At 44.8% G+C, this 144,179-nt stretch overlaps 1 long non-coding RNA gene across 1 annotated transcript; it reads left to right on the top strand.

Moving 5' to 3' along the window:
* Positions 1 to 48,312: 48,312 nt before the first annotated feature.
* On the top strand, positions 48,313 to 123,591 carry LOC129398240 (uncharacterized). The gene is made up of 4 exons (XR_008625983.1): positions 48,313 to 48,980; positions 49,650 to 49,767; positions 122,608 to 122,773; positions 122,984 to 123,591. It is a non-coding gene; the product is annotated as an uncharacterized LOC129398240 (long non-coding RNA).
* Positions 123,592 to 144,179: the final 20,588 nt, after the last annotated feature.

Below are 144,179 nucleotides of genomic sequence, written 5' to 3'. Positions count from 1 at the left end.
TGGTCTCTATTGCCACAAGAAGGAAAATCACTCCACAGAGGAGGTTCAGAATCTCCTCCCCAATTACCCTAGGCAGGCTGTGTGCACCTTGGACACTTAGCCCTGGCAATGAGTTCATGCAAGTGAGGAAACCAGGTGGCCTTCCCAGTGGCCACCTCCCTTCGTCTCTGCCCACATCACCTGCTATTAAAGAGACACAAAACTCAGCCAGGAACGGTGGCTCCTGCCTGTAATCCTAGCACTTTGGGAGGTCGAACTGGGTGGATCATGAGGTCAAGAGATTGAGACTATCCTGGCCAACATGGTGAAACCCGGTCTCTGCTAAAAATACAAAAAAAAAAAAAAATTTAGCTGAGCATGGTGGCACATGCCTGTAGTCCCAGCTACTCGGGAGGCTGAGGCAGGAGAATTGCTTGAACCCAGGAGGCAGAGATTGCAGTGAGCCAAGTTTGCGCCACTGCACTCCAGCCTGGTGACAGAGCAGGACTCCGTCTCAAAAAAAAAAAAGAGACACAAAGCTCTAGACTTGTTAAAGGACATCGGATGGGCTTTATTCAGACTGTGGCAGGCCAGGTCTCCGTAACCACTGTTTCAGCACTGACTGAGTGGTAAAGTTAAATATTAAAAGCTGAAAGAGCCGGTGCCCTTATACAAAGGCTGGAATTTAACAAAAGCCCACCAAGAGTTTTGCTTAGGCCTTTCCTGGGCCTCGAAACACGACAAGATAACAAAGGAATTGTTAACAGGATCCATTTAGGATTAAACAGGTTTTCACTGGGAGTCTGAAGAAACTCCCCAGACCTCCACAAACAAGTTTTATTGCGGGTCTAGAGGAACTCCCCAAACCTCCATGATTTAGCAGGAGACAAGATAAGGATAATCACCCCTGGCACCTGGACCCGTCTACATCAAGTAAATTTACTGAAACTCCAGAGGAAGGTCTTTGGGACTCAGACTTTAGTTATAGATGAGAATAAGTTAATTACTTATGTCTTTAGAGGCATACACACTTACATGTAAACATACAGCTTAGAAGGTATATAAGCTCTGGAAAACTTTGTAATTTTGAGCTGGTCTGGAGCTATTTTCCCAGCCTGTTCCTTGTACCCAGTTACAGAAATAAACTCTCTTCTTTCACAATTCATCTGCGTCTCGTTATCGGGCCACAAGAATAGCAGCCTGATCCTTTTGGTCTGGGAACAAGACTATTGCAGTAGGGAAGAGAGACTTTAATGTAAACAGAGTCTGCCAGGACAAAAGGTACTTTTCAATGCTGGGTAGACTCAAGGAAAAGTATCAAAAGATGCTAAGGGATGGGTCTATATGATTAGGCCATCTGAGTTCATTAATTTGTGTTTATCTGGAGAAGTAAACTCCTCATATCTTTAGGACAGGAGGTAGATTTGCTCGTTGGAAAAGGCACCCAGGAATTTAGGCTCTTAGCCTCCGACTAGGAACAGGGAGACAGAAGAGCCATCACCCTAGATGTTTGCATTTCAAAGAGATGTCTCCCAGATCCTCCAGGAAACATTTCTGCATTGTAGGAGACTTATGTCTCAAAGGGATGGAGAAAAGTTTCACAACCGCCAAGTTTTCTAAAGTAAATGCTCTGGGAAAAGGGAGGTCAAGGGCCTAGAGTCACGGTTTGGCTGGAAGAAATGGTAAATTATTTTGGCAGCAGTGAGCTTTCTCAGGCAGGCCTTTAGAGTGGGGTGGGTCATCCCAGGGACATGTTCTTGAGCTGCTTGAAAAAACACTAGAGTTTTAAAAAAAATCCCTTAGGATATGTGTGTGTGCCTGGGGTAGGAGTAGATGAAATTATTTATATGAAGAGTTTGTCATTGTTTTTTGTTAACTTTCATTTTAGTTTCAGGGGCTTAGGTTTGTTATAAAGGTAAATTGCATGTCATTGGGGTTTGGTATACAGACTATTTCATCATCCAGGTATTAATCATAAGCATAGTACCCAATATGTAGTTTTTGTGATCCTCACCCTCCTCCCACCCTCCACCTTCCACCCTCAAGTACGCCCTGGTGTCTGTTGTTCCCTTTTTGTGTCCATGTGTACTCAATGGTTAACTCCCACTTATAAATGAGAACATGCAGAATTTGGTGTTCTGTTCCTGCATTAGTTCACTTAGGATAATGGTCTCCAGCTTCATCCATGTTCCTGCAAAGGACATGATCTCATTCTTTTTTATGGCTGCATAGTATTCTGTGTTGTATATGTACCACATTTTATTTATACAGTCTAACATTGATGGGCATTTAGGTTGATTCCATATCTTTGCTATTGTGAATAACACTGCAATGAATAAATGTGTGCATGTGTCTTTCTGGAATAGCAATTCATATTCCTTTGGGCATATACCAATAAGGGGATCGCTGGGTTGATGGTATTTCTGTTTTAAGTTCTTTGAGAAATCACCTAAATGCTTTCCACAGTGGCTGGACATATTGTTACCGGAAAAGGATCCCCATCCAGACTCCAAGAGAGGGTTCTTGGATCTTGGGAAGGAAAGAATTTGGGGTGAGTCCATACAGTAAGGTGAAAGCAAGTTTATTAAGAAAGTAAAGGAATAAAAGAATGGCTACTCCATAGACAGAGCAGCCTTGAGGGCTGCTGGTTGCCCATTTTTATGGTTATTCTTGATTATATGTTAAAAGGGGTAGATTATTCATGAGTTTCCCAGGAAAGTTGGGGGGCAATTCCTGGAACTAAGGGTTCCTCCCAATTTTAGACCATATAGGGTAACTTTGGATGTTGCTATGGCATCTCTAAACTGTCATGGTGTGGATGGGAGTGTCTTTTAGTATGTTAATGTATTATAATTAGAGTATAATGAGCAGTGAGGATGACCAGAGGTCACTCTCGTCACCAACTTGGTGTTGGTGGGTTTTGTTCGGCTTCTTTACTGCAAGCTATTTATCAGTAAGGTCTTTGTGACCTGTGTCTTGTGCCGACCTCCTATCTCATCCTGTGACTAAGAATGCCTTAACCTCCTGGGAATGCAACCCAGTAGGTCTCAGCCTCATTTTACCCAACCCCTATTCAAGATGGAGTTTCTCTGGTTCACAGGCCTCTGACATTATAGGTCAAGGTTGAGGCCTGGTTGAGAAGAGGGCTCAGAGGAGCCTGGCCAAAGGGAATTTGGTCAAGGAGTCTTTGTCACTGGCCACTGCCCGCCACCCAAGACTGTGCTACTGGCTGGCTTGGAACTAGAATGCAAGGATAAGCTGTGCCACTTGTCATGGGCTAATAAGAAGAAGCAGACTGGGTGAGTTTCACCATCTGGAGCCAGAATGGAGACATCCACTGGGACTTGATACCTTCTTAGGGAGAGCTACTGACCAAAGGCCAGACAAGAAGGTTCTAGAAATATGTTCACATGTCCATGTTGATTTTTATTTCCCTCTGTGTGTATTCCTGAAGTAACTGCTAATGAAACCCTAAACATAGGCAAGATTTTTGGACTTTTCCTGGGGTCAAGAAAAAGAAGAGCCGGGAACCACAGGGGCCAGTCTTTGGGATATGGTGGCGTGGCAGCTTCCAGGGGAAGGAGAGAGAGAGGAGCCTGAAGCCGAGGAAAGCCTGTACTTTCAGTAGCAACGAGATGTTAGCAAAAAAGCCTGTCACCTGAGGCGGGTCTCAATCAATAGAGGTTTATTTAGCTAAGACTGAGGATGCAACTGGGGAAAACATGACATGTCACAAGAACACTGGTGACCTGTGCTTTTTCCAAAAGGATTCAGGGAACTTCAGTATTTATTTATTTATCTGTTTTAAAGTGTGATTTCCTTATCTTTTAATTTTTAATTTTATTTTAATTGTTTTTGAGACCGAGTCTCACTCTGTCACCCAAGCTGGTGCGCAGTGAGGTGATCTTGGCTCACTGCAACCTCTGCCTCCTGGGTTCAAATGATTCTCCTGCCTCAGCCTCCCAAGTAGCTGAGATTACAGGCACCCACCACCATGCCCGGCTAATTTTTGTGTTTTTAGTAGAGACGGGGTTCATCATGTTGCCCAGGCTGGTCTCGAACTCCTGGGCTGAAGCGATCCACCTGCCTTGGCCTCCCGAAGTGCTGGGATTACAGGCATGAGCTACCATGCCTGGCCTATCTTTTTATTTTGATAGTTTTGGGGAACATGGATAAGTGCTTTAGTGGTGATTTCTGAAATCACCAGAGCAGTGTGCACTGTACCCAATATGTAGTCTTTTATCCCTCACCACCTGCCACCCTTCCCCCAACTGAGTCCCCAAAGTTCATTATATCATTCTTATGCCTTTTCATCCTTGTAGCTTAGCTCTCACTTATAAGTGAGTACATTTGATTTTTCATTCCTGAGTTATTTCACTTAGAATAATGGCCTACAGCTCCATCTGAGTTGCTGCAAAAACCATTATTTTGTACTTTTTTATGGCTGAGTAGTATTCCATGGTGTATATATACCACATTTTCTTTATCCACTCCTTGGTTGATGGGCATTTGGGTTGGTTCCATTTCCTTGCAATTGCAAATTATGCTTCTATAGACATGTGTGGGTATGTGTCTTTTTCATATAATGCCTTCTTTTCCTTTGGGTAGACACTCAGTAGTGGGATTGCTGGATCAAATGGTAGAACTTCAGTATTTAAAGGGAAAAAGACAAACAGGAAGGGAAAAGGGGAGGGAGGGCAGGCCATGTGGTAAATGATTGCATTCTCATGAAGTTCTGATTAACCTCTGTAAATCTACATTTTACATGTGAAAAGAGGGAGTACAAGAACAAGTCAATTGTGCATTGCCTCACACTCAGTAAATCTATACTTACATACAATACAGTAAGCTGTGAAAAGATAGAGTAGAGAAAAAAGTCAATTATGCATTTGTGGGCCAGGCGCAGTGGCTCAAGCCTGTAATCCCAGTGCTTTGGGAGGCCGAGGTGGACGATCACCTAAGGTCAGGAGTTTGAGACCTGCTTGGCCAACATGGTGAAACCTCGTCTCTACTAAAAAATACAAATTTAGCTGGGCATGGTGGTGGGCTCCTGTAGTCCCAGCTACTCGGGAGGCTGAGGCAGGCGAATCTCTTGAACCCAGGAGGGCGGAGGTTGCAGTGAGCCAAGATTGTGCCCCTGCACTCCAGCCTGGGCGACAGAGCGTGACTCCGTCTCAAACAAACAAACAAAAAACCCCAAAAAACAAAAACCAGTGATGCATTTGTTTTAGGGTAGATGGAGAGAAAATTTCTGGTCTTCTCCTTGTTCTGTAAAGATAAGTTGGTAATTGTGTGACAATTCAACAGAGCTCAGGTTTAGAACTTAATGGGGAGATGTGTATTTTGCAAGATTTAGGGGCTCACGAGGAATATTCCTCACAATATGTGAGGGAGGCCATCTGGGGAGATACGTGGCCTTTGATTATTATCAGAACCTGGCTTTTGGATGAGGCTATGACACAGGATTGTCAAATGACAGTTGTCTGTTTGGGGACTAAAAGGAAGGCAGTGTTGTGTGGCTCAGTTCCCAAGCTGAACTTTCCCTTTGGCATAGTGAGCTTGGGGTCCCGAGATCCTATTTTCATTCACGGAGGCTTGAGTGGTTCCCCGACAGCCACAGGAGTCTGTGTTCCTGGAAGCTGGCTTTCCTCTGACACTTTTGGCTCCAGGAACCTGAGTTCAGAGAGTGGAATGTTTCTGCCATGAAAAGAGCCATTCTCAGGAAACTAAAGGAAAGGAAGCTCTGAGCAGATGAAGGTGGATGCAGGAGACATGTACGGCACGAATTTGTGTATCCAAAGTTCAAAAACCACGCTAATTAATCCAAGCATAGGGATGGCTCTTCAGAGGCAGATAGCGAACTGGAAGGGACCAGGAGCACCAAATGCTGATGGTTCTCTTGTTAGTAATCTGTGTGCCGCTTACGTGGGTGAGCTCCCCTTGAGAGCATTCATCAAGTGGCACCCTTGTGATCTGACTGCTTTTCTGTGTGTCTATTGTCCTTCAATCAACATTTATCTAGCAAAGGGAATGCCAAACACCAGGAAAGTCTGAGAAACTGTTGGCAGCCGGGAGGAGCCTAAGGAGTCACGAGGGCTGAACGTCATGGGGTGTCCTGGGTGAGATCCTGAAACAGGAAAAGGGCATTAATTAAAAGCTAAAGACCTGTGAATACAGTATGGATTTAAGCTAATAATGACATCTCGATATTGGTTCATGAATTATGGCAGATGTGCCAAGGGAACGTAAGATGTTAATGGTGGGGGAATTTGAGTGCAGCATGTGGGAATTCTATACTATGTTTGCAATCTTTCTGTAAATGTAAAACTGTCATTTAAATGTTAAAACAGGGCCAGGTGCAGTGGCTCATGCCTGTAATCCCAGCACTTGGGGAGGCCAAGGCAGGAGGATCACTGGAGGTCAGGAGTTTGACACCAGCCTGGGCAATATAGTTAGACTCTATCTCTACAAAAAAAAAAAAATTAAAAAGTAGCTGGGTGTGGTGGTGAACACCTGTAGTCCCAGCTACTTAGGAGGCTGAGGCAGGAGGATTGCCTGAGCCCAGGAGTTTGAGGTTGTGGTGAGTTATGATAATGCCACTGCACTCCAGCCTGGGTTACAGAGCAAGACCTTTCTCAATCTCTCTCTTTCTTTATATATATATATATATATATATATATATATATATATATATACACATACACATACACACACACATATGTAATCTGTATCTCTATATATAATCTATCTATCTATCTATTTATCTATCTATCTATCTATCTATCTATCTATCTATCTATGAGAGAGAGATAGAGAAGTTTTCCAGTCTCACAGTTGTAGAAGCTGGAAGAGCAAGATGAGAATGCTAGCATGGTTAATTTCTGGTGAGAGCTGTCTTCCTGAATTGCACATGGCTGTCTTCTCTCTGTATCCTCCCATGGTAGAGAGAGAGAGAGACAGAGAGAGAGAGAGAGAGAGAGAGAGAGGGATCAAGCTGTCAGGTGCCTCTTCGTATAAGGTCACTAACCCCATCATGAGGGTCCCACCCTCATGACCTCATCTAAACCTAATTACCCCCAAAGACCCCATCTCCAAGTACCATCACACTGGGAAGTTAGAGCTTCTGCATATGAATTTTTGGGGAGACACAATTTATTTTTTTAATTTTTAAATTAATTAATTATTTATTATTATTTTAAATTTATTTATTTATTTATTTTGAAGCAGAGTCTTGCTCTGTTGCCCAGGCTGGGGTCCACTGGCACCAATCTCAGCTCACTGCAGCCTCCACCTCCTGGGTTCAAGCAATTCTCCTGCCTCAGTCTCCCAAGTAGCTAGGACCACAGGCACGTGCCACCACGCTGGTTAATTTTTGCATTTTTAGTAGAGACGGAGTTTTGCCATATTGGCCAGGCTGGTCTCAAGCTCCTGACCTCAAGTGATCTTCCTGCCTTGGCCTCCCAAAGTGCTGGGATTACACGCATAAGCCACCACACCCAGCCATTTTCCTTTTTTTGTTTTTAAAGGACAGGATCTTACTCTGTTGTCCAGGTTAGGGTGCAGTGGTGTGATCATAGCTCACTGCAGCCTCTAACTCCTGGGCTCAAGTGATCCTCCCATCTCAATCTCCCAAGTAGCTGGGACTACAGGTGTGGGCCACCATGCCTGGCTAAGTTTTAAATTCTTTTATAGAGAGGGGGTCTTGCTATGTTGCCCAGGCTGGTCTTGAACTCCTGGCCCCAAGTGATCCTCTGGCCTTGATCTCCCAAAGAGCTGGGATTACAGGTGTGAGCCACCATACACCTGGCCTTTTTCTTCTTCTTTTGAAAGTAACCTATTTGAAAGACATCAATCTGGAAATTCTTGAGAGCCTTGTTGCTTGCTACATGGTCTACTTGGAGAGACTGATCATTGTCATGGCCAAAGGCGTGCTCCTAACCAGGGTGCACTGGAGCTGGCTTTTATTGATCACTAGAGCCAGTTGTACACATCTATTTCCAACTCCACCTTCAGTAACGTCATTTTGGGAATGAGAATATTGGCACCACAGAAATCTGCAAACACCAGGAATCAGCCACCTGCCCAGAGTCAGGTGTTAAACAGTTACCAGCACACCACTGCTTCTAACTAACCTCCACTTAACCACCTTTGTCTGCTAACCAGTGCTCTTATTTTCCTCTGTAAACACCCCTGACCAATGCCTTTGTCCCTCCGACGTTCACAGCTGTTCCAATCAGGGAGACTGCATGCTTATCAAGAGTCAATTACACTTGTCCCCAAACCTGTTCATGCAAATATATTTCTTATGGCAATTACAGAATTAGGTAAATATTGCAGTACTGATGGAGTGTATAAAAGTAATAGAGTCGTCATTTCTAGGGAAATTAAGTTGAATGCTTGGGAAAGACTTAATAAAGGCAAATTACTTAACAACTGCTGTCAAATTGAGTGCAGGCAAAGCAACTGTAAAATTTTGGAATGATTATATAAACCTGGAAGGATTCTGGGCTTCAGTTGCTATAAGTGACTTTAAGATCTTTCTCCATTTCAAGTTAATAAAACAGGAGATTTTAAAATAAGGCAGAACTTCAAGTAGTGAGCGTGTACTCAAAGAATGGATGCATATTTATATATGTTAAACTAATCTATGAAATTGCAGGTGTGCTTTTATCATCTTTTTATGACTCCACACTCTCACCCACTTTTGCTGATGATGGGCCATCAGTCCCAATCTTGCTGGCCAAGAGGCTTTTACTGTAATTTGTGTGGGCCAATCATTTCAGGGACACACAGTTTTGCGTTAGCTAAAGATCTAGCCACATAGTCTTAGCTCTGTCATCTCGAGGGTTTCTACTTGTCAACCACATGGTTCAGCCTGAGACCAGAGAAACAGAACCAATAGGATGTATGTGTGTGTGATTATCTATCATCTGTCTGCCTATCATCTCTCTATCTCTCTCCCTATCTACTTATCCTATCTATCTATCTATCTATCTATCTATCTATCTATCTATCTATCTGTCTATCTATCGATCTTTCATCTATCTATTATCTATCTAATCTACCTATCATCTCTATGTATCTGTTATCTATCATCTCTATCATCTATCTATCCTATCATCTCTATCACCTATTTATTAATCATCTTTATTATCTATCAACTATTTATCATCTCTATCACCTATCTAATCTATCATCTGTATCTGTCATCTATCTAATCTGTCACCTCTGTCATATATCTAGCTAATCTATCATCTCTATCATCTATATATCTAATCTATCATCTCTATCAATCATCACTGTTATCTCTCTATCATCTATCTATCATCTCTAGCAATCTATCATCCATTCATCTATGTATTTATATATCAATTATCCATTCATTTATGTATTTTTGTATGTATGTATCTATCATCTCTATCAATCTATCTATCATCCATTCATCTATGTATCTATCTACATATCAATTATCTATCCATTCATTTATGTATGTATGTATGTATCTATCTATCTATCGAGAGATTTATTTTAAGGAATTGGCCCATGGATTGCAGAGGCTGGCAAGTCTAAAATCTGTAGGGTAGGCCAGCAGACTTGAGACTCAGGAAAGGGTTGATATTGCTGCTCAAGTTCAAAGACAGTCTGGAGGCAGAATTCCCTGTTTGTTTGGGGTAGGACAATATATATATTTTTTTCTCTTAAGGCCTTCAATGGATTGGATGAGGCCCACCAAAGTCATAGAGGGCAATTTGCCTTACTTATGGCCTACTAGATTTCAATGTTAATCTCATCTAAAAACACCTTCACAGCAACATCTAGACTAGTGTTTGACCAAATATTTGGGTATCACAGCCTAACCAAGTTGACACATAGGATTAACCATCATACTGACATTTTAGCTTCCCCCATCCACTTCTTCCTTTAGTTGTTCCCCAGTTTGCTTTTCTCTTATGCCCCAGCCCCAGCTTCTACCATGCCTTTCATGCCTTTGCTCACTCTGCTTCTTTCTTTCTTTCCCTTTCTTTCTTTCTTTCCTTCCTTCCTTCCTTCTCTTTCTTTCTTCCTTTCTTCCTTTCTTTCTTTCTTTCTTCCTTCCTTCCTTCCTTCTTTCTTTCTTTCTTTCTTTCTTTCTTTCTTTCTTTCTTTCTTTCTTTCTTTCTTTCTTTCTTTCTTTTTTTCCTTCTTTCTTTCTCTCTTTTTCTCTCTCTCTTTCTCTCGTTCTCTCTTTCTTTCTTTCGTTTTTGAGACAGACTTTTGCTCTTGTTGCCCGGGCTGGAGTGCTATGGCGCGATTTCGGCTCACCACAAACTCCACCCCTGGGTTCAAGCGATTCTCCTGCCTCAGCCTCCTGAGTAGCTGGGATGACAGGCGCACACCAACATGCCAAGCTAATTTTTGCATTTTTAGTAGGGATGGGGTTTCTCCACGTTGGCCAGGCTGGTCTCGAACTCATGACCTCAGGTGATCCACCTGCCTTGGCCTCCCAAAGTGCTAGGATTACAGGCGTGAGCCACTGTGCCTGGCCCTCTTCTTTCTTTCTTTTTTGGAGACAGAGACTTGCTCTATTGCCTGGGCTGGAGTGCAGTGGCATGATCATAGCTGACTGCAGCCTCAAACTCCTGGGCTCAAGCAGTCCTCCTGCCTCAGCCTCTCGAGTAACTGGGACTATAGGCATGCACTACAATGCCTATTTTTTTTTCTTTTTTTGTAGAGATGTAGTCTCACTATGTTGCCCAGGCTGCTCTCGAACTCCTGGCCTCAAGCAATCCTCCAACCTCTACCTCTCGAAGTGCTGGGGTTACAGGCATGAGCCATTGCTCCCAGCCACTGCTTCCTTCTACACTGCCTACCCCCAGTCCTACGTGCAGGCTAACATCCTATTTTTCCAAACCCAACTCTATCATCTCTTTCTTCGTGAAACTGGTTTTTATCCCCTGACTAAAAGTCATCTCATGCTCACTGGCATTCCCAGATCAGTTTATGTGTTTTACTAATGATTTGGATTATTTCTTAGGAAAAATTAGTTATTTTGATTATATAATTGGGGATCTATAGGAGCCTTGGAGATCCTGGCACCTACCTACCCCTTTGATTTTGTAAATAAGAAAACTGGGCCAGAGCTCTTCTGTAACTAGCTTAGGGTGACACAAACAGCAATAAAGGAGAGTGATATTGAGCTTGTAAATACCACCTCCCATGCAGAGCGCAGTGTGCACTGGGCCCCATTCACTGGGCTTTGCACACAGTAGGTATGCATACATATTTTTAAAATTAGACTTATTTTATTAAAATCTAGAGGCTCCATTTATTAAATAGCTCAGATTGTAAAGAAATATATATTAATTGAAGATAATTTGGAAAATACAAAACAGCATAAAGAAGAAACTATAGGTAGGGCACGGTGGCTCATGCCTGTAATCCTAGCACTTTGGGAGGCTGAGATGGGTGGATCACTTGAGGTCAGGAGTTTGAGACCAGTCTGGCCAACATGGTGAAACCCTGTCTCTACTAAAAAAATGTGGTGGTGGGCACCTGTCATCCCAGCTACCCGGGAGGCTTAGGCAGGAGAATTGCTTGAACCCGGAAGGCAGAGGTTGCATGCAATGAGCTGAGATCACAACACTGCATTCCAGCCTGGGCGACAGAATGAGACTCTGTCTAAAAAAAAAGAAGAAGAAACTGTAAGTCACCTATTACGATTTTTGTTTTCTTTCTTCCTTCTTTTTTTTTTTTTTTAAGACATGATTTTACTCTGTCTCCCAGGCTAGAGTGGTGCAATCACAACTCACTGCAGCCTCCACCTCCCAGGCTCACATGATCCTCCCACCTCAGCCTCCTGAGTAGCTGGGACTACAGACATGCAACACCATGCCCAGCTAATTAAAAAAAAAAATTTTTTTGTAGTGATGGGATCTTGTTATGTTGCCCATGCTGGTTTCGAACTCCTGAGCTCAAGTAATCCTGCCTTAGCCTCCCAAAGTGCTGAGATTACAGGCATGAACCACTCAGCCTGGCGCAAGATTAAAATTTTTATTATTTAGGATTATTTCCTTCATATTGGGTTTAAAGAAAAAGACATCAAACAAATCAGTATTATGCATAGATTAGCTACTTAAAGGAGTAAGTGCTTTTTTTTTTTGTGATGGAGTCTCGCTCTGTCATCGAGGTTGGAGTGCAATGGTATGATCTTGGCTCACTGCAACCTCCACCTCCTGGATTCAAGCGATTGTTGTGCTTCAGCCTCCCAAGTAGCTGGGATTACAGGTGCCTGCCACCACACCCAGCTAATTTTTGTATTTTTTTGTAGAGATGGGGTTTCGCCATGTTGGCCAGGCTGGTCTTGAACTCCTGACCTCAAGTGATCCTCCTGCCTTGGTCTCCCAAAGTGCTGGGATTACAGGGGTAAGCCACCGTACCCAGCCAGAAGTGATTTTTGATTGAGCAAAAGAAGCGAAGCATTCCAAATAGTATCTCTGATTCCCACCCAACCACTTATCTACTCAGGAAATAAGAACCTGCCAGGGTAGGCTTTATGTTTGGCACTAGGGGTACAGAGAAGAATTACATATTGCAGGTGCCAGCACTTGAACCTTTCAGAATCTAGTGGAAGAAACAGACATGTAAACAGAGAATCACAATGCAGGCTGACAATAGGAAGATGAACAATTTCAGGCAACTTATAATTACACGCCACATTACATGACACGGATTTTATGGCCTGTAATAGCGGGCTGTAGTGGTTTATAATTTCTGGTATCAAACCAAAAGCTGCCTAACAATGACCAGGGAAACTTTCTTTAAGGGTGATTGTTTATAAAGGGGAAATAATTGGAAATTTCACAAACCTGTAATTACAAAAGCGGGAAAGGTTACTATGGTCTATTTTATAACTGTAATCAAAAAAGCTACAGGGGGACTTTTAAAATGTGACTTTAATTAACTCCATTAAAGGTTACTGTCTGGGATGAAAGATAGATCAACCTGAAATCACACCTAATGAGAAGTTTAAGGGGATCTGAAATTGGGTGTTTGGCAAATCAGCACCAAACTTGAATCCAAGAGTTTCCTGTGTCTGTCGGGTTCTTCTGTTATAGGATTCAGTGATCAGTGATGACAGTTGGTTTTGTCATGATTGTCCTACCGTATGCAATGGCTTCTTAGGATTAAGAATAATATACATTATTGAACTACTTTAAATATGCACAAGACTTTGGGCATCATTCATGAGTCTTGTTTTCATTTCAGCTTGTCAGGTTAGTTTTTACTGAACTTGATGCCTTCCACCATATGGGATACCTGGGGTGCTGTCAAGAGAGAGGGGCTGTCAACATGATTGAAGTGAAGACTGGGCATGAATCATGAGAGAAATCAGTGGATGTGGGATTGTGTTCTCCCAGGACAGCGCAAGGGTTTCAAATGCGGCCCGGCTCCTGAGGATGATAAGAGAGTAATTGGTCTCACTGCGTGTTGCACGGGAATGTGTTTAAGTGTCAGCAGAGGTGGCCTGGAGTAACTTCTAGTCCATCTGTGAGAACACAAGTGGCTTGTTTCTGGGGGAAATGCAATTCTTCCCAGTGAGATGGTGTCCAGCAAAGTGTGTTGCCTGTGCCTTGACGGTGGGCACGCCACTTCCCCATTTTGGGACTCATTTTCCTCTTCTGCAAAATGGCCGGATTCAACAAGATGATGTTTCTGCCTCTTTCCAGCTCTAAAACACCAAGAAGTCACCATGGATTTGGACGTGGCTTGGAAGGGGTGCTCTCTCTGAGCCGGAAGCTAGAGCATTGTGCAAACCCCTCTGCTCTCTCTCTGTTACTAAGAGTAACCGCCATTCACTTCTTCTTCTTCTTCTTTTTTTTTTTTTTGAGACAGAGTCTTGTTCTGTTGTCCAGGCTGGAGTGCAGTAGCATGATCTCAGCTCACTGCAACCTCCGCCTCTCGGGTTCAAGAGATTTTTGTGCCTCAGCCTCTCAATAGCTGGGATTGCAGGTGTGCGTCACCACATCTCGTTAATTTTTGTATTTTTTAGTAATGATGAGGTTTCACCATGTTGGCCAGGCTGGTCTTGAACTCCTGACCTCAAGTGATCCACTCGCCTCACCCTCCCAAAGTGCTGGGATTACAGGTGTGAGCCACTGTGCCTGGTCACCATTCACTTTTTCACTATGGTGGCCATCCACATCTATTCTCCTGCCTCCCACTTTCAGGCTCCAATGCCTCTTTTCCAAGATACTCCACGCCTCACAAAATTGATAGTCTCAGGCCTTTCTGCACAGACAAGGTGGTATTCACCAAATCCTGATTTCTTTTGCTCTTCCCCAACAGGCAGGAGAACACTTTCTTGACCTGCTGGTAGGTTAAGATCACGTGACTGAGTTCTAACCCAGGAGGATTTGTAGTAGGGAGGTTGAGATCTTTGCTGGTAGATTGAGATCACGTGATTGAGTTCTGGCCCAGGAGGATTTGGGAAGAAGTCAAGTAGCCCTTCTAGTCTTGGCTTGTAAAACCTGCACAACCCTCCAACTCTCTCTGCCCCTGCAATGGGGAACCTGAACCACATACAGATTGGCATAATCTGGCTCTTTCCCACCCAAAAGCAGAACTATTAGGGCAAAATCCAAGAGTTCCTCCCAAAAAATCAAGGCAAATCTTAGTTTTTTTTTTCGCCAATTTCCAGGTCCTGCCCTTGAGTCTTCAAACGGAAGGGGGATTCTATGGAGTGGATTGAGCAGGAAAGGCGTTACTGACAACTTACCCACAAAAACATTTTGGCAGCTCCTCAATTAATTAAACATAGAATTACCATCTGACCCGGCAATCTCATTCCTAGGTATATAACCAAAAGAAATGAAAACTGGGTGTTCATATGAAAACATGCCCAAAACTATCCATAGTGGCACTACTCATGTTAGCCAAAAAGTTGAAACAACCTGAATGTCAATGAATGAATGAATGAATGAGTACAACAGATACTGCACATCCATAACAAAGAATGAAGTGCCCTCACATGCTACATCTACCCTCACATGCTACCTTGAAAACATTATGCTAAGTGAAAGACGCCAAACACAGAAGGCCACACATTGTGTGATTCACTTAATATGAAATACTAATCCAGAGAGACAGAAAGCAGATTAGTGGTTGCCAGAACAGGGGGAGGGAGCATAGGAAGTGATTGTGTAAGAGGCATAAGGTTTCCATCTGGGGTAATGAAAATGTTCTCGGCGATGGTTACACAATGCTGCAGATGTACTTAGTACCGCTGACTTCTACACTTTTAAATGATTGCAATGGCACATTTTATGTTATGGGCATTTTTATCACAATAAAAAAAGAAAAAAAAATCTATAAACGTTTTGAACCAAAGAGGAGAGAAATAAACCCAACAAAACTGTGGCAGAAAGGCAAATCAAGGTCAAAAGCACACATGGGGCTTAAAGGTCAAGACGAGGTGAAAAATCACCCAACAATGAGAGAATATGAAAGGTGGAGGCAGGGGGCAGGTTGGACATGGGGGAGGCACATGGAGACTGGTATGGAATGACTCTTTTTAGTGGGGATGTGGAGGGGTTGGAGAGAGACTCTGAAAACTTTGAGGTGTTCTGGGCACTGGGGCATAAGTGCGTTTGAGATTGCATTGGAGGTGAAGGTTTCTGAATCCACCAGGAACAGAAAGCAAAGGGTGATCTCTTCGTAATCTTTTTGTTTTTTTGACATGGAGTCTCGCACTGTTGCCCAGGCTGGAGTGCAATGGCGCAATCTCGGCTCACTGCAACTTCTGCTTCCCGGGTTCAAGCGAGTCCCTTGTCTCAGCCTCCTGAGTAGCTGGGACTACAGGTACCCGCCACGACGCCAGGCTGATTTTTTGTATTTTTAGTAGAGACAGGGTTTCATCATGTCGGCTAGACTGGTCTTGAACTCCTGACCTCAAGTGATCCACCCGCCTCAGCTTCCCAAGGTGCTGGGATTACAGGCATGAGCCACTGCGCCTGGACTTTCTGTTTTTTTTTTTTAATAACCCTTAAAAACATTCTTGGAAAGATCCTATGATTGCACCTGCGCCCTGTTTCATTCTCTTTTGCCTAACCTGGTCCATCCCACCACCCTTCCATCCTGCCTCCTGTACCTCCCACTTCGCCGTCTATATTGGTGCCTTCCCTTCTGTAAATGAACCTGTGCTGGTCAACACCATCTTAACTAAACTCAACCTACCTGGGAGATGCCACAGAGGAGGCGACATCTAAGCTGGGTCTTGAGGATGAGCATAATTTCACTTAGTGGAGAGGGGAAAGGACTTTTCAAGCAGAGGGAAGTGCAGGCTTGGGAAGGGTGTGATTTGTCTGGAGAATAGTGAGTGAGTTAAGGGTAAGCCTAGAGCAAAGAGCGTAGGTAGCAGTAGTCCTGGCTGTGAAGTAGCAATGGCCATGTGGTAAAAAGGCTTGCTATGTTATGTTCATGTGACGGTGGTGTCCATTCCTATCTTTCAGCACAGTGTTTACCAGCACATTGTAGAATATTCCAACAGTACAGAACTTGAACTCCTGTGCCCAACCCAACAAGCAACCAGGTAAATCAATGCACAGTGTCTTCAAAGTGCACATCTGGGTGAAATGCTGACTCGCGTCATGGCCAAGGAGTTTATTGGACAATACCTCCTTCCAGAGGAACTCTGGTGGAGACACAGGTGCTCACCTGCACAAGTATGTCCTTGAGCATGGTATTGGCTTGGCCCTTTGTTTCAGACTTCTATTCTGGGCATAAGCATAAGGCTACTTAGCATATTCTTTTCCCTCTGAATCTGGGCTCCAGCTCCTTCTAGGCCACTTGCAGATGACACAACGTAAGATCTGCATGGGTTGGGTTTCTGCTACCTTAAAAAACTCTGGCCCCCATCCCCCTTCCCTGCCAACCACTTTCCTTCCTCAGAGGCTCTTGAACCTGAAGAGGCTCATTTCAGGTTCTTTACCAAACAAAAGAACTTGTTTGCCTCTGGTTGGTGACCTAGACCTTCAAAACATAATGGCTTCTTTACACATAATATGTTTGAAAGAAAGGACACATCCAGAGGGCAGCTCCCCATTTCAGTTTTTAAATTCAAAAGTCCCTTCCTTCCTTCCTTCCTGCCTGCCTGCCTTCCTTCCTTCCTTCCTTCCTTCCTTCCTTCCTGCCTTCCTTCCTTCCTTCTTTTCTTCCTTCCTTCCTTATTTTTTTTGGAGACAGGATCTTGCTCTGTGGTCCAGGCTGGAGTGCAGTGGCACAATCATAGCTCATTGTAACCTTGCACTTTAGGGCTCAAGCAATTCTTCCACCTCAGCCTTTCAATTAGCTGGGATTACAGGCACACGCCACCATGCCTGGCTAATTTTGTATTTTTTGGTAGAGATGTGGTCTTGCTATGTTGCCCAGGCTGGTCTCAAACTCCTAGTGTCAAGCAGTCCTCCTGCCTCGGCTTCCCAGAGCATTGGGATTACAGGCATGAGCCATCTCAGCCAGACTATTTCTACCTTTCTTATTGGACAATGGCACTTAACTGGTTGACCCCAAGGAAGTTAGATTTGATACCCAAGAGACTTATTTACTTGCTTGTCACTGGAATCACACAAATTCCCAAGAGCAGCTCATGGGATTTTCTGCTACTCCTGTGACTGAAGTAGAGATCAAAGCACAGTTTTCACTGTCAACAGGAATGCTGCTATCCCAGGGAATTTAGAGTTTATCTTGTAGCAAATGGAAAAGCGTTAAAGATTTTAAAGGACAGCAGTGACAGAATTATATAACAAAGAATTCTGATGGTCACTTAGAGCAAGGCTCAAGGGTCAGCAAGAGTTTTTTTTTTTTTTGTCAAGGGTCCCATTGTAAATGTTTTCACCTTTCCAGGCATATGGTCTGATATGGTTTGCTCTGTGTCCCTGCCCAAATCTCATGTCCAATTGTAGTTTCCAAAGTTGGGGGAGGGACCTGGTGGGAGATGACTGCATCATGGGAGCGGATTTCCTCTTTTCTCTTCTAGTGATAGTGAGTGAGTTCTCATGATATCTGGTTGTTTGAAAGTGTGTAGCACTTGTCCCTTTCCTCTCTCTCTCTCTCTCTCCTGTCACCATGTGAAGATGTGCCTTCGTCCCCTTCACCTTCCGCCATGATGGTAAGTTTCCTGAGGCCTCTCAGCCATGCTTACTGTACAGCCTGCAGAACTGTGAGTCAATGAAACCTCTTTTCTTCATAAGTTACCCAGTTTCAATTAGTTCTTTATAGCAGTGTGAGAACAGACTAATATACACAGTCTCTGTCACACCTCCTCTTCTATGCTGTTATAGCATGAAAGCAGCCATAGACAATATGTAAATGAATGGGTGTGGCTGTGTTTCAATAAAGCTTTCTTTATAAAAAATAGGCTACAGGCTGGATTTGGCCTGAGAGCTATAGTGTGTAAGCCCTGGTACAGGATGGATGGGAGAAGATGAAGGTTAGAAACATAGGAAGCAATAAAGCTATAGTAGACATCTGTTTTGTTTTGTCATGTTTTGTTTCCATTGTTGTCCAGACTCTACTCACTTTTTCTGGGTAATGGTACCTTACTTTTCCACTAAAAAAAATTCTGTCTACCACTGTTAGCCCATGTTCTTCAGGTGCAACTGACTGCACATTCATTTCAGCACAGGCATGTGACCAAGGCTTGCATAATTGGAGTATTGCATTTTCCTGGCCATAGTGATTGACATATTGAAAGTCCTGGAATCCAGTCAGAGTGAATGAGATGGGAGCAGAGACATACTCTCATTCATGGGCCTGACCCTAGGAGGACATGATCGTGGAGCTTTGGCTGACATCTTGCCACTAAGTGAAGCTTAAGACTGAAACCAACACATGGAAGCAAGAGGCACATCTGAGAGCTAGACAGGTGTATCTTAAAATTGGAGGAGTACTGACTTCATGATTGATTTTTCCAAAGGTGTCTTCCATTATCTTTTGGGTCTAGACGATCCTTTGCTCAAGCAAACCCATCAATGTGTGGCTTTAGGCCAGGTGCGGTGGCTCACACCTGTAATCCCAGCTCTTTGGGAGGCTGAGGAGGGTGGATCACTTGAGGTCAGGAGCTCCAGACCAGCCTGGTCAACATGGTGAAACCTGTCTCTACTAAAAATACAAAAATTAGCCGGGTGTGGTGGTGTGCACCTGTAATCCCAGTGACTTGGGATGCTGAGGCACGAGAATCTCTTGAACCTGGGAGGCAGAGGTTGCAGTGAGCCGAGATTGTGCCGCTGCACTCCAGCCTGGGCAACAGAGCAAGACTCCGCCTCAAAACAAACAAACAAAAACCCCAAAACAAAAAGAAGTGGCTTTAGGTTAGGTATAGATGCAGCATAAAACCTTTCTGGGGCATACAGAGGCTTGAGACCATGTGGCTTCTTTGGACCTCAGCTGCTCTAGGTGATTGGGAAAGGTGTGCAGGTGTCATAATGGGAGGGGCACTGCTCTAGGTTTTGTCCTGCAGAGAACTGTTGCATCTGTAAGCAGGGTTTGAGCTGTATTTATACTCAAATAATCATGTTTTCTCATGAAAAGACATAGGAGATTTTAGGTACGGGGATGGGGTGGAGAGGGATGGATGGGAGAGGCTTGACTCATGCCTATCCATGGGACCTAGAAGCTGAGGACAGCTTTCATGAGGGGTTGTGTGAGATTCTAGGTGAGTCATTCTGCTTCAGAGGCCAAATGACAGAGTGAGGTTTGCAGTTATCAGGGCAGCTGTTCTTGGATTCTAGTCTTGGGAAAACTGGAGCTGGTACCATGAGACCTTCTCAAGGAGGCGTTCTCAGTAGAGGCAGCAGAAAGGAGTGCCTGATGCAGACATCTGGGTAGAAGAACCTGAACAGCCTCCCTCCACTCATCATGGGTCTCTCAAGAACACTCAGGGGGTTCTCGGCCAGGCGCAGTAGCTAACACCTGTAATCCCAGCACTTTAGGAGGCCGAGGTGGGCGGATCACGAGGTCAGGCGATCGAGACCATCCTGGCTAATATAGTGAAACCCTGTCTCTACCAAAAAAAAAAAAAAAAAATTAGCTGGGTGTGGTGGCAGGCACCTGTAATCCCAGCTCCTCGGGAGGCTGAGACAAGAGAATGGCGTGAACCCGGAAGGCGGAGCTTGCAGTGAGCTGAGATCATGCCACTGCACTCCAGCCTGAGAGACAGAGCGAGACTCCGTCAAAAAAAAAAAAAAAAAAAAAACCACACTCAGGGGTTCTCAAAGGGCCCCTAAGTCCCTGCATGGGCAGATAGAGCTCTGCACCATTATTATTAATGGAAATGTGACCTCAGCTTATAGATGTTGGGGATCTAAATATATCCATAAATATGGAATAACTCACACCAGAACCAGACACATTCTATATTGTAAATGTTGAATGAACATAAGAAAGAAAACCTATAACTAGGGGTTTTCTCTCCCAAAGGTTCATCTGTGTAAGCCTGCAGCAAAACAAGTGGCAACGTGAATCCACCAAACGCCTGCAATATACGTGTCCAAGAGAGTTGCCTGCCTCTGATCATTCAAAGGGAACGTGGAAAAGGGAGAAGGACATCCCTTTCAGATGGGAGCCGGGAGATGTTGGCCCAGGGTCCCTTTCTTCCTCCCTCCTGCAGGCAGCAACAGGTTTTCAACTGCATCATAAAAGCTGGAATGTGTTGGCTCAGAGGGCTTCATAATTTGGTCACATAATTACCAGGAGAGAAGGGTTGTTGCTTTATGGTGATCCACTTCGTGGGTGTTCTTTCAATTAGCATGTAGTTCCGGGTCATCATGGAAAATGGGCGCAATGCCATGCGTTTGAGACATCTTCAAAGATGAGGCTTTATAGGCTGGCTTTCTGACTGATTTTTGTTTATTTGTTTGTTTCTGGTAATGTTGTTATATCATTCTGCGAGGCCCTAACCTTCCTCTTGATTTACCTCTTTGGAGAGTAAATGAACTTCAAAGGATGCCGAGTTCTCATTTCTGGTTCAATTCAAGCCTTTGGCTCTGACTGGTTTTCTCCATCCAAACGAAGGCTTTCACTGCGGGGGAGCTGCCAGGCTCAGAGACTCCAGGTAAGCATGCTTGGGCAGTGACTGGCAAGTTCCTTCTGTTGGCTTGACCTGTGAACTTCCTTCTTTCCTCCTGGTTTACTGCATGCAGCTCTTGAAGCTGCTGGCTCAGCTGAAGAAGAAAATCTTCAGTGAGCAGAGAGCTCTGTTCTGTTTTTTTATTTGCTTGTTTTTTGGGTTTTTTTTGAGATGGAGTCTCACTCTGTCACCCAGGCTGGAGTGCAATGTTGCAATCTTGGCTCACTGCAACCTCTGCCTCCCAGGTTCAAGCGATTCTCCTGCCTTAGCCTCCCAAGTAGCCGGGACTACAGGTGTCTGCCACCACGCCCTGCTAATTTTTTGTATTTTTAGTAGAGAATGGATTTCGCCATATTGGCCAGGCTGGTCTCAAACTCCTAACCTCAAGTGATCTGCCTGCTTCGGTCTCCCAAAGTGAGAGGTCTGTTCTTTAATCTGGTGCTCCAGGGCTGCAGGGCTGTGCACCTGATAACTTCCAGACATGCTCAGAAGGTCCTTCATCAGGGCACAGGGGACTCACAGTGACTGCTGTGATACTGGGCCATCATCTCCCTGCTACCATCTAAAAGGAATGTTCTACCTTTTCCATGTTCCCGTTGAATGATCAGAGGCAGACAATTCTCTTTGAAATGTATAATGCGGGCATTTGCTAGATTCACATTGCCCCTTGTTTTGCTTCAGGCTTACAGACATGAACTTTTAGGAGAGAAAATCCCTAAAGACGAACCTTCGAGGGGGAAAGGAGAGCAGGCTACATTTTTAACCAGCTGACCAATGTAGCCAGCCCCTCTTTATTTTTATAATATGAAAAGATATTTTATTATTATTACTTTACTATATAACATCAGTGAATACACCAGATTGCATTTTCTCAAATGACAAATGGAGAATGAGGTACATTTTCCTATTTTTTAAAATTTCCAACTTTTATTTTAAGTTCAGGGGCCCATGGGCAGAATGTGCAGGTTTGTTCCATAGGTAAACGTGTGCTACAGTGGTGCTGCAAAGATCATCTCATCACCTAGGTATTAAGCCCAGCATCCATTAGCTATTCTTCCTGATGCTATTCTTCCTCCCACATATTTCTCTGTCATTCCCTGAAAATCTCAACATCATCTGTATTTTTATTTGTTTGTTTGTTTGTTTTTGAGATGGAGTCTCACTCTGTCACCAGGCTGGAGTTTTTTTTTTTTTTTTTTGAAAAAAAACAAAAACAAGAAAACAAACTTCATCAAGCCGGAAGTAGCAGACATTTCTCTGTTTTCCTGTAAATAATTGAGGGGGAGGGGAATACAAGAAAACAGGGTTTTTTTTTTTTTTTTTTTTTTTTACTAAATATTGATGCTGTAGCTGCTACTTAGAGAAGATTGCATGTGATGACTTCAATTAGCTTCTCTTTATCTGCCTTTAGAAGCTGGTTTTTCTTTTTTTTTAAAGAGCAGGATTGTAGTGTGTTATTAAAACTGACAGCTCCAGTATTCACATTGAGCTTCTGAAGGCGTCAGGGGGAGTTCTCCTGATCTATCAACATAATCTCCACAACAAGCATGGTGCTGATTCTAGAGGAGACCAGCAGGCATTTCTGTTTGGGCTTTCCAGGAGAAACATTCTGCGCTTCCGAAGTGGATGTTCCATCCATTGGTGCGTCCTGCACGTCCGTGTCCCTTGTAACATGGCAGAATGGAATGTGGCGGGAGAAGGGCTGAGATCTGTTGTAGGAAGAGGGAGGATTTCAGCTGGAGGAGGCCCACAAAGGCTGTCTCTGAAAAGGAATTCTAGGGATCAGGACATCTTGGATTCACAGGGCTGCCAAGAAAAGCAACATTGAATATATCAAGTGCTTTCCATGTGACAGGTATTGTGCTTAGGGCTTGGCATGCAGGGTCTTATTTCCCACCACAATCCTGCAAGCTAAGCGTTACGATCCCCTGGTGCAAGCAAAATTCTAAGATCGCCCCAAGATCCCTGCTCCCTTCTGTACATCCCCCTGTATAATATTTGGGAGTGTGAGTATGATGGATTTTATTTCCATGATTAGATGTGTTTATGGCACAGTAGACTTTAAGGAAGTGAGCTTATCAGGGTGGATCTAACCTAATCACATGAGCACATTTCATTTGTTTGTTTGTTTTTGAGATGGGGGTCTTGCTCTGTTGCTCAGGCTGGTGGGCAGTTGTGTGATCTTGGCTCACTGCAGCCTCGAATGCCTGGGCTCAAGCGATCCTCCTACCTCAGCCTCCTGAGTAGCTGGGATCACAAGCACACACCACTACGCCTGGGGTTTCAACGTGTTGCCCAGGCTGGTCTTGAATTGCTAGGCTCAAGCGATCCTTCCACCTCAGCTTCCCAAAAGTGCTTAGACTACAGGCATGGACCACTGTGCCTACCTCAAGCATTTTTGTTTAAACAGAAACATTTGGGTCTAGATGTCAGACTGGGGAATTCATAAATGCAAAGTGTGAGACGAGGTGGACATGAGGAAAATTCTTCTGCTGGCTTTGAAGATGGGGCAGGGCACATGGCAAGAATCTGAGAGCATCCTCTTGCAGCTGAGAGAGACTCCTGGCTGGGAGCTGGGAGGAAGACAGGGACCTCAGTGCTACAGTGGCCAGGAACTAAATTTGTCAACAATCTAAATGAGCTTGGATGAGGATCTAGAGCTCCAGATGATGGTACAGCTGTCAACCCCTTGATGTTGGCTCTGTGAGATCCCAGGCAGAGAGGCCAGCCACACTATCTGGACTTCTGATCTACAGGGCTGCGAGGCAATAAATGGATGTTGTCTTAAGCTGCAAAGTGTGTGGTGATTTGTGACATATGACAATAGGAAAATATATTCTCGCTGGGCACGATGGCTCACACCTGTAATCCCAGCACTTTGGGACGCCAAGGCAGGTGGATCATGAGGTCAGGAGTTCGAGATCAGCCTAACCAATATGGAGAAACCCTGTCTCCACTAAAAATACAAAAATTAGCCAGATGTGGTGGCGCACACCTGTAATCCCAGCTACTTGGGAGGCTGAGGCACGAGAATCTCTTGAACCCAGGAGGCGGAGGTTGCAGTGAGCTGAGATCACACTACAGCACTCCAGCCTGGGCAACAGAGTAAGATTCTGTCTCAAAAAAAAAAAAAATAGTGAATGGCGGTCATTCTTAGTAACAGAGAGAGAGCAGAGGGGTTTGCACCATGCTCCAGCCTCTGGCTCAGACAGCCACGTCCAAACAGTGGTGGTGGGTGCCTGTAATCCCAGCCACTAGGGAGGCTTAGGCAGGAGAATCACTTGAACCTGGGAGGCGGAGGTTGCAGTGAGCCGAGATTGCACCACTGCACTCCAGCCTGGTGAGAGAGAGAGACTCTGTCTCAAACAAACAAACAAACAAGCTAACTAATATATTCTAATTTAATAAAGAATTGAGGCTTAGAAAGATTTGGTTGAGTTGCCCAAAGTTACAAAGCTGGGAGGTTGAAAGTGTTGGGATTTGAACCCAGGACATTTGACTTGTAAGTAAATGTTCTGAAACACTACCGGTGATTCTCAGGCTGGCACATGGGGAGCTGGTTCTTTTTTTTTTTTTTTTTTTTTTTGGGTGGTGGTGGTGGTGTTGTTTGAGATGGAGTCACCCAGGCTGGAGTGTAGCAGCGTGATTTTGGCTCACCGCAACCTCTGCCTCCCAGATTCAAGCGATTCTCCTGCCTCAGCCTCCTAAGTGGGTGGGATTACAGGTGCACACCATCAAGCTCATCTAATTTTTGTATTTTTAGTAGAGACAGCGTTTCACCATGTTGGCCAAGCTGGTCTCTAACTCCTGACCTCAAATGATCAGCCTCCCAAAGTGCTAGGATTACAGGCATGAGCCACTGCGCCTGGCTGGGAGCTTGTTCAAATGAGACTTGAACAGACCTTTTGAGGTAAGGGTATGACTGCCTCCTTTCTTCAAGGTTATGAAGCAGAGCCGGAGAGCTCCTGAACCTAATGATAGCGAGTGTATTATTGCCTTGCTCCTGCAGAGCAACACCATGTAGAAACGATGGGGCTGGCAGAAGCATTGCAATGAGGAAGGGCCTTTATGCAGAGAAGATGCATGCACAGCGATGGTGAAAGGGACAGGCAGGCCTAAGCAGCTGGCCGCAGAGACCTGGGTGGAAGAAAAGCCTGGGTACATCCCAAGGCCTGCAGTTCTCAAGCCTGAACAGATTAGAACAGTTGCTAGGCCATTCTTGCATTGCTATAAAGAAATACCCGAGACTGGATAGTTTGTAAAGAGGTTTACTTGGCTCATGGTTCTGCGCCTTTACAGGAAGTGAGAAGCTGGCATGTGCTCAGCTTCTGGGGAGGCCTCAGGAAGCTTATAGTCATGGCGGAGGTGAAGGGGGAGCAGGCATGCCACATGGTGAGAGGGGGAGCAAGAACAGAGCAAGGAGGGGCTATACACTTTTAAATGACCAGATCTCACAAGAACTCACTCATTATTGCTTGGACAGTACCATGGGAGATGATGCTGAACTCTTTATGAGAAATCTACCCCCATGATCCAATCACCTCCCACCAGGCCCCAACCTCCAACATTGGGGATTTGATTTCAACATGAGATTTGGGTAGGGACACACATCCAAACTGTATCAAACAGAATGTATTAGAATAGCCTGGAGAGCTTGAAAAATGTTCTAATGCTTAGATCACCCCTCCACGCCCCAGACCAATTTACCCCAAATCTCTGGCAGTGATGCCAAGGCATCAATCCTTTTAAAATCCTCCAGGTAATTCCAATATGCAGGCAAGGTTAAGAATAACAGACCCGTCAGGTCAGCTTGGGAGGATGGGGAGAAGAAATTCAGGGAGGGGCATATTAATTCTAGCAGCTGAGATGAGAGGAGTTCTTGGGGACTTCTGTTATGCCCATTCCCACCTGGTGGCTCTAGATGCCCAGTTAGTCTTTTTCTTTTTAACTTATTTTTTATTTTGTAGAGACATGGTCTTGCTCTGTTGCCCAGACTGGAGTGCAGTGGCACGACCATAGCTCACTGCCGCCTTGGATTCCTGGGCTCGAGCAATCCTCCTGCCTCAGCCTCCTGGGTAACTGGAACTACAGAATGGAGCCATCATGCCTGGCTATTTTTTTTTGTAGAGTCAGGGTCTTGCTATGTTGCCCTGGCTTGTCTCGAACTACTGGCCTCAAGCCATCCTCCCACTTTGGCATCCCAGAGTGCTGGGATTGCAGGCATGAGCCACTGCACCTGGCCTCAGCTGATCTTATGCTATTTTCTAAACCTTCAATCACTGTGGTCATTTTGTTGCTTCTGGTGAATCATGGTTAAAATTCTGAGTGCGGTCAGAGACCAGTGACTGCAAATACCCACACTCTCCCAATGTGGGACTGTTACACTCTCATTCTAGGTAGAGCAGAGTGCTTCAGGGTCTTAGAGAGCAAAGGTTATCACACTTGACCACTTCACAGTCACCTGAAGCCTTCTTAAAACAGACTCCTGGCCCCTACAGCTTCTGAGTGGTCAGGTCTGGATGGGGCCCAAGGGTTTGCATCTCTAATAAATTCCCAGTGGTGCCACTGCTGCTCTGGGGACACACTTTGAGCACTACTGTTTAGAGCTCTATGATCTGGGTTTGCAACCAGATGTATCTGCCTGCTTTCATGCTGCTGATAGAGACATATCCTAGGCTGGGAAATTTACAAAAGAAAGACGTTTAGTGGACTCATAGTTCCAGGTGGCTGGGGAGGCCTGACAATCATGGTGGAAGGTGAAAATCACGTCTCACATGGTGGCAGACAAGAGAAGAGAGCTTGTGCAGGGAAACTCCCCTTTTCAAAACCATCAGATCTCATGAGACTTATTCACTATCATGAGACTAGCAGGGGAAAGACCCGCCCCCATGATTCAATCACCTCCCACCCAGTCCCTCCCACAACATGTGGGAATTATGAGAACTGCAATTCAAGATGAGATTTGGGTGGGGACAGAGAGAAACCATGTCACCAGAAAACCACTTGCTAGCATGAGACCCTGGCAAGGTCCCTTAACTTCTTTGTGGTTCAGTTTTGTCTTCTGCTGAATGTGTGTAATCCCAGTATTCATAGCATCCTGTGGTTGCATGGCTTGGACAAGATAGATAGATAGATAAATAACACTTAGCACAGTGCCTGGCACAAATAGATTCTCAATAAATGTTAACGATTACTTTAGTTAGAGTTCTGGTGGCAAGTTCCAGAGACTCACTCTTAATGGTTTGAGAAAAAAAATTTTTTAAAATGGATTAGCTTACTTAATTGTCCAGAGACTGTCTTTGCGTGAGGCACAGCTAGACACAAACTCTGTGCTGGCACCAGGCATCTTTCTTTCTCTCTCTCTTATTTATGTATTTATTTTTAAGAGACAGGGTCTCAGTGTGTCATCCAGGCTGCAGTGCTGTGGTACAATCATAGCTCACCACAGTCCCGAGCTCCCTGGCTCAAGTGATCCTCCCTCCTCAGCCTCCTGAGTAGCTGAGACTACAGGCACATGCCACCATGCCTGGCTAATTTATTTTTATTTTTTGTAGACATGAGGTCTCCCTATGTTGCCCAGGCTGGTCTCAAACTCCTGGGCTCAAGTGATCCCCCGCCTCCGCCTCCCAAAGTGCTGGGATTACAGGTGTGAGCCATCATGACTGGTATCTTTTCCCTCATCTTGAGTGTCATTTCAGGTGTTAGCATGGTAGTATCACACACATTAAGTAAGACCAGTGGAAGCCTCGATGCACCAGAGCAGCATGTGAGGGGAAGCCATGGGGTGTCAGATGAGTGTGGACACAGCTATGATCTGGCGTGCCCCTTATCTGCAGATAGCTCCTTGCCCTGCTTGCTGGGCAGCTGGAGATTGAGTGTAAGCAACCACCAAGACATCCTGTTGGATTCTCTAGAAGACATTATCATCTTATTTTTTTCTTGCTTTGTTAAATCATCCAGCTCAAAATGTCATTTTTTTCCAAAAATAGCTGGGACAGAGTCTCGCTATGTTACCCAAGCTGGTCTCTAACTCCTGGCCTGAAGGGATCGTCCATCTCAGCCTCCCAAAGTGCTGCAATTCCAGGCATGAGCCACTGTGCCCAGTCCCAGCATCTCTCTCTTGTCTCGGCCTTTCTGCTTCCTCCAGGTGAGCCTTGTCTTCAGGTAGGCTCTCCCTGCTTATGAGGAGCATGCCCCTGGCTGGTCCTTACAGCTGTAACCGCAGGATTTTCCATCATTTCTATGCTGTGCAACATTCACTCTGCATTTGTGAAATCAGCTTTTGAAATCAAATGAGGGAGTTAACATTTATTCCTACTCAGTTGCATCATGGTATGATTTATTTATATTTCCAGCCTCTTCAGACCTTTCTAGTTCCAGCCTATTGATGTCATTCTGGATCTTTCTTCCTCAGGTCATCCATAAATACTGATGCAAATTTTACAGCTGCAAAGTTCACTTATGTGAACACTACATAGTGAAAAGCTTTGTGGAGGCTGGGCATGATGGCTCACACCTGTAATCCCAGTACTTTGGGAGGCCAAGGCAGGATGATTACCGGAGCCCAGGAGTTGGACACCAGCATTGGCAACATAGTGGGACCCTGTCTCTACTATGGGGACCACATGCCACTCTGGGGACCACACTTTGAGAACTACTGTTTGGAGCTCTGTGATCTGGGTTTGAAACAAGATGTATTAATTAAAAAAAAAATAGCCAGGTATGGTGGCACATGCCTTTGGTCCCAGCTACTTAGGAGGCTGGGGTGGGAGTGTTTGATCCCAGGAATTAGAGGTTGCAGTGAGCTGAGATTGTACCACTGCACTCTGGCATGGGTGACAGAGCAAGACCCTATCTCAGAAAGAAGGAAGGAAGGAAGGAAGGAAAGAAAGAAGGAAGGAAGGAAAGAAAGAAGGAAGGAAGGAAAGAAAGAAGGAAGGAACAAAGGAAGGAAGAAAGAAAAAAGAAGAAATAGAGAGAGAAAGAGAGAGAGAAAGAAAGAAGAAAGTAAAGAGAGAAAGAAAGAAAAACAGAAAGTAAGAAATAAAGAAAAAAGAAAGAAGGAAGAAAAAAGGAAGGAAGGAAAGAAGAAAGAAGGAAAAGAGAGAAAGAAAAAGAGAAAGTAAGAAATAAAGAAAGAAAGAAACTAATTTTGTGGCAAGTCATAGGAACGCTTCTTGTGCCCAAATCATTAACAACAAAATTATGAGGGCCATTTTCCAATGTCTTCCTCCTATGGAGACACCATGCATTTCCCCCATTAGCTAGTCTGGTAATGTAGTTAAAAGGGAAATGTGGAAAGTCTGACATGATTTGTCTGCAAGGGCCCTCTGCTTATTTTTTCCCAGGGATTTCTTTTTCTAAGTCCCTACAAACTACCATCTTGACTGAATTGTGTTCATTCGATCAGGATCTGGAGGTTAGCTCTGGATGAGCTGCTGCTGCCCACTGCTCTCCAGGTTGCAATAAATAATTCACCTGTGTTGAGTGTGAAATAAGAAGAAAAGAGGAACAGGGCTGGGAACAGGGGGTCCCCTCAGGGTCTGGAAGTTAGCCTGTGATGAGCTGCCAGTGCCCACTATGAGTCTGCAAGAGTAGACTCTCCTATTTAGAACCCAATCCCTGTCCCAGGTTTTGGCACCAAATGTTAGGATGGACAAAAGAGACAGAGGCAAGGAGAGTGGCTTGACAGCAACACAGGCTTATTGCACAAAGACCTGAGGAGGGAGAGCACCAGCCAGTGAGCACCAGAGCCCCCTTTCTTGCTTACAGGCTGGGGCAGTTATAGGTCCTGGCTGGAGGGTTCTGGGATTGTTGCGGAATGAGGTGGGGGCAGTGTGCTGGGCTGCTGTTAAGGAAGGAATTTACTGGGTCAGGGGTTAGGCCTGGGACCTGTCCAACAGGATGTTTCTCACTGTCCGGGCCCTGGTGGAATTTTCCACTCTGTAAAAGGTGGGAATGTGCAAAATGCCGTGGCTTGGGCACACAAATTATTTTCTATAATTTCTCCTGGGATCCATGTTAGCTCAATTTTTCTGGAGTTTGGAGAATTTGTTTTCTAGTTTTTGGAAATGAAGATGGCATGTGCCATCTGCAAACACCTGAGGCCTCTCCTGTTATTATTTTCCTTAGCAATAATGACAGGTAACCCATGGGGCATTTGCTGTGGGCTTCACACAGAGCTAAATCTTTCACACTCACCACCCTGCTGGATCCTCCACCATTTTATTTTTCTTAGAAAAACAACACAATTTTCCCAGAAAATTTGAGCATTAGGTAAGTTAAGCAACATTCCCACTAAGTGAATAAAATGCTCATTTTCTAGAATGAGGAAATAGTCAAAGTGTCAAATGCTAGAGAGGTTTACTAGTCTAAGAGTTAAAGAAAGGAAAGGAACATGCAAAGCAGTTCAACAGTCAAAAGACCCGTTTATTGTGGAGAAGAAACCTGAGAGGGGCTTCTCTCCAATTGCGGTCAGGAGCATTCTCTCCCTACAGACTAAGGGTATTTAAGGGTTTAGGAAGGGGGCAGTTTATCACAGGTTCAGAATGTTTCTATGTGAGAGAAAGTTTACTGTGGGATTGGAATGTCTCTGGTCAGAGGAGAGGCTATCTCTAATTGGCATATTTCTGGTCAGAGGGGGTTTATCTTAGGGTTGGAATGTTTCTGGTTATGCTGACATTAGTCATTAGGCTGATGTTTTGGGGCTGGATTTAGGCAGTTTTTTCATTAAGGAGAACTTAAAATGGTGGTGTGTGTCCAAGATGGTGATGCTCCTGCTCTGTCAGCTACATTGAGAGCTCATGAAGTCATTTGCAAGGTACCCTTGACAACCTCTAAGAGAACATTTTGGGAGAGTATTATTTGTCTACAAGACATGTGATGGGGAGTTCAGAAGTGGGGGGAAAGTAAACATAAAGAAATTGACAGCAGATTCGAAGTATTTCGCAGTGAGTGGAGGGAGATGATTGGCTAAGAACCAGAAGCAGGGCAGAATCAAGGGAAAGCCGATTTTCCAAAAGTCCATGTGAGAGAATGTATACTCCTGTACCACGTAAAGATCTTTTGGTTAATGATGAACCACGTCTTTGACAGTGGTCCCGTAAGATGGTAATGGAGTTAAAAAATTCTTGTTATCTAGTGACATCGATCTTAGCTGTTGCAGTGTAGTGCAATGCATTACTCATGTGTTTATGGTGATCCTGGTGCAAACAAACCCACCGTGCTGCCAGTCGTATGAAAATATAGCACAGCCAATTATGTAGAGTACATAATACTTGCACTGGTACTATACTTACGTATAGTATATAATACTTGATAATGATGATAAACAGCTTATGTTGCTGGTTTATGTATTTACTACACTACATATATATTTGTATATGCACATATATTTATATATGTAAATATAATATTTACATAAATACTACATATAGTACTCATATATATTATATATAGTATATGGTATATATAATACCATAGTATTTATAGTATTTATATATAGTATTTATGTAGTATATTCATATATACTATATAATATATAAATACTATATATACTATATCCTTATTTAGTATATTTATATATACTATATAATATATAAATACTATATATACTATATGCTATATTCTATACATACATTATACTATAGTATTTATATAGTATATTTATATATGTAGTAAATACATTCATAAATATTATATATATACACACACACACGCACATATTTTTTTTTGAGACAGAGTCTTGCTCTATTGCCCAGGCTGGAGTGCAGTGGTGTGATCTTGGCTCACTGCAACCTCTGCCTCCCAAGTTCAAGCGATTCTCCTGCCTCAGCCTCCTGAGTAGCTGGCACTACAGGGATATACCACCACACTGGCTAATTTTTGTATTTTTAGTAGAGACAGGGCTTCAACATGTTGGCCAGGCTGGTCTTGAACTCTTAACCTCAAGTGATCTGCCCACCTCGGCCTCCCAAAGTGCTGGAATTACAGGCATGAGCCACTGCACCTGACCTACTACAGTATACTTCTAATCATTATCTTAGATATTAAAATAATGATACTAAAATGTTTTAGTTATTTATATTACTAAATTTAATTTATATTTAGTAATTTTTAACAAGGATACTAAAACATTTTAAATATTTTAGATATTAAAATAATGATACTTTTACTTATTAAAAAATGTTAACTATAAAACAGCCTCAGACAGGTCCCTCAGGAGGTATTCCAGAAGAGGCATTGTTATCACAGGAGAGGCTCCATGTGTCTTACTGCCCCTGAAGACCTCCCAGTGGGACAAGTTGTGGAGGTGGAAGAGAGTGATATTGATGATCCTGACCCTGTGTAGGCCTAGGCTAGTGTGTGTTTTCATTTTTAACAAAAATTTAAAGAAAAAAATTTTACAAATAGATAAAAGTTTATAGGATATGGATATAAAGAAAGAAAATGTTTTTGTACTGCTGTACAAAGTTTTTACTCAAAAAGTAAAAAAAAACCCAAAAAAACCAAAAAAACAAAAAAAAACCAAAACAAAAAAACAAACCAAAATATAGGCTGGGTCTGGTGGCTCACACCTATAATCCCAGCACTTTGGGAGGCTGAAGTGGCAGGATCTCTTGTGTCCAGGAATTTGAGACCAGCCTGGGCAACAAAGTGAGACTCTGTCTCTACAAAAGATAAAAAATTTGCTGGATGTGGTGGTGTGTACCTATAGTCCCAGCTACTCTGGAGGCTGAGGTGGGAGTATCACCTGTGTCCAGGAGTTTGAGACCAGCCTGGGCAACATAGTGAGACTATGTCTCTACAAAAGATAAAAAAATTAGCTGGATGTGGTGGTGTGCACCTATAGTCCCGGCTACTCTGGAGGTTGAGGTAGGAGGATTGCCTGAGCCCTGGAGGTTGAGGCTGCAGTCAGCGATGATCATGCCACTGCTCTCAACCAGGGTGACAATGAGATCTTGACTCAAAAAAAAAGTTAAAACAATTAGTCCGGGCGTGGTGGCTCACGCCTGTAATCCCAGCACTTTGGGAGGCTGAGGCGGGCAGATCACGAGGTCAGGAGATCGAGACCTTCCTGGCTAACATGGTGAAACCCCGTCTCCACTAAAAAATACAAAAAAAATTAGCTGGGCATGGTGGCAGGCGCCTGTGGTCCCAGCTCGGGAGGCTGAGTCAGGAGAATGGCGTGAACCTAGGAAGCAGAGCTTGCAGTGAGCCGAGATCGCGCCACTGCACTCCAGCCTGGGTGACAGAGCAAAACTCTGTCTCAAAAAAAAAAAAAAAAAAAAAAAAAAATTAAAAGTTTATAAAGTAAAAGTGTTAGAATAAGCTAAGGTTAATTTATCATTGAAGAGAGAAAAAAATTTAAACAAATTTAGTGTAGCCTAAGTGCACAGAGTTTATAAACACTACAATAGCGTGTACAGTCATGTTCTAGGCCTGAATTCACTCACCACTTACCACTGACTTACCCAGAGCAACCTCCAATCCTGCAAGCTCCATTTATGGTAATTGCCCTATACAGGCGTAACATTTTCAATCTTTTATATCAGATTTTACTGTACCTTTTTTATGTTTAGATATGTTTAGATACACAAATACTTACCATTGTGTTACCAGTGTCTCCAGTATTCAGTACAGTAAATGCTGTTCAGGTTTGTAGGCTAGGAGCAATAGGCTATAACATCTAGTCTAAGCGGTGTGAACCTTGACTATCTGAGACAGGTTTCAGTTAATTTAGAAAGTTTATTTTTTTACTTTTATTTTTATTTTTTTGAGACAGAGTCTCAATCTCTCAGCCAGGCTGGAGTGCCGTGGCATGATCTCTGCTCACTGCAACCTCCGCCTCCCAGGTTCAAGCAATTCTGCTTCACCCTCCCAAGTAGCTGGGATTACAGGTGTGTGCCACCATGCCTGGCTAATTTTTGTATTTTTAGTAGAGACGGGGTTTCACCATGCTGTCCAGGCTCCTGACCTCAGGTAATCCACCTGCCTTGGCCTTCCAAACTGCTGGGATTATAGGCGTGACCCACTGTGCCAGGCCTAATTTAGAAAGTTTTTTTAGTCATGGTTGAGGATGCATGTCTGTGACAGCCTCAGGAGGTCCTGACCACATGTGGCCAAGGTTGTCAGGGCACAGCTTGGCTTTATACATTTCAGGGAGACATGAGACATCAATCAATATATGTAAGAAGTACATTGGTTCCTTCCAGAAAGGTGAGACAACTCAAGCAAGCAGAGGGTTTCCAGGTCACAGGTAGGTGAGAGACACATGGTTATATTCTTTTGAGTTTCTAATTAACCTTTCCAAAGGAGGCAATCAGATACGTATTTATGTCAGTGAGCAGAGGAATGACTTTGAATAGAACGGGAGGCAGGTTGGCCATAAGCAGTTCCCAGGTTGACTTTTCCTTTTAGCTTAATGATTTGGGGGCCCCAAGATTTATTATTTTCCTTTCACAGTGTGTAGTAGACTAGACCACTAGGTTTGTGGATGTACACTCTCTGACATTTGCATAATGACGAAATCACCTAACAATGCATTTCTCAGAATCTATCCCTGGTGTTCAGTGGTGCATGACTGTATATGAAAGCCTCTTTGGCCTAGCATGGTGCACAGCAGGTCTTAATTAATATGACTTACCTTGAAAGTGGGAAGCATTGATCATATTTGTAACAGAAGAGGGCACTTGTTGAAAGGAAGGGAAAAAAGATGTTGAAAAAGAAAATAATCGAGGAGTGTAGATCAAAATAGGATAAGATAGATGTGGTTTTGGGTACAGATGGAGACGGTAACTTTCAAGAACAAAGAAAATTTTCTGAATTGAAAGTAAGAAAGAAAGGAAGGGGAGGGAAGGAAAGTCATTGATTGAGGGCTTACATTATGCTAAGTGAGTGCAGACATCATCTTATTCAATCTTTATAGCAATACAATGGAGGGTGGATGAACATTTAATTTATTATTATTATTATTTTTAATTTAAAAAAATTCTTTTTTTGAGACAAAGTCTCACTCTTTTGCCCAGGCTGGAGTGCAGTTGCGCGATTTCGACTCACTGCAACTTCTGCCTTCCAGGTTCAAGCAATTCTCGTGCCTCACCCTCCTCAGTAGCTGGGATTACAGGCATGTGCCACCATGCCCGGCTCATTTTTGTATTTTTAGTAAAGACAGGGTTTCACCATGTTGGCCAGGCTGGTCTCGAACTCCTGACCTCAAGTGATCCACCTGCCTCGGCCTCCCAAAGTGCTGGGATTACAGGCATGAGCCACCACACCTGGTCCAGATTTTATAGGTAGAAAAACTGAAGTCGAGAAGGGGTAGGAGACTTGCACAAGAACACAGCGCAAAACTGGTATTTGACTCTCGACCTGCATGCAAGGCTGATGAAACTCAGTGTCTCTTTGTTGCACCACACTGTGTGAGAAGTTTGCTTTAGGAACCGCTGCAGCCAAGGTGAAGTTGAAAGAACCATGCGCAGTTGGGCGACCACACATTTTTTCATTCAAACTGGAACCCACTGGGAGGCAAAGGGGTTGGTAATATTATTTATTTATTTATTTATTTTTTGAGACAGAGTCTCGCTCTGTCACCCAGGCTGGAGTGCAGTGGTGCAATCTCAGCTCACTGCAAGCTCCGCCTCCCGGGTTCTCGCCATTCTCCTGCCTCAGCCTCCCGAGTAGCTGGGACTACAGGCGCCTGCCACCACAACCGGCTAATTTTTTTTTTGTATTTTTAGTAGAGACGGGGTTTCACTGTGGTCTCGATCTCCTGACCTCGTGATCTGCCCGCCTCGGCCTCCCAAAGTGCTGCGATTACAGGTGTGAGCCACCGCACCCAGCCATATTATTTATTTTATTTTATTTTATTTGAGACAGAGTCTTGCTCTGTCACCCAGGCTGGAGTGCAATGGCACAATCTCAGCTCACTGCAACCTCCACCTTCCGGGTTCAAGCTATTCTCCTGCCTCAGCCTCCCGAGTAGCTGGGATTATAGGCATGTGCCACCATGCCCAGCTTATTTTTGTATTTTTAGTAGAGATGGGGTTTCCCTGTGTTGGCCAGGCTGGTTTCAAACCCCGATCTCAAGTGATCTGCCTGCCTTGGCCTCCCAAAGTGCTGGGATTACAGGCGTGAGCCACTGCTCCCGGCCTCATGTTGGTATCTTATTGCTACAAAGAGTCTTTAGTCAGTCTTAAGGTCTCTGTTTTAATGAGAATGCTGGTCGGCTGTGCCTGAATAAACTTTCGAATGCCCTTGGCTGAAAGGAGAGGTCTGCTTGGTTGTGGGGGCTTAGGATTTTAGTTTGGTTTACATTGGGATGAATGAAGAGCCAATGATACAGCTCTTTATCTTGGATGCATCCTCCCTTTTCAATGATGTGTCTTCAGAGAGAGGAGTTTTTAGGAGGAAAGAAATGTGGAAGAGTAATGATTGGGTAGTAAGCCGAGGAGATGAAGAGTGTGATATGGTTTGGACCTGTGTCCCCACCCAAATCTCATCTTGAATTGTAATCCCCGATGTTGGAGGTGGGGCCCTGGGGGAGGCGACTGGCTCATGGGGAGGGTTTCTAATGGCTTAGCACCATCCCCCTAGTGCTGTTCATGTGATAGAGTTCTCATGAGATTTTGTTGTTTAAAAATGTATATCACCTCCCTCACTTTCCCTCTTCTTCCTGCTCTGGTCATGTAAGATGTGCCTGCTTCCCCTTCACCCTTCAACATGATTTTAAGTTTCCTGAGGCCTCCCAGCCATACTTCTTGTACAGCTTGCAGTATGGTGAGCCAACGAAATTTCTTTGGTTTATAAATTACCCAGTTTCAGTTATTTCTTTTCTTTTCTTTTTTTTTTTTTGAGACAGTTTCACTCTTGTCCCCCAGGCTGGAGTGCAATGGCATGATCTTGGCTCACTACAACCTCCGCCTCCTGGGTTCAAGCGATTCTCTTGCCTCAGCCTCCTGAGAAGCTGGGATTACAGGCATGCACCACTACGCCTGGCTAAATTTTGCATTTTTAGTAGAGTTGGGCTTTCACTATGATGACCAGGCTGATCTCATACTCCTGACCTCAAGTGATCCACCTGCCTCGGCCTCCTAAAGTGTCAGGTATTTCTTCATAGCACTGTGAGAATGGACTAATACAGGGGATGAGTTAGGAATAGCAGCTACATGCTATAGGTAGCCCCTACTAGTGGCTACCACATTGCGCTGAAGCATGTGAATAGAAGAGTGATGGTCAGTGGTGGTGGGTGCTCCAGGAATGGGGTTTGAGGTTGTAATCTCCCAACAGGTTCTTTCTGCCTAGTGCACAGACAAAAGCAATTCACAGAGATCATGATACTGCAGTAAAGAAAGAGTTTAATTGGTGTGAGGCTGGCCATGCAGAAGATGGAGTTATTACTCAAATCAATCTTCCTGAAGGCTTGGAGGTTAGGGTTTCTCAAAAATAGTTTGGTGGACAGGGGGCTAGGGAATGGGGAATGCTGGTTGGTTGGGGATGAAATCACAGGGATGTGGAAAAGAGTTTTTGTGTGCTGAGTCAGCCTCTGACCTTATTCCTGTGGAATACCATAAGATTAGCCACAAGGGTTATAAAACCCAGCCCAAGATAGAATGATCTTTGGTTGTATAATTTTTGATAAGTAAGACATGGAATATTGTTGGTTTAATGAAAACCACTAAATCATGAGTTATTGGTAAAAATACCCTTATATTCAACTGTAAGTTTTCTTACTTAAGTAAACACCTGAAATTCATAGCTATAAAAATGGTTAACATGCTGGGCAAGGTGGCTCACGCCTATAATCCCGGAACTTTAGGAGAATGAGATGGGCAGATTACCTGAGGTCAGGAGTTCAAGAGCAGACTGGCCAACATGGCAAAACCCCGTCTCCACTAAAAATACAAAAAAAAAAAAAAAAATCAATGAGTGTGGTGGTGTGTGTCTGTAATTCCAGCTACTTAGGAGGCTGAGGCACAAGAATCACTTGAACCTGGGAGGCAGAGGTTGCAGTGAGCCAAGATCACGCCACTGTATTCCGGGCTGGGCAACAGAGTGAGACTCTGTCTCAAAAAAAAAAAAAAAACAAAAAACAAACAAACAAACAAAAAAACAGAAAAGCAACTTACAGAATGACTATCACAGTTTTTGTTAATAAATAATCCAGGTAAACTATTAAACCAATCAGTCAACCAATGAGATAAATGTGATGGAATAAGTCCTTGTAAACAAACTTGTCATATGTTTATATGGAAGCCACAGGACCAACTGAGTTATGAGTCACAGGCTCTGGATGAAGTCAGCTGGGGTCATCAGAAATGTAAAAATCTGAAAAGACATCTCAAAAGGTCAATCTCAGGTTCTACAATAGTGATGTTATCTATAGGAATCATTGGAGAGGTTACAAATCTCGTAACCTTCCAAACAATGGCTGGCCATCATTTAACTACGTCTGCTTCTTAGTAGAATTCAGGCCCCTCTCATAATCCTAACCTTGTGGACTTTCATTAGTTTTACAAAGGTGCTTTAGTTTGGGGAAGGGCTATTATCATACTTGCTTTAAGTTTGAACTATAAATTTCTCCCAAAGTTAGTTTGGCCTATGCCCAGAAATGACCAATGACAGCTTGGACATTAAAAACAAGATGGAGTCAACTATATCAGATTTGTCTTACTGTCATAATTTTGCAAAGATGGTTTCAAGGTGAAGATCTCATTGCAGCCCTTGTCAGGAAGAACAGGGGCTGTGAGACTGTTGACCACAGCATCTGCATGAGTTGAGTCAGAGGACTCACTAAGCCAGCAAATGGAGGGGATGACAGAATTTGGGAAGAGAAAGGGCAGGAGAGGGAAAGAGAGACAAAGGGAAAGAGATGGCCAGGGAGCAGGCTGCCCCAAAGATGACACGATCTGCCATTTCTTACATGAAATTCCTTTCTTGCTTCCATTTCTTCAATAAGTAGTGTTCTTGTATAAGTAGCTGCTCTGTAATGCTTTGTATATAATAAAACTTCAATTAGCTAATTGCTCAGGGGAAGGGGGTGTTGTTGTTAATTGAATTATCTGATTTACTGAAAGTTAATTAGCTAGAAACCCGTTGTAATTCCAAAGCATGCTGTGAATATGCCAGCATATCTAAGTTCCCTTTCCTATCAAGGTTAGGAAGGGTAAGGAGTCAAGGCAGAAAGGAAGTGGAACTAGCTTTTATGAAAGGTCTAAGATGAGTTTGGGACTTTACATGAATCTTATTGTCCGATTTAATTCTTGTAACTATGATGTAAGGCTAATATTACTATCCCATTTTATAGATAAGAAAATTGAGAAATATCTTAGCCATTACAGAATATTGCTTTGCTGCTTGAGAACATGAAATATTCTTAGAGGCATCTCTGGGATATTACTCCACCATGAACAGGTCTTTGCAAACCTACCCCCAAAGACCAAGGGAGCTGAGAGGTGGAAGAAAGTGGCTGACAAATGCAGTTTCTCTGAAAGAAACATTTCATAGGGACTTATAAACAGAAGTCATGTCTTGGGTGGCCACTGTTACCCCCGAGATTTGGGGCTTATACACCGTAGGGAAAAGGTATCTTGCTTTAGAAGAACTGTGTTGAACAATTGAAGTTGACTTCTCAAGGAAAGGCAAGAATTTGCCTAGAAGCAGAATTTATGGCAAGTACGTGCTCTTACTTATGTTCTAAGATAAAGTAGAAATCTTAGAACATTCTTGGAACTGAGATTAATCAGAAATCAACATGGCAGATTTACATCCAAGATGAAGTTGCTTTAGCCTCCCCATAGATATCAAAGCTAGAGTCAAGTCAAGTGGAGGTTTTAGACTAGAATGTTGCCCCTTTAATAAGCTCTGATCCTCACCCCAACTTGCTGGCGACCTTGACGAAGCTGAGGGTCACTGAATGAATATACCCGGAGCAAATCACACTGGGTTCAAATTCTCACTTTACCATTTTCTGGGTTGTGTGTTCTTGAGCGAACAATTCTTCATCTTTATATCTCAGCTTCTTCATCTGCAAAATGTAGCACTGCTTACCTTTGAGGGGTGCTGGGGTACAAGAGATGGATTATGCATGAAATATAGCTTGATCACTATCATTGGCAAGGCCCATGGCCTTATTAGGGGAGCAGAGATGAGCTATGATAAAGACCTGGCAGAGGCCTTCATTTTAAGATAATCCCTGACATTTCCCTTTATATTAAATGTATCTTTGTTTTTATTTTTTTGAGACAGAGTCTCGCTCTGTTGCCCAGGTTGGAGTGCAGTGGCACAATCTCGGCTCACTGCAATCTCTGCCCCCTGGGTTCAAGTGATTTCTCCTACCTCAGCTCCCCCTGAGGTTGGGATTACAGGCATACACCAACACACCCGGCTAATTATTGTATTTTTAGTAGAGATGGGGTTTTACCATGTTGACCAGCCTGGTCTTGAACCCCTGACCTCAAGTGATCTGCCCACCTCAGCCTCCCAAAGTGTTGGGATTACAGGCATGAACAACCATGCCCAGCTGCTGTATAAATTAAATCTTGATACTAATCTTCCTTTCTCATTCTTTAATTCTTTCCCCTCCAAGTATGATGCACAAACCCTGTCTTGGAAGTGTCTAGTTGCTAATTTCAGTTTACTCCGGTGTTCTTGGATTTGCGTCTCCAACAGAAGAGAACACAATGAGACCCACAGGCATTGTTAGCCACTAAATCAAGCCTTAGTTTGGCTAAGTCACCAGCCTCTGCTGCCATCGTATTTTTAGGGAATGAAAAGAACAGTTCTTTTTGCTCAGAATGCTAGATTTATATTGCTTTCACTTAGCAAGTTAATAATTGATAAGTTGGGGCAGCAAATTAACACTGAACAAAAGAGCCTGGTGGTACCAGGGTCCTGGGAAGGCTGCCTAAATCAATATACACTCATGAATTTTGAGTGCAAAAGGTTGAGTTGAGAAAGAGCACAGATTTAGGCCTCCATTAATATTTGAAACACACTCTGCACAGGAGAGGTTTGCTACAGCCCAAACGTTAACTGAAGGGGCTTCAGAGAAATGGCTTCTAAACAAATTTGATAGCAGGAGATTTTCCCCTCCGAAGATTTTGCGGGAAAAATCAGTCATCTTTGTTGTTTATGCTGTCAGAAGCCATCTATTAAAGATCTAATGAAGGTATTTTTTAACCAATTAAACATACCAATGCAACATTTATCTGACTCAATATTCATGGATGCTAGAAAAAGCAAACACATCGTCCTCTGTGATCAACTCAGATGTGGTAAAATATTCCAGCCACTCCTGCACGCTCCGTCCTCCCCATGCAGGATCTGGCCTTAAAATTTGATTACTCTAAACATTTTGTAAGGTGTCAAAAGAGGTTTCTTGCCTGATGCCTCTTGGTCACCCAAACTGTGCCAGCCCAAATGAGGCCAAAATAATATCATCATTCACAATTTGCTTTTGAAATGTCTCCTGCTGGGCCCCCAATTTGAGCTATCAAAGCTGGAAATTTTAAACCAAGTGAGAAAATGCTTCTGACTTTAATGATTCATTGAACTCAGCGTCCTGCTCTAAAGTCATCTGCAGTGTCTGATAACAGCAGTGCCATGGCCAATGAAGATGTTCCCTGTCAGATGTTCACCGTGATGGCCACTGTAGCTGTTCAGTATCTGAGACCACGTGAGCACTGATATGCTGCTAATCACCTAGTCAGAGAAATAATTCTCTATGAGTTAAGGGCTCACCTTTTAGAAGACATTAGATAGAATCTTGGCAGAGCACGGTGGCTCACACCTGTAACCTCAGCGCTTTGGGAGGTCGAAGCAGGAGGATCGCTTGAGCCCAGGAGTTTAGATCAGCCTGGGCAGCATAGTGAGACCCCATCTCTCCAAAGAATAAAATAATAATAATAATTTAAAAATCTCACAATTGGAAGGGCGCTGAGTGATTATTTGGTGGAGCCTCCAACTTCCTACACAAAACAGCAATTCCTCCAGCCAGACTCAGGCTTTACTTGCATAACCCTGGTGATGGTGAGCTCATTACCTTGTGAAGCAACTCATTTCTTCTCAAGATACCTCTGACTTTTGGAAGGAAGCTTCTTGTGTTGAGCTGTAACCTGCCTCCCCATGCCTAAGGCACGAGAAGATCACTTGGAAGCCTCACAGATGTGGCTTTCTGAGCCCTGTCTGATACCTGATTGGTTTGCCAATGCTGCTCTTCTCCCATGAAGCAGTTAATTGGAAGAATAATTCAGAACATGTGCTCATTACTGGGTCTTAGAGGCTAAAAGAAAAATTTGGCCCCTCCACAGCACAGATGGTATTTGTTCTTTCCCCTGGAATTCTCATACTGGATATCTTAATTAATGAATTAATGTAATTTTTCAGTCGAGTGGTCCTAAGGAATACTTATTTTTGCAATCTCCTCTTCTGCCCATCCACATGGTTTTTCTGTTTCCCCTCCAATACCCTAATTAACAAGCAACGAAAGGTCAAAGCTACAGCTTTTAGACTTGCTGAAAAGGACTGAGATTCTTTTTGTTGTTTTTGAGATGAAGTTTTGCTCTTGTCGCCCAGGCTGGAGTGCAGTGGCACAATCTCAGCTCACTGCAACCTCCGCCTCCCTGGTTCATGCGATTCTTCTGCCTCAGCCTCCTGAGTAGCTGAGATTATAGGTGCCTGCCACCAAGCCCAGCTAATTTTTGTATTTTTAGTAGAGACAGGGTTTCACCATGTTGGCCAGGCTGGTCTCGAACTCCTGACCTCAGGTGATCTGCCTGCGTCGGCCTCCTAAAGTGCTGGGATTACAGGCGTGAGCCACCGTGCCTGGCCGGGACTGAGATTCTTTAAACAAATCACATTTAAAGATACATAAAAAACACCTGTCCCCCAAATTCCAAGACACTTTTAAAGTAGGGCCAGGAACATCAGCTATGTAGGATGATTTGTTCCCTCATGAGGAAGATTGCCCTGGTCTGGGCTTCTGCAATCCTTCTTTTAAGTAGTCATCTGTTATTCTTACCTGGGGGAAAGAGAGAAGTTGCTGGAGGAGAGTGTCCCTTATTGAGTCAAGTAGGACATGAGTTTTATTCCTGGCTCTACCAATTTCTAGCTGTGACAACTTCTGCAAGTTGCTAAAGCCTTTTGGACTCCAATTTGCTGCATTGTACAATTGGGATAAATATTCCCAGCTCATAGTGTTCTTATAAAGTGAGATAGTGTACTCAAGGGACTTAGCATGGTGGATTGGTTAGCTGTGACTAGGTCACAAAGCACCTCAAATTCAGAGGCTAAAATCATGAAGCATTTATGGTCTCTCACGTATGTACGCGTCAGCTGAGAATTCTGCTAGTTTGGGCCAGGCTTGGCTGATCTTGGCTGGGCTTGTTCATGAGCTTGTGCTCAGCTGATGGATGGGCTGAGGGTTGGCTAGCTAGGATGGCCTCATTTGCATGTCTGGCAGTGGGCTGGGAGGCAGCTGGATTTATTGGACCACATGTCTCTCAGCCACCAGCAGGCTAGCTTGAGCTGCTTCACATGGCAGAGGCTCAAAGAGCAGCAGAAGTGTGTACAGCTTTTCAAACTGGCACTGCATCCCTTCTACCATGCTCTCTTGGCCAAAGTAAGTCATTCATGGGATTGCAGCATGGATTCTACCTCTTGATGGGAAGTCACATTGCAAATGGCAGCCACTTTTTGCAATGAATCTGCTTCACACCGAACAGGGTACAAGTACTCCAAAGACAATAGCTGTTAAAGACAGATTTCACAGGCTGAAAATTGCAAGGACTGGTTTTGTCTATAGCCTCTCAGTGGAAGCACTTACAAATTGTCCATTAGGAATCCCACATCATAAGCATTTATTTTCAATATTAGCAATGCCTCATCATTATATTTTTACTAGAATTCATGGAGGGGATGGAGAGCTGGATCAAGCTGTTCGAGGTAGAAGGTGGACAAGTTTCTAGGACAGAATGGAGAGAACTCCTGGTGAGACTTGCTTCTGTCCTTGCAAGGGAGGCAACTGCCAGGAAATCCTGGGGTTCAGAACTGTGTTCTTGACATGGAGAGGAGCCGACTCTTTTTTTTTTTTTTTTTTTTTTTTGAGATGGAGGCTTACTCACTGTGTCACCTAGGCTGGAGTGCAGTGGCGTGATCTTGGCTCACTGCAAACTCCATCTCCCAGGTTCATGCAATACTCCTGCCTCAGCCTCCTGGGTAGCTGGGATTACAGGTGTGTGCCATCACGCCCAGCTATTTTTTTTTTTTTTTAAATTTTTAGTAGAGACGGGATTTCACCATGTTGGCCAGGCTGGTCTTGAACTCCTGACCCCAAATGATCCTCCTGCCTCAGCCTCCCAAAGTGCTGGGATTACAGGTGTGGGCCACCGTACCAGGTCCAAAGAGCCCACTCTTATGGTTATTGTCTTACTTTCCCCAGATGGGGCAGGGTGCTTGTATGCTCCTGGCCTGGTTTTAGGATCCTTGTATTTAATTCTTATGCCAGCTCTGTGGTTTCTCCATTATTATTCCCATTTTACTGTTGCTGAAGTTGAGGCTCTGGCAGCTAGGATGATTTGCAAATGGCAGAGCTAGGGTTGAACCCAGGGAAGTGCCGCTTGGTAGTCAGGGCATTTTCTTCATGCCTAGCTGCCCTGAGTTTACCAGCAGCAAGACCAGGGTAAAGGAGGAAGAGAGGTCGTCTTTAATGAGTGCCTGACACAGGTTAGGCACAGGTCTAAGCTCTTCCCATCATTATCTCTTCTCATCCTGATTGTCCTACTACTTTTAGCCCTATTTTACAGATGAGGAAATTCAGATTCAGAGAGGTTATGCAGCCTCCTCCAGGTTGCACAGCCAGGAAGTAGCAGAGCTGAGATAAAAGCTCCTCTGATTCTTCACTACCACTTCACTGCAAGACCATCTTTTATTTTTTTATTTTTTATTATTATTATTTTTTTGAGATGGAGTCTCCCTCTGTCACCCAGGCTGGAGTGCAGTGGCGCGATCTCGGTTCACTGCAAGCTCTGCCTCCCGGGTTCACGCCATTCTCCTGCCTCAGCCTCCCGAGTTGCTGGGAGTACAGGTGCCCGCCACCACGTCTGGCTAATTTTTGTGTGTGTGTGTGTGTGTTTTTAGTAGAGACAGGGTTTCACCATGTTAGCCAGGATGGTCTTGATCTCCTGACGTCGTGATCCGCCCGCCTCGGCCTCCCAAAGTGCTGGGATTACAGGCGTGAGCCACCGCGCCCGGTCCCCAAGACCATCTTTATAGCAACGAGGAAAAGAGGAGGCTCTCCAGGAACTCCACATCCTGTAGGCTAATTCCCCTCTCAGAAAAAAGCCCCTGTAATGAATGGTTCAACAATCTCTAGGAAGTGGCAAGTGCCCTGGGCTTTGGGAATTGGCTGATAAACATAGTACTGCTGTCAACCAGGGGCTCCTGGACCACCTGGGCTGATTCTAGTTGCTCATAATCAGGGTAGGGAAGACTGGATGAAGCCAAGTGACACTGTCTTTAATCTAGAAGGACTCAGAATGGAAGTACCAAGGACAAATCAAACCAGCCTGCAAAATTGCTCTTGGCTTTGCAATACCCACTTAATAAAAACAATATTCAGGCCAGGCATGGTGGCTCACACCTGTAATCCCAGCACTTTGGGAGGCCAAGGCAGGCAGATAATGAAGTCAGGAGATTGAGACCATCCTGGCTAACACAGTGAAACCTCGTCTCTACTAAAAATACAAAAAATTAGCCGGGCGCGGTGGCGGGTGCCTGTAGTCCCAGCTACTTGGGAGGCTGAGGCAGGAGAATCACCTGAACCCGGGAGGTGGAGGTTGCAGTGAGCCGAGATCGAGCCACTGCACTTCAGCCTGGTGACAGAGTGAGACTCCATCTCAAAAAAACCAAAACCAAAACCAAAAAACAATATTCAAGTGTATTAAACACATTTCTAAAAGTTTTAAAAAATGTTTAACTTTCATCAGCTTCAGCATTTATGTTGCTCCCACATTTTGCATAGAACTGAACTCTTAAATCTGCTGACACCCATTGAATTGATCCTACTCTGGACACTGAGGCATCAATTTCTTCTTGCAATTTTTTCTTTTTCTTTGCTTCTTCTAACATTTTTTTGTGTTTCTTTTCTCCTCCTCCTCCTCCTCCCTCCTCCTCCTCCTCCACCTCCTCCTCCTTCCTCTTCTTCTTCCTCTTCCTCCTCCTCCTCCTCCCTCTTCCTCTCCTTCTCCTTCTCCTTCTTCTTCTTCTTCCTCTTCCTCTTCTTCAACAAGGTCTTGCTTTGTTGCCCAGGCTGCAGTGGCACAATCATAGCTCACTGCAGCCTTGAACTCCTGAGCTCAACTAATGCTCCCTTCTCAGCCTCCCAAGTAGCTGGGACTACAGATGCATGCCACCATGCTCTGCTAATTTTTGGTATTTTGTAGAGATATGGCCTCGCTATGTTGCCCTGGCTGATCTTGAACTCTTGGGCTCATGTGATCCTCCTGCCTCAGCCTCCCAAAGTGCTAGGATTACAGACATGAGCCACTGCACCCATCCTTCTTATGTTTCTTCTTGAGAATGACTAATGAAAACATTACCATTTTGATAAGGTATCATTAAGCCATCGTCATCTGCAAGAATGATGTCATCCCAAGCATCTTCTAAATTATAGAGGTGCTTCTTTTTTAACTTCTGTTTCTTCCTTTAGCTTGGTGGAGCTAAAGGAAGAAACAGAAATACCTTTAGCTCCACCTCCACTTCTCTGAAAATCTGTTTGTCTTTTGTTTATCTTTGAAAGTAACATGGATATTTTTGCTGCCTTCATGGTGGCCATCATCTTCGCAGCACCATCTTGATACACTCGGTGTTATGGGGCTTGTCAGCTCTTCCAGGCAGAGGCTGGGTAGGGTAGCAGGCACACCAAAGGGCTCTGCAGAAGTTGTGGAGGAAGAACAGATGCATTCTGAGGATGCAGTCACGTGAGTCCCTGTGACAGCAAGAAGGTGAGACTGACTGCCTCTAGCCCTACCTGCTGAATCGACGACCCTGGGCCCCTTGTTCAAGCCCTTTCTACCTCCTGCCATGTTCCCAAGTGGCTGCCTCGCCTTGGCTGATACCTTAGCTGCTTCATCCCATCTCTGCTCACTTGGTCACCTCTGCCTCTTCTGTGGCCACTGTCACTCTCAACATCTCCTCCTTGGCCCTGGGGCATTCTACATCTCCACCTCTCTCTTGCTTCATGTGACTGATATTGCTCTGGGCATCTGAATCCAGATCCCGGGCAGCCCAGGGTGGTGGTCTCAACACCTACTCTGGAGGCAGGCTGCCCTGGAGCTGAGCTGCCTGAGGTTGGGCCTGGGCTTCTGGCTGAGGAGTACTTCTCTGACCTATTTTTTTTTTTTCTAAGAGGCAGTGTCTTGCTCTGTTGCCCAGGCTGGTGTGCAGTAGTGCTATCCTAGCTCACTGCAGCCTTAAATTCCTGGACTGAAGTGATCCTCCCTCCTCAACCTCCAAAGGAGCTTGGACTTCAGGCATACACCACTATGCCTGGCTAATTATTACTATTATTACATGTTTTTTAGAGATGGGATCTTGCTATGTTGCCCAGGCTGGTTTCAAACTCCTAGCTTCAAACTATCCTCCCACCTTGGCCTCCTAAAATGTTGGGATTATAAGAATGAGCCATTGCACCCAGGTTGACCTAGTTCTGGGAGCCTAGGGGGATCGTGCAAAGCACTGAGCCCCTGTGTCTGTGGGACTTCCTGAAGGGAAGGCTCCAGGGTTTCTATCCTCTTGACCTGTTCTTGGGAACCTTCCTTGTATGCCTCCTTTGTCATGGAGCTCTTGAAGGTCCCTTCTACCCTCTTCCATTTCTTGTTCATGTCTCTCTTGCTGGCCTGCGAACGCTCTAAGCACAGAGATCTGGGCAGGGACTGCTCTGTGCACCCTGTGACCAGCCTGTATCCAAACCCCAGCCAATGGAATGGAATCTTTCTTCCTGGGAGCACATCCCTCCACCCTGCCCTCTCCCCTGGCCCCACACAACATTCATTTTCCTCCCTGGATCCCTCAGTTCTCACTCCCCTCATTACTCATTCTACAGTTGTCTAAAATGACATTGCAGGAAAATACAGAAGAGAGACATCATGGGGTCCCAAGGGTTAGTAGTGAGCATGGTGCAGTCAGGGGTGACTTTTCAGAGAAGGGGAGGTTGGGGTGAGTCAAGGTGGGCCGTGGGCTTTGCAGGAAGGATGAGGGAAGGACCCTGGGTGGGCAAAGGCCAGAGGGCTTGAACCTGCGTGGAGGGAGGGGCAGCCTGGGTGTGCATGCGGTGAGCATGTGTGTGAGTGCATATGAGTGTGCGTGTGTGTGCGTGGGTGACTGTGTGAGTGTGTGTGTGTGCAGATCAGTAATGAGAAGCCAGGTTGCTAGGCAGCCAGTCCCAGATCTTTGAGTGCCAGTTTTGAGCTGCCTTGAGTGGCAGCAGCAAGCCACAGGAGAAGCTAAGTGAGCAGCCATCTCCCTTGCATTTCATCCCCAAGCTGGCCGTGCCCTTCTGCACCCACAGCATGGCTACCTTGCTGTGCATAGCTGGGCGTCGAGAAAACTCACGGTTAACTCCTCTGTCCACTGCCTGACACCAGTGTGACCGACAGCGAGTTCTGACAACTCGACCTCTGAGTTGCTTCTTGGATCCATGGCCTCCTGCCCGCACCTGTCCTGGCCAGTTATCTCCCTGCCTCCAGCCATTCCTGCCCTAATCACTCTCCACTCTGCTCTCTGCTGCTTGGTTGGCTGTCCTCAACACACTCCTCTGTTTACAACCTTTAAAGGAGGAATGAGAGTCCACAGTCTTGCATGTGGCATTTACTACCTCACTGACCTTCTGACTCTTCAGTGCAAGGTAAGATCCAGCTCCAGCCCCAGTGAGTTACCTCCTCCCCCCGTAACATCTTCTCTGAATGCCTCCGTCCACATCTTTGCAACTTTTTCCCTCTTCTTTCTTTTCTGTTTGAAATGCTCTTTATCACCTTGTAAAATCCTATTATCAGCTCAGAAGTCACTTCCTCTCTGCAGTCTTTCCAACCCTGGCAGGTGGAATTAGTTTCTCCAGCTCGAAGCATCCTCAACCCTCTGCTCATTCTGCTGGCTCTTGCCTTCACTCCTAGACTGTTGCATTCACACCTGCCCCACCTGCCTGATGCAGCCCCAGTGCCTGACACAGGGACAACTTGTAATAGCTGCCTTGTCGGTGGTGGCAGGAAGGAGGGACCCACCAGCCCAGGCAGGGTCCCATCTGATGCACCCATTCTCTCCTGGGTTTCCCAGGCACACTCACAGGGGCAGCTCTTGCTCTCGATCAGGCTTCTAGTTCTTGGTCTTATTCACATTCTGTTGCTAGATTTGATTTACTCCAATTATTCCCACAGTCCCGAAGGGCTGCTGAGGACTTGTAAATTCAGCTTTCTGAATTCTTGCTAACCACAAGCAGTTTCTCTAGGGGGTGTCTTCTTCCCTATCTAAAGTTTCTTTCTGAAGCTTATTGAATTTCAAGACCACGTTATATTTCCAGCTGGTGTTTTTCAAAGATGGCACATCCTCTGCTGGTGCCCGGATGTAGGAAGCCACACGTCTGGACGGCCTGGGGAGAAAGGAGCGCTGGGAACGGTGACCTACTGCAGTGTGGGATGGTGAGTGAGGCTTGCAACCAGAGAGAGAGGCTGGCACTCATTGCTGTGAGAACTTGGCAGGCAATTAATTGCTCTGTGCCTATTTCCTTATGTCTAAAATGGTGTAAACACAGTGTCTCGCTTCTGTGGTCACTATAGGGTTGATTAAGCTAATATATGTAGTGTGCTCAGTGTCTAACACAGAGTAAGCACTCCAAGTTAGCTGTGTTATTGCCTTTCTTTTCTGTCTTCCTTTCTTTCCTTTCCTTTCCTTTCTCCCTCCCTCCCTCCCTTCCTTCCTTCCTTTTCTTTCCTTCCTTCCTTTTCCTTCCTTCCTTCATTTTCCTCCCTTCCTTCCTTTCTTCCTTCCTTCCTCCCTCCCTCTTTCTCCCTTTCTCTCTTTGTCCCTATGTCTCTTTCTCTCTTTCTTTCTTTCTTTTCTTTCTTTTCTTTCCTTTCTTTTTAAAATAGAGGTAGGGTATCATTATGTTGCCCAGGCTGATCTCAAGCAATCCTCTTGCTTCGGCCTCCCAAAGTGCTGGGATTACAGGCATGAGCCACCATGCCTGGCTCATTATTGCCTTTCCTCGTGTCATCGATTTGTAGCATTTCAGAGCTAGACAGGGCTAGAGAGAAGAGTTCACATCCTTAAGTTCATCACTGAGGAAACTGACATTCTCAGAGGGGAAGGTTTTTACAAAATCACAAAGCAGGTGTGGGAGGACTGGAAAAGTCTGGAGCAGGCTGCGGTCCAGGCCAGGGTTCCTTCTTTCTACATGGTGCTGGTGTTTAGGACATTGGGTGCTCAGAGATGAATGCAGATGGTGGCTGCATTGCCATTGGGAGGTAGGTGGGTGTCAGCTGCAAGGCGTCGTGACCTCACTAGCACTGGAATTGCACAGCTGCTGGTCTCTGTCCACATAAGACAACCTCTGTTCAGAGCAATTAAAGGCGAATCTGGACCCCAGAGATTCTCTCAGCTCTGCTGTGCATCTTTGTTCTTTTTTTTTTTTTGCAATGGAGCCTGGCTGTGTCATGCAGGCTGGAGTGCAATTGTGCGATCTCGGTTCACTGCAGCCTCTGCCTCCTGGGTTCAAGCGATTCTCCTGCCTCAACCTCCTGACTGGGAATACAGGCACCCGCCACTATGCCTGGCTAATTTTTTTATTTTTAGTAGAGATGGGGTTTCACCATGCTGGCCAGGCTGGTCTTGAACTCCTGACTTTGTGATCCACCTGCCTTGGCCTCCCAAAGTGCTGGGATTATAGGCATAAGCCACCATGCCCAGCTCATCTTTGTTCTTTTTGGGTGAACATCGTCAAACCATTAAATGAGTTCAGGAAAATTTAAGCTAAAAAGCTCCATTGGGAAGGCTGGAAAATGGGAGTTCAGACAAGTTAAGTTTCTTGCTCAAAGTCACGCAGCTACTGAACCCAGGAATTCTGCCCCTCAGACCCACTGTCCCTTCTTGCCTCTCAGCTTCCCTGGTCATCTGAGTTTGGCACTTGTCACCACATGGGCTGAACTAACCCTTGCATGCTTTGGCCTCTGGGGAGAGATCAGCCCTGCATCCTTCTTGGCAAAGGACAATCCTATTTGCCCTGTGTGTGGTGTCTGGTTTGAATTGTTTTCAAGGGACAGGACAGACAGAGCTAGAAATGATGCCATGGCCCCGGCAAGTGGGCTGTGGTTTCGCAGGCTGCAACCTCAGTGACAAATCAGAGTTTTAGAGAGAGGTGGCATCTAGAAGTTATCTGGTGTGGGCCAACTCAGTGGTGTGGAAGCAGGAGGAGGAATGGGTAGGTGTGGACTCCACCATCATCGGGAGAGACACAGCAACAGAGTGATTTCCACACCTGACCGGACGGTGAGGTCCACGCTGTGATACTCTCCATCCTCTGCTCGGGTGAGCTTCAGAGCTGGATGGCCTTCTGGGTTATGGCCATGGTAAGTCCTGTGTACATGGTGGTCTATGCCTTCAAATTCAAGCTATTTGCAATCCTTATCAGGCTGGGTAGTTCTTCATGGCTTTCAGGTTTGTATGCATGACCTCATCATAGATGTTCCTGGGTGAGGATAGAGAGCATTCACTTGCTGTGCCATTGAACAGTTTCTCACTCTGTAGCCCAGGCTGGAGTGCAGTGGCATGATCTCGGCTCACTGCAACCTCCGCCTCCCAGGTTCAAGCAATTCTTGTGCCTCAGCCTCCTGAGTAAATGGGATTACAGGTGCTCACCACTACACCTGGCTAATTTTTTTTTTTGTATTTTTAGTAGAGAAAGGGTTTCACCATGTCGGCCAGGCAGGTCTTGAACTCCTGACCTCAAGTGGTCTGTCCGTCTCGGCCTTCCAAAGTGCTGGGATTACAGGTGTGAGCCAAGGTGTGAGCCACCGTGCCCAGCCTGTTCCCATTTTATTTCTAAATTATTACTATTATTATTTTTAGAGATAAGGTCTCACTCTGTCACCTGCAGCCTCTAACTCCTGGGATCAAGTGATCCTCCTGCCTCAGTCTCCTGAGTACAAGCAGGTACCATTATACCTGGCTAATTTTTAACTTTTTTGCCGAGATGAGGTCTCACTAAGTTGCCCGGGCTAGTCTCAAACTCCTGGCCTCAAGCAATCCTCCTGCCTTGTCCTCCCAAAGCTTTGGGATTACTGGTGTGAGCTATACCATGCCTGACTTGTTCCCATTTTATGAGGAAATTAAGAATGGAGAAATGATGCAGCCGCTTCACTGACCCACAGAAGACAAGAATCCAGAAGTCCTGGTTCTTCATTCAGAAGCTTTTCAATCGCACAACTTTTTCTTCCAGTGGGAAGTCCTCCAACCTTGCCTTCCTTAAATACATCTCAACAGTGAGAATGTTCTTTGGGGTGCAGTCTTAAGTCTTTACAATGACCCAAAAGGTTTGCCCTGCTCCTGGTCAACCCACAGCTCACTCACTCTCCATCCACATTGAACTCGTGGCATAGCAGGTCCCCAACCTTTCTGGCACCTGAGACTGGTTTCATGGAAGACAGTTTTTCCAAGGATGGGGTTGGGGGATGGTTTTGGGATGATTCAAGTTCATTCCATTTATTGTGCACTTTATTTCTATTATTATTACATTGTAATATATAAAATAATTCTACAACTCACCATAATGTAGAATCAGTGGAAGCTCTGAGCTTGTTTTCCTGCAACTAGACAGTCCCATCTGGGGGTGATGGGAGACAGTGACAGATCAGCAGGCATTAGATTCTCTTAAGGGGCACACAGCCTAGATCCCTCACATGCACAGTTCACAATAGGGTTTGAGCTCCTATGAGAATCTAATGCTGCCGCTGATCTGACAGGAGGTGGAGCTCAGGCGGTAACACAAGCGATAAGGAGCAGCTGCAAATACAGATGAAGCTTCACTAACTTGCCTGCCACTCACCTCCTGCCGTGCAGCCCAGTTCCTAACAGGCCAGAAACAGGTCCATGGCTTGGGGGTTGGTGACCCTTGTCATAGCAGGTTCTCATTTTTCCCAGACTTTTTTTTGCCTTCAGCCCTTTGCACATCCTGTTTCCTCTGTGAGGATTCCTTATCTCTTCTGTCTGGCTAACACTGAGCCTTCCTCCAGGCATCAGCTGGGTTCAGTGTCTCCTCCTGGAAGCTGTTGTCTCTGAATTCCTGAGGCTGTTCAGGTAGCTGCCCCTCCTGCAGAGGTTCTGTTGGAGTAAGACCCAATGTCCCTGGATCTGGCCTCACATCAAGGTGATGTTCAAGGAGAGCCTGACATAGGAACAACAGGGGAGAAATCAGCAGGCTACGCCAGTCCCTTGAGCTGAATCAGGCATATTATGGGATAGACGACAGGAAGGAGGGGCCATATCCCTCCTTCCTGGGACCTTGGGAATGCTGGGGGGCAGGTGAGGTGGAGGGAGGTTGTTCCATGAAGAACTGGAGCATCTACAGCATAATTCTCCAGCTTCCTCATTCCAGCAAGCTCACGGTCACGGCTGGATATGTTCAGACACCTTTAAGTAATGTCTTTAAAGGCTCTGTGCACTTTAAAGTGGTGTTTTATTTAATTTCAACAAAGTTGTAGTTGCAATTAGATCTGTCCAGATAATTAACTCCAATTTACTAGTTTGCAACTAGGAATTAATTACTAAAGTCTCCTGAGTGAGCCTTGGCAAGGAAAGTCGCTCCTCTGAGAACAGAGGCTTTATTTGAAAGGCTCAGAAACATGGCCACCTTTGGGAACTCGTTGTCCCTGAAATTCATTATGGCTTGGCCCTGACACAAGGTTGTTGGTGACACTGGGCAAGTATCTTAACCTCCCTCTTGGGAGAAGGGAGCGGTTCTTCACTGAGCTCACAAGAACCAATCATTAGAAGAAACAAGATTCCTGAGTTGGGATGCAACTCCTTCTCTTTCCCCAAAGCTGCTTAGTTGCTCCTGGGCAAGGTTGAAGAGTGTTTACCTGCTGTACCACTGAGCATCTCCTGGGTCTGGAGCTTGTGCCTTGGTCACCATTTTCTTTTCTTTTTTGTATACTTTAACTTCGGGGATACATGTGCAGAACATGCAGGTTTGTTACACAGGTATACACGAGCCATGGTGGTTTGCTGCATCCATCAACCTGTCATCTACATTAGGTATTTCTCCTAATGTTATCCCTCCCCTAGCCCCCCACCCCCCAATAGGCCCCAGTGTGTGATATTGCCCTCCCTGTGCCCATATGTTCTCATTGTTCAGCTCCCACTTATGAGTGAGAACATACAGTGTTTGGTTTTCTGTTTCTCTGTTAGTTTGCTGAGAATGATGGTTTCCAGCTTCAACCACATCCCTGCAAAGGACATGAACTCATCCTTTTTTATGGCTGCATAGTATTCCACAGTATATATGTGCCATATTTTCTTTATCCAGTCTATCATTGATGGGCATTTGGGTTGGTTCCAAGTCTTTGCTACTGTAAACAATGCTGCAATAAACATACATGTACATGTGTCTTTATGGTAGAATGATTTATAATCCTTTGGGTATATGCCCAATAATGGGATGGCTGGGTCAAATGATATTTCTGGTCCTAGATTCCTGAGGAATCACCACACTGTCTTCCACAATGGTTGAACTAATTTACACTCCCACCAACAGTGTAAAAGCGTTCCTATTTCTCCACATCCTCTCCAGCATCTGTTGTTTACTGACTTCTTCTTTTTTTTTTTTTTAATGAGACGGAGTCTTGCTCTGTCACCCAAGCTGGAGTACAGTGGCATGGTCTCTGCTCACTGCAATCTCTGCTTCCCGGTTCATGCTATTCTCCTGCCTCAGACTCCCGAGTAGCTGGGACTATAGGCGCCTGCAACTATGCCCAGCTAATTTTTTGTATTTTTAGTAGAGACGGGGTTTCACTCTGTTAGCCAGGATGGTCTTGATCTCCTGACCTCGTGATCTGCCCGCCTCAGACTCCCAAAGTGCTGGGATTACAGGCGTGAAGGCAGGAGCCACCGCGCCCGGCCTGTTTACTGACTTCTTAATGATCGCCATTCTAACTGGTGTGAGATGATATCTCATTGTGGTTTTGATTTGCATTTCTCTAATGTTGGTCACCATTTTCTTATGGACCCTTTGAGGAATCCAGGAAGAGAAATGCATCTACACAAGCACCAAACAACACATACAGAAGTGTTCATAGCAACATTATTGATGGTAGCCCCAAACTGTAAACAAACCAACAATTCATCATTGGGAGAATGGATGAGTTATGGTACAGTACAGAGAATGCAATGCTATCTTAGCAATTATTGCTATCCACCATGACTCAGGATGAATATCACAGACACGTGCTAAGCAAAAAGAGATCAGACAAAAAAGGTAAAACATATGGAATGACTGTGTTTATACAAAGTTGGACAGCAGGTAGTTTTAGGGTAATAGAAGTCAGAGTCATGGCCGGGTGTGGTGGCTCACGCCTGTAATCCCAGCACTTTGGGAGGCCAAGGCGGGTGGATCATGAGGTCAGGAGTTTGAGACCAGCCTGGCCAACGTGGTGAAACCCCGTCTCTATTAAAAATACAAAAATTAGCCAGGCTTGGTGGTGGGTGCCTGTAATCCCAGCTACTCAGGAGGCTGAGGCATGAGAATCGCTTGAACCCAGGAGGTGGAGGTTGCAGTGAGCCGAGATCACCCCACTGCACTCCAGCCTGAGTCATGGTTACCTTAGGTTTGGGGATTAAGGATGGAGAAAATGCAGGAGGGAAGCTTTTGGAGCGATGGTAGTGTTCTGTATCTTGTTTTGGGTGATGCCCTCCTGGGTGTTTTTACTATCTAAAACTCCTGATTGAGCAGCACATTGAAGATTTGTGTAATTTATTGCATTATACTATTCTTCAGTAGAGAAATTTACTAGAAAATCCAAAATGGGCCTGGTGTGGTGGCTCACGCCTGTAATCCCAGCACTTTGGGAGGCCAAGGCAGGCAGACTACTTGAGCTCAGGAGTTTGAGACCAGCCTGGACAACATGATGAGACTCTGTCTCTACAAAAAAAAAAAAAAAAAAAAAAAAAAAAAAAAAAAAAATAGCTGGGCTTGATGGTACACATCTGTCATCCCAGCTACAGGAGGCTGAGGTGGGAGGATTGCTTGAGCCTAGGGGGCTGAGGTTGCAGTGAGCTGAGATCATACCACTGCATGCCAGCTTGGGTAACAGAGTGAGACCACGTATCAAATATATATGGACTCAGGCCTCACCTTAGACTAACTGAATGATAATGTGGGTGCTACACTGAAGCTTGAGTGAAGGTACCTGTACCTGTCTGGCTTCCCTGGTGATTCTTTTTTTTTTTTTTTTTTTTGAGACAAAGTCTCACTCTTTTCACCCAGGCTGGAGTGCAATGGCTCCATCTCAGCTCACTGCAACCTCTGCCTCCCAGGTTCAAGCGATTCTCCTGCCTCAGCCTACTGAATAGCTGGGACTACAGGCACCTGCCACCATGCCCAGCTAATTTTTATATTTTTAGTAAAGATGGGGTTTCAACATGTTGGCCAGGCTGGTCTCAAACTCCTGACCTCGGGTGATCTGCCTGCTTCGCCCTTCCAAAGTGCTGGGATTACAGGCAAGATACTGAGAATGAGTAAGATCCGTTCAGTCTAGACACTTCTCAAAAGAAGATATTCATGTGGCCAAGAAACAGATGAAAAAAAGCTCAACATCACTGATCATTAGAGAAATGCAAATCAAAACCACAATGAGATACCATCTCAAGCCAGTCAAAATGGTGATTATATAAAAGTCCAGAAACAACAGATGCTGGTGAGGTTGCAAAGAAAAAGGAATGCTTTTACACTGTTGGTGGAAGTGTTAATTCATTTAACCATTGTGGAAGACAGCGTGGTGATTCCTCAAAGATCTAGAGCCAGAATTATCATTTGACTCAGCAATCCCATTACTGGGTTTATACCCAAAGGAATATAGATCATTCTGTTACAAAGACACATGCACATGTATGTTCATTGCAGCAGTGTTCACAATAGCAAAGACACAGAATCAACTCAAATGCCCGTCAATGATAATAGACTGGATAAAGAAAATGTGGTACATATACACCATGGAATACTATGCAGCCATAAAAAGGAACTAGATTATGCCCTTTGCAGGGACATGGATGGAGCTGGAAGCCGTTATCCTTAGCAAACTAATGCAGGAACAGAAAACCAAACACCACATGTTCTCACTTATAAGTGGGAGCTGAACAATGAGAACACATGGATACATTGGGGGGATCAACACACACTAGGATCTCTTGGGGGTGGGGAGAGAGAGCATCAGGAAGAGTAGCTAATAGGTGCTGGGCTTAATACCAAGGTGATGGGTTGATCTGTGTAGCAAACCACCATGGCACACGTTTGCCTATGTAACAAACCTGCGCATGCTGCCTACGTGCCCCAGAAGTTGAAACAAAAGTTGAAGGAAAAAAAAACAAGATCCATTCAGTCATTGTCTAAATGGTGAACTAGGCAGACAGGCACCGGTGATAGCACTGGTATATACTCAGTAATGGGATTGCTGAGTCAAATGATATTTCTGACTTTAGATCTTTGAGGAATCACCACTATCATGGATTTGGATGCTCTGATCTAACCTTTGGGAAATCCAGGCTTTGATCTGGTGGTCTCAGTGTCTTGCCTAAGGTCATTCAGGAGTGCTGGGGTTTGGATCTAGGCTCCTGACTTTTCTGAACCAAAGAATCGTAGATCCAAAGCTTTATACAAGGGGAAAAATTAAAAATATTTGAATAGATCATTGATAGCAGGAAAATAATAGACAAGAAAGGGAGTAAACCTGCCTTTCTGACTCATACTCGATGCAAGATCTTCATTTGTGGAGGCGGAAAAAGTGGATTTTGAATGTACGTTATAATCATTATTGCATTTTTTGTTTCTCACCTCAAGTAGGGTCTCAGATCAAGCCTGTCTCCTAACAAGGATACACTGGGGGTTGCGTTTTATCTTGCTCTGACACTCTCTACCACTGTTCTTGATCTACCGCCCTGTAGGAGAACTCCAGACTAGGGACTCTTCCTCAGAACAATGTTATGAGCTGAGATTAGTTAGGCAAGTGGCAGAATGAATACATAAGCAGTGATTTTGCATAATGAGGCATGTGAAATCCCACTGGAGGTTGTTAAAACAGCAGACAGACTGTGGTAAACAAGGAAGAAGGTAGGCTTTGAAAACAGATGGCTTTGAAAACCTGGCAAAGCCCTGTTTCAGACTTTTAAAAATTGGTTTCGTGAGCGCAAGCTATTTTTTTTTTTAAATCTACATGCATATTTTAAAGTTCTGTTTTAATGATAAAGTTCCGTGGGTAATTGAACATCAGTTTACATCCTGCTGTAAACATGCTTATAGCCAGATGTGATGGACAGCTTGCACAGAGACCCGAACTGTTCTGGTACATTTGGATTCAGAGACATTATTTGTATTTCAGTTTGGAGTAGCTTTTCTGACTTCCATGCTGCGTAGGTATATGGCAGTGGCCTGCCCCTCTTTGCCCGCAAGAGGCCACCTCCACGCCAGTATAAGAGCTGCTCTGAAGGCCCTCTTCCTTATCTCTCCTTATTTTCTCCAGGAGATGGTCTGGCCCTTAACTTCTTTTCCTTGCTTCATTTCCATCACACCTGACCTTATTCCTCTTATCTCTCACAATGTGTCTAAACCATTTCTGAACCTTTGCATTATTTCTGTAGTCAACTGCCTTCATGAAGACTGAACCCTTTCCTGGAGTGCTTTTCTGTTGATAGATCCCAAATCAGTCACCCATCAGCTTCCCATTTCCAGGCAATTTGACAGAGGATGGACCTCTCCCAGTCCGTGTTGATACAATTATTTTACTTCTGAATTCAAGGCAGCCTCACTGACTTTTGTGTATTTATTTCTGTATGATGTGGACATTATTATGTTTTGGCCACATTCAAGGGAACTCCACTTAACCAATTCACTAGGTTAAAAATGCTTTCTTGGCTGGGCGCAGTGGCTCACACCTGTAATCCCAGCATGTTGGGAGGCCAAAGCAGGTGGATCGTAAGGTCAGGAGTTTGAGACCAACCTGACCAACACTGTGAAACCCCATCTCTACTAAAAAATAAAAATAAAAAAAAACAATAAAAAATAAAATAAAATAAATTAGTCAGGCATGGCGGCATGCGCCTGTAATCCCAGCTACTCAGGAGGCTGAGGAAGGAGAATCGCTTGAACCTGGGAGGCAGAGGTTGTAGTGAGCTGAGACTGCACTCCAGCCTGAAAGACAGAGCAAGACTCCGTCTCAGAAAACAAAAAACAAAAAACAGAGCTTTCTTAGGGTGGGAATGGTGGCTCTGCCTGTAGTCCTAGTGCTTTGGGAGGCTGAGGTGGGAGAATTGCTTGAGCCCAGGTGGTTCCAGGTTGTAGTGAGCCATGATCACACCACAGCACTCCAGCCTGGGAGACAGAGTGAGACCCTGTCTCAAATAAATAAATTAAAAAAAATAAAATGCTTTCTTCTTAATAATCCCAGCCCTCCACAGTCCACGTCCTCTTTCTCTGATCACACTGTAAGCACATTTGGAGTGCTTTGAGACCATCTTGGCTGTCTTCAGCACTCCATACTAAGTAGTACATCCAGTGGATAATGAGAATCAAGACTTATTCCTCTCTGAATGGGTGGCAGGGGGCTTGGATGAATGCATTAATCTGGAGTGGGGTTGGGGCAACTAGGAGACTTGGCCACTGTCAGATAAATGGGACCTGAATGAGGAGGATGGAATCTTGATGTTCCACAGCAAGAAGCCATCACTCAACACCTGCTCTCTGAGCGCTGTTGTAGGTGTCTGCCCTGAGATGTTTGGTTTCCTGGGTTTGTGGCCTGGTATCCCATTCCATGTGCCTTTAGCTTTTAAAATCTGAAGGCAGGGCTAGATTCACATTGATCTGCGATGAGCACTTGGGAAGTGTTCTCAGCCGCACCTACTCCCCTGGATCCAAGTCCTCACTGGCACCCTGGGATAATGGCATCTTTCCAGGTCCAAAATTCATGCTCCAGTTTCCCATCCAGGTCAATATTAGATGTTCTTGCTATAGTCATTTTTTAATGGAACCCTAGAATCTCAACCCCAAAGTCCAGCACAGAAACCCTGGAGACCCTCTGACTGGGGATCATCTCCAACAGAACCGTACATCTCAATCACAAAACCCTAGGCCTGCTTTCCCATTCAATAGAGATATTACAAGTTTCAGTGTCTGGCATCATAATTTATCCTTGGAAGGAGAGTCAGATCAGCTTGCTTTCAATAAATAGATTTTAGAACAAAACACTTCTGTGTAATTATGTTTACTAATAGTATTAACTCATTGCCCATGGGCAAAACACAAAAATCTTTCCATTGCAACAAAAGAAAACCTGGTGAGCTGAACTTCTGGGCAGACATAATGCATGGGGTGGATAAAACCCTGGGAAAATGGGAGCCCTCCAAAGGGTGATTTAGGGAAAGATCTGTACGATACTCTCCATCTTGGATGTCCCAGAATTCTATCATTACACTTTTCTCATATATATTTGCATGTCTAATGTACTTGTACTGGCATCCATTATGACTGGTCCAGTGTGTGTTCTGTTTGGTGGATGATATTCTGAATATTCTGCCAGGTTCTAGCCTTTGTAGTAAATTTTACTTTAGATATTGCCCTGGCATAAATCACTCAAAACATTTCATCTTCCAAAAATTGTGCACTGACCTTAAGATTCCATTCAAGTGTTTTGTGAAGACCTACATTATATTGCAGCTCATATTCCTGTTTTCTGGCTTGTGTTGGGTCTATTTGGATAGAATCCCTATAGACCCCCAGTTCATGGTCTAGTTCAAGTTCCCCAGACTGTTTGAAGCTGCTTCTAACCCCAGTAACCCCATGAGCATCCTCTGCCTGTCTTCTGCAGTGTTTGCAATGCTTCTCAGAATGTTCTTCTCTCATTGTAAGCTTACTGAGGACAGAGTTACATTCCTCCATATCCCACTAAGCTAGACTCCATCCTTGGTGACCCATAATTACTGGAGGATTGACTTATTTCAGAGAAACAGAGCAAAAACCTTGAGGGAAAGTTTTGCTGGGGATGTTTGTTTTCATGTTATTTATTTTTATGATTTTTAACTTTTATTTATTTATTTTAGAGGCAGGGCCTCACCCTGTCACCCAGGCTGGTGTGCAGTGGTGCAATCATAGCTCACTGCAGTCTCAAACTCTGGGGCTCAAGTGATCCTTCTACCTCAGCCTCCTGGGTAGCTGGGACTACAGGTGCACACCACCATGCCTGGCTAATTAAAAACAATTTTAAAAAAATGGAGATGGGATCTCGCTATGTTGCCCAGGCTAGTGTAGGCATGTTTATTTTCAGAGTTGCGTTGGTAGTCTAGACAACATGGTCTCTCCATGGCCTGTCTTATTTGTTTGTATTATTTTACTTAGAAGAGAAATCCTCCTACTTTTATTTGTAGAGTCCTGGTCCTGAGCTGTTCTTTCCACTCTCTCTTCTATTGTCCTCCTGACTTAGGATTTTTTTTTTTTTGAGATGGAGTCTCACTCTGTCACCCAGCTGGAGTGCAGTGGTATGATCTCGGCTCACTGCAACCTCCACCTCCTGGGTCCAAGTGATTCTCCTGCCTTATTTTCCTGAGTAGCTGGGATTACAGGAATGCACCACCATGCCCAGCTAATTTTTATATTTTTAGTAGAGACGGGGTTTCACCATGTTGGTCACGCTGGTCTCGAACTCCTGGCCTCAGATGATCCACTCGCCTCAGCCTCCCAAAGTGCTGGTATTACGGGCGTGAGCCACCACACCTGGCCCACACTTAGTGGGATTTTTCAAGTTGTGAGAAAACAAATCACTTCATTTTTCTTGGTTACTGGCCCCCAGTGGATAACATTCTTCGGTGCCTATATGCACTTTCACATCTGAAAGCTACCATTTTCTCAGTTGCACAAACTCTGTTGTTAGGGAATGCATGGAAGGAACTTGGGTGTTCTCAATGATTATATCTTGGTTAAAGTATACCAGGGATCAGCTGTAACACCCAAACTTGGGGTTCCCAATGCAAAGGCATTCCTCCTGGAGGGGACTTATACCATGCAGTCCTTTATACTCAGGAGTGGGGAAAGGGCCAGCGCTTCCTAGTCTTGGTGTCCAGAAGTCTCCAATTTGATGGAACCAACTGCAACTGCCTGTTCAATGGTTTGCCCTTTGGAAGCACTTTCACTCATATGATGTCACTCCTTCTCAGTTGCCCCATGAGGAAGCCACCTCAATTGGCAGAGGGGAGGGCTGAAACCCCAAGGGCCTAAGCAGCTTGTCCAGATTGTGCAACTAGTACCAAGATTAAACTCTATCGGCTTCCTCCTCTTGTCTCCCCAGAGAAAGTACCGCTGCATACTCCATACAACAGATGGCTCATAAAACCCAGGAACTCTGAGTAGGAAGTTTAGGTGTTCTATAGAGCAATCATCCAGGAAACAGGGAGGTTTCATGTCCATGCTCCGGTTAAGCTGGCTGCTGTCATGCTGGAAGGCCTCATGGTTTCTGGAGTCCCACATCTCACCTTTGCGCTCTCCAGTAGCTCTTAAGCGGCTGAAATCCTTAACACACAGGGCTTGCCACTTTTCCATCTCTGACATGAATGGAAGCCATCACAGGGACATGCAAAGGTGGACAGAGGAGAGACAGATCTGGCCTTGGAGGTGAGAAATTGAACAGGGCAGCAGCAGGGACTAATTTTTGTGTTGATTGGGAACGAGACAATTCCCAGAGTGCACAACAGTTGGTAGCTAGTCTCTTGTCCCGATCTGGGGATATTAGGGATGAATATGGTGTCGGCTACACAGTCCCTAAGTCCTGATTATTTTCTTCCTTTCCTCCTTCCTTCCTTCTTTCTTTTCTTTCTTTCTTTCTTTTTCTTTCTCTTTTCTCTCTTTCTTTCTCTCTCTTTCTCTTTCTTTCTCCTACCTTCCTTCCTTCTTTCTCTTCCTTCCTTCCTTTCTTCTTTCTCTTCCTTCCTTCCTTCTTTCTCTTCCTTCCTTCCTTCCTTCCTCCTTCCTTCCCTCCCTGCCTCTCTCCTTTCCTTTCCTTTCCCTCCTTTCCTTCCTTCCATCCTTCCTTCCTTCCTTCTTCAGAGTTTCACTCTGTTGCCCAGGCTGGAGTGCAGTGGTGCAATCCTGGCTCACTGCAACCTCCATCTCCTGGGCTCAAGCGATTTTCATGCCTCAGCCTCCCGAGTAGCTGGGATTACAGGTGCCCGCCACCATGTCTGGCTAATTTTTGTATTTTTAGTAGAGACGGAGTTTCACCATGTTGCCCAGGCTGGTCTCGACCTCCTGACCTCAGGGGACCTGCCCACCTGGGCTTCCCAAAGTGCTGGGATTACAGGAGTGAGCCACCGTGCCTGGCCAGGCCTGATGATTTTCATTGTAATAATTCTACAATCATGTGTTCAGGACTTTAATTCAAAATTGGTCTCTTTTGCCCACACTGCTGTCACAGATTTCTCCTGGGCTCTCTGCTTCCTGGTTCCTTCCTCTGACTCATCTGCCCTTTGTTGCCCTGGTGAAAGTGAGACCTTCCTGATCTCCTCTGCAATTCTCTGCAGTCCATACTTTTAGACCCCATCTTCAGTCTGGCATGCAATGATCTCCACAGCCCAACCCCTGATCATCTGTAACATTCTCACTTGCTGAAACCCTTTTTCTCATGCCCTGTGTTCCAATCGTGTTGAACTACATTCCATTTCCCTAAGTGCTTGCAATTTCATGCCTCTCCACTCTGCTGTGGTGGGTAAGTTCTGCCTGTGACTCTCTTACCTGCTTCTTTGCTCAATAATGGATGGAGTCTTGCTTTGTTGCCCAGGCTGAAGTGCAATGGTGCGATCTTGGATCACTGCAACGTCCACCTCCTGGGTTCAAGCGATTCTCCTGCCTCAGCCCCCCAAGTAGCTGGGATTATAGGTGCGCGCCACCATGCCCGGCTAATTTTTGTATTTTTAGTAGAAATGGGATTTCACCATGTTGGTCAGGCTGGTCTCGAACTCCTGACCTCAAGTGGTCTGCCCACCTTGGGCTCCCAAAGCGCTGGGATTATAGGTGTGAGCCACCGCGCCTGGCTGGATTCCTCTTTCAAGTTTCAGCTGAGGCGCTATTCTTCCAGGAGACATTTCTCAACTTCCCATTGGGGTTGGCCCCCTCTCCCCTGTCCTGCAGCCCCTGTACGTCCTTTGATCCAGTTCTTACTGTACCATGGAAGTTTATCCATTGGATAGTTTCTCCCTCTAGATTATATGATTCTGAAGTTTTGGGCTCCTAACAGGGTTATGAGACCTAGTTCAGTGACTATTTCTTGACCTAAACAGCTCAAAGATCCATTAAGCCAGCTTGAGGCAGAGGGGCTGAGAGGCGCCTTGTGAGCAGAGAACAGAACTCAGGCCAGCAGAACAACTGCGCCCAGAGACTTCTGGGCAGAGTCTATGAATCCTTTTGCTACGGTCCTGAGAATCCTGGAGGCCTCCCCACACCTGGCCGCAAAGATCGTCATTTGGGGGCATGTGTGAGCCCTGCATGTTCTTAGGGTTTTTTTTTTTTTTTTTTTTTCTATCTCTGGGGTTAATGGATCCATTTCCTGTAAATGGAGCCGGGTGTCCAATACACATCAGGGAGAGAAATTGCCCAGGGGGAGAGAGGGGAAGGATATGCGGTTTGAGTTGGTTAAACAGCCGACAGCTGCACGGACTTAATTGGGTTTTATTCTATTTGATCTTGGATAAAGAGGATTTTTGAGAGTCCATTTTCTCCTTCTTAAGGGTTCTTGCTAAAAAAATTAAAAAATAAGATAAAAATCCTGGGGTTAGCTGGGTTTCCAGATCCTTGCTAGCCCTGCTGGCTGCACAGGGGGGCAGTAGCACACCACCGTCCTGCTTCGGAGACCGTCCTGCTTCGGAGCACCCACGGGAGCTGGTGGATAAATCCGGAGCCTTCGCCGAGAATTTTAACTCTCGTTAGCTATTTTCCATTTCATAGCTATCGGTGAGAAACATCACTTAAGACAAAGTTGGAAATAAATTAAGCAGGGAACCACATCAAGAGGTTTATATTTGCTTTCTCGCCATCATCTGTGAATTTTTATCCTTTGAATATTTCCAGACTGGATCACAGACCCCCAGTTTGCATCTGATGGTGCCCTACGGTGGTTCCCATCAACCTGAGGGTGTTCCCAGGGATTCCAGGTCAAGATGGGAAATCTCTGCGTGCCAGCTAATGGTTGGTGAACGCCTAGGCCGTTCCAGGCACTGTTCCTTGGGTGGTCATATGGGCGACTCAGTTTTAACATTCTGGAAGTTTCACACATTATCCTTAGACAACAGAAGAAGGGTAAGGCTCACACAGATCAAGCGAATTGCCCAAGGTCACACAGCTCAAGGGCATAAAGGAGTTTTCATGTCTCTTCTGGAAAGGCAGTAGGGGTGCTGACTGTCTAGTTCACTAACGTATTCTTTTTGGTCTTTTTCTGAGATGGAGTCTTCCTCTGCTGCCCAGGCTGGAGTGCAATGGCATGATCTTGGCTCACTGCAACCTCCACCTCCTAAGTAGCTGGGATTACAGGCACCCACCACCACGCCTGGCTAATTTTTGTATTTTTAGTAGAGATGGGATTTCGCCATGTTGGCCAGGCTGGTCCCAAACTCCTGATCTCAAGTGATCTGCCTGCCTCAGCCTCCCAAAGCACTGGGATTACAGGAGTGAGCCACCGTGCCCGGCCACTAATGTATTCTTAACACCCAGGGCAGTGCTACCTGGTTGACACCTAACAAATATGTGTTGAGAAAGTAGATGGCTGAAGAACGTGTTGACTCCCAGCATGGTCTTCTTTGCATTGTACTGTGCTTTAAGGAGGCTTTAAGGAGGCGGCTGGCAATCCTTCCAGCATTCCAGCGGATGCTCTTTTGCTATAACAGCACTTGGATTCCAAGAGAAAGCTCCCTCCCTCTCAGGATCCTGATCCTGCACATCCACACTCCAGAATCAGAAGGCTGGGGAGAGCGATCAGCACATCTTAAAGTGTGATTCCTTGTTGAACGAATTCACCCTGAGGCAAAAGAAAGAAATCCCAGCAGGGTGCACGGAGAATGTCAGATTTCATCCTAAGTCAATGACGTGGAACTGGGAGGTAAGGAGATGTTGGTTGTGCTTTGGTTCTAGTCATTCGAAACCAAGGAAATATTCAGGGATGGGCAAAAAGAGGATGTAACCCAAGGGGAGACTCCTGTGTGAGACAGAGACTCAGATATGGGAGAGAGGATCACTGAAGGGCAAATGGCCTACTTGGGAATGGGGCCTTCCAATGGCCACCAGTTTATACGTATGGTTCCATCTTGCCTGCCTCTCTGCTCTGCACTGGGATAAGAAACCTCGGTGAAGGAGAATGGGGCATGGGGTTGTTGAGTGGTCTAGAGAGTGACAAGGGTCTGGAGAGCTGGGAGGCTTGTTGGGTTCCACGCTAGAGTGCAAGAGGAGCTCTAATAGCCCAGAAGGGTCTGAGGACAGCTTAGAATAGGAAGAATGTGCACCGAAGCCAGGAACTAAATGATTTCTGTGGACCAGAAAAGGCTGTAAATTCCACATGGTTGTTGTTCCCACCTCCTGAGAGCCGCCCTGCAGAAAAAGGCACTGTAACAGAACATGAGTCAGTGTGCTTTTCTTGGGGGAGCTGGGCAAACTGTGTCCCCTTCCATAAACAGGCCTGGGAAGGATGGAGCCCCATGGAGGAGACAGTGATGGAAGAAGATAGGTGGCTAGAACCAGAATCAATAAGAAAGGGGCCAGGTGCTGTGGCTCATGCCTGTAATCCCAGCACTTTGGGAGAGTGAGGCAGGCGGATCACGAGGTCAGGAGATTGAGACCACCCTGGCCAACATGGTGAAACCCCGTCTCTACTAAAAATACAAACATTAGCTGGGCGTGGTGGTGCACGCTTGTAATCCCAGCTACTTGGGAGGCTGAGGCAGGATAATCACTTGAACCCAGGAGGCAGAGGTTGCAGTGAGCTAAGATCGCATCACTGCACTCTAGCCTGGTGACAGAAAAAGACACCATCAAAAAAAAAAAAAAAGAAAGAAAGAAAGAAAGAAAAATAAAGGAAGGAAGGAAGGAAATGAATTCTTGGTCCCTTCAGCAGGAAGAGAGAGGGCTCAGTTTTCCAGCCTAAGTTGGAGAATGGGCTGTACAGAGTTTCTAGAATCCCCTATGGGTGTGTGTGGTGAGTCCAGTCCTAAGGTGGGCTCAGAGATGTCTGGGTGTCTGTCATCATCAGTCATTAGACAGGGTTGGAGGTTTATAAAGCAACAGTTTTCTGGTCTCCTTTGTGGGTAGAGCCAGGCTGGTTTCTTTGTTTGCAACAAGAAAGACACTCATTTAATTTTCTTCAAAGTAGATTGTGGAGGAGATATTGTTAAGACTTATGAGAGCCAGCCGGGGTCCCAGAACAGAGTGGGAGATGTCTACAACTTCCATCTTTCTGATCCTTTTTGTTGTTGCAGGTTATGTCAACTCACAGTTCCTGCTCCCCAAGACTTTTGTTGCACATGAAGTTTGGTCTGCTAGGGTTCTGTTTCTGCTTCATCTCATCTTTTTGCTTTTCCTCCAAGTGCTTATTGGTTTAGGCTCTCCATGTTTCCAAGGTTGAGCATCTTACTTCCTCACCTCCTCTTTCTCTGTTAGGCCCTGTTGCAGGATATTTGAATTGGTGACCCTTGGTGGACTGCCACTTCTGATCTCATCAGCCATAGGGAAGGGATGGAGTGCTATTTCATGCTTCTGCCTCCGTTTGAACATCAGGCTCTTATCTGTTGCTACAGGGTGTGTTGACTCGTAATTCTTGCCCCACACACTTGTGCTGCACAAAATTTCTGCTCTTCGTGTACGGCATGGCGGCCCAGGCCTTCTGCAGAAGACAATGAAAAACATCTCCTTGCCAGGCTTAGAATATGCTTCTGAAATGACCACGGGTAATTTGGCATTTATGAATCTTGAACATGACACTGTTGTAAAGATCTTATCTGGAAATATGATACAAAGAGTAAAGGCAAGGTTCAGGCTTCCACCCAGTTTTCATCTGGACCAGAAAGTTTACAAATTAGCCACCAGATGCCAAGCAGGACTTTGCCAGAAAGAGGCAATTGTTTGTTACAGACTGTTAATGATACTCATCTTACCTAAGGCATCTCTGCACACATGGCTGCCCAATCTGCAAACCTTAGACTCAAACTCCTCTTATCCCATTCCCGCACTCCCCATAGCCACCCTGGGGATTCCAGGTTTTGGCAATTCCACTGCAATGGCTAATTTTATGCACCAACTTGACTGGGTCATGGGGTTCTCAGATATTTCGTCAAACATTATTCTGGGTGTATCTCTGAGAGTATTTTTGGATGAGATTAACATTTGGATTGGGTAGCCCTCATTCAATCAGTTGAAGGTCTGAATAAGACAAAAAGGCTGACCCTCCCATGAACAAGAGGAAACTCCTTCTGCCTGACTGCTTGAGCTGGGACATCAGTCTTTTCTTGCCTCTTAAATGGAAACCTCAGTTATTCTGGGGTCTTGAGCTTGCCAGGTTTTGGACTGGCTCTTACGCCATCAGATCTCTTTCTTGTCCAGCTGGCTGACTGCAGATCTTGGTACTTCTCAGCCTCTGTAATCAAGTGAGTTGATTCCTTACTATAAATCTCTTTATATCTATAGCTATTTATCAATATCTATCTCCTTTTGGTTCTGTTTCTTTACAGAACTTTGATTAATACATCCATTTTTGAAATGCTTCTTGAATCTATGCTTTTTTCCCCAACCCCAGAGTCACATCCATGGTCCTCATTTGAGCCAAGTTTCCTTGACTAAAATAGGGGTGAAGAACTCGACTCTCCCCTTGCTGTTCTCCCAACTATCCCATGCTCTCTGAAGTGGCTGAAGGGGCTTCCTCTTCATGGAACATGGGTTGAAGCTACTGGCCTTGCAGGTCAAGACCAACTCTGTAGCTTGGTATTCAAGCCAAGCAGAAATTGGCCCCGATGGCCTCTCCAGCACATCTTCTGGTGTGCATATTCTTTGTTGGGGAGACAAATATTTTTTGCTAAACATGCCATGTTCTTATCTTTGGCACATATTATTTCTTCTTCCTGGAAGGCCCTCCTATGTCCACAGCATGCTGCACCCAACAAACTCTTTTCCATCTTTCAAAATGAGCTCAAATCTAATCTTGTTTGTGAAACCCATCCTGACTGCAGGTGGAGCTTGTCAGCCTCTTCCTCTATCTCCTGTGCCACTTACCCCATTGTATTGTCATCATTAATGTGTTTTTTTCTCTCATCCTTCTCCCTCTACTGCAAGTTCCAGGAAGGCCAGAGCTCTACTTCCCCAGTGCCTAGGCGAGTTCCTCACCCTTAGTAAGGACACACTTCAATTTGTGGAATGAATGAACAATAAGTATACTGTATTTGCTTGAGTATAACTAGGTTTTCAAAATGTTGGTCAGTGAGACAAGCACAGATCCCTTAATCCTAAAGGTTTATCCAGATTATTTGACCTAATTCTTTAATACCACATCATCGGATAACTCTGGGTGAGCAGACCATTGTAAAGTCAGCAAATATAGTGCTGAATTTCACCTCCGCCAGAGTGTGGAGAGCTTGGAGTCCTTTAATGAATGTACATAGAGGGAGATGTCAGGAGATTAGCATTTCTTGTAATGAGAAGGAGAGACACATTCATCAAAATTGCTCAAGCGCTATCAGTAGGGTGTCTCCAAGCAAAGACCTTCAGTCAATGGCAGTGAGAGATGGCAGATTTTACAGGTTGGTCATGGAGAGGCTTGTTAATTTCACAGTTTATAAAAGATTAATGGTAAAGGAAATAAGATACAGCTACAGCTATCTAATTGCAGAGAACATTTTGTCTAAAATATAACCCAGAAAAAAAAATAGAAAGGGGAATGTAACATTTTCTTTGGAAATAGGACTTGACCTCTATATTTTATTTCAGAAGTGATGGCAGCTCCCTACCAAGGGGACTTTCACTCTAAGTCTGGAATGTGGATAAGAAAACAACAGTGCCCCATTTTACTGGGAACCCGGGGAAATCCTGCCTTTGAGATCTGTCTGAATCAGAAAGATAAAAGTTGATTCCAATTCCCTGAAATCCAAGGGATGCATTGGGTCACCCCGACATGTTGTTTTCAGTTTTGAGAACTGGGTCTCCAAGGTGGTCTCCAAGGGGTCTCCAACCCCTTTATTTTGCTATTAGAATTGGTTGATGACTCTCTGAATGAGGCAGAGAATTCCAGCCCCCACCTTGTGTTATAGGGGCTAAATTGTATCTCCTTCCCCCCAGAATGAATCTATTGGAGTACTAACCCTCAGTGCTACAGAATGTGACCTGATTTGGAGACAGGGTTTTTATAGAGGTAATCAAGTTAAAATGAGGGCATTAGGGTGGTTGCAATCCAATATGACTGGTGTGCTTATAAAAAAAGAAAGAAATGTGGACACAGAGACTGATACAGATGCAGGGGGAACACCGGATGAACATGAGGGAGATCAGGGTACTGCATTTACTGGTGAAGGAATGCCAGATCACCAGCAAACCACCAGGAGCTAGGAGAAGGGCATGGAACATATTCACCTTCACCATCCTCAGAAAAGACCAACCCTGCTCATAATGCATTTATGAGCCAACAAATTTCTGTTGTTTAAGCCACTCTGTCTGTGGTCTTTTGTTATGACAGTCCTGGCAGATTAATACATCTCATGTTCTGTTTCTTAATTTAGGCTTTCTGGCTAGGATTTTGTGGCCTAGAAACAAAAGCAGAATGATTCCATCTCTGGTATTTTTTTTCTGAATGTAAATGATAAAAGCCAAAGACATAGCTCCTGGTCCTCCTTTTCCACACTGAGGGATCCAAAAGACGTGAGTTTAAATTCCGTGGTTCCCATCAACAATGTTAACTTCAGCAAACCACTTGGCCTCCTGAGCCTCAGTTTCCCCATCTATAACACTGGGGTATAAAAGCATCCTTATGAGAAACTGGGGAGATGGAATGGAGGACTGTGGTAACTGCACGGTTTAGGACTTGGCTTTTTTCTGTCCCTTATAAAACAAACTACAATTTGCTTCTCCAATTGTTGGAGTGAACACTTTATACTTCTCTTGCCTTCCTTTGCACCTACCTTTTTTCAAGGGTAGAGTGTTGGTACACCTTTGTATTAGTCCGTCTTCAAGCTTCTGATAAAGACATACCCGAGACTGGGTAATTTATAAATAAAAAGAGATTTAATGGACTCACAGTTTCACGTGGCCGGGAGACCTCACAATCATGGCGGAAGGTGAAGGAAGAACCAAGGCACCGTCTTACATGGCTGTAGGCAAAGAGAGAATGAGAACCAAGTGAAAGGGATTTTCCCTTATAACACCATCAGATTTCATGAGACTTATTCACTACCACAAGAACAGTATAAGGGAAACCAGCCCCATAATTTAATTATCTCTCACCCAGTCCCTCCCACAACAAATGGGAATTATAGGAGCTACAACCCAAGATGAGATTTGGGTGGGGACACAGCCAAACCAGATCAACCTTATTGGTGAAAACTAATTATTTTTTTTGGCTATGTCTTATGAAAAGAAGGAATTTATGGCAGAGATTGCCTAGCTGTTCATTAAACACGTTTCATCTTCTTCCTAGACACACAACTTGAGCTTGTTTCCAAGCCTTTCTTGGAGTTAACTGTGGCCAAGTTACTGAGTTCAGCTGATGGCAAGTGGGCAGAAGTGCCAGGAACCACTTCCATTTCTGTCCCATAGAATCTTTGCATGCGGAATCCTGCCTGCCTTTTCCTTCTTAATGCTGATAAACATCTTGACAATAGCAGAACCCGAACATGGGAGATTATTTGGGTTTCTGAACTGCTAAGGCAAAGCCAAGTTTGGAGCCCACAATTTGAGAAAGACAGTTATTGTATTAAGCTACTAAGATTAGAAAAGTTTGCATGAGCAAGCATTACCCCAAAGCATCCAATATGATTTTGGCTCAGAAGTGGGAAAGATTTTCAATCCTTCTTTTGCCCACTTGTGCCTCATCAGTAAGAGAAGCTGCAGTTCACTGTGGTTTCATGCATCCGTGCCTTGGATTGGGACCTGAGGTTGCCTCTTAAGGAGAGCTGAATATTTGAGCTGGTGGTCTGTGTACTTCTGGGGCTTGCCCTGTGGTTTCATGCATCTGTGCCTTGGATTGGGACCTGAGAGTGCCTCCTAAGGAGAGCTGAGTATTTGAGCTGGTGGTCTGTGTGCTTCTGGAGCTTGCATTGGTAGGGAGGGCTGCCATCTTTGGCATCAGCTAAATGAATGGACCCAGCGCTCCCCTGCGGTGGACCTCGCAAACTCCTGGGGAGTGTATCACACACGTCTAGGGCCCCATTCACATTCCCTTGTCTTCCCATTCAGTTTTAGCCACAGCTGCAGTGGAAAGTTTCTGAGTTGGCTTCTACCTACCTTGGTCTGATAACAACTTACCTTATGCACCCATAATGATCTTCTGTTTTCTACCCTTTGTATTTCTCTGACACTCCTGATGTTGGTAGGAACTCACTCATCAAGCAGGTGTGACCAGCCTGGAGGCGGGAATCCACTCAGCCAGCAGATTTGGAAGCCAAAGGTTGCAACTTACAGGCTGATCTTGGGTGGACTATTCCAAGAGCCCCAGACGCTCACAGGAGTGGACTCAATCATGCCTCCAGTGTGGGTTTCTTCCCCTTCCCTCACTCTCTCTGGCTGCCCACGGCTGATCCCTGAGATTTTCCTGCAAATAAGCTACCCAGACCCCAGGTTCTTCTTTGGGGAAATACAAGTCAATACAGGCAGTGATAGGATGCCCCTACTCTAGCCTCATATCCAAGCCATGTCTCAGTTTCAACTTTGTCTTGTACTTTGGCAATTATTGGGCACTTTAATAAAGTGGATGTTTGCTCTCATTTGCAATTCCTTATATCTCTTCCCTGGTGATTAGACTTTGGTGGAGATAAGGGGCGAGTCTGCACTCTTCATAATCTGTAAGAGATACCAGGCATGGGAAAGCTCAGTGACCAATACTAGAAAGATAGTACCCCCAAAGAATTCTTATTTTTTAACTTTTATTTTAAGTTCAGTCATATATGTTTGTTATATAGGTATATAGGAGTTTGTTATATAGGTAAACTTGTGTCATAGGGGTTTGTTGTACAGGTTATTTAATCACTTAGGTATTAGTCTAGTACCTATTGGTTCTTTTTCCTGATCATCTCCCTCATCTCACCCTCCACCCTTTGACAGGCCCCAGTGTGTGTTGTTCCCCTCTATGTGCCCATGTGTTCTCATCATTTAGCTCCCACTTATAATTGAGAACATGCAGTATTTGGTTTTCTGTTCTTGAGTTAGTTTGCTAAGGATAATGATCTCTAGCTCCATCCATGTGCCTGCAAAGGACATCATCTTGTTCTTATTTATGGCTGCATAGTATTCCATGGTGTATATGTATCACATTTTCTTTATGTAGTCTATCATTGATGGGCAATTAGGTTGATTCCATATCTTTGCTATTGTGAATAATGCTGCAATGATCATATGCATGCATGTGTCTTTATAATAGAATGATTATAAGAAATTCTAACTCGATACTTATTTCAGTTAGAAGATTTATGTTATACATTATTCATTGACCCAAAGGTGTATTCAATTGTATTAAAACACCACATTGGACATGCAATTCCATGCTTTGACATGCTAATATACAAAAAATAATTTCATTTCACATTAGGGCTGTGAGAGGCAGAGTTGTGGTGTCATACTGTGTAAGAAAGGTGCTTTAGGATCCATGTGGTGAATGTGAGAGCTTGTTCCTTTATTTTGAAAAAAATCCTCTTTTGTAATTAATTGGAGCAAGAGATGAACTTTTACACCATTATTGTCTATCATGTGCCTTTTGCCAATTAGTGTGGTTGCACTTCATGGCTTAATTTAGTATCAGTTGTGAAACTTGAAGAAATATTGGAACATCTTTGAATATTAATGCAGTTTTGTTTCCCTGGGGGCATTAAGCCTTCTGGCATACTGGACTCTATTTTGTGGAGAGTTTTTGGATGTTTCAACTCAAATGAAAGCTTAGCTCACATATATAATCTTCCCTTTTTGTGCTGAAAAGGAATCTCCATTGTATTAACCCCCTTCTGGTCAAGGAGAAAAAAGAATACAAAACAATCTTTAAGACAGTGGTCCCCAACCTTTGGGGCACCAGGAACCAGTTCCATGGAAGACAATTTTTCCATGACCAGGGGAGGTGGAGGGGGAGGGGGATGGTTTGGGGATGATTCAAGCTCATTACATTTATTGTGCATTTTATTTCAATTATTATTACATTGTACTATATAATGAGATAATTCTACAACTTACTGTAATGTAGAATCAGTGGGAGCCCTGAGCTTGTTTTCCTGAAACTAGATGGTCCCATCTGGGAGTGACAGGAGACAGTGACAGATTCTCACGAGGAGTGTGCAATCCCTCGCATGCACAATTCACAATAGGTTTGCACTCCAATGAGAATCTAATGATGCAGCTGATCTGATAGGAAGTAGAGCTCAGGTGGTAATGCGAGCAATAGGGAGTGGCTGTAAATACAGATAAAGCTTCGCTCACTTGCCCGCTGCTCACCTCCTGTTGTTCAGCCTGGTTCCTAATAGGCCACGAACCAGTGCCAGTCTATGGCTGAGGGATTGGGAACCCCTGCTTTAAGAGATAAAATTTCCAGACCAAAACAACTTTCCTTTGCTTCTTTCCCAGATCACACTTCCTGATATTTCATCTAAGGTGAAATCATCCATTTTAGAAATTCATCAGAGCAGAAAGGACTTTTTGAGATTTATCCCTTAGCTCAGTATACATTGCAAGTGTTGCAATGAATCTCCTTTCGGGTCTTGGGAGAGCTACACCCCATGGTCATCAGTCCTGACACCATCATGTGACTCCCTGAGAGATGCCAATGCTTCTGTGACCTGAAAGCTTGCCCAAAGCTGGGCGATGAGATCTCCCCATATCTCTGCATCCTGGGGAGCCTCTCAGCATCTTCTGATGCTCCTCTGTGGTTAGAGTCTAGAGCAGCCATGTCCAATCATTGGAATTCAAGAACTTTGCAAGAACTTTTTTGCTTATCTGTGGTGGTAGATATCATGAAAATTACGCACAGACCTTTTTTTTTTTTTTTTTTTAGTGTTAGTGTATTTTATGTGTGGCCAAGACAGTTCTTCCAATGTGGCACAGGGAAGCCAAAGCTTGGACAGCCCTGGCTAGAAGCTGCTTATATGCTTGGGAAAAAGCTAAAAATTTCCAAGGAAACCTGATAGTTCATGGTTTGTTCAGCAGAAAAATGCCATCCTCTATAAGACACCTGACATTTCTCAGAGCAAGAGATGCCAAGATCCTTCCATGGGGTCAAAGGGAACCTGGCTTTCTCTCCCTGATCAGCACACTGTTTCTTGCCCACTGGGACCTCCTAAAATATGTACACAGAACTTGAGCCAAATGTGGCTGGTAAATCTGCCATATTCTCTCAACCTGTGTCCTCTGCCTGCATCAATAGTCATTGTGGGACCTGCATCCCATCATTTCAGCCAGTTAACTCCTGCACACTCTCCACCCTTAAAATCTCACTTCTGTAGAAGTGATGGGATGAAGAAATCTGCACTCTTGCCTGTTCTTCCTACTAGTTTCTTATCAACATTCTTAGTCTATACTGAGTCCACTTACCAAAAACCAAGAGCTGCTTCCAAGACTTCCTTCATCTCTGCTTTCCATTTCTCACTGTGATTCTATTCCCAGCTCACCTATCTGCTGACTCCTCAGTCTCCCCCACAATCCTTTCTCTCACAAGGATTTAATCACTCATTTGCATGTTCATCAAACATTTAGGCATCACGGGGCTTTGTGTAGCCTGAGATGTATCAGGCGAATGCCATGCCCTTGAGAGGTTCACAGTCCCGGGAATAAGGAAGAGATGAAATAAGGAAGACATGATAATGAAAATTATCAATAGTGTGGTAAGAGCTGTAAACGTGAGAAGCCCAGATAATGAAAATTATCAATAGTGTGATAAGAGCTGTAAACGTGGGAAGCCCAGGAGTCCTGGGAGCAGAGGAGGAGCTCTGGCTGGGGATTCCCAGAAGGTCCCCTACAGAAGTGAGATTTTAAGGGTGGAGAGTGTGCAGGAGTTAACTGGCTGAAATGATGGGATGAGGGGAATGCATTAATTCCCAAAGCATTTCATGCATGTGGGATGGGAGGCTGGGGAGATAAGGACAGTTAATATCTGGACACTTGAACTCCTTGGAAAGAGATTGCACACGAAGGAGGCCTTGAAGTACACTCTAGACCATGAGACCCACCAGATAACTCCTTAGCAGGGAGCAATTTTCTCTTTCAGTTTTTGGGCTCTGGTTTGGAAGTTGGATTGGAGGGGCTAAGACTGGATGTGGGTCCAAACATCTAGCGAGGGAAGGAACATAAGCCAAGGTGCAAATTTTCAGCAGATCAAGGGAAAAGGACGCCAAGAGAAGGTACTGATTGAGAGGGCTGATTGGATGGTTGGATCAGTGGGGACTTGGAGGTCTGTTGGAAGTGGCTGGGGGTAAACACAATGGCAGGATCTTCAGTGTCTCTGAACTTGTATTAGTGCTGTACATCTTAGAAGGCTCCGGGATACAAAGGATTATAAATCATTCTACTGTAAAGACACATGCACACGTATGTTTATTGCAGCACTGTTCACAATAGCAAAGACTTGGAACCAACCCAAATGCCCATCAGTGATAGACTGGATAAAGAAAATGTGGCACATACACACCATGGAATACTATGCAGCCATAAAAAAGGATGAGTTTATGTCTTTTGCAGGGACATGAACAAAGCGGGAAACCATTATTTGCAGCAAATTAACACAAGAACAGAAAACCAAACACTGCATGTTCTCACTCGTAAGTGGGAGTTGAACAATGAGAACACGTGGACACAGGGAGGGGAACATCACACACAGGGGCCTGTCGGGGGATGGGGGGCTAGGGGAGGGATAGCATTAGGAGAAATACCTAATGTAGACGACAGGTTGATAGGTGCAGCAAACCACCATGGCACGTGTATACCTATGTAACAAACCTGCACGTTCTGCACATGTACTCCAGAACTTAAAGTATAATAATAATAATAATAATAATAATAAAAAGAAGGCTCCAGGATAGCCACAGTTACTGCCACATCAAGTTCTTTTACAGACCCCGTTCTACATTTGGGAACCACCTTCCTCCTCCCATCTCATCATCAATGAAGCTCGTACTCAGCCCCTTCCTTAGGCAAGGCAACCTTCGCGTTTGGCCAGTCTCTGAACTTCTCCCAACACTCCTCAACGTGACCATGTCCTTTCTCTTATTCTACAGCTCACCACCCACACAAATATTGATCCTTGGTATGGTTAATATTGCTATTTATATTAACAATGGAATTTGTTCACCAAAAAATAATTAGCACAAGAAATCTGCGTATTATTAGGGGCCTCATTAATTTCACCAAGTTTATTTAAATGACAGCAGAATGTCAGGTCAATAATGATGACTAATTAATAAGCACATCTGAATACCTTCAAGCACATTGAAGAAGTGGCTTGTAGGGCTGTAGCCAGGAGGATAGATGGTTTCTGGTAAGCAGAGGTGATACCTCCTCTCTCTTTCTCTCTCTCTCTTTTTTTTTTTTTTTTTTGAGATAGGGTCTCCCTCTGTTGCCCAGGCTAGAGTGCAATGGTACAATCATAGCTCATTGCAGCCTCGACCTCCTGAGCTCAAGTGATTCTCCCAAATATCCCTTTGCTTGCTTTGTTCAGCAGGGACACAGCTGTGTGAGCCTCTCCATGGCACCCGAGTCTTCCCTTTTTGGTTCTCTGCATGTTTAAGCTGTAGTTAGGAAGCCCAGGGAACCTGTAATCACCTATGGGAGGTGATTTCATTCTTTAACCTCCTCCACGCTCCCCACTTGGAAACAGCGCAATGCTTTAGGGAGCTCATATCATCAGGATGTTTAGGCAGAGTCCTCTGGCTTCAAACAGAACGGATTGTCCTGCGCACACAGCCCCGAGCCATGGCAGAGGGGAGCAAGTGGGAAGCGCCATCTATAAAGAAGCAGAGGCTCTCAGAGAGTCCCCTCCTCTCAGAGCCAAGAGGGAGGGGAGCGAGCTGGGATCTGAAAGCCGCTCAGGCAAGCCACCAGGAGGAAATGCTAACATTGTTTCTAGTCAAGCTTATGTGTTTTGCTTTGTTTTGTTTTGTTGTAGGGGAAATGGTTCTTTCAGATATTTTAAACTGATTGCTTGGAAAAGCCAAGCGCAATATTTTGCCAAGACTGAGAAACCCTCAGGGGCTCGTTTGGGAGTAAGTTAGAGCCAGAGTCAACCTTTCCTGAGGGGCCTCATCTATGCTTCAGGAGCTGTGCTGGTGATGCCTCAGGGAAAACTTGGAAATCGAGAATGCCCCCATTTTAAAGGTGGGTAAACTGAGACTCGGGCATGCATCTCCTTGGGCATATCCAGGACTAGTAAGGGGCAGGGGGCAATGGTAAGACCCAGAGGGTACCCTGGCAGGGCTGGGGACTGCTGACCTATGCATTTATTATAGCCCCTCATTGCTCTGTTTCTGCATCTGCCCTCGCCCCACCAGAAGGTAAGCTGTCTAAAAATCAGGAGCATGTCTTGATCCTTTCTGGAACCCTGATGCTTAAATGCAATCCTTGGTATACAGCAGGGACTCACTCAATGTTTGCTGATTGAATGAGAGAATGATGACCACAGAAGTCCAAAGATGCAGATGTGCACTTAGAACAAGAGCCCAGAGGGGAGCCACACAGAAAGAACAGCAAGGACCAGCCCAGCACACCACTGGTGGGTGTGGGTGCAGCAGCCCTCATCCTCACTGAGCGCCCCTGCCTGGTCATCTGTGCCGAGCCCTGGCTGTGCATGGCCGTATCCACCCTCACAGCAGGCATATGGGGAAGATGGTCATCACTGCTTTAAACAAGAGGAAACTGCAACTCTGACTGGTTTTCCAAGTCACTGAAGGCCGTGCAGAGAGTGAAAAATGAAACTAGGAATGTCCTTCTCCAACCCCATGCTCTGTTAGCTCTACTATGGAAACAGAACAGAGTGATGATCTTACAGAAAGGAGCCAGAGGACAAGGGGGTGCAGTTTGGGGACCTCACAGGAGAAGATCTTTCTTTCTGGGGAAAGGGCAGGCAGGGTTTTCCTGGTCTGAAGCTTGGATTGGAGTTAGGATCTGAGGGGTGTGGGCAACTCCCGATGTGGTGCATGAAAAGAGAAGGCTTTGTTAATTTCGAGCAGGAAATACTGAGTTAAGAAGCAAGGTCAGGTCAGTGCGGTGGCTCATGCCTATAATCCCAGCACTTTGGAAGGCTGAGGCGGGCGGATCACCTGAGGTCAGGAGTTCAAGACCAACTTGGCCAACATGGTGAAACCCTATTTCTACTAAAAATACAAAGATCAGCCTGGCATGGTGGTGGGCACCTGCAATCCCAGCTACTCGGGAAGCTGATGCAGGGGAACCGCTTGAACCTGGGAGGCGGAGGTTGCAGTGAGCCGAGATCGTGCCACTACACTCCAGCCTGGGTGACAGAGCGAGAATCCATCTCAAAAAACAAACAAACAAAAATCAAAAACAAACAAACAAAAAAAACAGGGTCAGGGTGGAAATGGCCAAAGATGGGTTTCATGCCGGGGCAGCAGCAAAGCCAGTGAGTATTATCAGGGTAGTTTCTAAGCCAGCAGGGTGAAGACTCCAGGGCAGGAGGCTTCTTTTTCCCAGCAGGAGGAGACAGAAGGTAGAAGGGACATATGGATGAGCCCTGTGAGGCAGGCACACACAGTGATCACCCTGCCTTCCCCATATGCCTGCTGTGAGGGTGGATATGGCCATGCATGGCCAGGGCTCGGCACAGGCTCCCAGGCAGGGGCGCTTCTGGGCAGCTCCCGGGACCTTGCGTTCTGCACCAAAGCCTGTGCTCTTCTCATCATAAAGCTACTCCCTGTTTTGTGCCTGACATGAGCAGCCATGTTCAGCGGAAATGCTCCAAAGCCGACTCTGGGAGATGTAGAGAAATGCATTTGATGCAGAAATGAGGTCGACACAAGTTTCTCTGGAGCCAGGTGTGTGAGTCGTTCCTTCCTTCCTAGCAAAGTTTCCCACCTGGAACGCAGAAAGAGCATGTCAGTAATGTTCTCCACCCACAAAGCTAACGGAAGGAGGCTTGTTAGTGCTAGGGATGCTGGCATATCCTGGGAGACCACCCATTTCTATGCTGAGGATGCTGCATCAGGGCACCACTGAAGCTGCTCCAAGGGCCAGAGCAATCAGGGATTCTACGTAAATTGGGGAGAGCATCATGCTCCCTGGCTCTGGGTACCATCTTTTCACCGGAGACTTTAGTAGTAACAGGATTGAGCTGTTGTGTTCCTCTGAGTTCTTCGGGAAACCACCTCTTAGGCTTCTGTCTCCAGTTGCTCTCTTTTTCCATAGGGTTCAGACATTAGCCTGTGGGTCTGGGCAGGAAGAACAGATAACGAGCTGTTTATATCCCTGTCCTCCTTTCCCTACATACTGTCCCAGACACCTCACTCATGCATAAACCTTCTACACATGCAAATCTGTATGAGGAGATACCTGCCTTGCACCATTCCCTACAACCTCATCGCCTGCACTCAGACACGCCCCTGGCTGAGGTTCCTTTGGGCATGGCAGATCTGTACTTACCCGTGGGAGGAACTAAGGGGCAGATGGAGTTTGATATCTGAGTACAGTGATAGCCAGTGGCATAAGAAACAGGGCAGTGGGAGTGTCTACCTTGGATGAAAGCAATAAGGGAATTCATCAACCAAGTTTAGTGGCTCATGTCTGGAATCCCAGCACTTTGTGACGCTGAGGCAGGAGGACTGCTTGAGGCCAGGAGTTCGAGACCAGCCTGGGCAACATAGTGAGATCTCATAGCCACACACACACACACAGACACACACACACACACACACACACACACACACAAGATTTACAAATTAGCCAGCCACAGTGGCTCACACCTATAGTCTCAGCTACTTGGGAGGCTGGGGCTGGAGGATCTCTTGAGACTAGGAGTTTGAGGCTGCAATGAGCTCTGATCGCCCCACTGCACTCCAGCTGGGCAACAGAGTGAGATCCTGTCGCACACAAAATAGAAATTTATTGTTCATTGTATCTAGATAATTTTAAAACAACAATAAAATCGACCAGAAATTGGTCAACTTTTTATTATCATCTTATACCAGCCATTCTAATAAAATCGGTGATAAAATGTTCTCCCTTCAAATCTCCTGTTCGTCTATGTTCTAGACAACTGTTTCACAGTAACTTCTGGTACTTGTGATATATAATATATATGTAAACTGCAAGTTAGCATTTATTATTATTTTGTTGAAGATTATCTTCTTCTTTTTTGTCTTTTTTTTTTATTTTTAAGAGACAGGATCTTGCTCTGTCGCCCAGGCTAGAGTGCAGTGGCACTATCATAGCTCGCTGCAGCCTCAAATGCGTAGGTTCAGACAATCCTCCTCCCTCAGCCTCCTGAGTAGCTGGGACTACAGGTGCATGCACTATGCTCAGCTTTTAATTTTTATTTTTTGTAGAGACGAAGTCTCACTGTGTTGCTCAGGCTGGGCTTGAACACCTGGCCTCAAGCCATCCTCCTGCCTCAGCCTCCTAAAGTGCTGGGATTATAGGTATGAGCTGCCACACTCAGCCAAGACTATCTTCTATCTGGAACTCAAATTGGAGAACTCTTAGCTTTCTAGCTGGTCTCAACATGTATGGACTGCTTCTGAGGAAACATTCGTAATGTTTTAGAGTCATTTGAACTTGCTTCTACTGAAGTTCCTATATCTAAACTACATACGTATTCCTGTATTTAAACAGGGATTGTTAACATTGTTTAAAACATGAATTGTTGGTCCAGTGAGGTGGCTCAGGCCTGTAATGCCAACACTTTGGGAGGCTGAGGCTGGAGGATTGCTTGAGTCTAGGAGTTTGAGGCAAGGCTGGGCAAACAAGGAGACACTGTCTGTACAAAAAATAAAAAAGATTTGCCAAGTGTGGTGGCATGTGCCTGTGGTTCCAGCTACTTGAGAGGCTGAGGTGGGAAGATCTCTGGAGCCCAGGAGGTCGAGGCTGCAGTGAGCTATGATCGCACCATTGCACTCTGACCTTGGCAACAGAGTGAGATCCTGTGTCAAACAAAACGAAACAAAACATGAATTGTTTAACTTGTTGAAATCTAATGATTTCAAATAAAAGATGCTACAGTCATTGTAAAGATAAAGAAACAGATCTTTGAGTTATATCAATTCTCTCATTCCACGTACTAACGAGTCTGCGAATTTAGCAGAATTGACTCATTCAGAAAAATTTTTCCGGGTTATTTTCCTGTTTTATCAAAAACATTTGCATGTAACTAAGACATGATACATTTCTCTTTTCTTCTTTTTCACACTGTAATTTTTAAAGGTTTTGTACTGTATGATTAGTTCAATTTAAAAAATTGTTCACGATCGGCATTTTTGTTCATAATATTATGTTGACTTGTTTCATTTATTGATTTTTTACTGAAAACTATTTTGATATATACAGCAGGGGACTGGTGAGATATGGCTGCTTTGGGTGCCAATATGTGGTATGAACTGAATTGTGTCTCCCCAGTCATATGTTGAAAGCCTAATTCCCAGCGTGACTCTATTTGGAGATTGGGTCTTTGTTTTTTTTTGGACACGAATTCTCACTCTGTTGCCCAGGCTGGAGTGCAATGGCACAATCTCGGCTCACTGTAACCTCTGTCTCCTGGGTTCAAGCAATTCTCCTGTCTCAGCTTACTGAGTAGCTGGGATTACAGTCATGTGCCACTACGCCTGGCTAATTTTTGTATTTTTAGTAGAGATGGGGTTTCACCATGTTGGCCAGGTTGGTTTCAAACTCCTGACCTCAGGTGATCCACCTGCCTCAGCCTCCCAAAATGCTGGGATTACAGGTGTGAGTCCCTGCACCCAGCCAAGATAGGGTCTTTAAACAGGTAATTAGGGTTGAATGATGCCCTAATGCAGGACCCTGGTCCAACAGGGCTGATGTCTTTGTAAGGAGAGGAGGAAACACTAGGAGGGGCACATGCACAGAGGAAAGGTCATGCTAGGACATGGTGAGAAGGCAGCTGCCTGCAAGGAGAAGAGCCTCGGGAGAAATGAAACCTGCAGACACCTTGATCTTGAGCTTCCAGTCTCTAGAACTTTGAGAAAATCAATGTCTGTTGTTTAAACCACCCCATCTGTGATATTGTGTTATGGCAGCCTATGCAGACCGGTACAATATCCTAGGGGTCTTTCAAGACAGCTGCAAACCTTGGCAGAGCTGGGTTGCAGGGAGAATGTCAGTCTTCACCCGGGACATTTGGGGGGCATTACCCCAAATGCCGGGTTTGGTGGCTCAGGCCTGTAATCCCAGCACTTTGGGAGGCCGAGGCAGGAGGATTGCTTGAGTCTAGGAGTTGGCTCGGTGTGGTGCCTCAGGCCTCAAGTGGTTCTGCTGGCTCCTGAGGGGTCTTAGGGCTTCTTCAGTCTGTTGTAAAAACATCAGACCTGGGTCTAGGTTAGGATTTAAGCGGGTGAATCAAGGAAGGAAGAATCATAGGAGGGAGAACAATGTGTGAGCCCATGGTGCAGGGAGGAAAGTCAGCCTTATTCAGAGATGCATGCATCGTCTGGTTTAGCCACAGTCCTGGCTCTCAAGGTGAGTTCAAGGCCCCCTGTAGGCTCCCAAGACCCCTTTGGGGATCCATGAGGGTCTCTCTTTTCCACTTACATATCTGTATGAGGCTGCATTTTCTATATATAACTTAACCAAAATAACGTTTTGTAGTAGATTGAAGGGAGGAGCGGGTTTGGAAATCCAGCTGTCTTCCATTAAGCCAGACACAAGAGATTTGCAAAAAACATGTAAAACGATGCTGCTCCTCTCACTCAGTTTTTGTTTGGGAAATATAGTTTGCTTTTAACAAATATGTTATTTATGTTATCGTGCAATGGGCTCATTGTTATTGAGTTAACAATATGTTTAAAATGTTGGTTTTAATCTATAATGCAATATCAATTAAAGTTATAACCCATATTGATGAAAGCATTTGGGGGGTTGTCAATGGTTTTTAAAAGTGCAAAGCTCTCGAAAAATTTTGAGAAATTCTCAGCTAAAATGTGGACTATGTGAAGTTCCGTAATGCAAGCCAGGAACACGTTGCATAAGGCTATGGGGCCAAGGTGATCTCGTACTTCTTTTTGTGGGCAGAAAGGGGCCAAGAAAAGGTTCCATGCAAGGGAGTGATATAAAGGGAGCTGTGTTTCAGGAAAACATGAATCTGTTGGAGATTGTGGGTAGAGAGAAAAGCCAATGTCCTCTTGTAGTAAGAGAGGATGGAGGCAAAGGTGTCCAGTCGGAGAATACAGGGAAGGATGGGGAGGGAATCAGAACCTATCAGGAGACACATTCACTTGGGCAGGCCAGGGGCTGGGAGCTGACTTAACTGCATCCTTTAGCTAGTACATGGCTATAAGCTAAAGTTTAGAGTATTTCTGCAGTAGATCCTGGGAAACTGGTTTCCATGAAGAGTCAGTATCTGGTGAGCGACCCCTGGTTTAAAGACAAATTTTGGGGCCAGGTGCAGTGGCTCATGCCTGTAATCCCAGCACTTTGGGAGGCTGAGGTGGGTGGACCACTTGAGGTCAGGAGTTCAAGACCAGCCTGGCCAACATGGTGAAACTCCATCTCTACTAAAAATACAAAAATTAGCCAGGTGTGATGGTGGGTGCCTGTAATCCCAGCTACTTGGGAGGTTGAGGCATGAGAATTGCTTGAACCTGGGAGGTGGAGATTCCAGTGAGCTGAGATTATGCCACTGCACTTCAGCCTGGGCAACAGAGTGAGACTTCATCTCAACAAACAAACACACAAACAAACAAACAAACTTTTGGGAAAGGGAAGCCAATAGGGATCAGGAAGCCTCCAGACCTGGGCATTAATGGAAGAATCCAAAGAATAGGGAAAAGATAGAAGTTCATGTATATTTCATGTCCACTGTGGCCAAACCCATTGAAACTCCAAAAGAGTTTCACAGAAGACAGCAGAGTGATGGAGTCACACCGTTATCATGTGGCCAAGAGAAGATTCAAACCCTCACCTCTTTGTTGCCAAAGCTGAGATTTCTTGCTCTCTATGAAACCTTTCTGTCTCTTTTAAGGGAAGCTAACAGAATAGGAATGCAGAAACGGGGAACAAAGCTGACGTCTCCCTGAGTCCAGACGTGTACCCAGTTGCCTGCTTGACATTTCATCTGGTGTTGAATATATCTCCAACTCAACACGTCTGAAGGGAGGCTTGGAGCACCCCACATCCCACCTCCATCGCACTCCAGGGACATCCAAGTCCACTGGCCACTCACTCAATCCTCCCATCTCAGCAGGCATCACCACCATCCACCCAGTTGCTCAAAGCCCAAACCCTCCTTTCCTCATCACCACACCCAAGTAACTGGCAGGTCCTGCATGTCTGTTTCCATACTACAATTCCTTTGTGGGTGGTTGTCTCCCACGTGGCTGCCGCCATGCTGGCCGGAATCCCATCACGTCCCAGACAGTCTCCCGCGGTGGCCTCCTAATTGGTTTCTCTGTGTTCAGATCTGTTCCTCTTCCACCTATGACTCACATAGAATGAGGCTCATAGAGTATAAGTTAGATCACGTCACTTCTCTGCTTAATACTGTTGGGTGGCTGGGCACAGTGGCTCACGCCTGTAATCCCAGTACTTTGGGAGGCCAAGGTGGGCAGATCACTTGAGGTCAGGAGTTTGAGACTAGCCTGGCCAACATGATGAAACTGTGTCCTTACTAAAAATACAAAAATTAGCTGGGCATAGTGGTGGATGCCTGTAGTCTCAGCTACTCTGAAGGCTGAGGCAGGAGAATTGTTTGAACCCAGGAGGTGGAGGTTGCAGTAAGCCAAGATTGCACCACTGCACTCCAGCCTGGGTGACAGAGTGAGACTCCATCTCAAAAACAAAAACAAAAACAAACCAAAACAAAACAACCCCCAAAACCCATTGGGTGGCTTCTCGCTGCACTTACAACATGATTTCACAGTGCTTGCCCAGCCTGTAGACTTGGGAGGTCCCCTCAGAGGTCAGTCTCCCTCTTCGTCTGTCTCTAATCACTTGCTCCAGCCACTTGGGCTTCCTTTGTGTGCCTTGAACATGCTGTCCTCTTTTCCATATACACATATTCAAATTTGTGATCTCTCTCTCTCTCTGTTTTTTTTTTTTTTTTTTTTTTTTTGAGATGGAGTATCACTGTGTCACCCAGGCTGGACTGCAGTGGCATGATCTTGGCTCACTGCAACCTCTGCCTCCCAGGTTCAAGCAATTCTCCCACCTTAGCCTCCTGAGTAGCTGGGACTACAGGTGCAGGCTGCCACATCCAGCTATTTTTTTTGTATTTTAGTAGAGATGGGGTTTCACTGTGTTGGCCAGGCTGGTCTCGAACTCCTGAGCTCAGGCAATCTGCCTGCCTCGGCCCCCCAAAGAGTTAGGATTACAGGTGTGAGCCACTACGCCCGGCCTCTCTCTCTTTTTTAGAGACAAGCTGTGGCTCTGTCATCCAGGCTGGAGTGCAGTGGAGCGATCATATTTTACTGTAGCCTCGAACTCCTGGGCTCAAGTGATCCTTCTGCCTCAGCCCCCTGAGTAGCTGGGACTACAGGTGCACACCACCATGCCAGGCTAATTTTTATTATTTTTGTAGAGATAGGGCCTCACTATGTTGCCCAGGCTAGTCTCTAACTCCTGGTCTTGAGCGATCCTCTTGCCTCGGCCTTCCAAAGCACTGGAATTATGGGTGTGAGCCACTGCACCTAACTGTCATTTTATCTTATTTTATTTTGAGACATAGTCCTTACTCTGTTGCCCAGGCTGGAGTGATATGGTGCAATCACGGCTCACTGCAGCTTCTGCCTCCCAGGCTCAAGAGATTCTCCCACCTCAGCCTCGCATGTAGCTGGGACCACAGGTGTCCACGACCATGCCTGGCTGATTTTTGTATTTTTTGTAGAAAGGGGTTTAGCTATGCTGCCCAGGCTGGTCTTGAACTCCTGGCCTTAAGCAATCCTCCTGTCTCAGCCTCCCAAAGCAATGGAACTACAGGCATGAACCACTGTGCCAGGCTGCCATTTTATTTTTTAGTGGCTACTTCTTTTCCTCATCTTAGGTCTCAGCTCAGATGTTACTTCCTCTGACCTCCATCCCTAAAGGAGGCTCACACTCTCTCAGGTGTTCCCTATATCATTCCACCCTATTTATTTCCTTTCTCATCTCTTGCTATCTAGAATTATTTTTTTCTTTTCTTTTCTCTTTTTTCCCTTCCCTTCCCTTCCCTTCTTCCCTTCCCTTCCCTTCTTTTCTCTTCTCTTTTCTTTTGAGACGGAGCCTCCCTCTGTTGCCCAGGCTGGAGTGCATTGGCATGATCTCAACTCACTGCAACCTCCACCTCCCAGGTTCAAGTGATTCTCCTGCCTCAGCCTCCCAAGTAGCATGTGCCACCACGCCCAGCTAATTTTTGTATTTTTAGTAGAGACAGGGTTTCACCATGTTGGCCAGGCTGGTCTCGAACTCCTGACCTCATGATCCGCCCACCTTGGCCTCCTAAAATGCTGGAATTACAGACGTGAGCCACTGTGCCCCGCTGAATTATTTCTTTATCTATGCATTGTCTGTATCCCACCCCAGGTAGAATGTGCGTTCCCTGAAGGTAAAGACTTTGTCACAGCTCTAGTGCCTTGAATGATGCCTGGCTCATAGCAGGCCCTCAAGAAATATTTGTGGAAGGAATGAAGAAAGGAATAAAGAAAAGGCAACTAGCTAGTCCTGAGTTCCCCAGGGAGACATGGCTAGGTCCTGGCCACAGAAGAGGACACCAAAGGTGTTGGGAAGCCAGGCTTTGAGGGTCATTCTGCCGGGAGCAGGAGGCCTTGGGCTGCTGGCAGGTTCTCCCTGGGCACTTTTCACTGGGTCTGGGAACTTGGAGAGAGTGGGGTCTGCCGCATGGTCCCCGGTGGCTCAGCTCAGAAACACTGGGAGATAGAAGACAGGCCGCCAAGTGCCATCAGCACCATTTCCTGGAGCTCTTCAGCTCTTCGGCCTGGTGTTCACTCCAGCAGACAGCTTGGCAGCAGTGTTCTTTCTTCCTGCATTCTGTTTCCTCCCCAAGAGGCCCCTCTAATTTTTAGCTCCAGAGCAGAGTGGAGAAAAATACCTCCTGACAAAGATTCCCTGGGATCTGATGTCTGCTCTATCTCCTCCTCCTAGCTGCTGCTTCTCCTTTCTTCCCTCTTCCTCTTCCTCCTCCTCCTCCTCTTCCTCTTCTTCCTCTTCCTCTTCCTCTTCTTCCTCTTCCTCTTCTTCCTCTTCCTCTTCTTCTTCTTTCTTCTCCTTCTCCTTCTCCTCCTCCTTCTCCTCCTCCTCCTCCTCCTCCTCCTTCTTCTTCTTCTTTCTTTTCTTCTTCTTCTTCTTCTTCTTCCTCTTCTTGAAGGAGTTTTGCTTCGCTCTTGTTGCCCAGGCTGGAGTGCAGTGGCGTGATATCGGCTCACTGCAACCTCAGCCTTCTGGGTTCAAGCGATTCTCCTGCCTCAGCCTCCTGAGTAGCTGGGATGACAGGTGTGCATCACCATGTCCATCTAATTTTTGTGTTTTTAGTAGAGATAGGGTTTCCTCCTGTTGGCAGAGCTGGTCTCAAACTCCTGACCTCAAGTGATCCACCCACATCAGCCTCCCACGGTGCTGGGATGACAGGCATAAGCCACCGCGCCTAGCCTCCTGCTCCTAGCTTCTGAAAGAGCTTTCCTCTAAAGCACATTCAGTCACCCCCAACACAGCAAAGTGCCTGCAAGGAACATCAGGTTGACCAAAGGAAACACTTCCTCAAAGAAAAGCACCATCAAGCAATTCTTCCAAGATCTTTTTTAGAAAAAATTTTAAATTTATAATTTTTATTTTTAGAGACAGGGTCTTGGTCTGTCGCCCAGGCTGGTGTGCAGTGGTGCCATCATAGTTCATTGCAGCCTCGAACTCCTGGGCTCAAGCGATCTTCCCTCCTCGGCCTCCAGAGTAGCTAGGACTGTACAGGTGTATGATACAGCTCCTGGCTATTTATTTTTATTTTATTTTTTTATAGAGATGGAGGTCTCACCATGTTGCCCAGGCTGGTCTCGAACTCCTGAGCTCAAGTGGTCCTTCTGCTCTGGCCTCCCAAAGTGCTGGGATTACAGGTGTGAGCCACCATGCCTGGCCCCGAGATCCTTTGAGGATGGACAGTCATCTTGGGGAGACTGAGATCAATAATCTGGATGTCCTTCTCAATTTGAAAAAGAAAGGATGCTATGAATTATCACACATCTGTGGTCTGGTGACAACTGAATTTAACAAAGATCACAAAAGGATGGTGTGACCTCTAAAAGGGCTCAAGCTATTTCTTGCCCCAGTACCTTCATCCTGCAGAGCTTGTCTGTCCTTCCAGGTGTGAGACCTTTGCCACCGTTCACAGGTAAGTGTGGGGAAGAGTCCTGGTTCCTGGGAAGCAGAAGAGAGAGCAACATTTAGGTATTTATGTCTCCTATCCCCGGCTTTGCTCTGGCCCTGTTCTTCCTTGTCCTTCAGTATCTGCAAAGAGCCCAGTTAATGAGCAGCTGAACCTGTCCTTACCAGCCTGAGTGGAAGTTTCCTTCTGCCTAAGGCAATTTCACCTGCTGTGCTCTCTTCACTGCGGCCCAGGTAGAAGCAGGAGCAAGTCGGAAAAGTTTAATTGGGCCCCAAATGTGATTAACCAAGAGTCTCTGGCATATGTTCCGCTCATGTTTAGCATGCCACAAATTCTAGCATTACCCGGTGGGTCCTAAAAACCATTCTGCTTTTAATGTTCCTTGCCTAGTTTACTCAAGTTGGAATTTAAATCAAAGGGTAACATCTACGCTGGGGATAACTTGATCGTTTATCTTAATATAACGGCTAATAAATGTCATGTTTTAAAGGAGCTTTTTAAAAACAATGGTTTTAACAACGTTATACACCTTTAAGGGAATCTGGTAGGCAGTTGACTGAATCTGGTACACTGTAATTTTAGGCATGATAAAAAAATAGAACAGGAAGAACAAGAGAGACAAGGCTCAAAGTTATTGAACTTGAGCCAAAACAGATATTGGGATGTTCATGGTGATGAAAATGGAACATCCCACACCCTCCCACTCAGCTCACAATATACCTTGACAGCAAAATCTCCTTACTGGCCTCCTTTATTTTATTTATTTATTTTTTTGAGATGGAGTCTTGCTCTGTCACCCAGGCTGGAGTGTAGTGGCACAATCTCGGCTCACTGCAACCTCCACCTCCCAGGTTCAAGGGATTCTCCTGCCTCAGCCTCCCAAGTAGCTAGGACTACAGGCATGTGCCACCACGCCCAGCTAATTTTTGTATTTTTGTAGAGACAGGGTTTTGGTATGTTGGCCAGGCTGGTCTCAAACTCCTGGCCTCAAATGATCCTCCCACTTTGGCCTCCCAAAGCGCTGGGATTACAGGAATGAGCCATCATGCCTGGCCCACAACTGAGATTCTTAATTTCCCTCCCTAAGCTGAACTTGGTACAGAATAAGGTTCGCACTCAGATTTTGCAATACATCTCTGGAGAGTTTATGTTAGGAAGGCCAAGTGGGGCACTCCTGGATTTCAGGATTGATTAGCCACCCTCTCTGTGAGAACAAAGGGTGATCTGACACCCAGTCTCCCTCCTGGTGCACTGAGTCTGACCCCCAGGAGAAAGGGTTTGAGATTCATGCCGGAAATGATCCAACTATTAACAGAGGGAGGAAATGAGTATACTTCTGATGTGCTGTACAATGTTCAATACTGATTTTTGATTCAACAAGACTAATTAAAATGATCTGTTCCAATCAGTTGCCAAACGTACCTGATCTCGAATGCCTGACCTCAGTTGATCCTCCCTCCTCAGCCTCCCAAACTGCTGGGATTACAGGCGTAAGCCATCGCACTTGGCCTGCTGGCCTCCTTTAAATCTGAAAAAAATCTAAGGCAGGCTCAGGGGACTTTTATAGAATCAACATTTCTGGTGTAGTGCTTGGGACAAAACCCTTTTGGATTCTGTTCTTGATCATTCGTGAGACTTCAGCAGCCAGTTTAGGGGAAGTGGCCCATGAAGGGAGCCTGTGGTGTTAGTGGCTTTCCCTGCCCGTGCTCTGATGTGATCTGTATGTAACTTTAGATGGTCCCTCAGCCTTATAGGGCTTCATGTTCGCCACCTGTGAAATGAGGGATTCAGACAAGAGAGTCTCTGCAATAATTTCTGGCTCTGTGATTTGATTCCAAATGTTTTGTATCACTTTGAATCCATGGATGGATTTGTTGAGTGTCTACTATGTGCTTAGCTCCACGCTGGATTCTACAATGCATTCTAGTCCACAGATATTGATTGACAGGCATTAGGCTAGGTGCTGTGAATCCAAAGAGATAAAATAGGGTCCCTTCCCTCTAAAAGTACACTGTCCTATTTGAAAGAGTTAAAGAAAAAGGAAGACAAAAAAGAAGAAAGAGGAGGAAGAGAAGAAAGGAGGAGAAGGAAGAAAAAGAAGAGGAAGGGGGCTGGGCAAGGTGGCTCACACCTGTAATCCCAGCACTTTGGGAGGCCGAGGTGTGCAGATCACTTGAGATCAGGAGTTCAAGACCAGCCTGGCCAACATGGTGAAACCCTGTCTCTATTACAAACAAAAATTAGCCAGGCGTGGTGGTGCATGCCTGTAATCCCAGCTACTCAGGAGGCTGAGGCAGGAGAATCACTTGAACCCGGGAGGTGGAGGTTGCAGTGAGCCAAGATAGCACCACTGCACTCCAGCCTGGGTGACAGAGTGAGACTCCATCTCAAAGAAAAAAGAGGAAGAGGAAGAAGATGACATGGAGATCAGAACTTCTACTTTTAGGTGGCATAGAATAGCTGGTGACAAAACATAGTCCTGCCTGGAACAACTAGAAATCCAGATAAGATATGGAAACCATCTGTTTGAAGGCAGCAGAGATCTGTCTAGCTAAGGAGAACGAGACAGGTCAGGACAAGAAGAGAGAAGAAGAATGGAGTTGAAGAGCTGAACAGGCTTTTGCAAATGCTACTTCCTGAGTGCTTGCACTTTTGCATGGGCCGAGGGTGTAACCCTGTGCAAAACCCATACCATGTTATTCTGCCCTGGCTTCCACAGCACAGCACAGCAGGCTGGATGGCTTAAGCAACAGAAATGTATTTTCTCAATTCTGGAGGCTGGAAGTCCAAGATCCAGGTTTCAGCAGGGTTTGTTATGAGATGACCAATGGCTTGTAGATAACCATCCTCTCCCTGTGACCTTATATGGTCTCCCTTCTGTGTGTGTCTGTGTCCTAATCTCCTCTTCTTCTTCTTCTTTTTTTTTTTTTTTATTTGAGACAGAGTCTTGCTCTGTTGCCCAGGCAGGAGTACAGTGATGCAATCTCAGCTCACTGCAACTTCCATTTCCCAGGTTCAAGCAATTCTCCTGCCTCAGCCTCCCAAGTAGCTGAAATTACAGGCATTCACCACTGTGCCTGGCTAATGTTTGTATTTTTAGTAGAGATGGGGTTTCACCACGTTGACCAGGCTGGTCTCAAACTCCTGACCTCAAATGGTCCACCCGCTTTGGCCTCCCAAAGTGCTGGGATTACAGGCGTGAGCCACTGCCCTCGGCCCCCTAATCTCCTCTTCTTATAAGGGCACCAGTCATATTGGATTAGGGCCCACTCTAATGACCTCAGTTTAACTTAATTAATTATCTCTTTACAGGTCCTATCTTCAAATACAGTCCTATTATAAGGTACCAGTGGTTAGGACTTCAACATATGAGTTTTGGTAGACCCCATTCAGCCCATAACACACACAGAGTCTAGCAGAGAACCCTTTTTTGGGGGGTGGGAAAGGGGTGGACAGAGGTAGCTGAGCTTTGAAAAGGAATTGGGGGCCTCAAATACTCAGCCAGTTTTCGTCTCAGGAAATTTACCAAATATTGGGACTTTGCAGGGTGGGAGACTAAAATCCCAAGCAGAAAGCCTCTGAAAATCACATTGGAGTTTTTGGCAGACTTGGGAGACAAAGATTAGTTTGGCACCAGCTGAGAGTTGGGGTCTGTCTTAGTCTGCTTGGGCTACTTACTGACTGGGTGGCTTAAACAACAGGAATATATTTTCTCACAGTTCTGAAGGCTGGAAGTTCAAGATCAAGGTGATGGCAGGGTTGATTTCTGGTGAAGTCTCTCTCTTCGGCTAGCAGAGGGCCCTCTTCTCTCTGTATCCTCATGTGGCCTTTTCTCTGTGCATGCATCCTTCTGGTATCTTCTAGGAGGTCTTCTTCTCATCTTCCCAATTGTTCAACCAACAATGGCCTCCCGCCTCTTCACACATTCTGCCTTAGCTACTGTGCCCACTTCTCTCTAATTGGTCACATAATTGGTGCCAAATGAGCTCACCTCAGCTCTGCTCAGTACTGGCCAGTGCTTTGAGGATTGTTTTAACCACCTTCTGGCTCTCCTTGGATCCTGGATCCAGATGGTCTTGGCTTGGATCTCTAGACAGTGCCCTGGTCCAACTCTGTTGGTCTCTGTAGTGGGGTTAGCTTCTTATCTAGGGTCTGATGGGCATCTGAAGGTAAGATTTTCACAGCTTCTTATGAGGACACCAGTCCTATTGGGTGAGGGCCCCACTCTTATGGCCTCATTTTTTTTTTTTTTTTTTTTTGAGACAGAGTGTCACTCTGTTACCCAGGCTGGAGTGCAGTGGCACCATCTCAGCTCACTGCAAACTCCGCCTCCTGGGTTCAAGTGATTCTCCTGCCTTAGCCTCTCGAGTAGCTGGGATTACAGAGGCCTGCCATCACTCCTGGCTAATTTTTGTATTTTTTTGGTAGCAACGGGGTTTTGCCATGTTGGCCAGGCAGGTCTTGAACTCCTGATCTCAAGTGATCCTCCTGCCTCGGCCTCCCAAAGTGGTGGGATTACAGGCATGAGCCACCATGCCCAGCTTCATTTAACCTTAATCCCCTCCTTCCAAGGCCCTGTCTCCAAATGTAGTTGCACGAGGGGTTAGGGCTTCAATATATGAATTGGGAGGGGGCTACAATGCTGTCTGTAATAGGTCCCCACAGAATAAACCAGTCTCTTATTAGAGAACTCAGTGTTGAGCTACAAACACACAGAATGTTACCAGGGCTGCAACCCATCCTTGCACGATGCAATGGAGATGTTCAGCTAGCGGGGATAAGGATGTTTAGGAGGCATGTATGATGAGTGACAGGCCCAAACCTCTTTGGGGAGTGCCTGTTTACTTGGAGCATTTTGCAGGAGAAATCTTCCAGGTTGCACTTTTCATAATAATAGGGCTAAGACATTTCTGCACAATTTTCCAGAACCTCTCCTACCACTTCAGGCTCATTGTGGGCACTTAACCCATGTACATGTCCGTTGTTCCAAGCAGATCTTGGCTATTCACAGGGAGGGGATGCCTTCTCATCTTTCCACCTTGTGAACTCCAGCTCACAACTCATTTGCTCACGACTCATCCAGCCCCAACTCAATTACCATCACTTCTCTGTAGAATTTTCTGGTCCTCCAACCTTGATTTATTTACTTTTTCCTGTACTTACCCCTTACCTTTTGTACTTTTCCTTTCCCTCCCTTTCCCTCCTCCTTCCCTTTCCTTTCCCTTCCCTCTCCCTTCCCTCCCCTCCCCTTTCTTCCCCCTCCACTTCCCTCCCTTCCCCTCCCCTCCCCTCCCCTCCCTTCCCTTCCCCTTCCCTCCCCTCCGTTCCTTTCCCCTCCTCTCCCTCCCCTCCCTTCCCTTCCCCTTCCCTCCCCTCCCTTCCTTTCCCCTCCTTTACCCTCTCCTCCCTTCTCCTCCCCTCCTCTCCTTTCCTTTCCTTTTAGTAGGGATAGGTTCTTGCTCATTTGCCCATGCTAGAGTGCAGTTGCGCCATCATAGCTCACTGCAGCCACGAACTTCTGGGCTCAAGTGATCCTCCCACCTAAGCCTCCCGAAGCACTGGGATTAGAGGTGTGAGCCACTGTACCCAGCCTATATGTGGTATTTTTGTGTCTCCAGACTGCATGACTTCATTTTATCTCGATTACTTCTGTAAAATCCTACCTCAAAATAAGGTCATATATTCATAGGTACTGGGAGCTCGTCATCAGTAACAGAGATCCAGCTGAAGCATTTATTTGTAGAGAAAACAGGATAACCATCATTTTGCTCACAACTCATGAGGGATAGGACAAAAGGGACATGACTTTATTTTATTTTATTTTATTTTTTGCAAGGCAGAGAAGTGAATAAAGGAGTACAGAAAACTTAGAGTCAATTTTCTTGGCATTGCCCCATAATACCATCCAAGCAGTATTTCCTTCTGAGCACACTCCAGGTTTGGTAGCATTTTTCATGAAGCCCAGACATCATGATTTAAATTTTCTTAACATCCTGATATGGCCTCACCTGTGCTTCCTTCATTCCTTACTTTATGGTATCAACTCGACTGTAGACCTCACTGGTCACTTAGGAATAAACAAACCTTCACCTAATCCCTTCAGCTCAGGGGGTTCATTTTCAAATTTGGTGGGAGTTGAGATCTCAATACAACAGTTCATTTTCAAATTTGGTGGGAGTTGGGATCTCAATACAACAGTTTTTTTGGGGGGGCACAATTCAAACATCAATATTCCCTCACCTCTTGACACATTCTGCTTTAGCTCTTGTGCCCACTTTCCTGTCATTAGTCACATAATTGGTGCCAAACAAGCTCACCTCCTTGTCTTTGCTCATCTCTGGCCGATGCTTTGAGGATGGTTTTAACCACCTTCTGGTTTCCCTTGGATACTGGATCCAGATGGCCTACGCATGGTTCTGTAGATAGTCCCCTGGTCCAACTTTGTTGGTCCCTGTAGTAAGGCTGGCTTCTTATCTAGGGCCTGATGGGAGTCCTAAATGTAAGATTTTCAAACCACTTATTAGCACACGCAATGTTTCGTGCATCCTGTCCAAGCACGCAGCTTCATCTCAGTTGTTGCATAAAATTGTTCTTCCCTGCAACTGAGGGTGCATATCATTTCTACTCTCTCTGGAGTCAAATGTTGAGAAGTGCAGGCATGGTGGGGTGGGGTGGGGTGCCATCTACCAGGCATAGGAAGACCAATGCCCAGAAATGTCAACTATGGGGACAACATACAAGGGATGACGACTTTTTCTCAATCACACAGTGCTGAAAGTGGACAAATGAAAGATATGATAACTTTTGAAAGATTATCCCCCCAAAACTTGTTTACTTTTAAAAACTAGTATATACCTTCTCATTTTTTCAATTATGCTTCCGTAATCTCTAGTATTCAGGAAGGTATTTGAAACACTTAATCTTGAAAAAATTAGGATCTACTTCTTTTTTTGTTTTGTGAGATGGAGTCTCACTCTGTTGCCCAGGCTGGAGTTCAGTGGCACGATCTAGGCTCACTGCAACCTCTGCCTCCCAGGTTCAAGCGATTCTCCTGCCTCAGCCTCCGGAGTAACTGGGATTGCAGGCGCCCGCCACCAAGCCTGGCTAATTTTTGTATTTTTAGTTGAGTGGGGTTTTACCATGTTGGCCAGGCTGGTTTCAAACTCCTGACCTCAAGTGATCCACCCACCTCAGCCTCCCAAGGATCTACTGCAACCAGGAGTTGATCATTATGCTCTTGGTTTCTGGATTGCTTTTTTAGAGTTGGGGGTTTCAGCCTGGGGTTTCTTTCCCCCAGGCTGGAGCATAGTGGCACAGTCATAGCTCATTTCAGCCTGGAACTCCTGGGCTACAGTGATCCTCTTGCCTCAGCCTCCCAAGTAGCTGGGACTACAGGCACGCACCACTATACCCAGCTAAATTTTAATAATTTTTTTTGCAGAGTTGGGGTCTTACTATGTTCCCCAGGCTGGGCCCAAACTCCTGGCCTTAAGCCATCTCCTGCCTCTGCCTCCCGAAGTGCTGGGACTACAGCATGGGCCACAGCTCCCAGCGTGGTTTCTGTTTTTAAAGGCTGAGAGTGACTGCTTAAGGAGGCAGGTGGGAACTGTGGGGGATGGGGTTGGAGCCAAGAAGAAGGACTTTGGGGCTTTTTAAAAGCCAGTGTCTATTTTCAGAAGGGAACAAAACACTCACCAAAAAAGCATGTGTCATCCGGCTGATTCTACACAACATCCTGGGTGAGTCAAACATGTTCCAGCATCTCTGCTAAACACCATTTCAGAAGAGGGGCGCATCTGAGGGGCTGACGGATGCATCCTCTCTGTCGGTACAGCCTAGACAAGCCTAGACAATCTTAGTAACTTTTTATTTTTTTTAAGTCACAAAGAGAAGTCACAAAGTTGGTTAGGACTTCTTTCCTGCATATCCTTTTTTTTTTTTTTTTTTTTTTTGAGATGGAGTCTCACTGTCACCCAGCCTGGAGTTCAGTGGTGTAATCTTGGCCCACTGCAGCCTCCACCTCCCGAGTTCAAGTGATTCTTCGGCCTCAGCCTCCCGAGTAGCTGGGACTACAGGAGCACACCACCATGCCCAACTAATTTTTTTTTTTTTTTTAGTAGAGACAGGGTTTCACCATGTTGGCCAAGCTGGTCTTGAACTCCTAACCTCAAGTGATGCGCCTGCCTTGGCCTCCCAAAGTGCTGGGATTACAGATGTGAGCCACTGCGTACCTAAGTGGGTCAAAAGATGTCAAATTTTCATCCTGTTTAGAGACAAGTGCCCATATTCCTATGCCCAGGAATAGGACATAAATGCAGAATTTGAGAGCTCAGTAAACCAAGAGGAGAGACACAACGTGGACAAGACGCAGATGAGTCCAGCGTTAGGCAAAGGATACAGCTGGATGCTTTGCTCACTGGACGCTGACTGCATGGTGGAGGAGACAGAGACTGGAGACCTTTGTGGCTCACTTGCTTCTAACATGAGAAGCCTGTCGTCATTAAGAGAGATCCAGCTGAAGCATCTATTTGTAGAGAAAACAGGGTAGCCATTATTTTGCTCACAATTCATCAGGGGTAGGACAAAAGGACATGGCATTTTTGTTTTTTTTTTCAAGACAGAGAAACAAATAAAGAACTACCAAAAAATTAGAGTCAATTTCCCTGGCATTGCCCCACAACACCAGCCAAGCAGTATTTCATTCTCTTAAGCACCCTCCAGGTTTGGTAGCAACTTTTCCTGAAGCCCAGAAATCATGATTTAAATTTCCTTAACATCCTGATAAGGCCTCACCTGTGCTTCCTTTATTCCTCACTTGATGGTATTAACTTGGCTGTAGACCTCACTGGCCTGTAGGGATAAACAGACCTTTACCTGATCCCTTTAGATCAGGGGGTTCATTTTCAAATTTGGCTTCCATCTGGGTAAGGCTTTCATCGCTAACCCTTGGACTGCAGCTTTCAAAAACTCTCAGGGGTTCACTGCTGCCCAGCCCTGGGATGGGGCTTCATGTATGCAGCCCCCATGGGAAGGCTCCACCCCATTCCACCCCACCCCACCCAGTCTGTCCTGCCTGGCCTTAGAAAGATGTGAACACCGGCTGGGGGCAGTGGCTCACACCTGTAATCCTAGCACTTTGGGAGGTCGAGGCGGGTGGATCACCTGAGGTCAGGAGTTTGAGACCAGCCTGACCAACATGGGGAAACCCCATCTCTACTAAATACCAAAAAAATTAGCCAGGTGTGGTGGCATACGCCTGCAATCCCAGCTACTTTGGAGGCTGAGGCAGGAGAATGGCTCCAACCTGAGAGGCAGAGGTTGCAGTGAGCAGAGATTGAGCCATTGCACTCCAGCCTGGGCAACAAGAGTGAAACTCTGTCTTAAAAAAACAAACAAACAAACAAACAAAAAAAACAAGGAAGAAGTGAATACTGAAGACAGCAGAGAGAAGAGATGGAAGGGACCTGGGTTCTTCATTACATTATTAAGCCACTGGTCATACCTTTAAATTTACTTTTGACTGTGATAATGCATTTCCTCATTTATGTGTATATGTATATTTTTTGAGGCTGAGTCTTGCTCTGTCACCCAGACTGGAGTACAGTAGTGTGATCACAGCTGACTGCAGCCTCGAACTCCTGGGTTCAAGTGATCCTCCCATCTCAGCCTCCTGAGTAGCTGGGACTACAGCCATGCACGACCATGTCCAGCTAATATTTTATTTTATTTTATTTTTGTAGCGATGGGGTCTTGCTGTGTTGCCTAGGCTGGTCTTGAATTCCTGGCCTCAAGCCCTCTGCCTGCCTTGGCCTCCCAAAGTGCTGGGATTACAGGCACGAGCCATGGCACCCAGCCAATTTCCTTGTTGTTTAATGCAGCTTGAGTCAGCCTTATCTGTTATGTTCTGCCAAAGACATCATAACTGATTCACAGAGATGAGGGGTGGATCATGCAAATATATAAATGCTGGTTTATCAGCTCTTATGGCCCCACTACCCATCTGACAGTGTGCTGCCCTTTGCAGACCTGTTTGGGAAGGTCCTGTGGAGGGCAGGGAAGACAAAAGGGGAGGGGAAGTTCAGGGATATCAGCCTTAGAGCTTCTCTTCTTGGAGACTTGTCAGTGAGGTCCTAGTCCAGTAATCTAGGACACGCTAGTTAGAAGACACACTCACAGCACATTTGGATGAGCAGGAGAAGACAATAATGAAGCAAGGGAAATGTAAACTGCATTTTGCCACAATCAGATCACCTTCTCATCATCTTTAAGACCTTGTCCCCTACCTGAGCATTCATTTACTCCAGGTAAAGGCAGGGTCTCCTCGTTCTCTCATATCCCACGTACCTTGTTCTCTAGCTGCTATGGTTTGGCTGTGTCCCCACCCACATCTCACCTTGAATTGTAATGATTGCCATATGTCAAGGATGGGGCCAGGTGGAGATAATTGAATCATGGGAGTGGTTTCCCCCATACTGTTCTCGTGATAGTGAATAAGTCTCATGAAATCTGATGGTTTTATCAATGGGAGTTCCCCTGCACACACTCTCTTGCCTGCTGCCATGTAAGATGTGCCTTTGCTTCTCCTTTGCTTTCCACCATGATTGTGAGGCCTTCCCAGCCAGGCAGAACTGTGAGCCCATTAAACCTCTTTCCTTTATGAATTACCCAGTCTCGGGTATGCCTTTATTAGCAGTGTGAGAACAGACTAATACACTAGCATAATAACCATCCATCATCCTTGTTGACTACAAAATAAAATAAAAAACATTGACTTGGAATTATGCACTTTGCAGGCACCTATATGTATTGATTGTAATCTTTTTTTTTCTTTTTTTGAGATGGAGTCTTGCTCGGTCTCCAGGCTGGAGTGCAGTGGAGTGATCTCGGCTCACTGCAACCTCCACCTCCCAGGTTCAAGTGATTCTCCTGCCTCAGCTTCCCGAGTAGCTGGGACTACAGGCATGCACCACCAGGCCCAGTCGATTTTTGTATTTTTAGTAGAGACGGGGTTTCACCATGTTGGCCAGGATGGTCTCAATCTCTTGACCTAGTGATCCACCTGCCTTGGCCTCCCAAAGTGCTGGGATTACAGGTGTGAGCCACTGTGCCCAGCAGATGGTAGTCCTTTCTAAACCACCTTACAGTTGTGACCCTAGAACTGGGAGAAACTGCTTTTCCCCTTGCCTTTAGCTGTCTACCCACCTTGGAGATGCTCACTGTTGATGTTTGAGATTGAAGAAAAGGTTTCTTGATTGTGTCTCATTGTTTCTTGAAAAGAAGACTCATAAGTCTTCTTTTGAGCTAGAGCCACGCTTTGCGCCTCCTTTTTGTCCTTGTCCACAGGTCTCAGTCTTAGTGGTCGCTGTACCTGTTCACTCCCAGAGCTTCCTTTTCCTCCATGTCTGGTGAAAAGGAAGCTCCTCAGCTCCCCACATCCTTGACGTCACTGAAGACAGCATAAAAGCCCTTCTGTTAATGTCAATGTTTTAAGACTGATTGTCATGGAAAAACACTCAAGAATTACAAAAGTAACTTTACAAGGAGATTTTACAATGCTGACAAAATTCTTACAACAGAGTTCCTGGGTTTACAGTTTATGACTCTGGAGCGGAGCCCATATGAGACTTTACGTGGGGCACCACTGGGCTTTTCCTTCCACCTTCTGGGAAATGCCAGTTAGACCTATGCTTCCAGCAGAGTCACTTTTTCTTTCTAAAAGGGCACTCAAGGCTGAACAACATTGGATTTGTTACTTTTCAAAGGGGATAAAATGTGCATCTCCATTGCTTGCCATATTTGATAGTCCACAGCTCACTAGACCTGCTCTTTGCAGGATATTTTAGCCTATGGCGTTGTTCCATTGAACACAAAATTTGGCAGGATGTTCTTTTTATGGGCATATGTGCTACACTAACAAAACAAAACAAGCTAGCAAAGAACCATATGGAGGGATAGTGTATTAATTTCCTGTGGCTGCTGTTATTAAAGAAAAAAGTTGCTCTGATACTTGTGAAAATGGGAAGGAAGACTTTATTCAAGACTATTGCAGTAGGGATTAGGCATATCTCTGAATACCACAAAGACAGGTGGGGATTTTGAGCCAAGGAGCAGGGTGACAGTGTTCGTGGTTGGAAAACTACTAAGAGGATTCACAAGGGTAGGGGATTTTTGTTAAACTGACTGACAGGATTTGTGTTTTAGTAGAGATGGGGTTTCACCATGTTGGCCACGATGGCCTCTATCTCTTGACCTCATGATCTGCCTGCCTCGGCCTCCCAAAGTGCTGGGATTACAGGAGTGAGCCACCACACCTGAGCGATTGTAGTCCTTTTTAAACCACCTTACAGTTGTGACCCTAGAACTGGAAGACAGTGCTTTTCCCCTTGGCTTTAGCTGTCTACCCACCTTGGAGATGCTCATTATTGATGTTTGAGGTTGAAGAACCAAGGCAGGCCAAAGGACTCACATGTCAAAGATGGAGGATGGGCAACTTGATGAGACATGAAGGGTGATTAGATATAAAGGGTGGGGAGATTCCTGTTAACCTGACTTAGCAGCATTCTTGTTACAGTACGTAGCCAGACAGACATGAGCAGGGCAGAAGAGGGCACCCCTGACCCCAACCAGGAATGTCAGGTGACCACCAGGTAATGGGCAGGTAGCTGTTAAGCTGTCTCTCTAAAATAATTAGTGGTCATAGCCAGTGCCAGGGAAAGGCAGTGCTCCTTGGCTACAAATCCCCACTTGTCCTTATTGTATTCAAAGTTGAGTCTGATCCCTATTGCAATAGTCTTGAATAAAGGAAGTATCAGAGTAATTTTTTCCTTAATAACAGCAGCCACAAGAAATTAATACTCTACCCTTCCACATGGTTTTTTGTTTGCTTGTTTTGTTTTGTTAGTGTGGCACATATGCCCATAAAATGAACATCCTGCCAAAATTAGTGTTCAATGGAAAAATGCCAAGGCTAAAATACCCTGCAAAGAGCAGGTCTAGTGACCTGTGGACTACCCAATATGGCAGAAAAACCTGAAACTGGTGATCAGCACTTCCCAGTAAGATCTCAGGAATTGGGCAACTTGGCTCAAGCATGTGCACTCAGAGGCAAAATGGCGGAGTTTAACTGGTCTATGGGCATCCTCTAGGACCGCCTAAAGTGAGCATGTGTGCAACCCCAGTAAACACACTGTGCATGCTCGCCTCCCAAGCGCTAACAGGCAATTGCACATGCACACAGCTCACCCAAAGGAAGAAATCAGGGGAGAAGGGATGCGAGACTCTGGAAGTATGCCAACATATAAAATCCCAAGTCAAAAGGTCCAACTGCACCCTTGTCTTTCAAGTTGTCTGCTTGACCTTCTTCCAAGTGCACTTTTCATCCTTTCATTCCTGTTCTAAAGTTTTTTTTTTTTTTTCTTTTTTTTGAGATGGAGTTTCACTCTTGTTGCCCAGGCTGGAGTGCAATGGCACGATCTTGGCTCACTGCAACCTCTGCCTCCCAGGTTCAAGTGATTCTCCTGCCTCAGCCTCCCAAGTAGCTGGGATTACAGGCATGCACCACCACGCTTGGGTAATTTTGTATTTTTAGTAGAGACGGGGTTTCTCCAAGTTGGTCAGGCTGGTCTCGGACTCCCGACTTCAGGTGATCTGCCCCCTCAGCCTCCCAAAGTGCTGGGATCACAGGTGTGAGCCACTGCGCCTGGTCCTAAAGTTTTTAATACACTTTCACTCCTGTTTTAAAACTTGCCTCTGTCTCTCCTTCTGCCTTGTGGCCCCTCAGTCGAATTCTTTCTCCTGAGGAGGCAGGAATTGAGGTTGCTACATACCCCTATGGATTCACTGCCGGCAATATACTTGCTAAGACTGGGTGATGATGGCCCTTCAAGGTGAGACAGACATGGAAGCCCAAGGTCAAGGTCAAGGTCAAGTTGAAGGGTAAGACGAGTGTTCAGAGGAGCCTAACTAAAGTCTGGTCAAGCAGAGGGTCTTTATTGGTCCCTTTTCTTCTTAAGATCATTTCTTCTTGGGTCACCTTTTATTCCTTATGGACAAGCTGAATGATCTGTTGGGAACTGGTAGTGGAGGATATTTCCTGGATGGTGTGAACCATCAGTTTTCACATGACAGGGACTTTTTGTTAAGATTCTCCACAGTCATTGTTATTTCCCAGAGCAAAGCATGGAAGATGCAGGAGTTCAGGGTGTTTCCTGAGAAGCCAACACATCAGTAACTCCAGGCACAGAGTTTGTCCATGAATGACCTGTTGTAGTGATTGGTCCTTCAAAGTTTATTTCAAGGCATCCATCTTCAGCTCTTTGATCTTGGGGAAAAGTCAACTACAAGACAACCTAGAGTCCCAGTAAGGATCTGGGCAGTTAGATTTTTTTTTTTTTTTTTTTTGAGACAGAGTCTTGCTCTGTTGCCCAGGTTGGAGTGCAGTGGTGCGATCTTGGCTCACTGCAACCTCTGCCTCCTGGGTTTAAGTGATTATCCTGCCATCAGCCTCCCGAGTAGCTGGGACTACAGGCGTGTGCCACCACACCCGACCAATTTTTTGTGTTTTTAGTAGAGAGAGGGTTTCACCACATTAGCCAGGATGGTTTCAATCTTCTGACCTCGTGATCTGCCTGCTTCGGCCTCCGAAAGTGCTGGGATTACAGGCCTGAGCCACTGTGCCCGGCCTCTGGGCAGTTAGATTTTAATGATCGGTGATGCCAAGTCAGGAGAATGAAAGAAAAAGTGGAAACATTAATTTGGAAACTTGTAGCCAGATATTGAAGGGAACTGGAAGAATTCACAATTTGGTAAGGATGAATGAAATATGCAAGATGGCAGGATATAGTTCTACTTTTAGATAGATGAGAAAACCTCTAATGGACAGTACCAGAACCTGATAACCCACAAAGATGTGCTATAGTTTTCCACTGAAACATAAAACTTCCCTCTACAATTACTCTCTTCCTGCTGGTTTTTTGATCAAAGATAACAAAAGTGAAGGTATCTTGGTTATGAAGTCTGGTCTTGTTAGATTTGGTCTGATTATTTACATAAGGGCAGCAAGAATGGTAATTGACCACATAAACTTTTTAAGTTTGCTTTGCTAAAAGTTTTTTCAGCCGGATATGATGGCCCACTCCTGTAATCCCAGCACTTTGGGAGGCTGAGACCGGTGAATCACGAGGTCAGGAGCTCGAGACCATCCTGGCCAACATGGTGAAACCCTGTCTCTACTAAAAATACAAAAAATTAGCTGGGTGTAGTGGCGGGTGCCTGTAATCCCAGCTACGTGGGAGGCTGAGGCAGGAGAATTGCTTGAACCTGGGAGGTGGAGGTTGCAGTGAGCCGAGATCATGCCACTGTTCTCCAGCTCCAGTGACAGAGTGAGACTCTGTCTCAAAAATAAAAAAAAATTATTTTAAATAAGAAATCTCAGACTAGACTTTTAAAAGCCTCAACACAATGGCTCATGCCTGTAATCCCAGAACTTTGGGAGGCCAAGGCAGGTAGGTCACTTGAGCCTAGGAGATCGAGACCAGTCTGGGGAACATAGTGAGACCCTGTTTCTACAAAACATTTTAAAAATTAGCTGGGTGTAGTGATGCACATCTGTAATCTCCCAGGACTTTGGGAGGCCAAGGTGGGAGAATTACTTGAGCCCAGGAGTTTAAGACCAGCTTGGGCAACATAGTGAGACCCCATCTCTCCAAAAAAAAAAAAAAATTAGCTGGGCGTAGTGGCATACACCTTTAGTCCCTGCTACCTGGGAGGCTGAGGTAGGAGAATCACTTGAGCCCAGAAGTTTGAGGCTGCAGTGAGCCATGATTGTGCCATTCCACTCCAGCCTGTGCAACAGTGTAAGACCCTGTCTCTCAATAAATAAATAAATACATAAATAAAAATAAAAGCCCCTTGGCTGTAGGAAGCCAAGCCAAGAATTGACCACCAGACTTCTTCTGCAGTACCTATAAATCTGGGTAGATTCTTCTCTTTGTCAGGTTCCCCAAATATCCTAAGTTCCCTGGGCCTGCCAGGAGGTGATCTTCATTACTCACCTACAGGGCAAGGTTGGGAATCATGTAAGCCAAGTACCAGGCTTGTTTTCCTAAGAGGGCTTTGTAAAGTTTGGCTTTATAAAGTCAATTTTCATTCCTTAAAATGGTCTGATCGTGTCTGATGCCATGCACAGCATTCTCAAATATAATAGTCCAGTCAAAGTCTTGGTTATATAACCAATGTTTCCATTTTTGCTTACACAAGGACAGATTCTTATTGAACTCATGTAAACAATTATATTGCCAATAAAATAAGATGATTCAGTAAGAGTTTCTGAATTTTGGAAGGATCACACAGGGAGAAAATGGTTTCATTTATCTGTCTCAAAAGTATAATCTACTACGTTTTTGTGTGTTTTAGAGGGCTTTAAGAGAAAAGAAAAAGAATTTTCAATATATACACATATTAAACAACTAGCCATGTTCCAACCAAAAGCTATTAAAAAATCATCATCATTAGCCGGGCACGGTGGTGTGCACCTGTAGTCCCAGATACTCAGGAGGCTGAGGCAGGAGAACTGCTTGAACCCGGGAGATGGAGGTTGCAGTGAGCTGAGGTCGCAACACTGCACTCTAGCCTAGGTGACAGAGCGAGACCTTGTCTCAAAAAAAAAGAAAAAAATGTCATCATTCTTCATCAGTTCTTTTAGTTCCATATAATTAATTTTTTTTCTGCCTGATCTAGGTTAGCCATTTTATGAACTCATTAGCTTCTCAACTAGAGTTCTAGAAATTCTTAGTCCAATGGTATTGTCTCAAAGTTGTTTAAACAAAGCCATAAAAAGCCAGAGTACCTTATATAGCCCTTTCCACAGGTCTCTGAGAAAGTCACTTTTTGTTGAAGAGGAGGTACTCTGGCCTGTAGCTGATTTAAAATGCTTTTGGTGAAGAATCAGAGCTAAAAAAAAAAAAAAATAACAAAAGACTTAACATGGCCACTGTTAAAGATCTGGTAAGGGTTCATTATAAAAATGATACAGGGCCGGGCGTGGTGGCTCATGCCTGTAATCCCAGCACTTTGGGAGGCCGAGGTGGGCGGATCACGAGGTCAGGAGATCGAGACCATCCTGGCTAGCACGGTGAAACCCTGTCTCTACTAAAAATATAAAAAATTATCTGGGTGTGGTGGTGGGCGGCTGTAGTCCCAGCTACTTGGGTGGCTGAGCAGGAGAATGGTGTGAACCCGGGAGGTGGAGCTTGCAGTGAGCCGAGATAGCACCACTGCACTCCAGCCTGGGCGACAGAGGGAGACTCTGTCTCAAAAAAAAAAAAAAAAAAGATACAGAAAGACAAAGAAATTTGGTTGTTTCTGTGACATGCAGTGTTTTAAAATAATAGCTGGATTCATGACTGATAACATTATATTGTTGCATAATATCAGGCAAAGTGGCATCAGGACATATGGAAAATGAAGGCATTGACAAATTTCTACAGTTCTGAAATACTGATACTAATAATATTTACACACATAAATATAACACAGGGAAGATTAAATGTCTCTTTTTTTTTTTTTTTTTTTTTGAGACAAAGTCTCACTCTTGTTGCCCAGGCTGGAGTGCAATGGGGCGATCTCGGCTCACTGCAAACTTTGCCTCCCGGATTCAAGCGATTCTTCTGCCACAGCCTCCCGAGTAGCTGGGATTATAAGCATGTGCCACCCTGCACGGCTAATTTTGTATTTTTAGTAGAGACAGGGTTTCTCCATGTTGGTCAGGCTGGTCTTGAACTCCCGACCTCAGGTGATCTGCCGGCCTTGGCCTCCCAAAGTGCTGGGATGACAGGCGTGAGCCACCGTGCCCAGCCTAATGTCTCTTCTTAATTGACAATGCTGTTCATGCAATGGAGCAATCAAATGAACCAAATTAATTTTTAGCATTTATCTTTTTACAAGAACTAAAAAAAAAAGGAACAACAACAAAAAAACCCTTTGAGATTTTCCAGGATCTTCCGGAAAATCTCAAAGTCAGTTCATAATCAAGAATACTTCATTCAGGAGTTGATTTGGGCTGGGTGTGGTGGCTCACACCAGTAATCCTAGCACTTTTGGAGGCTGAAGTGGGTGGATCACCTGAGGTCAGGAGTTCAAGACCAGCCTGGCCAACAAGGTGAAACTCTGTCTCTACTAAAAATACAAAAATTAACCTGGTGTGGTGGCGTGCCTATAATCCCAGCTACTCAGGAGGCTGAGGCAGGAGAATCGCTTGAACTAGAGAGGCGGAGGTTGCAGAGAGCCAAGATCATGCCACTGCACTCCAGCCTGGGTGACAGAGGGAGACGCTGTCAAAAAAAAAAAAAAAAAGGAGTTTATTTGGGGAAAGCAAAATTGATAAAAATGTCAAAAAGTTTGAACAATTGACTAAATAGGGTTGTAGGTCACCGTAAAGCAGTCCTTAGCCATCTATTTAACCAAAGTAACAATAAAAGATTTCAAAAGTAACTACAGGAGGTAGCATGGTAGTGAAAAATCTTAGCTCATTTTTTATAGGTGTGAGCCACCACGCCAGGGGAAAAATTTTAGCTCTTTTAAAAGTGAAAAGACAAAATTCTCTTAATCAAGAACATGGTAAACTTAACATAAAGCACAGAAAATTATTTTGGTAAGACAGAATCTTTATTCTGAATTCTGGATGTTAAGAATCCATCTAGGTGAATTAATCAAAAGGTAAAGAAAAACTCAGAATTTGTTATTAACAGCAGACCAATGGTCGAAGAAAATGGTGTTATTTTAACCAAGAGAAAATTGAAATCTTGTATTGTGTCAGTATTAATATTAAAGCTGATTTCTTCTTTTTTTTGAGATGGAGTTTCGCTCTTGTTGCCCAGGCTGGAGAACAATGGCGTGATCTCAGCTCACCTCAATATCAGCCTCCCCAGTTCAAGCAATTCTCCTGCCTCAGCCTCCTGAGTAGTTGGGATTACAGGCTCACGCCACCACACCTGGCTAATTTTGTATTTTTAGTAGAGAAGGGGTTTCGCCATGTTGGTCAGGCTGGTCTGGAACTCTCGACCTCAGATGATCCACCCACCTTGGCCTCCCAAAGTGCTGGGATTATATGCGTGAGCCACTGTGCCCTAAAGCTGATTTCTTAAAAAAAAAAAAAAGTAATAAATTCTTCCAGTCTTGGCCAGCTTTGACCACACGAGATAAGATTCTCTTTACAAGATTTTATGCACATCTTCTACAACTTTGTATATCCTTAAGGTTGAAAGTTAGCAAAAGATTTGGAAACTATTTTTAGGCAGATATGTTAAAATATAATTATTATGGAAAAGTCCATACCTAAAACTTTTATTCCACTTATATCACCCTAATACACATAACACAGAAGACAAATTTGTTTTACTAAACTAATGATGTTAAACCAGTCTTATTTATCAAAGATCTATCTAAATTACATGAACTTGAAAATAATTTGGGTCAGTTTCTCTATATCTGAGAGTTTCAGAAATGTTTAATGTATGTTAGTACTTATTTAGCTCTAATTCAATATAACAGGTGTCCTTGTGAAAATAAGCTGACTGGGTGAGGTGGCTCATGCCTGTAATCCCAGGACTTTGGGAGGCTGAGTCAGGAGGATCGCTTGAGGCCAGGAGTTCGAGGCCAGCCTGGACAGCATAGTGAGACCCCCACCTCTACTAAAAATTTCTTAAAAATAAAAATCTGACATGAAGACACAGGGAGAAGGCAGTCATACGTCTGGAATGATGCAAGCAAAGAATGATAATGATTGCTGGAAAACACCAGAATCTAGAAGGAGGCAAGAAAATATGTTTTCCCTAGAACCATCAGAGGGAGTACTGCCCTGGCAATTTTTTTTTTTCCTTTTTGAGATGGAGTCTTGCTCTGTCACCCAGGCTGGAGTGCAATGGCACGATCTCAGCTCACTGCAACTTCCACCTCCCGGGTTCAAGCATTTCTCCTGCCTCAGCCTCCCGGGTAGCTGGGACTACAGGTGCCTGCCAACCCACCCAGCTACATTTTGTATTTTTAGTAGAGATGGGGTTTCACCATGTTGGCCAGGCTGGTCTTCTTGAACTCCTGACCTCAAGTGATTCGCCTGCCTCGGCCTCCCAAAGTGTTGGGGTTACAGGTGTGAGCAACCACACCTGGCCCCAAAACTTTAATTTTAAACTACCAGCCTCCAGAACTGTGAGACAACACATGTCTGTTGCTTTAAGTCACCTGGTTCATGGTACTTTTTTGTTCCAGCAGCCCTAGAAAACTATTGCAGGTGCCAAGCCAAGGAGAGGAGTGTGGAATCAATGCACAGAGGAGTTGGTGGAGAAGGCTGAGAAGCAGTAACTGAGGCAATGGCCAGAAAATCTGGGTTGATTAATCTCAGAGAAGCCAAGCAAAGGAAATGTGGTAAAAAACAACGGAGATTGGGAGGCCGAGGTGGGCGGGTCACCTGAGATAGGGAGTTCGAGACCAGCCTGAACAACTTGGAGAAACCCTGTCTCTACTAAAAATACAAAATTAGCTGGACTTGGTGGAGCATGCCTGTAATCCCAGCTACTCAGGAGGCTGAGGCAGGAAAGTCACTAGAACCCGGGAAGTGGAAGTTGCAGTGAACCGAGATCCTGCCATTGCACTCCAGCTGGGGCAAAAAGCGTGAAACTGTTTCAAAAAAAAAAAAAAAAAAAGGAGGGGGCCAGGAATGGTGCCTCATACCTGGGATACCAGCACTTTGGTAGGCTGAGGAGAGAGGACTGCTTGAGCCTCGGAGTTTGAGACCAGCCTGGGCAACATAGTGAGACCCCCAACTCTACCAAAAAAATTTTTTTTAAAAAAAGTAACCAGGCATGGTGGTGCAAACCTGTAGTCCCAGCTACTTGGGAGGCCGAGGCAGGAAAATCACTTGAGCCCAGGAGTTTGAGACTGCAGTGAGCTATGATCATGTCATTGCACTCCAGCCTGAGTGATAAAGTGAGATCCTTTCTATCTTGATTTAAGAAAAAATGCAGAAATTTCTGCAGAAGGGTGAAAGAAGTTAGGAAGAGAAGTTGGAATTTGACAATTACAAGGTCACTAGGTATTTGTGGAAGAGCAATTTTTTTTTCTTGAGACAGAGTCTTGCTCTGTTTCTCAGACTGGAGTGCAGTGGTGCCATCTTGGTTCACTGCAACCTCCACCTTGCGGGTTCAAGGGATTCTCGTGCCTCAGCCTCCTGAGTAGCTGGGATTACAGGCATGTGCCACCACATCTGGCTAAGTTTTGTATTTTTAATAGAGGTGGCGTTTCACCATGTTGGCCAGGCTGGTCTTGAACTCCTGACCTCAGGAGATCCACCCTTCTCGGCCTCCCAAAGTACTAGGATTACAGGCGTGAGCTACCGCGCCCGGCCTCTGAGGGAAGATGTGGAAGCCAGGTTTGCTTGAGATGGAACCTTAGTGCTAGCCCTTCTTCCTGTAGGCTACATCAGATATTTACCATCTAATTCTTATAAAGTGAAAATGCACATCATGAGTGCAGTTTGCCTGTAAGGACCAAACTGATTTGTATCTTGCTTCTGAACCCTCTTCTTTAATTAAGAATATGAAAATAAAACTTTTCTTACAAGGAAAAAGTAAAGTATTTTATAGCAGCTTAGGGAATTGAACTGTTTATTAAAAAGGAGGATAATGCAAAATAGAGAATAAATGTAACAAAATTACTCTTAACAAAACAAAACTCTGAAATAAACCTAAGAAAAAAATGTTCCACTTACTGGTAATCAAAAGAATGCAAAATAAGGTAGTGGTATGCTTTTTTCTTCTATTGATTTGGGAAAGATTTTTAAATATACATGGTAATACCCATGATGGCGAGGTATCCATGTGACTGTACAGTCTAATACAATGGTGGGAGTACATATTGTCCCAACTTTTCTAGATGATGATTTGATAGTATATTTTAAAAGTCTCAAAAATATACATAAATGTTGGTTAGGCATGGGGGCTTATGACTATAATCCTTGCAGTTTTGGAGGCTGGTGGGAGAATCACTTGAGGCTAGGAGTTTGAGACCAGCCTGGGAAACATAGTGAGAGCCCATTTCTAAAAAAAAATTTAAAAATTAGTTGGGTGTGGTGATGCATACCTGTAGTCCCAGCTCACAGCACTTCAGCTTCTGTGATAGAAAGATACCTTAACTCAAAATAATAATAATAAATATATCTATGCATAAATGTTGATCCAGAATTGTATTTCTAAGTTTTTTCCTAAGGAAATAATTAAAGCAATATGCAAAAACTTTATTATAAGACTATGCATTACAGCATTATTAATACTACCCAAAAATGAAAACCAATGAATATCCACTAATACAGAACTGATTAAATAAGTTATAACATTACATGGTTAGACAATGTAAAGTCATTAAAATAATGATTTAGGGAACACTTATAGACAATGAAGATATTCACAATATATTAATTTGAAATTAAAAAGTATCAAAATAATTTTTATAGAGGGAACCAATAAAAAAGGTTTGTTTTTTTAATTTTTATTTTTATATTTTTTTTAGAGACAGGTTCTCTCTCTGTCACCCAGGCTGGAGTGCAGTGGCGTGATGATGGCTCACTGCAGCCTTGACCTCCTGGGCTCAAAGGATCCTCCAACCTTAGCCTCCTGAGTAGCTGGGACTACAGGCATGTGTCACCATGGCCAGCTAATGTTTTTAGTTTTTGTAGAAATGGGGTCTTTTCCTATTGCCCAGGCTGGTCTTGAACTCCTGGACTCAAGCAATCCACCCACCTTGGCCTCCTGAAGTGCTGGGATTACAGGTCTGAGCCACTGTGCGTGGCCTAAAGAAGTTTTAAGTACCTGAAAGAAAACTACATAAAATAATTAAAAGTAGTTAATTTGGTATAGGGGGATAAAGGATGATTTTAAAATTTTGTTTATTTTGCTGCTTTGATGTTTTCTTTTTCCTAAAATGAGGAAGTTTGTATTATTATATACTTGAGATGAATCAATACTGTAAATAAGAATTGAGTCTATTCAAGAATGGGTTTGAGGGAGAAATGTGTAATTCACTGAAGTTTGATCAAAAGATGAGCAGGGAGAAATCCTCTTCTTCAATCACTTCATTGAGAAAGAAATTCATCTACATAAAGAAATTGAGGCCCAGCCAAGGAAGATACTTACTGACATGTGGATTTTTAAAAACTCACTTTTCCAGAACACAGGGCAACTCCATGAAAAGATCTGAAGATGGCCAATTAAGTGGTTTCATGATGTTGTTGGACAGAAGTGAAAATCAAGTATCCAGCCGGGCGCGGTGTCTCATGCCTGTAATCCTAGCACTTTGGGAGGCTGAGGCGGGCGGATCACAAGGTCAGGAGATCAAGACCATCCTGGCTAACATGGTGAAACCCCGTCTCTATTAAAAATACAAAAAAAAATTAGCCGGGCGTGGTGGCGGGCACCTGTAGTCCCAGCTATTTGGGAGGCTGAGGCAGGAGAATGGCGTGAACCCGGGAGGTGGAGCTTGCAGTGAGCTGAGATGGTGCACTGCACTCCAGCCTAGGCGACGGAGCGAGACTCCGTCTCAAAAAAAAAAAAAAAAAAAAAGAAAAAAGAAAATAAAGTGCCCAGCTGGGCATGGGCATGGTGGCTCACACTTGTAATCCCACCACTTTATGAGGCTGAGATGGGTGGATCAATTGAGGTCAGGAGTTCAAGACCAACATGGCCAACATGGTGAAACCCCGTCTCTACCAAAAATACAAAATTAGCTGGGCATGATGGTGCATGCCTGTAATCCCAGCTACTAGGAAGGCTGAGGCAGGAGAATCGCTTGAACCCGGGAGGTGGAGGTTGCGGTGAGCTGAGGTCATGCCATTGCACTCCAGCCTGGGCAACAAGAGTGAAAATCCATCTCAAAAAAAAAAAAAAAAAAAAAGAAAGAAAGAAAGAAAGAAAAGGTGTCCATCATCTGCAGTTAGTCCTATGCCAACGCAACCAGATGACCACTGTGAGTTGGCAAGGTGCTCTGAGCCCTCTTAGCAAAAACTATGAATGAGTGTTGACATGCATTTAGAACTCTCTTACCCAGAGCTGTCATATACACGTGTCCTTGTGTATCCTACATAAGGGCACTGGGATGAGGGGGTGAGTGGAAGCTGAAATCCAAGCTGTGCTCAGCCATCACCTGGAGGAAGAGATACCGTTTGCTAATTTGCACAGAGGGACTGCTCTTACTCATAGCTAAGCCACATGCCCACTGGGTTGCATCTTCCTGTGGAGAAGCTCTTTTGTCTAATGCATGCAAAAGCAACAAATGAGATAGTAGGGGCCTTGTCTTTATGCCGTGTTGAATCTGTTTTATTTTTGTATTTTTTAAAAATTCAGGTTAAAATTTATGTAGAGTGAAATACACAAATATTAAGCTTACAATTTAATGAATTTTGCCATTGTATAAGCAGGTTTAACTAATACTCAAGATATAAGATATAAGGATAGTAACATTACTCCAGCAAATTCCTTTATGTCATCCTTGAAGTCAATTTCCAACCCTCAGAGGCAACCCTTGCTGTGACTCTCATCATCATAGACTAGTTTTGCCAATTCTCAAATCTCCTATACACATACCATCATGCGGAATACAATTTTCTCTCTGCAGCTTCCATTTTTCAACATAATGTTAATATTTCTCTATGTAGTTATATGTAGCAGTCATTTGTTCTTTTTTATTGCTACATAATATATGAATAAGCACAATTTTCACAATAATTTTCCTATTAATGAACATTTGTATTGACTATCCTGGAAGGAAAAGATATATTCCAGGTGGGCAGATACCTGAGGTCAGGAGTTTGAGACCAGCCTGACCAACATGGAGAAACCCCATCTCTACTAAAAATACAAAATTAGCCAGGTGTGGTGGCGCATGCCTGTAATCCCAGCTACTCGGGAGGCTGAGGTGTAGTGGCATGATCTCAGCTCATGCTCATGAGATTTATATGTAGCAGTCATTTGTTCTTTTTTATTGCTAAATAATATCTGAACAAGCACAATTTTCATAATAATTTTCCTACTAATGAAAATTTGTGTTGACTCTCCTGAAAGGAAAGGGAATTGACAGACCCTACATTTGTTTCTTCTTGCCACAATAACCTGTGTTGTCCTCAATTTTGATTATTATATTTAAAAACTGCTATGAACATTCTTGTAAAGAGCTTTTAGTGGTCTTATACTTTTATTTCTTTGGGGTAAATATGTAAGAGAGGGATTACTGGGTCTTGGGATATATGCTTTTTTTTATTGAGATGGAGTCTCTCTTGTCACCCAGGCTGGAGTGCAGTGGTGTGATCTCGGCTCACTGCAAGCTCCGCCTCCCGGGTTCACATCATTCTCCTAACTCAGCCTCCCGAGTAGCTGGGACTACAGGCGCCCGCCACCACACCTGGCTAATTTTTTGTATTTTTAGTAGAGACGGGGTTTCACCATGTTAGCAAGGATGTCTCGATCTCCTGACCTCGTGATCCGCCTGCCTCGGCCTCCCAAAGTGCTGGGATTACAGGCGTGAGCCACTGCGCCCTGCCGGGATATATGCATTTTTAACTTTACAAAAAAATACCCATTTTCCAAACTGGTTGCACCATTTTACACCCTCATCAGCAAGGTCTAGTTTCTCCACATTCTTGCCAATATTTACTGTTGCTAGTCTCCATAATTTTAGCCATTCTAATGGGTGTATAAATGATATCTTAATGTGGTTTTCAAAAATGTTGAACAGGCCAGGCGTGGTGGCTCATGCCTGTAAACCCAGCACATTGAGAGGCCAAGACGAGTGGTTCACTTGAGGTCAGGGGTTCGAAACCAGCCTATCCACCACGGTGAAAACCTGTCTCTACTAAAAATACAAAAATTAGTCAGGCATGGTGGCAGGCGCCTGTAATCCCAGCTACCCAGGAGGCTGAGGCACAAGAATCGCTTGAACCCAGGAGGCGAAGATTGCATGAGCTGAGGTCACACCACTGCACTGCAGCCTGGGTGACAGAGCAAGACTGGGTCTCAAAAAACAAAACAAAACAAAACAAAAACAAAAAAACCACAATGTTGAACACTTTTCCCTGAACTTATTGGTCACTAATATCATCTTCTTTTGCGAAATGTCTGCAGACGTTTTTTGCCTATTTTATATTGGGTTGGTTTCCTTTTTGTTATTAAGTTCAAGTTCATGAAGTGGGAAAGTACAATTTGTCCACTACTAGGTCACAACAAGGGAGTGGTTATGAAATTCTGTGCAAAGGGAGTGAATAACTGGGGCTAATAATTTAATGTAATTTATTTCGTTATTTTGATATTTCAATATAAACTGGACTTAGTCACTGGAGAATTCCCACATTGGTTTTCTGACCCATGGAGTGGAAGTTCTTATGACAGAAAGAAACAAGTGACGATCCTTAGCACTCCCCCTCCTTCCTGGGTAGTAACTCAAAGAAATGTTGTAATCCTGGGGGGAGAGCAGAGATTAATGCCACCCTAAAAGACTTGAAAGCTCCAGGATGATGATTCTAGCACATTCCCATTGAATTCTTCTGTTTGGTCCATGCAGAAGGTAGACAGATCTTGGAGAATGACTGTGGCTTATCACAAATGTAACAAAATGGAAATTCCAATTTAAGATAGTTTTTCAGATATAGTGGCTTTTCTAGAACACATTCATAAATAACCCCAGTACCTGTTATACAGATGTGGATCTACAAAACTTTTTTTTCTATCCTTATCAGTGAAAATTAAAATAAGTTGATGGCTTTCGCATGACAAGGGCAGCAGTATAGCCTCACGGTTTTATCTCAGATGTGTATTGACTTTTCTGATCACTGATGTAACAGTCTAAAGAGATCCTGATCATCTTGAGGTACCACAGAACTTTATTTATTTATTTATTTTTATTTATTTATTTTTGAGAAGGAGACTCACTCTTGTGGTCCAGGCTTTAGGGCAGTGGCGCAATCTCAGCTCACTACAACTTCCGCCCCCTGGGTTCAAGTGATTTTCCTCCCTCAACCTCCTGATAGCTGGGATTACAAGCAGGCACCACCACATATAGCTAATTTTTGTATTTTTAGTAGAGACGAGGTTTTGCCATGTTGGCCAGGCTGGTCTCAAACTTCTGACTCCAGGTAATCCACCCACCTTGGCCTCCCAAAGTGCTGGGATTACAGGCGTGAGCCACCGTGCCTGGCCACAGAACTTTATATTAATCCTTTACATTGATGAGCTTGTGCTAATTGGATCTCATAAGGAAGACTCATAGGCACCTTAGATGAGTCAGTGCAGTCAATTTCCAATTTTTTTTCCTGGCCAGTAGCATTAGCATCACCTGGGAACTTGTTAGAAACAGAAATTATCAGACTCTATCTCAGACCTATTGCATCAAAAACTCTTGGATTGACCAGGCGTGGTGGCTTACACCTGTAATCCCATCACTTTGGGAGGCTGAGGTGAGAGGGCTGCTTGATGCCAGGAGTTTGAGACCAGCCTAGGCAACATAGTGAGACCTACCCCCGACCTCCATCAACTCCTACCCCTGTCTCTACAAAAACTAACTGATCATTAGAGAAACACAAATTAAAACCACAACGAGATAACCATCTCACACCAGTCAGAATGGCTACGATTATTATTATTTTGAGACACAGTCTAGCTCTGTTACCCAGGCTGGAGTGCAGTGGTGAGATCTCGGCTCACTGCAACCTCCATCTCCTGGGTTCAAGCGATTCTCCTGCCTCAGCCTCCCGAGTAGTTGGGGTTACAGGCGCCTGCCATCACGTAAGCCTGGCTAATTTTTGTATTTTGTAGAGATGGGTTTTCACCATGTTGGCCAGGCTGGTCTCGAACTCCTGACCTCAAGTAATCCACCCTCCTTGGCCTCCCAAAGTGCTGGGATTACAGGCATGAACCACCACGCCTGGCCCCAGAATGGCTGTTATTAAAAAGCCAAAAAGTAACAAATGCTGGCCAGGTTGTGGAGAAAAGGGAATGCTTATATGCTGTTAGTGAATGTGTAAATTGGTTCAACGATTGTGGAAAGCCGTATGGCAATTCCTCAAATAGCTGAAAACAAAACTACTATTCGACCCAGCAATCCCGTTGGTGGGTATAGAGCCAAAGGAATATAAGTCATTCTATCTTAAAGACACATGTACACGTATGTTCATTGCAGTACTATTCAGAATAACCAAGACATGGAAGCAACCTAAATGCCCGTCAATGGTAGACTGAATAAAGAAAATGTGGTACCTATACACAGTGGAATACTATGCAGTCATGAAAAAGAACAAGATTATGCCCTTTGCCTAAACATGGATGGAGCTGGAGGCCATTATCCTTAGCAAACTAATGCAGGACCAGAAAACCAAATACCTCATGTTTTCACTTATAGATGGGAGCTTAATGATGAGAACACATGGACACAAAGAGGGGTACAACAGACACTGGGGCCTATGTGAGGGTGGAAGGTAGAGGGTAAGAGGAAGCAAAGGAGCAGAAAAAATAACAAATGGGTACTAGGCTCAGTATCTGGGTCATGAAACAATCTGTACAACAAACCCCCATGACACGAGTTTATTTGTATAACAAATCTGCCCACGTGCCCCTGAAACTAAAATAAATGTTAAAAAAAAAATCCACAAATACAAGAAATTTAGGCTTTTGAGTTGACCTAGTAATCTCACAGAAGAAACTCTGTCAGTGTGCATATCTCTGGATTTATCCCATGTCTTTCCTTTGCTGATATCATATTCCTATCAGCATGATTAACCTAGAAAGAAAGGAGGGACAGAGGGGTGTCAGAGATGGGAGGGAACTTAGGTCTGGTGAGGGAATGACATGTCCCTTGTTACAAGCTAGACAGTGGCCAACCTTGGGATGAATCTGGTTCTCTATCTGTTGCTTGCATTCTCTCTCTCTGTCAACATGTGACCATCTGCTTTCAGATGGTCAGACCATGAGTGTGCATCTGACAACAGCCTTGATCTCAGTATGGGAAACAGCACTTCTTGGAAAACAGACCATATACGTAGCAAATTTCGCCTTCTCCTCTGTCCAGAGACTCCTCGCATTTCCTCTGCTCAATAATGCAGTGGCTGAGGACCATTTGTGATTTCAGTTCATTCGTTGGTGGTGGCTCAAAACTGTAACTGAGGTCTCCAAAGGGATCCTCCTCATCTCTGCTTTATTAAAATGAAACTTTCCCTTGGCATTTGTTGGAGGCATTTCTCCAGTTATGAATGAGAAGGACAAAGGAGAAGGAGAGAGGGCTTGGGGCTTAAATGCCAGCAATCCAATTAAAGCCATGTTTAACCTTTGTAAATAAAGCTCCTGCTTGGCCTCCTTCTCAGACAGGGGGAGGAAAATTAACCGATTTAGTAGGAAGCCCCATACTGGGAGGAGAGGACTGGTGTTTATAACATGCTTCCTGGCAGAGGGAGTGCAGCCTGGTGTTAAAAATTATTCTCTCTAGAAGGCCAACTGGCAGCAGATATAGGAAAATGTGCAGTGCAACAAGTCACCTCCTTAGGTGTCTTCCCTGGTGATGGGGACTGTTTACCCAGGCATTTGGTTCTACAGAGCCATTGGTGGGTCCCGTCCAGCTGCTTTGGCTTCCATTAAGAACACAAGAAATAAAATGTCGCATAGAACAGCAAACAGTGGGAAAACGAGCAGAAAATAGAACTGCATATTTAACAGCCCCTTGGATGCGGAAGACCTCCATGGTTTCTAAGCAGTGTAAGAAACTGCAAGAAAGATTCCGAAGAGTCTACGTCTGTATCCTTAAAAATATTCAAAGGCAAATGAACTGACACAGACTTGCCACAAGTATGACATCCAAAAGCTGCTGTGATCACTCATCATTCATTCATTCATTTAACATTTATTGGGCTGGCTGCTAGAGAGACAGACATCAAAGTCTCCGTGCCCTAGGGGCCGCCCTGCTGTGGGAGATAAAATTCACTGGTCTTCTGTTCTCCTATGATTGTGGTAGAGCAAAGGGACTTCTCTATCTATATTTGTACACACCGATAAGAAAAGCACTAGGACATCATTAGGTTAAGTGGAGAAAAGGCAAGAGCTGACAACATACAAGAGAGGAAACACAGGTCAGGCATGGTGGCACGGTGGCTCATGCCTGTAATCCCAGCACTTTGGGAGGCCAAGGTGGGTAGACCACTCGAGGTCAGGAATTCAAGACCAGCCTGGCCGGCATGGTGAAACCCTGTCTCTACTAAAACTACAAAAATTAGCAAGGCGTGGTGGTGGGGACCTGTAATCCCAGCTACTCAGGAGGCTGAGGCATGAGAATTGGTTGAACCTAGGAGGCAGATGTTGCAGTGAGCTGAGATCACGCCACTGCACTCCAGCCTGGGTGACAGAGTGAGACTCTGTCTCAAAAAAAAAAAAAAAAAAAAAAAAAGAGGAAACATAGGAAATAGTATGCAAAAATTCTCAATCTTCTTAATAACTGAAGTGTAGATGTAGGTTAAAATGATGTAGTTTTTTGTTAGCAAACTTTTTTAAAATTTTTATTTTTTATTTATTTACTTTTTAGACAACACCTCACTCACTCTGTCACCCAGGCTGGAGTGCAGTGGCATGATCATGGCTCACTGCAACCTTGACCTCCCAGGCTCAGACAATCCTCCCATCTCAGCCTCCCTCCCACGTAGCTGGGATTGCAGGTGCATGCCACCACGCCTGGCTAATTTTTTTTGTATGTTTTGTAGAGATGAAGTTTCGCCATGTTGCCCAGGCTGACCTCAAACTCTGGCTCAAGCTATCCATCTGCCTCTGCCTCCCAAAGTGGTGTGGTTATAGGTGTGAGCCCCTGCACCTGGCGACGAACTTATTTTTTTTTATGATAATACCCAAAGCTAGCATAGTTGTAGAGAAATAAGAATGTAATGTTATGTTCTTACAAATAAATAGAAGGTCTTTGGACAGTATTTTGGCAATATCAACCAATAGTCTTTAAAATGTTCATAATATTTGACAGGAATTGCAGTTCTAGGAACTTATGTAAAGTAAATAATCAAAGATACAGATGAAGATTTGTATATAAGAATACTCATAGCATTTATATTTTCTTGGGAAAAAAGCAATTTTAAAGTCCAACAAGAGAAAAGTGGGTGATTAAATTAAGCCATATCTATATAATAGTATGTTTATTTTGATCAATACCTTTGCCATAATGACTTTGAAGAATATTTAATGATAATGTATGCTTATGATATAACAGTGAAAAAATGTGATATAAGCTGTATCTGGGCAGGAGAATCTCAATTTAGTGAGAAAAACAAATAAAGAAACATTTAATTTACCAACTCAAAAGTATTTATTGGATGCTTTGAGGCTTGAGAAGTTCCTCTAACTATAATAATATATTGATTTAAAACATTATGATATGTATCATTAGTAGCATATTTTAAAATATAATAATTTTAAAGAACGTATGGACCAATTAAGCACATATCTGAATTTTAGAAATGTTAGCAAGTTATAAAAACAGAAAAAATGTGGCCAGGTGTGGTGGCTCTTGCCTGTAATCCCAGCACTTTGGGAGGCTGAGGTGGGCAGATCACCTGAGGTCACGAGTTCGAGATCAGCCTGTCCAACATGGTGAAACCCCGTTTCTACTAAAAATACCAAAAAAATTATCTGGGCATGGCGGTGGGTGCCTGTAATCCCAGCTACTCAGGAGGCTGAGGCAGGAGAATCACTTGAACCTGGAATGTGGAGGTTGTAGTGAGCTGAGATTACACCACTGCACTCCAGCCTGGGTGACAAAAGTGAGACTCTATCTCAAAAAAAAAAAAAAAAAAGAAAAAAAGAAAAATGTATATTTGGGGGTAGGAGAAATAGGATATTGGAAGACAGCCCTACATATGGGGTTTAGGAAAGAGAAGGAGGACATTAAGAGAATATTGGTTATTCTTTGGTGGGGTCAGGTATACTCTGATCAACAGAGATGAAATTTGTGGTTTTTTCCCCTGTCTTCTAAAGCAAGATGTCAGCAAATTGCCTTCCTTCTTTTTGCTGCAAAGAATGCTGTGAGCATCTTAGCTTCATTCTAGGATTTTCCTTTAGAAAGATTTCCTCTGACTTCTTGAGGGGGGTTTCCTCCCGAAAAGTGGGTGGTGGGAGCCACTGGGGAAAGAGAATTTAATCCAGTACTTCGGTTTTGAGGCTTGAGAAGGAAGAGTTCTAGGACCACCAGCACTGAATCCCTGGGGATAAAGACATACATTGGTCCTGGGTCTGCAGGGTCAGCCTGCACCCAGCACTGTGCAGTCGCAGGCACCCTGAGGACGGCAGCAGGAGGGAGCTGGAGAGATGGGCAGTGGAGCCTGTAACCATGGGCATCCACATTTAGGGCCCTTTGCCGAGATCTGTCCGAGAGGATAGGATCTGTCTTCCTGGTGAAGCTGCGGCAGTTGGTCAGCAACTTCAGCAGCAAGTAGTGGAGATGAGAGTCTCCCAACCATCACACCATCTGCTTTGTGGAATCTTGCAGGGTACCGCCAGCCCTGACATGTGCATGCAAAGAGAGCAGCAGATGAGACAGAGACTCCAGCATCAATTCCTCTTGAGCACAGAAGTCCAATTGTCCCATTTTGCACAGTTTGCGTCCCTGGCATCTTTGGACAATTCAAGGAGAAGAGAATCCTCCAGAGGACAAGGTGAGACATCTTACTAGTCAATGGGAAAAATTAAAGCAATGAGACCCACCTTATGCATTAGATGGTTGTGAAGCCATCTGATGCATAACGTGGATCTCATTGCTTTTATTTTTCTGATCAACTAGTGGTAGAATACAACATGTTTTACCTCCATTATCCTACCATGAGCATACAAAGTTTTATTTATTATTTATTTTTTTTATTTCATAGACAAGGTCTCACTTTGCCACCCAGGCTGGAGTGCAGTGGCACGCTTATGGCTCACTGCAGCCTCAACCTCCTGGACTCAAGCTATCCTCCCACCTCAGCCTCTGGAGTAGCTGGGACTACAGGCACGTACTACCATGCCTAGCTAAATTTCTTTTGTATTTTTTTGTAGAAACAGGGTTTCTCCTCATTGCCCAGACTCCTCTTGAACTCCTGGGCTCAAATGATCTGCTCACCTCAGCCTCCCAAAGTGCTGGGATTACATGTTTTACAAAGGTGGAAAAGAATGAACCTTAAACAATGTTCCCTCCTCTCCAAGGTTAAGTAACAAGTGAGTGTGGCTGTGGCATGGGAAATGAGGCACAGAACTGGAATTTGAACGCACCTGGCCACACAGGTAACCTGTGTTGAGTGTGCAGGACCTTCAGAGACACGTACAAGGGCTTCATTCTAAAGTAGGCCCTCCGTCTTTAATTAGCTGAGAGTCAGTGTGACATGTTAGTCCCTCCCCACATGCTCCCTGCAGCTAGACCACAGGCCTCCTTGGGCACATCAACAGTCTCTGGCTTGCTTGGTGGGCTTGTCAGAAGCCTGCCCTTACCGAGAGATATGGACCGAGAGTGTTTCTGACATCATCAGGCTCTCCCTGAGCTCCTGGGTGGCTTTGAGTGCAAAAATCTTAATCCCAAAGCAACAGACACCCTTCTGTACTCCAGGCACTGAATAAATCAGTGGAGATCTCAAATGCCATAATTCTAACAGAGCCATCTCTGATGGCTGTGGCAATTTGCTCTCTCGTGAGTTAGGGACCAGCTGTAATTGATGAGGAAACTGACAGCTCTTTGTCTTCCTTGACTACATTTGTCATCTGGCAGCTGGTTTATTCGTTATCTATTGCCTGGGATTCTCTCTTTCTCTCTCTCTCTTTCCCTGGGCACTTGTGGAGCAGATGTATCTCCTCCTCTCCCTAAAGACAAGATCTATAAAGCTGTAACATGTTTTTAATGCAATTCAGCTTTTTGAAAAATGCATAATTGGAGAGTTCCAAAATAATTAGTTTATTATAGTGGGCCTATAAAAATGAACTTGCATCTCATTTATGAGCCATTAGATCCTATGTTCTACAAGCCTGATTGCTATTAATGCCACCAGCATATAATTTAGCATACTTTATTAACATGTGTCACCTCTGAGCTTCTCTTCCTTCCAGCCCCACATCAGACAGGATAGGGTTGAGTTGTGGGGCTGAGAATTCTTCCCATGAACAGGACTCCAGCTTTGGAGACAGTGTCTCCTCTTCAGCCCAAACCCTCATGAGTCACACTGTGGACCCCTCTTGCATGAGAACATTTGACATTCATTTCATTTCTTTCTGCAGAAGTTAAGCAAAAGAAAAAACTAAGCCATTAGCATAAGGAAGAAGAAAAAAAAAAGGAAAAAAAAAACAGAACATTAAAGAAGAGGCAGAATGCATCAGTGCCTGGTTCTCATTCCAGGAGGTAAGAATAGTGAATGCTTTTGCAGGCACAAATGTGGATTGTTTTTTTCAGATAGTATAATGAAAATCAAAATATTTATTGTGTATCTTCTACATGTTGTTTGCATGTACCTATGTAGGGCACCGAGAGAATGAAAGGAGGAACTTGCATCTTTCTCTCTCTGTTTCCCTGGGCACTTGTAGAGCAGATGTATCTCCTCCTCTCCCTCCAGACGATATCTCTAAAGCCATAACGTGTTTTTAATGCAATTCAAAAATATTTATTGTGTATGTTCTCTACTTCTTCTTCATGTGCCTGTGTAGGGCACAGAGGAGATGAAAAAACTACAAGCTCATCTGTTTCTCTTACTCGAAGAACTGATGTTCTGATGGGGAAAAAGGGCAAACATTGGTTGGGCATGGTGGCTCCCATCTGTAATCCCAGCACTTTTGGAGGCCAAGGCAGGAGGATTGTGTGAGACCAGGAGTCAGAGAGCAGCCTGGGCAACATAGCAAGATCCTGTCTCTACAAAAAATAGAATAAATTATCTGAGTGTGGTGGTATGTACCTGTAGTCCCAGATACTCAGGAGGCTGAGCAGGGGTTTGAGACTGCAGTGAGCTATGATTGCACCACTGCACTCCAGCCTGGGTGACAGAATGAGACCCTGTTCTTAAAAAATAATCATGGTCAGGCACGGTGGCTCACGCCTGTAATCCCAGCTACTTGGGAGGCTGAGGCAGGAGAATCGCTTGAACCCAGGAGGCAAAGTTTGCAGTGAGCTGAGATCACACCACTGCACTCCAGCCTGGGTGACAGAGCGAGACTCTATCTCATTAAAAAAAAAAAAAAAAAAAAAAAAAAACCTAAGAAGGAAATTGAATTTGGAATCTGCAGGCCTGGAACACTGGAGGGACATGATCAGGAGAAGGCAACAATTCTGAGTCGGGGGTGCAGACGAGAATAGCTCTTCAGCCTCCCCTTTGCCCCACAGATGGGTGCCCTGGGTAAGGAGTGAAGGGAACATCTGTCCCCAGGTAGATGCTAGAAGGGGCTAGAGCAGGACCTGCATGCCAGAGCCCAGCATGTGGTCTGCATGCCCCCAGCTGTGTCTTCGAGTTGCTGCTCATAAAGCCATTTCCTTTTCTTCTTGCAGGGATAGCAGGAAGGTGGCAGGGGGTCTCAGGCAGAAGCCCTGGAGCCTGGCACACAGAATGAGATGGTAACTCTGTCTTCTTTCCTTGTAGGTTTATCACTGAAGAACAAGAGGGTCTCATCCCCTTTTTCCTCTTTTTATTTTTATTTTTGAGAGAGTGTCTTGCTCTGTCACCCAGGCTGGTGTGCAGTTGTGCCATCTCGGCTCACTGCAACCTCCACCTTGCTCAAGCAATTCTCCTGCTTCAGCCTCCCTAGTAGCTGGGATTACAGGCATGCAACACCATGCCTGGCTAATTTTTGTATATATATATATATATATATATATTTTTTTTTTTAAGTACAGATGGGGTTTCACCATGTCGGCCAGGCTGGTCTTGAACTCCTGACCTCAGGTGATGCAACCGCCTTGGCCTCCCAAAGTGTTGGGATTATAGGCATGTGAGCCACAGTGCCCAGCCCCCTTTTTCCTTTCAAGAGGGCACACTTGTAATTTGTTGGCCAGGGCTTACTCTCAGAGGCGAAACAAAATGCTTCCATTTTTTTTTCTCTTTTTATTTATAAACTTTGTAGAGACAAGATATCTTTTTTTAAAAATTTTATTATTATTATACTTTAAGTTCTAGGGTACATGTGCACAACGTGCAGGTTTGTTACATATGTATACATGTGCCATGTTGGTGTGCTGCACCCATTAACTCATCATTTAGCATTAGGTGTATCTCCTAATGCTATCCCTCCCCTTCCCCCCACCCCACAACAGTCCCTGGTGTGTGATGTTCCCCTTCCTGTGTCCATGTGTTCTCATTGTTCAATTCCCACCTATAAGTGAGAACATGCAGTGTTTGGTTTTTTGTCCTTGCAATAGTTTGCTGAGAATGATGGTTTCCAGCTTCATCCATGTCCCTACAAAGGACATGAACTCATCATTTTTTACGGCTGCATAGTATTCCATGGTGTATATGTGCCACATTTTCTTAATCCAGTCTATCATTGTTGGACATTTGGGTTGGTTCCAAGTCTTTGCTATCTCAAGATGTTGCCCAGGCTTGTCTCAAACTCCTGGCCTCAAGTGATCCTCCCACCTCGGCCTCCCAAAGGGCAGAGATTACAGGTGTGAGCCACTGCACCTGGCTGGCTTCCACTTTTTGAGAAACAAGGATTATAGAAGAAAACAGTTGGATTGCCAAAGAGAAAGTCAAAACAGTGAGGCCTCTGAACTTGGCAGCAGGGTGATTTCTGAGAACAGCAGAGGATATGGAGGTTGTGGCTTCACACTTTCAGTAACCCTGGGGTTTGCTCCCCTGTGACACCCCAAGATGGGCAAAAGTGGCACAAGGGCTCTTGGGGACTGAATTCTAAAATCCTTTATGGGAGCTTCCAAGAAGGACCTATGAAGGTCAACATGGTAGGTCCTTCCCAGAGCATATGGATGGCTTGAACCTCCTCCTGTCCCATGATTCTTGTTTGGAAGGTGTATTAGTCTGTCCTCACGCTGCCAATAAAGGTATACCCGAGGCTGGGTAATTTATAAAGGAAAGAGGTTTAATGGACCCACAGTTCCACATGGCTGGGGAGGCCTCATTGGCATGGTGGAAGGTGAGGGAGGAGCAAAGTCATGTCTTACATGGCGGCAGGCAAGAGAGCATGTTCAAGGGAACTCCTCCTTATAAAACCATCAGATCTCATGAGACTTACCTAGTATCACGAGAACAGCATGGGAGACCTGCCCCCAAGATTCAATTACCTCCCACCAGGTCCCTCCCATTATGGGAGCTGCAATTCATGATGAGATTTAGGTGGGGACACAGCCAAACCATATCAGAAGGAAAGAGGCCTGTTCAGAGCTCATATCTGTATCTAAGCAATCTTGTCAAGGGTTCTTCAAGCTTAATTTCATTAGGAAATAAAAATACTAGAACAGCGTTTGCTCTTGAGCATTGTGGAGTAGATTCTCTGATGCAGACAGAGAGATCCTTGGAGGGAAGAATGATGCATGAAAATCCAGGGGGATGAGGCATTTGACAAGACTCACCAGGGAAAAACTCTACAGCCCTGGACACTATAGGGGAATATCTATTACATTGAATTTCACAGAATTAAACATGTTTAAATTGGCCGGATGTGGTGGCTCATGCCTGTAATCCAATCACTTCTGGAGGCTGAGGTGGGCAGATCACCTGAGGTCAGGCGTTCAAGACCAGCCTGGCCAACATGATGAAACCCCGTCTCTACAAAAAATAAAAAAATTAGCCGGGCATGGTGGTGAGTGCCTGTAGTCCTGGCTACTTGGGAGGCTGAGGCAGAAGGACAGTTTAAACCCAGGAGGTGGAGGTTGCAGTGAGCCGAGATTGCACCACTGCACTCCAGCCTGGGTGATACAGTGAGACTCTGTCTCAAAAAAAAAAAAAAAAAAAAAAGTTTAAATTTCTCCAAGTGATTTTTGTATAGCTGCCTTGTTTCTAATTAATAACAGCTGTTTTGTGAAAATGAAAAAAAGCAGTTTGTTAAGGAGCATGATATTTTGAAAGAATGCCCAAAAGGAGAATAAGAATTAGAATAAGGAAGATGAGGAGGGAAGAGAAAGGAGAAAGAGGAGGGGAAAAGAAGGGGGAGGAGGAGAAGGAGAATGAAGTGAGGAGGAGCAGAAGGATGGGAAGAAAGAAGGGCCAGGCGCCGTGGCTCATGCCTGTAATCCCAGCACTTTGGGAGGCAGCAGCAGGGGGATCACGATGTCAGAGTTCAAGACTAGCCTGGCCAAGATGGTGAAACCCCCGTCTCTACTAAAAATACAAAAATTAGCCAGGCATGTTGGCAGGTGCCTGTAATCCCAGCTACTGGGGAGGCTGAGGCAGAGAATTGCTTGAACCCGGGAAGCAGAAGTTGCAGTGAGCTGAGATTGCGCCACTGCACTCCAGCCTGAGGGACAGAGTGAGACTCCATCTCAAAAAAAAAAAAAAAGAAAGAAAGAAAGAAAAGAAAGAGAGATAAGTTGAGGAGGATGGGGAGGAGAAAGAGAAGGAGGGAGAAAAGGAGGAGGGGGAGGAGGAGAAGAAAAAAGGGGGCAAGAAAAGAAGGAAGAAGAGGGTGAGGGAGAGGGGAGAAAGGAGGAGGAGAGAAGAAGGAGGAGAAGGAGGACTGGGAGGAGGAGAAGAAAATAGGGGGCAGGAAAAGAAGGAAGAAGAGGGGGAGGGAGAGGAGAGAAAGGAGGAGGAGGAGAGAACAAGAAGGAGGAGGAGGAGGAGAAGGGGGACTGGGAGGAGGAGAAAAAGAAGAGAAAGGGGAAAGAGAAGAACAAGGAGATAGAGGGGGGAAGTCAGGAGAAGGAAGAGGAAGAGAAGGAGGAGGAGGGGATGCTGGAGGGAGAAGGGGATGAGGGAGGAGAAGCAGGAGGATGAGGAGGAGAAGGAGAAGAGGTAGAAAAAGGAGGAGAAGAAGAAGAAAGAAGAAGAGGAGGAGGAGGAAGAAGAAGTAGCAAGAAGAAGAAGAAAGAGAGAGGGCAACAGAATATGCCTGGTTGCAGCCCTGGTTATTGCTGTAATTTTGGGTACACTATTTCTGGCCCCCTACTTTCTACATCTGTGATCCAAAATAATGGGATTGTATTAAATATTTACTTCCAATAAAATCTTACACAGAAGCCCAGCACATGCTGCTTAGATGGAGGAGGTATGGATTGTGGTGTTTGGAGTGTGTGTGTGCATATGTGTATGCCTGCGTGCCTGTGTGCACACGCGTGTGTGAGAATGCAAAAATGTTAACTCTATTCTGGGGCAAGTTGGAGCAGCTCTGTGTGCCCATGGTAACTCTCTCTATTCTGGTACTCTTTGGTAAGCACATGGAAGCTGTCTGGAAGGCATTTGGGAGAGGAAAACAGAGACAGGAACTTGCTGTTTAGCCCTGGCTAAGCGGGGAGGTGGCAGGAGGGTTAGGACACACTCAATGGGCCCAGCATCAAAATGCGGGAGGAACAGAAACAAAATTCAGACTCCACACTGACATCAGCTGGGAAGTTCCATCAGACAAAATCCAAAGTCTGACATATTTGGCCGGGTGCGGTGGCTCACACCTGTAATCCCAGCACTTTGGGAGGCCAAGGCGGGCAGATAACCTGAGGTCAGGAGTTCGAGAACAGCCTGGCCAACATGGTGAAACCGTGTCTCTACCAAAAATACAAAAACTAGCCGGGCTTGGTGGCGGGCACCTGTAATCCCAGCTACTCAGGAGGCTGAGGCAGGAGAATCACTTGAACTCAGGAGGCGGAGGTTGCAGTGAGCCAAGATCGCACCACTGTACTCCAGCCTGGGCGACAGAGCGAGACTCAGTCTCAAAAGCAAAAAAAAAAAATTACTTCATTCTCCTCATATATAAAATGAAGATAATAATCTCCATCAGTGGCTGTCACAGCATGGTTCCCAGACAGCAGCATCCACATCCCCTGAGGACTCAGTACAAATGCATATTTTGGGACCCACGCTCGACCTACAGAATCAGGAAATCTGAAGGTGGTGCCCAGGATGCTATGTTAACAGGTCTTCCCGAGCTTCCAATGCCTGCTTGGTTTCGAGAGCCTTGGTCTTTATCTCCTGGTTATTAGGATGCTGAAACAGGGACTGTGTCGGAAACACTCTCCTTGCATGCTGTAAGCCATCTTGAAACGATTTGCTTTTAGCACGAGTTCAAATATCCTGGCTTAGATGGAATTGCATGGCCAAATCCGGATGAGGCTGCAAATGAGATCACCAAAGTCCTACAGCTGGCACAGCGCTTTCACAAAAGGGAAAGTCGGTCGGATATTTTCTAGTCTAACCAGATGGTGAGGCGGCAGGAGGAGGCTCTCAGGAGCGGTTGGGGTAACCAGAATAGATCTCTTCCTCTCCGATCGTCTTCCCCCGAGCACCTTCCTCCTTTCACTTAGTCAGTGTAATAAATATAATTGGAAGCACACACAGCTCCTACTTGCAGGCAAGCATAAATTATTCCTCTAGCACTAGGAACACTCATTTGTAACATAGATTAAATTTGGCTCTGGACTGGGGAGGGATTACACCTTTAAAATTTGTTTTATCATTTAAGGAAATCACTCACTCTCCACATCAGGATGGATTAGAATGTGTCAGTATTAATACCAGGCATTTCCCTGTTGTCACTTGTTGTTAGAGGAACAATTATTTCACGTCTGAGTAAAAATCTTACTCGGAGGGTAAAGTTAATGTAGCATGCAGAGCTGTGTGGAAACAAGGCTTGGACGTCTTATGAACACAGGCAATTGCCCATTACGGTGTTGGTTAACATATTTCTTCCACTTCATCTGTTTTACTGTATATAAGGGCATTATTGTTTTGCTTAGAAGAGGCTTTCGCCGCTCTGAACTCGGATCAACGTGACACAGACTCACAGTTCAAAGGTTAAAAGAGAATTGATCTGTGAGCTTTCGCCAATCTCTTGCTCTGCGCCCTGCTCTCTAAAGGATAAATCTCTTTTTCAGATAAATCCAGATTGCTTTTTCAATAGATTGGCGTTTGGCCTCTTCTGCAGAACAGTACTTTGACTTAACCCGGACAGACTCCCTGTAGCTATGAAGAAATCATTTCTAACATCTGAGGTTAATTCGGTAAACGAAGCATTGGATTTTCTTTCATGGAAGCAAGAAAAATTGTTTGGATGAGGTTAGCAAAGGCAAGGCAAGCTCAGGGGACATTCCCTGGGGCTCCACCCCAGGATGAGGTTCTATTGAACCTTTATTGTAAGGCTAAATGAGTAAAAATGGGGCCCGGTGGGAGGGTAGGGGAACCAAGTCTTTATTTCTGCATTGCCTTTTGCGTTTTGAGTGATTTCTGCATTGCATTTTGCATTTTGAGTGATTGCGATTGAGAAATGTGGAATGGGTAGAATTAGTTCCAATTGACGGATGGGTAGACTGAGGCCCAGATAGCTGCACATGGCTTACTATTCATCACACATCGAGTTATGCTTTACAAGGAGGGAACATGGTTTCTTTCCTTGTGCTGTGCCCCCTTCTCATTTGGTAGATCTGTTTTGATTTTTTTCTTTTTTTTTTTTTTGAGACAGCGTCTTGCTCTGTCGCCAAGCCTGGAGTGCAGTGGTGCAATCATAGCTCACTGCAGCCTCCAACTCCTGGGCTCAAGCAATCCTTCTGCCTTGGCCTCCCAAAATCCAGGGATTATAAGCAGGAGCCACCATGCCCAGCCTTCATTCAGTAGGTTTGAATCCCAGTGCTTGCAGAAGGGAAAGAAAAAGGAAAGACATTTGTGATGAGAAATATCACACTAAACTGTACAGAAGTCTCTCAGCCTCTCGGATGAAGTATTCTGCCTGCCTCCTGGTCTCAGGATCCCCTATCTTAACCATGTCCCTTGGCAATATTTTACCTGGGAACAATTCTCTTGAAAGGTCCTCCCAGAAAGCAAGGACTAACTGATTTGATGGAATTTGTTATCCTACATTATGACTTGGTGGGAGATCAGGCCCCTGAGGATTGGGAAAGAGAAAAGCTCTTCCAAGTCTTTCCTGATGAGACTCTTCCAACTCTTACGTACAACTTCCTTGCATACAAATAAAACACCTCTGCAGGTCAGGGACCTTCAGACCCCTGCTGGACCAGGATGTCCACTGCAGCCCTTTAGCCCTGGGACCCTTCCCTATGCCTAACCTTTGACCTTCTCTGGGGAGACATAACAGTGTGTGTGGGGGTGGGCATTGGCATGCAAGGAAGTTGCACAAAAGAGTTGAAAGAGTCCTATCAGGAAATTTCTGGGAATGAGGCTTTCCAAGAGAAGGAGACCTGTGTGATCTGAAAAGGGACCACAGGAAGGGGATAGGTGATGGACTTCAAGAACACAGAAGCTGACCAGGCATGGTGGCTCACGCCTGTAATTCTAGCGCTTTGGGAGGCTGAGGCAGGAAGATCCTTTGAGTCCAAGAGTTCGACACCAGCCTTGGTAACATAGTGAGACCCCCACCTCTAAGAAAAATCAATAAATGAACAAAACCACCTGGGTGTGGTGGTGCACTCATGTGGTCCCAGCTACTTGGGAGGCTGAGGTGGGAGGATCGCTTGAGCCTAGGGAGGTGGAGGCTGTCATTGTGCCACTGCATTCCCAGCCTGGATGACAGAGCAAGACCCTGTCAAAAAAAAAAAAAAAAAAAGAAGAAGAAATATTTGGGCTTCTGATAACAATTCAATGCAAGTTCAAGCAATTAGAGGATGAATATCTACTAGGCTTCTTTGTGCCAGAAATATTTTGACAGCCCATGTTTATTTCCTATAATCTTTAGTGAAATGATATGTGCTATGTGTAATTGTGCCTCCCCCAAAAATTCATTCGTTAAAGTCCTAACCTCCAATATTTCAGAATATGACTTTATTTGGAGATAAGATCTTTCCTGAGGTTATCAGGTTAAACTGACATCAGTCGGGTGAGCCCTAATCCAGTATGACTGGTGTCCCTGTGCAAAAGTGAAATTTGGACAGATGCACATAGAGTGAAGATATTGAGAAGAGGCGCAGGGAGAAGATAGCTGTCTACAAGCCAAAGAGAGAGGTCTCAGAAGGACCCAACCCTGCTGACACCTTGATCTTGGACTTCCGGTCTTCAGAACTGTGAGATCATACATTTCTGTTGTTCAAGCCATCCAGTCTGGGTTCCTCTGTTATGGCAGTCTGAGAAAATGAATACAGTAAGTCAAAATAAAAATGACTGCTGCGGCCGGGTGTGGTGGTTCACGCCTGTAATCCCTGCAGTTTGGGAGGCCGAGGCAGGTGGATCACGAGGTCAGGAGATCAAGACCATCCTGGCTAACATGGTGAAACCCCATGTCTACTAAAAATACAAAAAAATTAGCCGGGCATGTTGGGGGTGCCTGTGGTCCCAGCTACTCAGGAGGCTGAGGCAGGAGAATCACTTGAACCAGGGAGGCGGAGGTTGCAGTGAGCCGAGATCACGCCATTGCACTCCAGCTGGGGCAACAAGAGCAAAACTCCATCTCAAAAAAAAAAAAAAAAAAGAAAAAAAAAGAAAAGAAAAAAACATTGCTGCAGCATGAATGGATCTCAAAAACATTACATGAAGTGCAAGAAGCCAACACGAAAGGGCACATTCTATGTGAGACCATTTATATGAAGTACCCAGAATTCATAGATCCACAGGGATCTATGGAGAAAGCAGACTGCTTTCTTCATAGGAGAAAGCAGACTGATGGTGGCCAGGGACTGGAATAAGGAGGGAATGAGATGTGACAACTTAATGGGTACAGTGTCTCGTTTGAAAGTGATGCAAATGTCCCGTAACCAGCTGGCAAGGACAGTTGCGCAATTCTGTGAATGTACTAAACTCCCCTGCGTTGTACACTTGAAAATGAGTCATTTTCTGTTATATAGATTTCACCTCAATTAAAACAAAAGAAGAAGATGGATGGTGTGCACCACTTGCAGATAAGAGCTGCTGGCGAGAAGAGGTGACCTGAAGAGTCCGTGTTCCATTTTGTAGCTTACCTTTATTGAGTAGATAGAGGCTGCCTTTGAAAAGAAGCAGAAGTACATAAAACCCCTGGAACCAGTGGGAAAGAAGAAAATGCACTGGAAACTTGTCTTTTTTTTTTTAATTTAATTTTTTTTAGATGGAGTCTTGCTCTGTCGCCCAGGCTGGAGTGCAATGGCATGATCTCAGCTCACTGCAACCTCCGCCTCCCTGGTTCAAGCGATTCTCCTGCCTCAGCCTCTCAAGTAGCTAGGATTACAGGCGCCCACCATCACACACTCGGCTAATTTTTCTTTTGTATATTTAGTAGAGGTGGGGTTTCACCATGTTGGCCAGGCTGGTCTTGAACTCCTGACCTCAGGTGATATGCCTGCCTTGGCCTCCCAAAGTGCTGTGATTACAGGCATGAGCCACCATGCTTGGCTGAAACTAGTCTTTTTGAAGTGGCCATAGGTGTTGGACATGGCATTGCTGAATTACGTGGGCAGGAAATGTCCACTTCTGTTGTCCCTGACTTAAGATAGTTTGATTTACGATAGTTTGACTTACAATGGTTTGACTTACGATGGTTTGACTTATAATTTTTTGACTGTAGGATGGTGCAAATGTGATATTTACTTAGTAAAAGCCATACTTTGAATTTTTAATTTTGATTCAAAATGATTTATAATCACTTTATTATAAAACGGGCTTGGTGTTAGATGATTTTGCTGTAGGCTAATATAAGCGTTCTGAGCTAGACAGAATGCTAGGCTAAGGCAGGCAAGGCTAAGTTATGTTTGGTAGGTCCAGCGTACTGAATGCACTTTCAAAGTACGATATTTTTGTTTTATGATAGATTTATCCAAATGTGACTCCTTTGTAAGTCAAAGAGCGTCTGTAATTGTGCTGGGCCTCACGTAAGAAAACACCTGCCCCAGCGCCCTCTTCAGAATCTGGATGAATCTCTGCAGCAGATGTATTTCTTGGGCTGCTTTGGCATTTTTTGAATCCCCTTTCTACATTGGAAAATTTCCAAGCTTTTGAGTCTTGCGTCTTCAAGACGGAAGCCAGGAACTCGTTTCCAGGCATCCTTGTAACTAGGGCACAGTGACACAGATCCAATGTGAATGCCTGAGAACAATTTAGCAGGCAGTGACATGAGGAAGGGGGTTCTTTGCAGAATTGATTCCTGATAAGGGTGACAAAGGGTGTCCAGCGTTCAGGGGCAGCTGAACAGGGCTCAGGATGGAGGTCCCACACTGCACCATGGGGGAGGGCTTTTTATGCTGTGAAAGGGGTTCTAGAATTCAATATGGCGTGGGCATTTGGCCTTGGAGCCTCCAGCCTTGCTTCTGTGAGCCCTCGTGGTGATTCTTGGCTGCCTTTTTTTTTTTTCTTTTTTTGAGACAGAATCTCACTCTGTTGCCCAGGCTGGAGTGCCACGGCGCAATCTCGGCTCACTGCAACCTCTACTTCCCGGGTTCAAGTGATTCTCCTGTCTCAGCCTCCTGAGTAGCTGGGATCACAGATGCACACCACCACGCCTGGCTAATTTTTGTATTTTTAGTAGAGACGGGATTTTACCACGTTGGCCAGACTGGTCTCGAACTCCTGACCTCAGGTGATCTACCCGCCTTGGCCTCAGGCTGCCTTTTTTACTGAACTAAGTGTGGTTTTGCCAATAAGGACCTCTACTGAGACAGCCCACCAGGCAATGCTGGACAACCTGCTTGCTTTGAAGGCAGGGTTGTACCAAGAGGGACAGCATCTGGAGGCTCCAGGCTGGCCTTGGAGTGGTCTATGGTTGGACCATTTGCAGGAGAGGAAGAGTCATGTCAGTTGATGAGAACACTCTGCACTCTACATGGGCAGTCTACCCTTCACCCTTTTCCTACCTTTTTTTTTTTTTTTTTTTGAGACAGATATCATCTGTCACTTAGGCTGGAGTCCAGTGGTATGATCTTGGCTCACTGTATCCTCGATCTATCTGGCTCAAGCAATCCTCCTGCCTCAGCCCGTGAGGAGCTGGAACCACAAGTGTGTACCACCATGACCAGCTAATTTTTACTTTTTGTAGAGGTGGGGTCTCCCTGTGTTTCCCAGGCTGGTTTCGAACTCCTGAGCTTAAGCAATCTGCCTACCTCGGCTTCCCAAATTGCTGAGATTACAGATGTGGGGTACCTTGACTGGCTCTCCTACCCTTTCTTCCTGACCTTCCTTTTGCTTTGGACTACATCTAAACCAGACTCCACCTGGACATGGCTTTCAAGGCTGGAAAGAATTGATCACCTAGGGCAGGAATGGTAAACACTTTCCATTTGTTCCATGAAATGTCACATTAATTGGGCAGAGAATATCATCCTGCCAAGCCTGAATATGGTCTTGGGGTCTGCTCAACACTACACTGCTAGCATCAACCTCTAGTAGTTTAATGTCAGCACAGACAATCAAATCTCCTCACTATCTCTGCCCCATAGCCTTACCTTAAACACTTAACGGGCTGGGCATGGTGGCTCACATCTGTAATCTCAGCACTTTGGGAGGCTGAGGTGGGAAGATCGCTTGAGCCCAGGAGCTCGAGGCTTCAGTGAGCCATGATAACGCTACTATACTCCAGCCTGGGTGACCAAGCAAGACCCTGTCTCTAAAAAAATAAAAATAAAAATAAACTAGAAAAACAAAACAAAACACCTAACATATTATGATGGGGAGAGAGAGGCCTTTACAGTATTGCAGGGAAAAGTCAAATGGATCGGAACATGCATCTGCCCTTTGGGGCACTATCCAGAACTTCTTGCTATTCTTATTTCAGCAGTAACCACATGGATTTTTATAGAAACTACATTTGTAAAATTCACATAATTAGGGAATGTCAAAGGAAGCACGTGTTCCATGGGATCTGCAGTCCTTATTAAGAGAGAGGAGAACTGAGAGGGAGCCAGTTGAGGTGAGGGTTTGCTTGGAATCAGGAGCTCTCTGCAGAAGCCAGACCTGAGTAGATCTGAGGGGCCAACACTGAGGGGCACAGTTGAGAGGACCCCATTAAGACTACTCTAGAGACTTGGGCTCTTGAGACGCCATGGGTCTGGTTGGACACTCTGCCCTCTCCTGGTGAAGGCTCCTCTGCTCTAACCTTTGAGAAAGACATAGAAGCATTGGCTTTGTTTTCTCTCACATGGAGAGAAGTTAGGGGCCATCAGCTGGTGTTTCTCAATCTGGGCACAATTATCACTGGGGGCAAGAACATCCCCCATTACCTGCGGCTGGAAAATTGGCATCCTTGACCCTTTCAATGTCCTTAGAGCTCCTTTTCCTTTCCCTAAAGTTATAGGAGCAACTCAATGCCTCCTCATGCATTTCCAAATGTCCCTGTTTGAGACTAACTCATTGAGTGGGTGAAGGAAAGAGATGTGTTCGAATTCACCCACGGAGAGGCAGGAGTGGAATGAGATCTTGAAGTCCTTAATCCAAAACTCTTTCCATTGAGATGTTCATGCAGGAAAAAATAAATAAAGTTATTTCCATAGAAAACTGTATGTGTGTGTGCACCTGTGTGTGTTAAGGAGACATGTGTGTAAATGTGACCCAACACACAGTGTCAGACTGAGAAACTCCAGCACTTTGCAAGAAGCTAGACTTTGTACATTTGAAATAGGATGGAAGTCATGCCCTGCACCATAAAGTTAGCATCTCACAAACACCTAAGCTCACCCACTCCCCAAGGTGCTTTTCTCTTCCCTATGTTAAGTTAGTTTACATTACAGCGAGGTGTTACCAAAATGTCAGGGGTTCAGTCTAGGTCCTGCTATTCACCACACAGAAAGCCAATCACTGAGACAATGAGTAGTGCCAAGGAAGAAGGCTTTAATCCGGTGCTGCAGTTAAGGAGATGGGAGATCAGCCTCAAATCCATCTCCCTGACCAACTAAAATTAGGAGTTTATACAGCAGAGAAGAAATGTAATCATGTGTGGGAAACAGGAATTGGGGAGGGGTAAGGAAGAGAAGTTGGCCAATGGGAAGCAGGTAGTTGCTTAGGCAATTATGATGGATGAGGGGTCTGGCATCTCATTATCCAGATGTGATGGTCTTGTGAGTTTCAGCTCCTTGATTCTATCTGGGAGGCCTGATGGTGGTTTCCTGAGAAAGGAACTCAGATAAGACAAAAGTAACTTTCTTGAGTTTTAAGACTGGGAGGGTCAATTTATATGTTTATTCAAAAGAAACCATAAACATCATTTCTAGGGGACAATTGGGATGGTTTCATGGGAACATTTTTGTTGGAGAATGTCTTTATTCTCATCTTTGTATCCATGGTAGTTACAGCTGTTTACACTCAGGACACACACACACACTCAAGATACTGTCTCTCTGGCTTGTAAGGGACATCAAGTGATATGGTTTGGCTGTGCCCCAACCCAAATCTCATCTTGAATTGTGGCTCCCATAATTTCCACATGTCATAGGAGGGACCCAGTGGAGGTAATTGAATCATGGGGGCAGGATTTTCCATACTGTTCTCATGATAATAAATAACTCTCATGAGATCTGATGGTTTTACCAATGGGAGTTCCCCTGGACAAGCTCTCTTGCCTTCTGCCATGTAGGATGTGCCTTTGCTTCTCCTTTGCCTTCTGCCATAATTGTGAGGCTTCCCCAGTCATGTAGAACTGTGAGTCTATTAAACCTTTTTCCTTTATAAATTACCCAGTCTTTATAAGCAGCATGAGAACAGACTCATACACCAGGGTAGCAAGTACTTGGCCCTGTCTAAGGGTTGGAGGATGACAACAGTGCAAGGGAAGCAGAGGTGGGGCCTTACAGTGGAGCTCTGTGGGATTGTTGAGAATTTCCTCTTGGGCAATAACTACCCTTTCCCATCCCTAATGGAGCTGCCATGTTCATTTATGACATTATTCATCCCTTTCCCCTCTCTCATGCTATGGCTTATTCATCTAGGGCTGAGCACCTCACCCAAACAAGTTTATCATTTCCTTTCCTGAAATACTTGAATGCATGATACCTTTACCACCACAGTGGAACTATGGTACCACTTGACTGTAGTTCCTTAACAGTAATGAGAACTTTGATGTTTGGGGGGCTGCTGGCATGTATATTTTAACCATGTGTGGAAATCCAGGCATCTGGGAGCCTGGGGGAAGCAAAAATGCAGAGAAAAGCAAGGACAAGAGAGGGGAAGCCCAGTCTCTGGTTCTAGAGAATTTGGAAGTCCATTTCCATCCTGCCTATTTCAAGGCTGTTTCTGAAACTGCTTTTGCAAAAATTATGACAGTGAGAGAAATCTGACATAGCTGACTCCATTTGCTTCTAATCCTCCAAGCTAACTGCCTTTGTTAGCTTTAAAACAAAGAGGATAACAGCCCCATCATGAAACTAACCCCATCCTTGCTGGGGGACTGAAACCACCTTTGTATGTCTAATGAAAGGCTGCAAGGTTAGGATAATGGGAGGGGCTGGAATTCTGCTAAAATATAGGCATAGTTAACATAAAACCAGTCATTATTCTTTAGCTTGATTTTCTATAAGCTCTGTATTGCTCAAGGCTTTATAATCAGAGACAGAAGACTTGTAACTTCCCTAATTGCTCCTGCACATAACATCACTACTGTCAAAACCTAAGATTAGTCTTTTTTTTTTTTTTTTGAGACAGTCTTGCTCTGTTGCCCAGTCTGGAGTGCAGTGGCACCATCTTGGCTCACTGCAACCTTCACTTTCTGGGCTGAAATGATTCTCCTGCCTCAGCCTCCCAAGTAGCTGGGACTACAGGCACATGCCACCATGCCTGGCTAATTTTTGTATTTTTAATAGAGCGAGGTTTCGCCATGTTGGCCAGACTGGCCTCCAACTCCCGGCCTCAAGTGATCTATCTGCCTTGGCCTCCAAAAATGTTGGGATTACAGGTGTGAGCCACTGCACTTGGCCCTTAGATTAGTCTTTGAGATGTTTTTCAGATTTTTGCATTCTGGAGACTGACTGACGTCACCTGGAACTGTGACTCACACCCAGGAACTGACTCCCACGAGAAACCCCCACCCAGAAATTGATGAGTGTGGGAAGACAGTTTGATTGGACTCCTATGATTTCATCTCCAGCCAATCAGCAGTTTCCATTCCCTAGACCCTTGCTTACCAAATTATCCTTAAAAACCCTAGCCACTGAGCTTTCAGGGAGGCAGATTTGAGAAACATCTCCTATCACTCTGCTCGGCTGCCTTGCAGAAATTAAACTCTTTCTTTACTGTTTTCGGTGCATTAGGTTTTCTGGACAGTGGGTAAGATGAATCCTGCAGGGCTATTACTGTTTGTACAACTGTTCCTTGGACACCATGGACCAATCAATTTCTTCCTTTGCCTACACCAGTTCACAATAAGTTTCTCTCACTTGCAATCAAGTTCCCCTAAATAAGTTCTGAGTCTGCAGGTTGGACTTCTCTATCTCCTCAAGCTCTACCCAAAGGGAGCTGATAATGAAGGCATCTGAGTGACAAGGGTCCTTTAAGCTAAGCTTCAAGAGGATAAGTGGGTAATGTAGTGTTTTTGCTAGAAAGGCAGTGGCAACCCTGAAGCAGACTCTGAAATTTTCGCAGTAGCTCTCTGCTGTGTTGGAACTCTGCAGTTAACCTTTCCACTTCAGCCTGAAGCTATACCAAAAATTTCTGGATACCCACATCCAACCCTTGAATGACAGACTCTACAAACTTTTCTTCGACCCACCTGTGACTCACAGGGAGACCTGCTGCCTAGACACACTCTTTTCAGGGAAGTGAACTTCATCTCCCTGAGACTTTTTGAAAATCTCAGGGAGATGAGATTGTTATTTTGGTTGGTCCAGAGGGACCATATAGAGTACGTGACCCAAATAACGTCTCTTCCAACCCCTCCCTCTCTACCTGAGAATATTTTTGCAAATCTCATTGCATGTGGGGAAAGACTATCTAGTTTTTCAATAAATTACCCCAAAGCACCAGAAGGTCTAGCGCTGTCGCTCACACCTGTAACTCCAGCAATTTGGGAGGCCAAGGCGGGTGGATCGCTTGAGGTCAGGAGTTCAAGACCAACCTGGCCAACATGGCAAAACACTTGACTCTACAAAAAATACAAAAATTAGCTGGGCGTGGTGGTGCATGCCTGTAGTTGCAGCTACTTGGGAGGCTGAGGTGGGAGGATTGCTTTAACCCAGGAGGCAGAGGTTGCAGTGAGCCACAATTGCACCACTGGACTCAAACTTGGGCAACAGAGACAGACCCTGTCAAAAAAAAAAAAAAAAAAAAAAGGAAGGAAGGAAGGAAGAAAGAAAGAAAGAAAGAATAAAAGCACCAGAAAACTGTTCTCAGCAGAGGTGCTCAGATTGATTTACGGATGGATCTTGGAAGAGAACCTGCCATGTTAAATGTAGCTGGGCCTCCCTTAGAGATGTTCAATATTTAATGTATCCTGAACACCCTTCCGTTGCCACTGAATATTTAAACTTTACTACCAGATGAACAGGAAATGTCAGTGATGGACTGAAGAAAACATTCCAAAAACTATTTCCTTTTGTCACCAGGGTTTGCTAAGCCTAGTTAGCCTCAGACTCTGCCTCAAAGAGGACATAAGTAGCACTTTTAAAGGTAAACTTTTTACTGGATACAGTTAATCTATCAGAGTTATGCTTGCCACTTAATTTGTGAGTGCAAATTATTTCAAGACAACGTAGCTTTTACATAAACTCTCCTATTAAAAGCACTGGCTATTCTGCAAAGTGGCAAATTCCCTCCTGGCTTCGCAAAGGATGATGATGAGTTATTGGTAATATTACCACAAGCTCTTATTTGCCAAAGTAAAATGAAGTCAATATGTGGATAAAATAAAACTTTAAAACGAAATATCGTTAAAACAAAATAGTTAATGAATTTAGACACATTATCGAGCAGGTACGTTTGGTAACTGATTGGAATAGATCATTTTAATTAATCTCATTGAATCGAAAATCAATAATGAACATTGTACAGCACATCAGAAGTATATTCATTTCCTCCTTCTGTTAATATTTGGACCATTTCCGGCATGAATCTCAAACCCTTTCTCCTGGAGGTCAGACTCAGTGAGGGTGATTGGGTGTCAGATCACCCTTTGTTCTTGCAGATAGGGCGGCTAATCAGTCCTGAAACCCAGGAGTGCCCCACTTGATCTTCTTAAAATAAACTCTCCAGAGATGTATTGCAAAATCTGAGTGCTAACCTTGTTCTGCACCATGTTCAGCTTAGGGAGAGAAATTAAGAATCTCAGCTGTGGGCCAGGTGCAGTGGCTCACACCTGTAATCCCTGTACTTTGGGAGGCAGAGGCAGGCAGATCACTTGAGGCCAGGAGTTTGAGACCAGCCCAGCCAACATGGCGAAACTCTGTCTCTACTAAAAATACAAAAATTAGCTAGGTGTGGTGGCTCATGTCTGTAGTCCCAGCTACTTGGGAGGCTGAGGCACGAGGATTGCTTGAACCCAGGAGGCAGAGGGCTTCAGTGAGCTGAGATCACCACTGCACTCCAGCCTGGGAGACAGAGAGAGACTCTGTCTCAAGAAAAAAAAAAAAAGAATCCCCATTGTGGACTGAAGCCAGGCAGGGCTTTCCATGAGGGACCTCAGATTTATGGTATTAGTGGCTGGGAAGCACCTGCTTCCATTCTTCCCATCAATCCTGATCTCAGGTATACTGTGGATTCTTAATTATTTTAGTTCTATTAATTATTATTTATAATAATTCTGTCAGTATTGTATATCACCTGTGATATATAACTGGCTAGGCCAATGTACTCAGGGACTTAGTCAACTCTATCTGGGTTTTGCTGTGAAGGCTTTTGTTTGTTTGTTTTTTAAACATGAAGTTGACATTTAAATCAGTAGACCTTGAACAAAACAGATTAATCTGTATCATGTGGGTGGGCCTCGTCCAATCAGTTGAAGGATATGGAAGCAGAGTATCACTCTATCAACCAAGCTGGAGAGCAGTGGTGCAATCATAGTTCACTGCAGCCTCAAACTCCTGGGCTCAAGCAATCCTCCCACGTCAGCCTCCCAAGTAGCTGCGACTACAGGTGCATGCCACCACGCCTGACTGATTTTTTAATTTTTGTAGAGATGAAGTCTCACTGTGTTCCCAGGCTGGTCTGGAACTCTTGGTCATTAGTGATCCTCCTGCCTTGGCCTTAACTTCAGGTAAAGACTGACTTCCCCTGAGGAAAAAGGGAATTCTGCCCATACACTGCTTTTGGACTCAGACTACAACATCAACTCTTCCCTGGGTCTCCAGCCTACCAGGTTACTCTGCAGATTTTGAACTGGCCTCTGTGATTGCATGACCCAATTTCTTAAAGTCTTTCTCTCTCTGTCCTCCACCCCCAACATGTGTGTGTATGAATGAAATAAGAAGGAAATAGAATGAAATGGAACCTTCTATTGATTCTGTTTCTCAGGAGACTTTCATTAATACACTACTTAAGATTTTGGGGCCTCACTTGTCCTGACTGTCTCAGGACAGGCCCATGAAGTTCCACCTCCTGAGGCCACCAGCCAGGAGAGTCTGAGACCATTTTCAGTTACAAGAAAAATGACAGTAGTACCTGGGTCAATGGCTTCCTTAGTCACCTTGAGAGTAATCCCTTCCATAGTCATCTTGAGAGTAGTGCCTGCCATAGTCATCTTGAGAGCAGAGTAATCCCTTCTATTCCCAAGTCAGTAGGTCGATGGCTTCCATTGTCATCTTGACTATCCATGGAATTACAGTCAAGATGACTATTACTGACTTGGGAACAGCAGGGATTACTCTCAAACCAACAATAGACACTATAGATTCTTCCATTGAGTGTGACTGGGTCCCCTTAGGTCATATGTCTCCCCTGACCTTGCCAGGAGGATACCATGCAACTAAGTGGCTTAGACCGGAAATTGGAAAAGTATAGCCTGTGGGACAACATCCAACTCACCATCTGCTTTTTCATGGCCAATGAGCAACAAATGGTTGTTATATTTTAAACAGTTGAAAAAAAAATGGAAAGGAGAATAGTATTTTATGACGTGAAATTATATCAA

This window comes from Pan paniscus, chromosome 6 (assembly GCF_029289425.2).
Source record: "Pan paniscus chromosome 6, NHGRI_mPanPan1-v2.0_pri, whole genome shotgun sequence".
NCBI classification, from domain to species: domain Eukaryota; kingdom Metazoa; phylum Chordata; class Mammalia; order Primates; family Hominidae; genus Pan; species Pan paniscus.
Note: the sequence above shows the minus strand (reverse complement) of the source record. Positions and strands in the feature narration are given on the sequence as shown.